A 144179-nucleotide genomic window follows, 5' to 3' on the forward strand; every position below is an offset into this window, starting at 1 on the left:
ATGTACTTCTTTGCATTTAGATGATGAAGTTCATATAAGGGATGTCCAATTTGGCTACAGAGGGAGACATTCTAAGATTCTTAGTTGTGTACCACATATATCTGAACATTCTTACCTATTTTTTACCAGCTTATCCCCTTACGGTTTCTATTGAATTGCGTTTTCTTAATCACAGCACTGTGTAATTTTTGTGCTTGGTAGTGGACGAGTCAAATTTCTATAAGCAAGTCGGTTACATGAATGTGTGTAAAGTAATACAAAGACTGTAACAGGCATTTTATTTCAAACATCAGTAACTAATTAGATGAGAATAAAAATGTAAAATGTTTATAAAGTGCAGATGAAAATAACTTTTGACGTGATGAGAATGATAGGAGCATATTTTATGCAGTAACATGTATAATATAGACTATTTTGCATATTAGAGAAACTAAATTCATGAAACAGAACTTATGAAGTGTAAGTACCTTTAGTACATTGAGTCAATATAATAGTTTCTTTAGAAAATAATTTACTGTGTAAATGATTAGCTGAAATTGATTTTTATTTTTGCATGAGAATTATCTTGATATTCCTGATTCTTTAGTGTTATTTGGTAAATTATTATATATTCATTTGTACTCAACATTTTCTCTGTTTCCTAATTTAACTAGACTATAGAAACATACATTGTTTTCAATATATAGTAACGGGCATAAAATAACTGACGTTACAGTTTATACTATAATATATACAGAAATTTTGTAGATTTATTAAATTTATATTTAAGATAATGCCATATAACTTAATGACTGATGCAATTAATGCTGGTGTCCATCAGGTGGTGCAAAATGAATGTCACATTAGTTAGCTACATTTTCTGCAGATCCTCATGCAGTACATTGTAATCTTGTTTACATATTAAATTAAAATTACATGTTATATTAAAACCTGTTTAAATACAGTGCTTGTTGATCACTTCCACATGAGGTTACATAACATAACATTACATTTAGTTGAATAATATTGGTACACAAAAGAGCATTTCCCTTAGCCAATTAAAGGCAGCCATGCAAAAACAAAGCCTGGCTCTCGTTTTGGTTGAGGAGGGCTATACTGCCTTAACTAATGCGTCACCTCACTTACTGTCCTATTTTGGAGACAGTCAGTTCACTCACATGAGCTACTGTACTGCAGCATTTTTTTACTTAAATCTTCATTACATCATGCAATCTGTTCCTCAGTGATGTCACTGTTACATTTTTTTAATTAATTTTTTTTTTTTTTTTTTTTTTTGACTCTGAGATAATCAAGAATCTTCATCAACACTCATCATTCTGCAGTGAAATATGACTTAATCATTGGTGCACTGACATGCAGTCATTGTATGAATGCTATCAAACTTGAAACTATTGACACAAATGGACATTTTAGAAATATTTACATGGTGTGTATATTAAACGTTTATTAGAACATAGATGATGCTGAAAGCCTTACATAATAGAAAGTCATTATCTATAATTTGTTTTACAAACCACATATTTTGTTTAATACAAGTAAAATTTTATAGTGTTTGTGATCTAGGAAACAGCTACTTTATCTCATACCCTACTCTGATGATACAGAATAAAACACCAAGGAGCTTGTGTAATACATGAAGAAGAGCTAATAAATTTTCCTGTGACAGTATTATGAAAGCAGTGTTACAGCCATTAATTGTGAATTCCTGGTGTAAATCATCTCCCAAGTGGGGAGGAGAATTTTTTCTTTGTTCTGGTGAAATATGCCTTGTAATTAATCCTAAATGAGCAAGCTAACCAGGACAATTATAGAAAGAAAAAAAAAAAAAAAAAAAAAAAAAAAAAAGAACGTGTCATTTACTTTGGTTTCTGCATTGATACTATCTAAATTTTAGAAAAATACACAAAATTTAGTTCAAGGATGTTGGACATGTCATGATATTAGAATTTAACAGGCATTTACAAGCCTACTTCGATAAGGATCAGATAGATAGTTTGTCATCACCTTATAGTGGGAATCATCCCAGCATTTGCCTGAAGTAATTTAGGGAAACCACAGAAAACATAAAGCAAGATGCGTAGATACAAATGACTGAGTCTCTATCCTTCCAAATACAAGGTCATTCTATTTAAAACCTCATTTGGTTTATCCCTGATGTACAACAGGCTATTGTTTTGGAAAGTGGTTATCTAACAAACTAAAGTAAAGTAAACTACCAACACATTGTTCATTAATTACTGTACACATCACACACACACACACACACATTATCAGATAATTTAATACTACAGACACACTATAAACTGATATTATGGTCATAGCGACAGAGAGTATTTGCTTTCCATTTTGTATATCACAGCTTCCATTTACTTGTATGAAAAATTGAGTCAGCATCTCTCTATTACAAGTGGCAAGTTGAGGTCAGAAAGAGTATAAGGTATAAGTAGCCCTTCACTGCATAGAATGTAGTGTTTAACAGGTACTTTCTAACTGTTTTTTTCTATAAGTTTGTTTCAGTAAACTGATATGATATTCATGTTACAAATAAAAGTTATTAACTAAAACAGTCATTATCTTTTAGATGGAAATGAAAATGACTGTATGACATTATGGCATTATTGCCTGGGAGACTCCATCTGGGGTTTTCTGGCTGCCTGGTGCAAGTCTTTCTATTTGCTGCCTCTTTAGCAATTTGCATGTCTTATCGTTAAGAGTCTTCTGTTAAAAGGCCTTACAGTCAAGAATCAATATGTGAATCAGGAAAAAGTGCCATGTGCATTGAGGAAATCATCCCACCAATGCACATAGTTGAAGATATCTGTCTAGTAAAACACTGTGTCCTGCTGTGTGAAGAAATCCGTAACTGCTTGCTGCACATACTTATCGGACAGGAATCATCGACCTTTCAAGGTGTAATAATCACATGGGGAGAGATCATGATTATAGGGTGGCTGTTCAAGTCTCTACCACTTGAGTTGGTCTAACTTCTGCATTACGACATTTGCAGCATAGGAACAAGCATTATTATGAAGCAGCACACCCCTTATTGCACCATTTCACAACAGTGGTTTTTGACAGATGTGCTGCCCCATACTTATTCTTCATTCTCTGAGGGATGTCGGACAGTGTTTGTCCTTCAGCAGCCAAGAAACGAATAATAGCATGTCAGTCTTGTGTGGACGCATTTAGTAATACTGTGACCATAGTTCACGTTTCCGCATTTGCCACAGGCACAGCAGAAAAATACACATACCACACTAATCCCTTGCCCACATGTCAGTTCTTATATGCCCAACTTAGACTCACACTACATTACATATATGCTGCAGCAATGCCCTCAAATGGAAACTTTTATTTTACTTCTTTCACTCACTAATATTACTTGTTGCAATACCTTTACCACCTTATGCCTTAACCAGTTTTCATTACACAAATACTATCAGTAAGTACAACTTGAGTTGTTCATTGTCAGTTTCTTCTATATGGTTATGAAAGCTGATTATTAACATTTTATCAGTTTCTATGCAAATTGTATCTTAACATGTCAGATTTGTGTCACTAGTGGCAAGATAAACTGAAGAAATTACCATTTTCATTTTATCATTATACTATAAAAATTACTTATGTAATAGAGTACTTCAGGTGATATCTTGGAACAAAAGAATTTGAGCTTGTCAGAGATCAAATGTAGCCCCGAACTAGCCACCATTCATTTCATGCTCTAGCTGGTTTTGGTATTATTGTCATATGGCTTTCCAAGATTGTGTATCTATTGACAGTTTTACTAACTTTTTTGCTTCTGATACACAACACATATATGTTGATACACAGAACAGAGATTATATAATTAAGAGATGAACCACTTCAGATAACATTAGGTCAGTGACTATTACCAATGGTCTGTGGTTACTGTCTTTGACTAATAACCAGAATGTCTTGGGTCCTGGCTTTGAACCCAGCCACTGATTAAATTTTGAATAGAAATCAGCAGTTATGGCAGCCAAAGACTTTCAGCATAAGAAATCACCCTCATTCTGCCAATGGCTTTGTCAAAGAGGGTGATGGAGCAGACAGAGATTTAAGGCACTCACTTGCCCTTGGGGTGGGAAACAGCCACTGAAAGGCAGGAGAATGAGCAATGATGAACAGCATGAGGAATCAGAAGGCAATGGAAACTACTGCATTAAATACAGGCAGGGCATATGGCCTGCAATTGAAAAAAGTGCCGTGGTGATCTCTCCATTGTCAAAAGACCTCTGAAAGCAGGATGCCAAGGGCAAGGTGATTATCAAAAAAAGATGGAATAACCAATGACATGACAACTTTCTATGAGGTAGAGCACAGAATGGCAGTTTGAATGTAGTAGGAAAGCAAGAAAATCAAAAAAGGGAAATGTAAAGCCTCTTTCTAAACGTAGTAGGAGTCAGTAAAGTGAAATCGAAAGAAGATAAGAATTTATGGTCAGGCAAGTATAGTGTAATATCAACAGCAGCATAAAATGGTATAACAGGGAAAGAGAATCATACATGAACCATATATAGGATTTTAGTGGTGTAAGTGCGGGTATTGCGATCTTTGGTATCTTAATATCTACTCACTTCAGTTTTTTTTTTTTTTTTTTTTTTTTTTTTCCCCTCTGCATATAACAGTCCTCCTGCAAGCAAGTCATGTAATTAACTATCTGATGTTTATTGCGCGATTGTAACTGCACTACTAAGCTGACTACACCTATCAGTATAGAATAATCATTTTGTGTGCACACATCCACATTTCACCATCTGAAAGTAAGGTTAGTGGCTTGCTCTTGCCACAAGTATTTGGAGGTACAAGTAAATTTAAAAATATACTGCACCTAATAGCTATAATTCTTAGTCAGCAGATGAAGTAAATATTGACATAATGTTGTTCAGTACGCTGTCCTCAGTAACCAATAAAAATATCTGAACTTACATGCCCAACACCGTACATATTTACACACACACACACACACACACACACACACACACACACACACACACACAAAATGTTTCATGTCACAACGGGACATCTATGCTCACAGAAGGATTTGTGAGTTCAATTCTCGATTGAGAATTATATTGCCAATTGTGTGGGTGCACAAAGGGTTTCACAAGCCAAACAGAAACCAAAGTATGCAAAGAACAGCTTCATTCAACATAAATTTCTTCCTTCCAAAATATTTTTAAGGCTAGGAAGTAAAAAATAGTCACATCAAGATATACCTGTGGAATATGTGGATAAAGAACATTTCACAGACTACTGTCTGTACTATTGCCATCCCAACAGCTGATTTGTAAGATGACACATTGTTCTAGTGTGCATAAATTTTAATCACTTCTGCTTCAATTTTGGGAACAGTCCAACAATACTGTGTGTTAGGAGTCAGTAAATATTTGGCCATCCCCTACCCCCTTCAAACAATCAAATCATGATTATACCTCATGATGCTCACAAAATAGCTGCCATAGCTTTCCTTGCCAAGACTTTCCTCTTGTTTGATGGACATTATTCTTTATGAGTCCCCTTTCTTAACTGCAGTTTTGTCTGCTGATAAAAGTTTCATCTAGAACCACACACAGACAAATGAAGTCTTCAACAGTTCCATTTTAATTTCCTTCCTTGAACACTACTAACCAGGAGCCAACAAATGAGAGACCCAACATGCACACAGCTCCTTTATGAGCATATTTTAGTTATGATATCCGCTTATATTTGATGCTCACTGTTTCAACAATCTCATGAAATCATGAATTTTGTTAACAGTCTTTTCAGAAAAGAAGCATCATTTGTTTGTCCAGGGTGAGCCATGTTTTCTGTGCTTCATAAATACGTTTAAATTTATTTATATATAAAAACAAAGATGAGGTGACTTACCGAACGAAAGCGCTGGCAGGTCGATAGACACACAAACAAACACAAACATACACACAAAATTCAAGCTTTCGCAACAAACTGTTGCCTCATCAGGAAAGAGGGAAGGAGAGGGGAAGACGAAAGTAAGTGGGTTTTAAGGGAGAGGGTAAGGAGTCATTCCAATCCCGGGAGCGGAAAGACTTACCTTAGGGGGAAAAAAGGACAGGTATACACTCGCACTCACGCACATATCCATCCACACATACAGACACAAGCATATGTCTGCTTGTGTCTGTATGTGTGGATGGATATGTGCGTGAGTGCGAGTGTATACCTGTCCTTTTTTCCCCCTAAGGTAAGTCTTTCCGCTCCCGGGATTGGAATGACTCCTTACCCTCTCCCTTAAAACCCACTTCCTTTCGTCTTCCCCTCTCCTTCCCTCTTTCCTGATGAGGCAACAGTTTGTTGCGAAAGCTTGAATTTTGTGTGTATGTTTGTGTGTCTATCAACCTGCCAGCGCTTTTGTTCGGTAAGTCACCTCATCTTTGTTTTTATATATAATTTTTCCCACGTGGAATGTTTCCCTCTATTATATTTAAATTTATTTACTTAGTAATAAATAGTTTTCAGTGTGGGGTGCAAAACTCACATGAACTTACTTTAACTCAGTTTATATCTGCCCCCCAGTCAACAATTATGAATAAAAATGTCTTACCGCTGCACAGCACCAGTACTAATCTTTTGCACATTGTTATGGATATCCTTCAGTATGTAATATGCAAAACATAGTGTATTAATTTTAGCAAAATTTTAAGGTGTTTTTCATTCCTAGTGTAGTCAAGCATACATTTTCTATGTGCAACAAGTTATACCATCAAGATGCTGTAATTCAAATGAACTGTGCTGATGTAGTACTGATTGCAAGATGGTATTTAAACCAGAAATCCACCTAGAAAACATTTGTTCCTGTCTGACTGATCAGCTTGTTACACAAGGAGAGCTAGAGCTGTAATTACATATAAAAGATACCTATGAGATCACTGGACAAATGTAGCCTACATAAAACTGAATGAGGTGGAACTGTGGTAAGACAGTAAACTTGAACTGAGAAGAATGTCAGTTCCAGATCCCAACTAGCCACTCAGGTTTAAATTTTCCACAGATTCCCTTAAAATCATTTAAACCAAATGCCAGGATGGGTCCTTTAAAAAGGGCACAGTGCTCTGCCTCTGATAGCATGACTTACAGAAAGTTAAACACTAATCTAGGTCCCTTCCTTTTTACAAGTACGTAAGATTTATGTGATTATCATCATTTGCATAGTTCAAGACTGAAATGAAAAATTTCAAAACATATGAATTTCTGTTTCTCTTTTGTTCATGCATCATGTCTTGTGTATCCTACCATGAAGCAGAAAGTTCTTCAGGGCTGCAGAATGATTGAAAGTATACTTTAATCTACTGGAAAATTAGAAAATTATGAGACAGACTGCAGGTCAGCACTTACCTGTGTTGACATGTAGACTACATTGCCAGTATCCTTTCACTCAGATCTGCTTTATGACATACTCAACTGTGGCATTGCAGCTAAGGTGAAAAAAGTGTTTAATCTATATAAGCATGCAATAAAAATATATGTAATAAGAATATTGTGTAAAGCTGATAACCTAATGCTTCCAATAGCCCCTTCAGGGATCTAGGGATGGTTAGACTTACATGCCAGTACTTCCTAAAGGTATTTGTGGTTAATAACAAGAGTGACTTTAGCAAGAACTCAGCACTTCACAATCATAATAGTAGAGGTAGAAATAATTTCTGCATAGACTATGCTTCTCTCTGTAAGACTCAGAATGGGAACAATTGTCTGGGGGAAAAAGTCTGTAACAGTTTGCCAGTGAAGATGAGGCAGAAAACTGAAAACCCCCAAATATTTAAATACAAAGTAAATGAATGCCTCATTAGCCATCCCACAATAAAATCTGCCTAACTCTAATATTTGTATCACATAGAACTTAATTTTGCTAGTATATAGACAGTTAATAGTGGTCTGTGTAAAGTTAAAATGTCTTGATTGAAGAATTAGACAATAACAGTAGATGAATAGCATAGAAGGTGGAGCAGTGGCTTTTTCAAAGTAGTAGTTTTTCTCCTTATGCACAGATATAAAGTAATCTAGGAGCACCATAATTATCATTGTTAGGAAATTGGCACTCATCGTAATTTTTTCTTAGCGTACTTTACAGAAGTGGTTGCTTCCTTCTCTTAACAAAAAACTTGAATCAGGCCACATCCCTGAAGGCTGTCCTTCATGATTGGTTTGATGGTACACAATGTGTAAATCTGCGTAAATGAATGAATGAGTGAATGAATGAATAACCCCAGGATGAGAGTACCTATTAATTTCCAAAGCTACTATACTGTGTGTACTTTTTATACTGGGTGTGACATCTATTGGTGACTGAGCATGGTGTACTGCACAATATTACATCAGTATTTGTGTAATTTTCAGACTCATAATTAGAGCGATTACAAATGGTACATTTTTAGGTTAGGTAATACCTTCAATTACAAAGGGCAAAAGCAAGCCATAAATCCTTACTTGCCCCTAGGCAGCAAGTGAGGTGTTTAAGTGTGGATGCATGGATGTAAAATGGCTAGTCTATACTGACAGATGTGGTCCACTTAGTGGTGCAGTTATGACCATGCAGAAAACATAAGGCAGGAAAGTTTGTGACATTCGTGGGAAGATTGTTCAACACAGACAAAAAACAACAAACACACTGATTTGTGTACATATTAAGGTAACATATATAAAAATATCTGCACCTATACCCATTATACCCTGTATGTCTATTAGTACCAAAAGCTCAGAAATTTTGCCTCCTGATGGTAAGTAGGCAACAGTTCTGTCTGGAAAGTTGAAATAATTATTTAACAGTGAAAAGTACATCAGAAACTACCACTGTAGCATGTATTTGAAAATAATTGTCGTACTTAAACTCTATTTCGATTTTAAAAAAGACTATTGCTGATGATCATAGAGTTGTATTTTGAAAAGAGCTGCTGATATCCTAAATCTACTAAGAAAATGTTGTCTGCTTACTTATAATTGTTTAATATTAGGGTAGTCTGGGAAACTATCTGCCTGACACAAAGTTAGGACTGAAATTTAGTCATGCTGGTACATGTTGTGCATTTTCATAAATCAAGTATCTGCTTAATGTGCAGAAGATCTAGGGGATTAAAAGGGTGTGCTTTGTGATTTTTGTTCAAACTGGTAAACCAGAATATCTGGCCATTATAAAATTCTTCGTTTTGTGCTGTTTGTTGTAAACAGTAATTCATTCAAAAGTTGGTAAGTTCTGTATTAGTTAGTGACTAATTATACAAATATAGTTAGCTGATACTTCATTCTGAGGGGCACACAAATGCTTATGCTTAGTCAGAACAAGTAACGATGAACAGTTAATTCATCTGCATTGTGTCATGGCAACAAAGACATATAGGTCATAAAGGACATGTGGGCCATATATAAACTGAACTTCATTGCAGATTAAATAATAATAATAATAATAATAATAATAATTTGATACATGTTCAATTACCCGAAAGTTCCTAAATGCAATATAACACATACCGTACAGTTAAAAGGAAGTGACGCTTGATCAAGGTCCGCGTCACTCCATTTTTAACCGGACTTAACATCTGAGAAAGTGAAGGAAATAATAATATTGCATGAAATGTTTTCTGTTGTAGAAATTGCTTGGAGCAGAACACACATCATTATAGATTTTCTGCTTTGAACTGCCTCCCTCATCTCTCAGAATATTATCTTCTTCCAGAATGCAGTATACAGCACAAGTATGCATTACTACCTACTACACTACTGCCAGGGGTTTCAAATCTCCGAATCTAGGTGATTTGATAATTTGTAGAAGTAACCACAATTAGAATGTATTTTAGAACTTTTATCCCTCTAATAGAGGTGCACTTAACAGGCATTCTATCATTTTAAACTGTGTGGTGCACCAGAACACAAGTCTAGGCCCAAAATGAGAATACTAAAACTAATTGTAGATTTTCACATCTTTGTAGAGAATCTCTTTATTCCTGATAAAATACTCATGATTTAGCACAATTTTTTGAAATAATAGTAATGCTGGAGGTAACAAATGAAAGTAATGAGTATATACAATGTGAACCATTTTTTCAAAATGATTAAAAAGGTCTTTGAAGGATGTATTAAGACTTGTAGTCTGAAATCGTCAAATTGCCCAAAAAATGTTCCAGAACTCATTAGACACCAAAAATACACAAAATAATTTCTTTAAAGCACCTGTAGATAGAACCACAGATGTTGCAAATAATACTAAACTAAGGCATTCCACCGAGTCTAATGTGTGAGTTTTCTTTTTCAATTTGCACTCATTTATTGGTATAATCAAAAACTGAATGCTGTCTACTTATTGCGTTCCAGTGTTGGAACACACTAATGCTGTAACTTTAGTGTCCATAAAAAGAACTGAACTCTATAATATTTACTCTTATCAAAATACATTGAGTGTTTTTTTACTCCACAGCAAGGACACTAATGCTTGTTAATGCAGTGACATTCAGTGCAAATATGGGTGGTTCAAATCCTGAGGAGAGATGGAATTTTGATTAGGGAGGGGAGGTTTTAGGGTGTAGTTCCTGACCTTGTGCTAATATCCTAGTTTAAATTTTAAACTTCTCCTGAGCATATCAGAGTGAAAGCATATAATGCTGTTGGTGACAAGATTTCTGTTGCATGAGTATGTTAATTTCAGTGGTCTCTACTTGAGACAAGTTGACAAAGTTCTGGCACCAGGTTTCATTCTCTTTATTCTCACTCATTGTCATCAACATTACAAACATGGCCAGGCTCCTGGAGAGCAAGGATGGGCTCTAGGATAAGTCTTTTCAAACTGTCTGACTCGATTACAAAATGTACTCTAAAGCTTTGTTAATATTTTTAGTTTGTGGAGTCCTGTAACCAAATCTGATAATCTACTTTTGCTCATTAAAATTTGAAGAACATTCTTTATTCTTTCCAGCATGCTAAACAATCTTTCAGCTCTAGCCACAAACACTGATAAGTAAGAAAATAACTTAGAACAACACAAATGTTTGGGAAAATGTTGTTTAGTTTTTTTTCTTAGAATTTTATTTAGGAGCTGAAATGGAGTTGTTTCTTCCACTACATCTATTGCCATATCACTACTACAAAATTTAGACTATCTTTTTCTCCTCTTTTCACACTCTACTCTGTATTAGCTAGCCTACAGACACAAGAAGCTGAACTGTTTGTTTAGAGCAAGCACAGTGGCCTGTGAGGTTGTCTGTAACAGCATCTAGAACAATGTAAAACAAAAGTTTCTTTTAATTTTTCTTTAGGACGATTACTACCACTCTCAGCTGCCTGCTAAGAATTTTTTAATAAAGCACTTTTCTGGGAAATTTGGAATTATGCGCAAATGGCTACTCATAGATATACATTATTGCAAAATCTCTACCTCTGTCCTCATAACACTAGTGCAACATCCAATGTTACTTCTGTTGCCTCTAAAATGATCCTTCTATAGTTTATGGCTGCTAGTACTTTATACTACACTGGTGACATGGGCACACATTATTCAAACAGTATTCTGGTAATTCACTACCTATTCATGATATGTATAGTTTCAGCACTTATGACAACTCCTTTAAGCACAGAGAAATTATTATCTAATAAATGTGCCAGGAAGTCCCCTGTAGCTGTTTAGGTCCTAGCAATAGAATCCCAGCTCACTCCCTGTCTAGTTGGGCCCAAGCACAACACTGAACACTTAACACAACACCAATACTCAAAATTTATTCTCCACATAGAAACGGTATGCAGAAAAAAAAAAAAAATCTTTCCAATCAGGCAGCTAAAACTACTACTCACGGTCTCTCTACCAACAGTACCATGACTTCCTCTTTAGTCTCGTGTTATTTCAAAATATTTCATTAAGTTCGCTTAAAATTGAAGGCTAGTGCTATTTTTATTTGAATACTCATAATACCTGTGAGGAGAACAAAATTTGGATCTTATGCATCTTCATTCTAAAATACAACCTGACAATGAAATTATAGGATGGCTCAGTTCAGTTGTTGGATGAAATCCAAACCGTCTCTAATGATATTGTTTATGTGCCTATTTTTTTAAAAAATCCTGTTGTAGATAGCCTTCCTTAAAAAATCTGAAGAAACTAACAACAATAAATAGACTGGTCCTTACTATTGTTACAACTTCTTTTTGTGAAGGGGCTTCACTAAAGCATATTTAAGTCTGTCTGGAAAATAGCACTTCCTAGTGTTTCATTACTGTAACAACTTAATTTATTACATTAATGGACGTTCCAAGGTGGAAACAATAAACAAAAGATAAGAAAGGTAACTATTCATCCTTCCCTACTTGAAATATAACACATAGAAATTGGAACAGGACAGAGAAATTCGTAGCTTCCAGCCAACTGTTATTTTTCTATAGACTGATTAATGAACAATGTCAGTTCATGCATTCAAGACTTGGATGAGGACTGCATTGTTGCCAGTTTCAAGAGGTAGTTGCAGTCTGTGCACAGGGGGACTCTGTACTTCAGAAATGCGTGATCCTGCAAATTATGCCTCGCTTATGTAGAATTTGTCACATACCACCATCATCAGCCATGACAAATCAGAAGGAAAGGGAATAAAAATTCACTACATAACTCACTTCAATCACATTTAACAGTCATAGTGGCTACAGTTTTTATAGCACAATGCTCAGGACGTTACTGAAAGCTCATTGGCTGTTGAAGATGCACAGAATGAGTCTAAAGAAGACTGGTGTTATTTGTAACACAGACTACAGGGCAAGTACAAACACAGATGGGTGGATTTAGATGCCTGTGCAGCCATGGATGAACAATTGTGGGCCTCTTTGTGGTTTATGTGAGAATACACTTAAACTAGAAAACAAAGAGATGACTCAAAAATAAGACTCAGTATGTATGGATGAAAAAATATTTTTTCTTTGAAAAATACCATTGTAATCTAATAAATACTAAGCTAGCAGTAGCTAATAAACAGCAGCTATGTAATAAAACTGAGGAGGCAGCAGCTTTATCCAAAACAGTGGCTACCTTACTAACTGAACTGATTAAATTTAGGTGGTGTAAGGTTCTCGTTCTTGAAGGGATCCACAGAATATGCCCACCAGACTCATCTCCTGATGTAACGGAAAACTTTGGAGAAAACCTCAGTTCACTTGTACATAGTTCCCCAATCATATTGTAATCATTATTGGAGGCTTTAATCATCAAACGATTAATTGAAAAAGTTACAGTTTTGTTAGTGGTGGGCGTGATAACACATCTTGTAAAACATTACTAAATGCCTTCACTGCATACTTCCTCAAATAGATAGTTCAGAACCCCACTCACAATGGAAATATATTGGGTTTAAGGGTAACAAATAGACCTGACCTCTTTGAGGATGTGCACATTGAAACTGGTATCAGTGACTATGACGCAGTTGTGGCAACAATGATTACCGAAGTATAAAGTACAACTAAAATGAACAGAAAGATAGATACAAGGATGATTTGGAAAGTTCTCAGAATCACCATGAGAGGTCAGCACTAGTCCAATGAGTTGTTCGCGTGATATTTATTGGACTGTTGTCTGTAAACACATGCCACATCAGTGCTCTTGGAAGAGAGCTGTGTCGGTGACGTGGCTCTGTTGTTGTTCCTGGATAGTGATTTGCAAAGATGGAAAAAATCGAGATTCAAGCAGTGATTAAGTACTTCCTAAAGAAAGGTATGAAAGCAAAGGACATTCATGCCGATTTCCAGAATACACTGGAGGACTCTGCTCCTTCATATTCATCTGTTGCCAAGTGGACAAATGAATTTAAATTTGGTTGGGAGAGCTTAGATGATGATCTATGCAGAGGTTGGCCAAGATGTGTCACTCCTCCAGAAATCACTGCAAAAGTGCGCAAAATGGCCATGGTGGATCGCCGATTGAAAGTGCATAAAATTGCTCATGCTTACCAGATGTCATCTGAAAGGGTATACCATATTTTAACTGAAGAACTAGAAATGATAAAATTATCAGCAAGACAGGTGCCATGACTCTTGATGCTGGATGAAAAAACGCTCAAGAACGGACGTATCAGAGCAATGTTTGGCCCGTTTTAGTAGAATTGTTCCCACAGATGAAACTTGAATGCACTACTATACCCCAGAGGCAGAAAGACAGTCAAAGCAGTGGAAACATGCTGATTCTCTGTCACCAAAGAAAGCAAAGACAATTCCTTCAGCAGGGAAGGTCATGGCATCAGTGTTCTGGGATGCAAAGGGGATTCTGTTTGTAGATTATCTCCCCACTGGCCAAACCATTACTGGGCAATACTATGCTAACCTCCTGGGCAAATTGCAACAAAAGATACATGAAAAAAGGCCAGGTTTAGCCAGGAGGAAAGTCATCTTCTATCAAGACAATGCACGTCCGCACAATGTGCTGTCGCCATGGCAAAATTACATGAACTAACGTATGAATTGTTGCCACACCCACCTTATTCACCTGATATGGCTCTGTCAGACTTCCATCTCTTCCCAAAACTGAAAATTTTTCTTGGTGGACAAAGATTCACTTCAAACGAAGAATTGGTTGCCGGAGTTGACAACTATTTTGCAGGCCTAGAGGAAACTCATTTTGAAGATGGGATCAAGGCACTGGAACAGTGTTGGACCAAGTACATTAATCTACAAGGAGATTACATTGAAAAATGAAAAAAAAAAGTTTAAGTGATGTAAGTACTTTTTTTATTCCATTCTGATAACTTTTCAAACCACCCTCATATGTTCAGTAAACTACATAAAAAAATCAGCACAGGGCAGGAGCATGTAGAGGAACTGTGGTTCAAGTTTAAAAGAATAGTTAACCAAACAATGGATGGGTACACACCCAGTAGGCAGTTCGTAACAGGAGGGAACCTCCATAGTATACAGTCGCTGTGAAGAAACCTCAAGAGGAACAGAGATTACTGCCTAGTAGGTGTAAAACAAAGTGCTGGACTATGGATAGAGAGATGCTGAATGAAATGCATTTGGCTGTCAAGAGAACAATCCATGATGCCTTTGGTGATTACCGTAGCAGAATATTGTCAAGTGATCTTTCATAGAAACCAAAGAAATTCTGGTTGAATGTAAAGGCTAAAGTGCCACCAAAGTTAGTGTCAAGTCCCTAGTGAATAAGACAGGAACTGAATTTCAGGGTAGCAGAACAAGAGCTGAAATGCTTAACTCCGTTTTCAAATGTTCCTTTACAAAGGGTAACCCAGGAGACTTGCCTCAATTTAATCATCAGACCACTAGAAAGTTGGATTAAATAAGTATTAGTGTCAGGGGAAAAAGTCATTAAAATTAAACAGGCCCCAATGGAATCTCTCTCAGCTTCTGTACTTAATTTGCAGCTGAGCTAGCCCCTCTTCTAATTATAATCTATTGTAGATACCTCAAACAGAAAACTGTGCAAAGTAGTTGGAAGAAAGCAAAGGCCACACCCCACTACAGGAGTGGTAGTAGAAGTGATGCACAAAACTACCATCCAGTATCCTTGACATCAGTTTACTGTAGAATCTTAGAACATGTTCTGAGCTCAAACATAATGAGGTATCTTGAACAGAATGACCTCCTCAATGCCAACCATCATGGATTTCGAAAACACTGATCATATGAAACTCAACTCACACTTTTCTCACTTGATATACTGAAAGCTTTGGATCATGGCATTCAGATAGATACAGTATTTTTTTAATTCTAAAAAGCATTTGACTCAGTACCACGCCTATGCTTATTGTCAAAGTAGCGTCATATGCAGTATCAAGTGAAATTTGTGACTGGATTGAGGACTTTTTGATAGGGAGCGCACAGCATGTTATCTTGGCTGGAGAGTCATTGTCAGATGTAGAAGTAACTTCGGGTGTGCCACAGGGAAGTGTATTGTGACTCTTGCTGTTCATGTTCTATATTAATCATCCTTGGAGACAGTATTAATAGTAAAATCAGGTTTTTAGCAGATGATAAAGTTATCTATAATGAAGTACTATTGAAAGAAGCCACATAAATACTCAGCCAGATCTTAATAAGATTTCAAAATGGTGCAGAGATTGGCAACTTGCTTTACATGTTCAGATGTGTAAAATTTTGCACTTAACAAAGTGAAAAAAATTAGTATGCTATTAATATAATACCAATGAGTCACTGTTGGAATCCTTAACTCATACAAATACCTGGGTGTAACACTTCTTAGGAATATGAAATAGGTTCTGTTTGAGGTAAAGCAGGTATTAGACTTCGGTTTATTGGTAGAATACTGGGGAAGTGGAATCAATCTACAAAAAACAATACTTACAAATCACTGGCACAACCAGTTCTAGAATATTGCTCCAGTGTGTGGGAGCCATACCAGATAGGACTAACAGGGGATACCGAATGCATACAGAGAAGGGCAGCACGAATGGTCACAGGTTTGTTTAATCTAAGGGAGAGTGTCACAGAGATACTGAAGGAACTGAACTGGCTCTTGAAGACAGATGTAAACTATACTGAGGAAGTCTATTGACAAAAGTCCAAGAACCAGCTTTAAATAATTACTCTAGGAATATACCCCAACTCCACACATAGGGATCGTGAGGATAAGATTAGAATAATTACTGCACGCACAGAGGCATTCAAACAGTCAGTCTTCCCACACTCCATATGTGAACGGAACAGGAAGAAACCCTAATAACTCGTAAAATTAAACACTTGCCTCCACCTCATGGTGGTTTGCTGAGTATAGATATAGAATGAACGGATGCTAATGATACCTCTGTGCTGCTGTTGTGTGTTCCCACATGCCATACATTAATCATACTACAGGCACGTGGCTGACATTTCCCCTTGTGTAATACCTCACAGTTTTCAAGAGAATAACATTGGATCAAGTCAACAATGATCACATCATATCTCCTGCTATACCTGTTTTAAATGTACTTGGCACAACTAAAACCATCATTTGAAGACTACAGGTGAATTTTATGAAACCTGTCTCAGTACATAATTCATAGCAACTGTTCAATCCTAAATTATCCACTACTAACGTGAAATAGTTACGGTCATCATGTTTAAAAGAATTTCCTTGGCTTGTGCTGTCAGTCTTATGGTTAATAAGCATACAACAAATCTTGTCTTACTCTAGTGGACCTTATTCTGTTCTCAATGTAAGTATATAGATTCCAGATTGTAATGGAATGTCATATTCTTGTGCCATCCACAACATATGATTTAGAAGTTTTTAAACTACTTGTATTGTTTCATTTTTAAGACAATACATGATATTTTCCACTTACTCTACGTATATTGTGTAAAACTCGCAGTTATCAGCATTGTCATACCAGCTAATATAAGAAGCACCTGGGCTACTTTCTGTGTGTGGAACAAGCGGTTTTCTCTTCCATGTGCTATGGCTGTTTATTTACAAAAGTCACTACTGATTTTAACTTTTGTCCCCACGGAACTATTTGAAATTTCACTACTAAAACTACAGATTTCTTCTCTATTATAGGACCAATAATACACTATTCTGTATCAAAGCTTTCTTTTTATTCACATTATGACCATAATGCACATCACAAAATTAAATACAACATGCAATTGCGATATAAAAATCTCATTCTCCAATTGTTGGAAGACGAATTGTAAGTTACGCCTGTATATTAAATTATTACTTAATTATTGAGCTGTTTTCAATTTTTCATGTACGCATATATATTAAGTACAATATCTATAGTACAGACTAGGATTTCACATACATTTCATTTCATAATGACATTCGCTTCATTATGTACAATTAATTCACAATTCTACTAGGAAAATAGTGAATGTTCATAAAATTGAAAGATAAAAGCACTTGGGTGATGTGTCTGCTTACGAAGTGTGATAAAATTTTACTTTTTTGGACTGTGTCAATGAGCTAAATTGACAAAACTTCCTAACAATTTGGATATGGCCAGTAAATCAAATGGCAATTTTAGTCTTACAATCAGAGTGTCCTTCTCATACAAAACCTACACAATGTCCATAATTCATTGTGCACAGCAAACAGCTATCAAGAACTTGCTTCTGTGCTCTAGTGACTGATCACAATTCTAGTACTAATTACTGAATTTCAAATGCACTCGCAGAGCACTAGATGCCATCTTTCTGCTGTTACTTGAACGCACATAATAAGTTCTGCATATCAAAATAGACAACTTTGTAGAAAATATGTATTGTAAAAAACCATGGAGGGAATAATTTATGTAATACAATTACACTTAAATCAGAAGACGAGAATACAAAACACATTATAAAGCAGCAGTCTTCCTGTCTACAAATTAGGCGACACCTAAGAACAGGATGCAGCCGTCGACCGTGCAGGAAGGTTCAAGCAGACCTCACGGAGAGAGGAGTAGCAGACGGAGGCCCGTGCCGACAAGCGGCGAGGCGCGCCATCACAAAGACACAAGCTTTGCAGGAACAGCATCTGGAGAAGCTAAGTCGGCACTGTTGCGTTGCTGGCTTGAGCAAGAGGGAATGAGAGGTGCTGACACAGGCGTGAGGCCGGTTCCCCCTTCCATAAGAGAATCAAAGTTGAATGGCATTCCAGCTGAAGGTGTAGTGACAGGAACACCTGCGACCTCAGACACAGATGCTGCCACTTTCAGTGTCCCAGCAGCGGGGGTGAAAGCGGCCGCTACAGGCAATGAGTTTGGCCTCGGCGGCTTGGCTACACCACCGGTACCTGCAACAGGCCCCGGCAGTGACGGTTCTGGTGCTAATCGTTTGGCTGGAGGTGGTCCGTGAGGATCCTCATCCGTTTCACGTTTCACGCACATCTCCTCACTGACTGATGTCGGCGGACGATAATCGAACGGCTTGACATCGAGAGGTGAGCACGATCCAGCGGTTCCATTCAGTCGGCAGTGTCTCTGGTGAGCTTCCAATAAGAACTCTAAGTCTTCTTTCTGTTGCGTAAGTTGCTGAATTTCCAATTGTAAACCTTGTTTCTTCTGCTCCAACCCCTCTGTTTCCTGTAAGAAGAGAAAGACACATTTTACATCTTTGTTCCACATTTTATGAAAAGAAAAGATAATACACTTGAAATAAAAACTTATTATAAACTTCATTTAGTTTAAGGAGTTTTGCTTAAGAGCTGTTACATGAAGTAAGAAAACAGGGTTTCTTAAATTGAGGGGAAGAAAGTACCTGCAATAAAGCATTTGTATGATCCAGTCTCCTCTTTCGGCATCTGGCAGCAGCCATTTTGTTTCTTTCACGCCTCACACGTCTTCTCTCCTCCTCCTCAGGCGAAATCTAGAAAAGGAAGGATTAACATTAGCATTTCTTTTAACAAATTGATGGCTGTCATTATGTCTTTTGGAGTTAATACACCATATTTTTGTGCAACTTTATTTGAATATTTTTTTTGTTAGCTTAATGTGCATGTCAAGAGATGAAAACACTAACTCCAGTATTCTTCGTCGGCCGCCGCCCGCCTACGTTGCGACGTGGAGCTGCAGTAACATTAGCAGCAGTGACTGGAATTGTAGCAGTGGTGGCCACTGTTGTTGGTAATACTGAAGCAGTTGTAACAACAGTGGGACGAGCAGCTTGTTGACCCACATCTGCTTGCCATGCGGGTTTGCTTTCCAAGAGACTCATGTACGTGCCGCCAACTAAAGTTAAAAAAATTAAAATACAAATAAGTCTTAAAAAGTAATTTCACAGTTTCAGTAAAATGGAATACAAAATTTCTGAGTCATCAAATATTAGTAATATTCTGTAGAAAATTACAACTGTCTATAGATAGAAGAGACACACAGTAGTGAGCACTCAGAGATCTTACTTTTGAAAGAAAGTAAAAGGAGACTGACGGCAATACTGAGGGAGACTGATGGCAGTACAGACAAATTAAGGATGCACAAAAATCTATGCACTGAATTGCATAATTTGAAATATCTGATTAATCAACTGCAGTGTAATGATACTGAAGGAGATCCCTATTCATGGCAACTGCAGTATAATGATAGTGAAGAAGAGCCCTGTTCATGGAATGCAGTACATTGCATTATATGAAAAAGAAGCAAAACTGTGTAGTAAAGAAACATTTAGCAATGCTTGACACTTTTAGTCTATTAAAATGTGAAACTTCCTGGTAGATTAAAACTGTCTGCCAGACCGAGATTCGATCTTGGGACCTTTGCCTTTTGCAGGCAAGTGCTCTACCAACTAAGCTACCCCATCCTCACAGCTTTAATCCTGCCAGTACCTCGTCTCCTCTGCAGAGTGACAATTTCATTCTAGAATTAAAATTTGAATGTTCGTGATGACAAGCAATGAGATTAGAATCTAGTACCATTGAAAGTTAAGGAAATTAACAGGAAAATGCACAGAACTGTCAAATTTGCCTAAAATATTATTAACTTTCACTTATAAGTCCAAAACTATAACATTAAAATAGTACAATATTTCTAATTTACACACCTTGTGATACTGGCTGCACAACGGGAGGGACGAAGCCAGCCTCGTTTTGATGAGAGCTGACCTCACACTCCAGATCAATCAATGTTTGTTCAATATTACGTAGTGTGGTGGGAGTCAGTGTAGCTGTAGTTCTTGTAGGTACACCAGAGTTCAGGCCATCCAGAGTGACAAACTGGAAAGAGGAAAAGTTACTGTCAGTAACACACTTTGAAACCGTTTAATAAAGATTTATGTTGCAGTGAAAGTAAATTGGAAAACAGTATGTTACATTCTCTGCTGTGGTACGAAGCGAAAGGGTTTTCAATTGTCATATGACGAAATGGGGTTTCAGTACAACATTCAACCGAAACTGTCAGGAAAGAACATCAATAATTATCACAGCAACCTGCTTTACCCAAAAAGAATGCAGTTCGCGTACGGGAAAATTTAACTAGTGTTATTTTTGGCTCAATGAATCAGATCAGATACCTTTTCCAGTACCAAGTCTCAGTTTATTGTCATTATGTGACCACGCTGCCAATGACGCAGTAAATGGATGAGAAAAGCAGCTTTTCTAATGCACAACGGGCGATTACGCATCTTTTTTCGCGATGGGTACTATGACGTAGGCTTTACCTGCTGAAACCACAACTCCGGCGGGATGAGGCTGCTCAAATCTATCGGCTCCATTTCGGCGTGTTTTTTTCGAATGTATCCCGTCAGATCGATCGTATAGCTCCTTCCCTCGTATCGTAGGCCGAAGAAAGGAGATCGTTCGTTCGAGTACGGAGGGCGGCGCGGACCCGTGCTCTCGTTGCGCCGAGTGGCCGCCTAACTGCGGCTGTTTTTAACTCTTGCCCGCCCGCTGCTGAATTTTCTTCTCTCCCTACTGCCCGACGCCACCAGCACCACAGTTTTGGCACTTCGCCGAAGCCAGGGCTACCCAAAAGCATCTCACAGTACGAATAACTACTGGAAGACGCTCATGCCCGACAACTGGCTGAAGAAACTGCAGGTTTTTTCTTGATACCACCGAGAGCCAGTATGATCCGAACCACTAATACTCATTTTTTTTCTATTATCCTGAAACTATTTTTTTCAAGTAACAATACAGACATTTACGTACACAGACTTTCACGTACAAGCTGTTGTGGAACTTTCTTAGCCCAACGTGGGGCATTCTGGAAGGTGAGTCAAAGAGGCGCGTTGTGGATTTCCTCGGAGTGCAGGCTGCGGCATGTCCGGTCCGGAAATTCCTTCTGCCGCCCACAACGTCGCTACCTTCTGGGCGTCACTCTCGAGCACCACACATCAAGGCTAATACGGAGCCGCGTTTGCACACTATCTTCAGATATGTTACTTAATCAACTATGAGGAACATTTTCCGAAGACCAGTCTCCATTTCTCGAATGTCTGCGACGGAAAGACCATATAAAGATAAAATTTAATGGACCACTTTTAATATTAGGTCAATAATCATCTCGAGTATTTGTACATATTCCTATCTGCGTGGCAGGAATTATTAACGATTTTTGGGTCTTATCCTATACTCGATTTCAGTCTGAAAACATCAGAATACGCGAAAATATCAGGGTCCGGCAGCACGAAGCTGAAGCATGGCAGGACCACCACTCCTCTCTCCATGGAACGTGAAGCTAACGTTTTAAGAAATTGCTGTTTCACGAACGCCTTAGTTTTGACACACGTTGTACTGACAAAGAGACGTTGCCTGTCATTAAAATGTCAGACTGGAACAATAGGCCTGTTTCTTGTTGATGACGAAAAATATCTGGAGCACACTGCGCTGGGATACACCTTGTAAATCTGCCATTCCTAGAAACGACAGTTAACGAACACCATGACCAAAAGAACAAACGCCACCCGTAATACGGTAGGAAACTTTCATTTTACTTGGATGATGCTACATGATAGTCAAGTTTCCATATTTGTGCGATTTCATAAGAAGCGTAAACTTTTGAAAAACGTAACTTGCATTTTACATTTAAAAAAGTACAGTGTCAGAACAATCAAAAGCGCGATGTCGGGAACTCACCACTTTATTCTAAGGGTTTGGAATGCTAGCACAGCACACAAAGAACTGTCCAGATGGACAATGGCTGGAACACATATCTCTTTCACGTGACAACTCGGTCATGTGACTGCCGTCTGGACCTCTGGCACCGCCCTTACTGCCAGACCAACTTGCGCAAGAGGAAACTCCACGCCTTATTTGCCATTGCTGTATTGCTCATATATGGCAATAACCATCGCAGTTTGGAATACTACCGAAATCTCAAATATCACTCTTTGCTTTACGTACTCTACAACACGATAATGCAAAATCGGTTACTTTAATCATGAAGGTAAGTAAACTAAAGGAGTTGGTGCGAATTAGTATTAACTTTACTATCTAGTTACAAGAACGGCAGATTTCTATAGCGTCCAAAATCTTCATTTCATTTCGTTCTCTATTGCTACAGTGCGAGGTAATGACTTGGCAACGCCGTGCTCTCTCCAAGAAACGCATGACGTCATTCTGACGTCACAACAATTCAGGCCCTGAAATGCCACCTGACTGACGCAATGCAACGAATAACGATGCGTGTGCAGGATTTCGCATCAAATTTCTGAAATTATGTCGTCTGACATTGGACATCCGTAGGCACATCATAACAACCGTTTGGCACTAAACGGGCTGCTAAAATCAGAGGGCACATGTCGAATAACAGAAAAAAATTAACGTATATTCCCTGAATTGCAAATTTTTATGGAACGCAGATAATCAGTAACCACTACATGGCACAGTACGAATCGGAGAAATAGCAAGGGTTGCAATAACGCACATGAGCAAGAATGCTTCGGCGAGATTACTTCAATATCATTGTACACCAATATCGCTGCACATTGTTGTTGGCTTTTAGAATAACTATATGCGATGTGTGTGTGTGACAGATTAAGACTGACGCAATTATCAAAAAAGTTTCAGAAAAATACAATATAGTCTTCGGTATGACTTAGCACCTAATCGTTCTACGTACCATTCGTTGTTTATCGCTGTTGCGACTCCAATCAGAGTACATAGTCAGCAATTGATCGTCCTCTCTGTCCAACACTTGAGAACTCAAAGGTACCAGCTGAGGCATCAAATCCAAATTCATAAGGTCCGACGGGAGACGAAAAAGCTGAACGCTGCGAGCACTTCGCGACACAACCTCACTCGGCCTCTCTCCACGAGCGACTAACAGCCGTTCGGCGCGCGCCGTCACTTTTACAAGGTCGGCGCGCAGCGGCTGACGTCATGCGGCGTTGCTAGTTCGCGGAACTCCACTATCTCGCCTTCCGCAGGACAAAGTGCCCGCTGCCGCTTCTCGGTAGCGAACCCGCCACCTGTGCTAGGTCCTTCGCTTTACTGGCGTTTTGACATACTTTCTTCCGGGCGATGGTCGAACGCATTAACTGGCATAATACCAAATTCAAACACCGTTCACAAATACAAATTCTAGAACGTTCTCTCATGAATCAATTTTGCTAACTACGTTAGATTCTTTTGACACTGAAACTGTCTAAAAAAATGAAACTTTATCAAAGAACATTGGTAAGTCCGGTTTTAAGTGGCCTGCACACATCCAACGTTTGTTGACAATTGCATTATTAGTTTATCGAATCTTCGATATATGATATCGAAGGTCAAGACGTCGAATTACAGAAAAAAAGCGTGTCCCGCAATATGTTACCTATAGCTGGTAAGAAACCACGAACTGAGGAAATAGGACCGAGAATGCCTTAAAAGAAGAAACGACTTGTGGCATGATAATTTATTAACTACAATCAGAACCACGTATCCGAAAAATTTCATAAACTATTTCCGGATGAGTCTTACATCGTACTACGAATTACTAATGTTGATACGACATAAAATACCGAAGCAAAATACATTGCTGAGAGAGACAATTGCGCTCAGAGAGAAATTGAGAATACCGTAACAGATTTCTACCGACAGGCAGGTCATTCGAATGCTTGAAGCTAAGTGCTGTATTATCAGCACACGCAATCAACAAAATTGTAGAAACTTGTGAAGCAATTACACCTGCTCCGGAAAGATAAATTCTTACGAATTGTGATAATTTAGTGAGACACATACACTTTGCACACTTCTTACCAGTCACTGCATGTACACGGCGTACCATTCAAGCTAGAGGCGTTTTTCCACACACCTCTGTAATTGAACAAGCTAGTACTTAGTTTTCAAATTAATAAAAAAAAACAATGTCATAGTGAACCCTCCTGTGGCTATACGAAAGTCGTGAATACAATGACAGCTACTGCTTAACCCCGTAAAACTGTTTTGTGTGCTTGCTTAATAGGCTTATTTTTCAAAGACAGCATATTTTAAATATTTGTTTATATATTCCTATGAAGACTGACCCCACAGTGATTGCTATAGTGCTTTGGTCATAAAATGAATTGTAAAGGCGTGAATATCTATTAAAGGAAACAAAGACGAACTGAAGAACATTAACGCTACACGCAAACACTACTTGGCTAGTCAATGAAGCTCTGTCAAAAACCCGAACGGCAACCCGTCAATGACCTCACATGCTCACTACGCACTGACAATTCTAGTACATACATGTTATAAAATGTATATCTATGTATGTACATTCCATATCTCCTCCTACACCACCGGTTCACTGTCAACCAAACTTGGAACACATATCACTGTCTAGAAAGAATCACTGTGGAGGGGGCGGTAAGAACAACCCAAACTATCAAAAAGGTGTGTGGGGTGAAAAATAGTGCGCGAATATCCAATCTTTATTCAACCAGTATTTGAGAATGAAAGCACTTAGTGACTTGCAACGAACTTTACACATCATGTCAAACCTTTACGGGTCTTTTTTCTCGCTGACATGCCTCCACAAAATTATACAAGTAAAATACGTTTATCGCTTTCTGCGTTTTCACTTTCATGCAGTAGAACTGCTGCATCAAGTTTGACGTTTTAATTTATTACTACTTTAAGAGTAACTGTCTTTCTGACTCATTTTGCAGACAGTGTTCATAGATACCAATGAATGTACTTAAATTTATATCATTGTACGAATAATTGTTCAGGAGATACGATATTATAAAAATTGAGCTACATGAAAACTAAACTGTAGGATGACATTCTCTAGAAAAAAATGGTTCAAATGGCTCTGAGCACTATGGGACTTAACTTCTTTGGTCATCAGTCCCCTAGAACTTAGAACTACTTAAACCTACCTAACCTAAGGACATCACACACATCCATGCCCGAGGCAGGATTCGAACCTGCGACCGTAGTGGTCGCGCGGTTCCAGACTGTAGCGCCTAGAACCGCTCGGCCACACCAGCCGGCATTCTCTAGAGATACAGCTGAAATATGTGTACTAATATGTGTGAAATGTGTTAAATATATGTGACTTGTGGATATTCTGGCAAAGCTGCAGGTAAAAAGCTCCTCCTGAACCCCTGGATCGATTTCGACCACACTTGGTACACGCATTACTCACTATCTGTAAAGAAATACTGTGGAAGTAAGAACTATCAGCCTGCTACTTTAGTTGGGGGATAACTGGGTGATAGTGAAAGAAGGTGGTGAGAAGGAGATGGTCAGAGGGGGGGAGGGAGAGGTGGTCATAGAGAGCAACAGGAGGAAATGGACAGAGAAAAGGAAGAGTAAGAGAGGAAGGAGGAGTAGATTGACCTAGAGGGGTTGAAGAGGAGATGACTAACACCGGGTATTTGGCTAGTTGTGAGAATAATCTGGGTGTCATAAAAACTGTTCATCAATATTTCTGATACTGATAACATGTCAATAGGCACTGTCAGACAGTCAGTGTATCGATGGTTCTACAACACTACTACATGTGTGAGGACCTCTGATATATTGACAGATAACTGGAGACACATCCATAAACGTTAAAGTAAAAGAAACTGCAGCAAAACCAAATGAAAATCTGTTCCTTGAGACTACCATCGTCTGAAATACGTACATATTCATAGAAAATTAAATATGCTGTCTGTAAACTGAAACCGATTTGTGCAGTACTTTAAAAATGACTTTTCTCACAGTGTTTCTATCGCAACAGTAATCGTTTGCAAGTATGAACAATTTCACATCTATTATGTATTTTGCAGATTCGTTTGTACGACATTGGATGTACCAGGAAATATTCAGCGTAAGAATCTGCACCTTATCTGACGTCTTTTATGGATGGGTTCTGCCCTTTGACATTCGCTGGTTATGCAACGCTTGTCTTTGCCTGTGTATCTCGATATATTGACAGACCTAAAACGTACATTTGCACAACACATTCTTGCATGCCCAGTGTTTTGGCCAGTTCGCAAGCGGAAACTATTATACGCCGTTCCACAGTAGCTATCAATATGCTACGGTACGTGATTTATATTATAATGAAAAGACTATTTGCTACATTTTAACGTGAAAATTCACCATTAGTTAGATCTTTCCAATATTTTATCTTTTTGTTTTCGTGTATAGTCTACAACAGTACACGTATGACCACTTAAATGTAACAAGTTTTAAATATTTTTATCAACGTATTACCTGGTTCTTTATAACTAGGTTTACATGCACTCAATTTTCCGCCAATACTTGTAGTGATTTTTCGGTACTTATGATAGTCCCTTTTCAGTGTTCTAATTTAATCTCAATATACCGGGTGATCAAAAAGTCAGTATAAATTTGAAAACTGAATAAATCACGGAATAATGTAGATAGAGAGGTACAAATTGACACACATGCTTGGAATGACATGGGGTTTTATTAGAACCAAAAAAATACAACAGTTCAAAAAATGTCCGACAGATGGCGCTTCATCTGATCAGAACAGCAATAATTAGCATAACAAAGTAAGACAAAGCAAAGATGATGTTCTTTACAGGAAATGCTCAGTATGTCCACCATCATTCCTCAACAATAACTGTAGTCGAGGAATAATGTTGTGAACAGCACTGTAAAGCATGCCCGGCGTTATGGTGAGGCATTGGCCTCGAATGTTGTCTTTCAGCATCCCTAGAGATGTCGGTCGATCACGATACACTTGCGACTTCGGGTAACCCCAAAGCCAATAATCGCACGGACTGAGGTCTGGGGACCTGGGAGGCCAAGCATGACGAAAGTGGCGGCTGAGCACACGATCATCACGAAACGACGCGCGCAAGAGATCTTTCACGCGTCTAGCAATATGGTTGGTTCTAATAAAACCCCATGTCATTCCACGCATGTGTGTCAATTTTTACCTCTCTATCTACATTACTGCGTGGTTTATTAAGTTTTCAAATTTATACTGAATTTTTGATCACCCAGTACATGATAGATATGTACTCACTAGCTCCATCCCACAGTGTTACTCGCGGTTGAACAGCTGGTTATACACAAAAAGGTCTGCTTATGTACTTATCCCAATCTTCAATTAGTCCTCCCCCCTCCCCCTGTCCATCTCCGCACCCCTCTCTGTCCACCTCCTCCAACACCCCCCCCCCCCCCGCATTCACTATCGACTCCTGTTCCCCCTCTCCACCTCCTTCTTGCCCCCTCTTCCCCCTTCCTGTCCATCTCCTCCCTTCCTACATCTGTGTCCACCCCAACAGGAAGCTCGTGGCTCTTATCCCCGCAGTATTTCTGTCCACATCGTAACTAATGTGTGTACCAAATTTAGTGGAAATCCTTTCGCGTGTATCACTTCCTGTCCATCTCCTCCCTTCCTACATCTGTGTCCACCCCAACAGGAAGCTCGTGGCTCTTATCCCCACAGTATTTCTGTCCACATCGTAACTAATGTGTGTACCAAATTTAGTGGAAATCCTTTCGCGTGTATCACTAGCGAATTTTGGTACACAGTTTCATTTTTACACAGCTCACTGTTTATGACATCGGTATCTCCTGAACTGTGTATCGTATAATGTTATAATTTTGCTGGTACATTTAGTGGTACGTGTGAACACTGTCTTCGAAATGTGTTGTGATTGCAGTTAGCAGTAAAGAATTAATAAATTAAAGCGTCATGCTTCACACAGCAGGTTTTACTGCATGAAATGCAGTAAGCGATAAAGTTTTCTCCCTTAGTCACTTTGTGGGGGTTGTCAGCGAGAAAAACTTGCGTAAAGGTTTGAAATTATGCGTAGAGTTTGTTGCAAGTCAAGTCACTAAGTGCTCTCATTCTGAAATAATGAACGAATAAAGTATGGGTATTTGCGCGTCGTGGACTACACTTCTCTTTCACCCCAATCCCTTTGACAAGAAGGTACATAGAGTAGTCAGAAACAGTCTGAAAACTTTGTAAGGATGTTACAAGGTAGTGTGTGCTGAGAAATAATAGTTAAAAAAAATTTGATACGTTGCGCAGTTGCCGAGTTAGTTAGCATTTATCCAATCGGGCCGTTTCGTTTCGCGCACAAATTCAAGCGACCCGTCACATACAATTAGTGTTCTCATAGCGTAGAGGATAGCGCACGACACTGCTTAGCCTTTGGCTAGGGTTTGAACCTTATTATCATCCCATGTCCAATTTTGTACTGCTCTCTTGTTCGGTTTTAGGAAATCAAACGAAAAACGCGTTTGGCGAACACAGTCTCTGGCGGGCCGCTTGAATTTGCGAGCGCAACAGCCTGATTGGCTAACTTCAACGTTGATTAACTCGGAAACGGCGCATCGTATTATTTCTCAGCACAACCTATTCTGCAACTGGGTTCAAATGGCTCTGAGCACTATGGGACTCAACATCTGAGGTCATCAGTGCCCTAGAACTTAGAACTACTTAAACCTAACTAACCTAAGGACATCACACACATCCATGCCCGAGGCAGGATTCGAACCTGCGACCGTAGCAGTCTCGCGGTTCCGGACTGAAGTGCCTAGAACCGCACGGCCACCGCGGCCGGCATTCTGCAACTCCCATAAAGTTTTGCAGCCCGCTACTGGTAACTCTGTAAACATTTTGGTAGCCTACTTGTTAATTCAAGGTATAAGCAACCGCCACTCACAATTTCATCCAAATACGACCAGCCGTTTCGGCGTGAAGGTGTAATAAACATTAAATCACACACACACACACACACACACACACACACACACACACACACACAAACAAACTTTAGTAAACATCGAAAAAAGGTTTTGCATCACCCCGGTTCCCAGAACTCCTGACGATAGACGTTGTTATGGATATTGTAACACAGACACAGTCCCTTCGACTGTTCAGAGATGTCATTAAACGCGCCCAAAGATGTAAACAACGATGCATACGCAGCGTCTATTAGACGGAGGGCGTCCGACAGCTGATCAGTTCCAGTCATTCCACCAGGAAGGAGGTACACGGCTCGTGTTGTCTGTAGTTCAACCATGCCTAGATGGTCAATATCGCGGTTCTATCGCATCCGCATTGATACTTTGTCCAGGAAGGGCTCTCAACAAGTGAAGTGCGTCTCGGAGTGAACCAAACTAACAACTTAGTACGAGGGTGAGTCAAATGAAAACCTTACATTTTTTTTTTAAATTATTTATTGTGCAGAAGTGGTACAAAGCTGTATCACTTTTCAACATAATCTCCCCCACGCTCAATGCAAGTCCTCCAGAGCTTACAAGTGCATAAACTACTTTAGAAAAAAATTCTTTTGGTAGTCCGCGCAACCACTCATGCACCGCGAGGCGTACCTCTTCATCAGAACGGAACTTCTTTCCTCCCATTGCGTCTTTGAGTGGTCCAAACATACGGAAATCACTTGGGGCAAGGTCTGGTGAGTATGATGGATGAGGAAGACACTCAAAATGCAGGTCTGTCATTGTTGCAATTGTTGTACGGGCAGTGTGGGGCCTTGCACTGTCATGTTGCAAAAGGACACCTGCTGACAGCAGTCCACGTCGCTTTGATTTGATTGCAGGCGCATATGATTTTTTAGGAGATCTGTGTATGATGCACTGGTGACAGTAGTCCCTCTAGGCATGTAATGCTCGAAAATGATGCCTTTTTCGTCCCAAAAGAGAATCAGCATAACCTTCCCTGCTGATGGTTCTGTTCGAAACTTCTTTGGTTTCGGTAATGAGGAATGGCGCCATTCCTTGCTCGCTCTCTTCGTTTCCGGTTGGTAGAAGTGAACCCAGGTTTCGTTCCCAGTAACGATTCTTCTAAGGAAGCCATCACCTTCTCGTTCAAAGCGCCGAACAAGTTCTTCACAAGCATCAACACGTCGTTCTCTCATTTCAGGAGTCAGCTGCCGTGGCACCCATCTTGCAGACACTTTGTGAAACTTGAGCACATCATGCACAATGTGGTGTACTGACCCATGACTACTCTGTAAACATGCTGCAATGTCATTCAGTGTCACTCGGCGGTTTTCCTTCACTATGGCTTCAACTGCTGCAATGTTCTGTGGAGTCACAACTCGTTGTGCCTGACCTGGACGAGAGGCATCTTCCACTGAAGTCACACCATTTGCGAACTTCCTACTCCATTCGTAGACTTGCTGCTGTCACAAACATGCATCACCGTACTGAACCTTCATTTGTCGATGAATTTCAATGGGTTTCACACCTTCACTACGCAAAAACCGAATAACAGAAGGCTGTTCTTCCCTGGTGCAAGTCGCAAGTGAGGCGGCCATCTTTATACTGATATTGCGACGGTATGTGTGCATCTGCACTATACTGCCACCTACAGGCCATTCTGCACGCTGTTTGTAGCACGCTTACCAACTTACAGGATAACGGCGCGAAATTTCGATTTGTTATTACAAATTTAAGGTTTTCATGTGACTCACCCTCGTACATGGAGGAGATACAGAGAGACAGAACTGTCGATGACATGCCTCGCTCAGGCCGCCAAAGGGCTACTACTGCAGTGGATGACCGCTACATACGGATTATGGCTCGGAGGAACACTGACAGCAACGCCATCATGTTGAATAATGCTTTTCGTGCAGACACAGAACGTCGTGTTACGACTCAATCTGTGCGCAACAGGCTGCATGATGCGCAACTTCACCCCCAACCTCCACTGCGAGGACCCTCTTTGTTTCTCGCTCTCTTAACCGATGTCTGTCGCATATGCCTTCAACCAGACAATCGTCGGTAACGTGTTTGGAGGCAACCTGGTCAGGCTGAACGCCTTAGACACACTGTCCTACGAGTGCAGAAAGGTGGAGGTTCCCTGCTGTTTTGGGGTGGCATTATGTGGGGCCGACGTACGCTGCTGGTGGTCATGGAAGGTGCCGTAACGGCTGTACGATATGTGAATGCCATCCTCCGACCGATAGTGCAACCTTATCGGCAGCATATTGGCGAGGCATTCGTCTTCATGGACGACAATTCGCGCCCCCGTCGTGCACATCTTGTGAATGACTTCCTTCAGGGTAAAGACATCGCTCGACTAGAGTGGCCAGCATGTTCTCCAGACATGAACCCTAACGAACATGCCTGGGGTAGACTGAAAAAGGCTGTTTATGGGCGACGTGATCCACCAACCACTCTGAGGGATCTACGCCGAATCGCCTTTGAGGAGTGGGAAATCTGGACCAAAGTGCCATGATGAACTTGTGAATAGTATACCACGACGAATACAGGCATGCATCAATGCAAGAGGACGTGCTAATGGGTATTAGAGGTACCAGTGTGTACAACAATCTGGACCACCACCTCTGAAGGCCTCGTTGGATGGTGGTACACATGCAATGTGTGGTTTTCATGAGCAATAAAAAGGGCGGAAATTATGTTTATGTTGATCTCTATTCCAATTTTCTATACAGGTTACGGAACCCTCGGAACCGAGATGATGCAAAACTTTTTTTCAATGTGAGTATAAGATTATTCGCTGACGATAGAGTAGTAATAGCTGATGGTGAGAAATCCTTTCAAAGATCCATGCAAGTTATTAACCTTATAATTAAATTAATAATTTTAACATCTCTACTATCGAAACCAAAGCCGTGGCGTTTAAAGGACTAGAATCTACTAGGTGTAAAATACTGTCTCGTGCTGGAACTAAACTGCAGTGCTACTGGCAGCCTCTCGAGCGTTACGTAATATTGGAACGAGAGAGTGTCATGTTACTTCAGAGATAAGCCTCTAGTTTGCTCACTGGAAGAGGCGCACTGTTTACGTATCTACTTTTTTATGCAAGCCACATTACAGAACTTGTGCTACAACACTGACCGGAACCTCAGATACTGGAAGTAGACTTGGCCACTGTTTCTACGTTTCGATACAGTGTATCGATACGTGAAACTGTTTCAGTGTTTCGGTAACGGCTATGGTTCACTGTTTCGAAACAGTGGTGTTTCATTTCGCTCCTGTCTCGGACAACCGGACCAGATTCGATCTCGAGCCAGACACAAAAACTATATCGTTGTTTCAAAATAAGGCTGTTTCAGTCCACTTGTGCTTGGAACGGACTAATTGTATCGAAACAGTGATGTTTCATTCCGCTCTGTGTCGGACGAGATTCGGGCTCGGCACAGGTACTGAAACACAACATAACACTTCATGAAACACTTTCAAGAGTGTCGAAATCTTTTTGACAATCAATAGCATGAAGCTTAAGATATCCGAAAATAAAGCTTCGTTTCTAGCTGACTGTTCTATTACGAAATGGCGTAACATCTGCTTTATAAACACTAACCAAACAATAAAACAACGCATACTATTCACATTCAAAATAATAAATGTGAAAATCATTCAGTTGAATTACACTTTTTTATAACATACGATTCTCTGTTCATGTACAGTAATCACATTAAGAAACACATTTTGAATAAAAAAGGCGTAGAGTGACAGTTATTAGACATATAAATAAGTTTGATGTACGTTTAATTGCAAGCAATCTGTTTGACGTATCACTGATAGTGTAATGGTGAACGGGAAGGGCTGGGAAGTATGGTGAATTTATAGTAACGGTTCGAAACACCTTGAAAGACAAAATTTGTTTCTGTTATATTTTGTTATTTATTCGAATTATTTGGCGTTATTTGTGAGTCTATAGTCACCGTGCCTATTATCCACAATGATTCCCCTTGTGTGAATGGAAATTAGCAGGATGGGTATATTACCCATACTAACAGAATATGGGAATCTCAGTAGCATATCCGTTGTTTCTGCAGTTTGCTCCCACCTCCAATTCCGTTCGTGGTCGTTCTTCTATCTTCAGCTATGGCTGTCCTCAGCCAATTGAAAAGCATGAAAGTCACACGACACGAAAGCAGCGCATTTGCTGCAGGAAATACGAAACTGCCAAGACGCCTAAGTGATAGTTTCATGCTTTCTGCGATATGATTTGTGCTTATGTGGACATACTTATAGAGTAGACATTCAAGATGATAAAAATGTGTAGGTTTATTAGATTACAAACTGTTTCACTGTTTCGAAACAGCGTATCGAAACATTACATTTTACTGTTTCATTTGTTTCGAAATAGTTACGTCTTTCAGTTTGGCCATCTCTAACTGGAAGGCAACCCACGGTTTTTTTCTTTTTTTTACCGCGAATACTTCTACCAACAAACAAGCAACAACAACGTTCAGTGCAAGACAAATAATAAATCACACATTCTGGTGCATTTGTTCCGTATTCGACAAGCAGAATTCTTCGAAGAAAACAGTTTTAGTAAGAAAACATAAGATGGTGCTTCAACTCTTATCCAATCTGTGGCAGAAGGTAAGAGAAATCGTTGGACATAAATGCTAGAAGGTGTAGACATGACGACAAGGAGTCGAACGAGATGGAGTCTCCTATGTCGCCAGAGTGAAACAATTCAGGCAATCATGTCCCCAAACCAAATAGCACAGCAGATCCTTAAAAATGGTGAAACAGAAAAATGGGGCAAAGGATCTAAGACTATATCTAGAAGCGAATGAGCTGTCACCTCAGTTTTCTGAAAAAGTGCTGCAAAAAACATAAAACAACGTAAAAGTAACAATGCAGTAGAGCTCGCTTGGACGACATGCGAATAGAGCAACAACAGTGAATTTGGCTTGCAGTATTGTCATCTTTATTAAGATATCTGAAAAGATGCTTTTGAACCGCCCATCACGAAAAGACTGATAGCTTAGTTATACCTGAACAGACCGGTTCCAAGCCGCAAAGAAACTGTACAGCAAAATAACCCCACCTTACGCAGAACATAAGAGGGTGAATTTGAAAGCACTGGAGTGGCATTTATCGACGTTTCATCAGCTTACGGTACAGTGCAGCACCCGAAGGTTTTCTGTGCATGGATGTGAAAGACATAGCCTTGTAAAATCGGACATTTAAAAAAAAATGGCTCTGAGCACTATGGGACTTAACATCTATGGTCATCAGTCCCCTAGAACTTAGAACTACTTAAACCTAACTAACCCAAGGACATCACACAACACCCAGTCATCACGAGAGAAAATCCCTGACCCCGCCGGGAATCGAACCCGGGCGCGGGAAGCGAGAACGCTACCGCACGACCACGAGCTGCGGACTCCGGCTACTGAAAATAAAAACTAAGCAGTCCTGTGCTGAAGTTAAAAATTAGTAAACCCTAGATTCTTTAATGAATCTAATTCCCAAGCATAAAACAGCTTCAGACTTCTGATTACTCTAGAAATGAATTAATACAGCAAATGTTTGAAATGAAGCATTCAAGCGAAAAATTGTTTACAAGACGTGTGAAATTATGTTTAAAGATATTTGGAAGTCGCTAAGTGTTCTTATTATCACACACTGGGTGACTATAGACTCAGTAATTTGCGCTCCGTTATAAGAAAAACCTAGTTTTTTTTTACGTATCTAGATATTTATGACACTGTATCTCCGAAATGTGTGTCCAATGACATAAGTTTGCAGGTACGTTTCAGTGGTATACGGAAGATTGTCCGCGTAATTTATTGCAAATAGAGTTAGTAAACTTCATGCCTGCTGCGGCGGTTTAACTGCATCAGCAGCGAAAATGTAGTACGCAACGAACTCTTTTCCTTTCATCATTTTGTGTGGGATGTTAGCGAGACAAACTTTCGCAAAGGTTTGAAATTATGTCTAGAGTTGGTTGCAGGTCGCCATCAGGTTTGAAATTATGACTAGAGTTGGTTGCAGGTCGCCATCTGTTCTCCTTCACTGTATAGTCTGGGCATTTCAGCGCTATGAGTTAACACTGCATCTAGACATACAGGGTGTAACGGGTGTACCATAAGTGCAGCTATTTTCATATATGGTACCTTCAAATCTACACACATAAGTATACACAGAATAGCACAAAAAAAACAGAATATATACGCAAAACATTTTACCTCGCCAGAATAATTTTAAAAAAAATCGAAGGATCACTTAATTCGCTGAAAAAATTCAAATTTACGTCGATTGGTTTGCAGATGAAAAGCTATCAGCGCAGAACACCGTAGAGATGGTCCTGCAAAACCATATAATTTAAATTGAATGTAAGAACAAGAAAGCAACAAAAACTATCTTTAGTAATGGGTTAGATCAATTACAACCTAAAAAATATTCACTTTCTACAGTTATTCAATAAACAAAACCCACTGATGATGGCAGAGAGGTGCCAAAACATGTCTGGGTAACAAGCAGAAACAGTTTTTTGCGTAAAAGGCGGAACCTTTATCCAATAATTTTAACTGCAAACACTAAAAAATAGAACAAGAGCTGCAAATACAAATGATGAATGCGTACATACATCAGGGTGTTTTTTTTTTTTTTTTTCCCTGCGTCGAAAAGTCTTCCCACAAACACGTGACAACCTTTACCACCTGATGTGTTCTACATCGTTGTAACTGCACCACTTTCGTGGTTGACGTCTATCAGTATAGATTAACCATTTAGCGTCCACAGTTCACAGCCTTGCTGCAGTAGATACACCGGTTGTCGTCAGATCACCTAAGTTAAGCCGTGGCAGGGGTGGTCGGCACTTGGATGGGTGACCATCCGCGCCGTCATGCGCTGTTGCCGTTTTTCGGGGTGCACTCAGTCTCGTAGTGCCAATTGAGGCGTCCACAGTTCAACACCTGACCTGGCTGCCTAGATGAATATAAACATAATGGCTTGCTCTTGTCACACGTGCTTGGAGGTAGTATCCAACCTAAAAACATACTACTCCTAATAGCTACAATGATTCGTCTGCAAATCGCGTAAATACTAAAGTAATGTTATTCAGTACACCGTCCTGAGTCACCAATAGAAATATCTGCACTTATACCCGATGCACCTTGTACATACAGTTTATAACTGTAATAATTGTCTTTAGTATTAAACCTCTGAGATAAGATTATACCTAACAATGAGCAGATTGCCACTGCATTTTAAATTCGGTAAATAATTAACGGAATATTGGAAATCAAATTTTTGTTGCATATGTAAACAGTGATGTAGGCAATGTGCAAGGGGGCCGTGTACCACGAGCAATGAACCGAATTAGCCGATTAGTACTGCAGATTTACCGAATCGTTTTTGAAACACACCATCGACGACAGAAGATAGTTGCATGTACAACACATTTCAAACCACTACAGTACACTCAACCTGCGCTTCACAACCATGGGCGCTGAATAGCCATATTTTGATATTCATTTAAGACTGATAATTTTTACATCATTAGCCGCACTGGACATACTCGACACTATCCAAGCATACTCACTGGTTTGTATTACTAGCGTACAGCACCTCAGTCCGTAAAAATTGAATTCTTATGGGTTGACCCTGTTATCCGTCCGTCCGCGTCTGTCCGACTGTTAAAAACCCTTTATCTCAGGAACGGGTAGATATATTAAGTTGGAAATTGTCTCATACTACGGTCTACGGTGGTTTAAAAAATGTAAGATTCTAAGCGGCTGCAATAAAAAAAAATAGGGCCATTTTCGTCACATACTATAGGGGACCATTGCTTTTCACAATATATAAGCGCTTGCAGAATGTCTAGGGAGACCACGCAATGAACAACAGCACGGCGATTCGCTGGCGAGGCGTCTGTCATCATCGGAACAAGATTGCGATGATCTGGTTTTCCGCCCAGAGAAACTCAATGACAGCTCTCTGCTTGTAACGCACCTCCTTTATGGACGCCATTTTGAGGGCTACGTATAGCACCGCCACAAATCTGAACTATAGGGGATGAAGCGAGAATATTCCACGGTGTCCCACAGTAAATTCCGCATTTTTTCAACCGAAATTGGACGAAGAAGAAAATGTGTTGCGTTACTTACTGAACGTCTCTCATAAGTTAGGATGAACCTCTGTTGTGTGTCAGATTTTATTTCAAGGGTAATACAGCAATCAGAGTTTTACAGCTGTGCATTTCACACATTTCTGCGCAAATGTTAATCACTTGAGGGAAGATCAGATTTTTTCCTTCTCGTATTATATTGTTGAACATATTTTCTGTTTTTCTAATTTTCTATTTTCTAATTGCAGTGGGTTGTTGACAACAGATTTCATCAATGAGTAGATGTACTACGAGGCTGTGGCTAATGTTTCGATTCAAAATGGTTCAAATGGCTATGAGCACTATGGGACTTAACATCTGAGGTCATCAGTCCCCTAGCACTTATAAATACTTAAACCTAACTAACCTAAGGACAACACACACATCCATGCCCGAGGCAGGATTCGAACCTGCGACCGTAGCGGCTAGAACCACTCGGCCACTCCAGCCGGCGGTGACCTTTGTATCAGGTTAAATAAATTATTAAAGTGAATGTCTTAGTCACAAAAAATTTTATTAAAATTTATTACTGCTTTTCAGTCACCATCAACTGATAAACGTTTACAATCTTAATAGGCCGTTCGAAGCTGATCCATGTTCGTTAAACTAGAAAGACATCCGAGAAATGCTCTAAGCTGACCATGGTTTAAAAAAATAGAAGTTCTTCCAACGTATGTGGCTGGCTCACTTCACTAAAACACAACCTGTATTTCCGTACAGGTACGGTCTTCCTTTGTCTACAACATCCAAAATATTGACGCCTGCACGTGTTTTAAAGGAAGTGGTAATCTGAGATTTCGAAATCTGACATCATTTCACTGAGTAAATAGCAACGCTTCCGTCATACAACCTGTACTTATGAGGGGGAAAGAGCGCGTCGCATTTAAGGAAGCGCAACATTACGTCGTCATCGTTTTCATTAGTGACCAACTTTGTATGTCGGCCACGGTGGTACCTCTCTCACGTAGTTTTCCCTGTTCGAGGCACACGACTCAAATGGCTTCGAGGAACTGCACAGAACCTCATTAAATATTACGAGAAGGGGATTTGAACACTGCTAGCCGACTGTTGTGACCGAGCAGTTCTAGGCGCTTCAGTCCGGAGCCGCGCTGCTGCTACGGCCGCAGGTTCAAATCCTGCCTCGGGCATAGATGTGTGTGATGTCCTTAGGTTAGTTAGCTTTAAGTAGTTCTATGTCTAGGGGACTGATGACCACAGATGTTAAGTCCCATAGTGCTCAGAGCCATTTGAACCATTTTGAACACCGCTACTCCCTGTGTACTTCACTGCGCTAAGTCCCGGAATTTCACACAGATGCATTGGCCAAGAATAAGGTTTGACGCGACAGAACAGAAAATGTTGCGTCAGCACGAGTTCGCGAAGACATCGTGACGCAGCAGTCGTGCGCCGCGGATGTGAATCCAAAGACCAGCAGCTTAACAGCTACTTCACAAGACTGACTCAAATTTTATGCTTGTCCCGGTGGTTGGTCTGACGCTCTATTTATTTATTGGGTTGGTGCATTAAGTGTGTAACGTTTTTCCACAGGTTTAAGAAACACGTAACAGTTACATCTAACAGGGACTTCAGTCATCAATAATACAGTCTCCTTCTCTATTTTACGATAGTTTCCCAACGCTGGGCTAACTTCACGATTCCGCGACTGTAGAAATCACATTGTTTTGAGGCGAAGAACTCGTCGAGCTTGCCATGTTTGGAGCACACTTTCATCCGGAAAGGAAGTGTCTTGAAGGTTGTTCCATAGCCAGAAGAGAAAGTAAAAATTTGAGGGAGCAAGATCAGGTGAATAAGGTGAGTGCAGAACGACTTCCGAACCCAACTCCTGTACAGCGTTTGTTGTCAGTCAAGCAAAATGCGAGTGGGCGTTATCGTGGACTAGCATCACTTCACGCAGTCTTCCTGGTCGTCGTTCTTGGATCGCGTCTGCAAGACGTAGTCGAAGTCATTGGTGTTTCAAGAGACACCAAATCAAAAGATTTATAACGCATGCACGGGAACCGGAAAATAATCATCCACCATGTCACAGCGCGGATGAAAGTGAGTACATAGTGATCGTGACAGACCGTCATGTAGAAGATGAAAAATAAAAGACAACAGCAGCAAAAAATCACTGTAGAACTGAACGTCGCACTCGCGAAGGCAGCAATGAGCACCAAGCCAATACGGAAGGAGCTCCATAAGCAGGAAACCGCAAGGCAAACAATTCCGAAATCACTCATCAGTGATGTAAACGCCCGTAGTAGTGAAACGTGGTGCCGAAGCTATAAAACCTGGACTGTAGAGCAAAGGAAGAAAGTCATATGGTCCGATGAGCTTTGTTGCACGCTGTTTCCAACTTCTCGCCGAGTTTACGCCCCAAGAGTGAAACTTGACGGGGGATCGGTGACGATTTGGGCAGGCATATCTTGGTATTCCATGGGCCCCATGGCTACACCGCAAGGCCGTATTACATGCCACATTTAGTGGCGGCCGCTTGAGGCGTCAAGATGAGAAGGACGTCCAAGTGCGACATTTATATACAATGCGTTTCACAGTAAGTAGCGAAAACTGACTTGACAAAGTGTACGAGGGAACAGGAAGGAGGTGCAGAGCGCCTAATGGTAAGTCACTTGTGTGGAAAAATGTTCTTGAGACGGCTCTGGGTATAGCTTTGGTTCATTTACATAAAAGAGTTCTTTGGAACCACAGTAGACGACTCGATGTTTGGTCATTCGCATTCCGTCCCGTTCCAACGGCGTTGCTGCAGTGGTAATACCAGATCCCGTCAGACACTGAAGTTAAGCACTGTCGGGCTTGGCTGGCACTTGGATGGGTCACCGTCCAAGTCTGCCGAGCGCTGTTGGCAAGTGGCGTGCACTCAGCTCTTGTGTGGCCAGTTAAGGAGCTACTGCATTGAGAAGCAGTGCCACCGGTCACGGGAACTGACAACGGCCGGGCGAGCGGTGTACTCACCACATGCCCCTCCGTATTCACATCCAGTGACAACTAGGGGCTGAGGATGACACGGCGGCCGGTCGGTACCGTTGGGCCTTCAAGGCCGGTGTTTATTTGTACATGAATCCTATGCAGATGAGAAGCCGCGGAGTATACAGGGGTTGGGCAAAAACATGGAAACACCGCTACTAATGCATACTTGAACACAAAATGCAGACGCTAGTCAAGCGTGCAGTTGTGCTGTTGCACTTGACCACGAACGGCACCTGTGCAATGCTCCCAACACGTTGCAAGCGTCAGTAGCGTTCAGAACAGTGTTCTGTATAGTTGTGAGTGTATCGTATCGGAGCTAAGCTAAACTGTTCGTGCTCGTACGGTGGGCGGTTCCGTAACCAAGCTAGCTGAAGTGTTTGGTGTTTCAAGTGCCACCGTATCGAAGATGTTTACAGCATACAGGGAAACCGGAAACGAAGGTTAACACAGCATGCTGGGAAACCGGAGAAACAACATCCGCCGTGTCGCTACGCGGACGGAATACAGTGTGTTGTGCGATAGGACAGGCGGTCATTAACCCTCTAAATACCGCGTGCATCACAATCTCATGAGAAACCGCGCGCGGACCTGGCTGCCGCGTTTCCAAAATGGTACCATCCGCGCATTCTTGTGCGTATTATTACTTGCATAGTGTCAGTACAATATACGCGCATTGTCACAGAAAACTAATATTTATTTTAACTTCGGGATGAAGATAAATGAGTACGTAACTATGCTTTATATTATCATGGCAATACCTTTGCTTTCAATAATATATAATATTGAATGTTTACGGCACAAATCATATACATGTAACTCTCATATTAACAGAAACTAATGGTATTACAAATTACAACACATATAAATATGAAAACACTAAATATCAGTCGCTCTGTACTTTCATTTCCCCATCTTCTCTTCGGAGACACCAATCGCAAACTCCTTGGCGTGTTGTGTGATTCTCACGTACAAAATGCTTGCATGTCTAACAACGTACAGTAGTCTTGTACTCTTGTGTGGGCCACGTTCCTGGAACGAACCTATTTGGCAAATTGTGAAGTTTTGCACGGTCTTTGTAGTGTTCTTCAAGAAGCCCGAGAGCAATATTTTCCAGGAGTTCCTGTCTACTACCAGTTTGGTCTGTATTATTCTACATCCACAATATGTGTGCATTTATTCCAGCGATGTCCGAAAACCTGAAGAATGTTGTCAGCGGCCACCTTTCCGTTTTTCTTGAAGTCGAATAAAGCGCACGTTTTTGGTCAACTGTATCCACGCCCCGCCTTCGTATGGTTATCTAAGGGGCGTTCAAAAATAAACGAACCGGAGGCATAATTACAGAAACCAGTACCTGTATGTTCGAAGTATTGACCCTGGCTGTTGAGACACCTGTCCCACTGTGACACAAGGCGGTGAATGACTGTCTCATAAAATTCCGATGTTAGCCAGTTCCGCACGTACATCTGTATAGGTGGAAGTCGTCGTTCACACGAGTGCAGAAACGTTTATGCTGACGTTCTTCTTTGACCAAAATGGCACTCCTGATTCACTTCCTGCAGCGCAGAGCAGCAACAGTGAATGCCCAGCGTTACTCGCAAACCTTGACCACCCTTCGCCAAGCAATCAAATCAAAACGACCAGGCAATCTCATCCGTGGGGTCATTCTCTCCACGAAAATGCAAAGCCTCATACGGGCAATTGCTGCAGAAATTCAAATGGGAGGTTCTCGGCAACCCTCCATACAGTCCGGACCTCTCTCCCTGTGATTGCGCTATTTTTGGTCCCCTTAAAAAGGCTCTGAGGGGCAACGATTCACCTTAGACGATGGCGCATAGCTGTACATGCGGAACTGGTTAACATCGCAGCCCCGGGAATTTTATGAGACAGCCATTCACCGCCTTGTGTCACAGTGGGAAAAGTGTCTCAACAGCTAGGGTCAATCTTCTAATATACAGATACTGGTTTCTGTAATTATGTTTCCGGCTCGTTTCTTTTTGAACGCCCCTTACAGTCCGTTATTGCAATTGGTTTTCCCGTTCCTGCGACTGTTTCCTCGCAATCATACGTTTTAGATGACAGAACGACGCATTTTTTTCTACTTTGGTATACAAGATACTTGGGTGCAATCGCCCTGGAATCCAAATAGCGAAGAGTTCCTTTCTCGGGATTTCAGATCCAGAAAGACTTTAATAATTTCTTCTTTATTCGTTTTCATTGCACCAAGAGTTGTTACAGTGTTCTGCAGAAGAAAGTGCGCCAATGAATAAAGAGGACGACGGCTGCAAAAGTCATTGCAGAGATGAACGTCGTACATGCGAATCCTTTCAGCACTAAACCAATACGACGGTTGGACTATAAGCAGGGAATTACAGGGCGAGCAGGAGCTATAAAACCGCTCATCAGTGGTGCAAACGTCCGTATCAGGAAAACGTGGTGCCCGAAGCCATACAACCTGAGCCATGGAGCAATGGAAGAAAGCCATTGGTCGGATAAGTCTTGTTACATACTGTTTCCAAATTCCGGCCGAGTTTACGTCCAAAGATCGGAACATGGCAGGGTTCGGTGATGATTTGGACAGTCATATCGTGGTACTCCACGGACCACACGGGTACTCTGCAAGGTCGAATTACTGGCGAGGGTTATGTGACCGTTTTGGCTAATCAGGTCCATCCCATGGTACAACGTTTTTTCGTCATTGCTGATGCCGTGTTACAGGACGGCGGATTTTTCACATCGTATGAGTCATCACAGGATGTTCTCTTTCGGTGTTTCCGTATTTTTTGTCCCTCCCCTGTATACTAGCATAATAAACAATAGAACACATAAATTTGCTTGATTTTCCAGGAATTCCTCGACAGAATAGAAAGGAATGAGCCATGAGGAAATCCTTCGGTTAGACTGAAAGTGCACGGGTTACTGCAAAGACTTTTTAAATTCTTGTGGAACCTGTTAAAAAATGGATGAAGCATAATACTACACGCCTTTCTGCACAGGAGTCGAGGAGGTGCGATCGAAATGCATATTGGATTTCTCTCTAACTGAGCGAGTGGTGCCATTTCTTGGGAATAAGCTCATGTTGTTAAAAACAAAATGACATCAACGAAAATATATGTATATTGACAGGCGAATGTCAGAATTCTGAGACTTCGAAACAGCGGTCGGAAAGAGGTTCGTGAACTAACACCACATACAGCTCACAGTGCCCATTTCTGAATTAAAACTTCCCTTCGTGAATGCGAAGAGTTAAACCAGAATACAGTGCCGTAAGTTACAAGCGTATGAAAATGAACAGAATACAATGGTTTTCATGTTACTCTATCCCTCACTGCAGATGCTGTTCTAGCGGTTAATACGGCAGCATTCAGTTTCTGAACGAGATCCTGAACTCGGGCGTTACATGAGAGCTTACCATCTATCTAAGTACCAAAGATTTGGGTTCTTCAGACTCAGTAATCAATGGCCGCTATATGTAATCAAAATGTCAGTTTTTGTCGAACTGCGTTTTAGAAACTGTAAATACTGAGCCTTAACTGCGATTTATCATCATTTTATTTTTTGCAATCCGTAAACGTATGTCTTCACATCCCGTTCCGCACCTTCATGACTGTAGCGCCTCCCCGCAGTACGTCTTCCGTGTCGGAAACATTGCGCTCGTGTCGCCGCAGCCTTTAAGGTCTTGAGCCTATGCGGTTATTACGTTATTTTCATAGCCTGACGAACTGTGTACCCGCCTGGAGAGCCGCGCGTGTTTAAGCGCCGCTTCCGGGTCTGGAAGGTGCTCCGGGTCCCCGATCGAATGCGCGCGGCAGATAAACGGCGGCGGCGGTCGATGTGCCAGCTATCCTGAATGCTGATTTTAGGCGGTTTCCCACATCCCGTAGGTGATTACCGAGCTGGTACCCACGTCCCGGCTAAGTGACGCGATTCGCAAACATTTAGAAGAGCTTCGCCCGCTTTCATATGACTGACACCATCTGGTGTGCAAGATGTATGAGACATGCACAATACCGTTAGACTTCAAGAAGAAAGTAATAATTCCAATTCCAAAGAAACAAGTGCTGACAGGTGTTACAATTACCGAACTATCGGTTTAATATGTAATGGTTGCTACATACTAACACGAATTCTTTACAGAAGACTGGAAAAACTGGTAGAAGCCGACCTCGGGGAAAGTCAGTTTAGATTCCGGAGAAATGTGGCAACACTGACCCTACGACTTATCTCAGAAGATAGGTTAAGGAAACGCGAACCTGCGTTTATAGCATTCGATTTAGAGATAGCTTATGACATTGCTGACTGGAATACTCCCTTTGAAATTCTGAAGATAGCAGAGATAAAATACAAGGGGTGAATGGCTATTTACACACTCTATATAAACCAGACGGCAGCTGTAAAAGTCGAGGTACATGAAAGGGAAGCAGAGTTGAGAAGGCAGTGAGACAAGGTTGTAGCCTATTCCCAATGTTACTCAATCCGTGCAGTGAGCAACAGTAAAGGAAAACAAAGAGAAATTTGGTGAAGGAATTAAAGTTCAGAGAGAAGAAATAAAAACTTTGAGGTCTGCTGATGACATTGTAATTTTGTCAGAGACAGCAAAGGACTTGGAACAGACAGCGTCGTGAAAGGAAAAGTATGAAATGAACATTAACAACAGCAAAAGAAATATAATAGAATCGAGTCGAATTAAATTGGGCGATGCTGAGGGAATTGGATTACGAAAAGAGACACTTGAAGTAGCAGATGAGTTCTGCTATTTGGACAGAAAAATAAATTACGGTAGAAGCACAGAGGATATAAAATGGCTGGCAATGGCAAGAAAAGAGTTTCTGGAGAAGAGCAAATTGTTAACATCAAATATTGATCTCGAGGTTAGAAAGTATTTTCTGGAAGTATTTGGCTGAAGTGAAGCCATACATCGAAGTGAAACATGAGCAACGAACAGTTTAGACAAATATAGAATATAGTAGTTTGAAATGTTGTGCTACAGAAGAATGTTGAAGATTTGACGCCGGCCGCAGTGGCCATGCGGTTCTAGGCGCTGCAGTCTGGAACCGCGCGACCGCTACGGACGCAGGTTCGAATCCTGCCTCGGGCATGGGTGTGTGTGATGTCCTTAGGTTAGTTAGGTGTAATTAGTTCTAAGTTCTAGGGGACTGATGACCTCAGATGTTAAGTCCCATAGTGTTCAGAGCCATTTTTGAAGATTTGACGGGTAAATCACATTAACTAACGAAGAAGTACTGAACAGAACTGGGAAGAGATCTGCAGCATAACCTGACCAGAAGAAGGGACACACACTAAAACATGAGGTCAACAATTTAATATTGGAGGGAAGTCGGGAAGTAAAAATTGTAGAGGGAGACCAAGAGATGATTACAGTAAGCAGATTCAGAAGGTTGTAAGTTGCAGAAGTTTTGCGGAGATGAGAAGAGGCTTGCACAGGTTAGAGTAAGGGTGTAAGCTGCAGTAGTTTTGCGGAGATGAGAAGAGGCTTGCACAGGTTGGAGTAGCATGGAGAGCTGCATCAAACCAGTCCTCGGACTGAAGACCACAACAACACAACACTTTAGGCAGACAGTCGGTTTACACATCTTCCGTCCTAGGAGTAACAGGTTGGCGATCGGAAGGGCGTCCCATGAACTAACCATGCCCAATCCGTTCATAACCATAGCAACACTGCACCGCTGCAGGACAATGGCATATGGAAGAGATGTTCCTATAGACTGTTCCTTCTCTGTATAGCCATGCTATAATCATGTTTCATTACAGACCAGTAATGATGCGTTATATTAATAAGTTGTCTGGTGCAATTTGTAAACTATCGATAATGGTTGTAAAATGGGGTGCAGCAAAATGCCATGATGGCTTATTCAGCAAGGCTTGATAAAAAAAAAAACATGCTAGTATTGTAAGAAGGCTGTTTAGGTTTTTATGTTGGTAACGCCACGTAGCGCTCTGTACGAAAATCACTGGCTGTGCTGCCTGCAGTCTGTGGCTCGTTTTCATTGTTGTTTGCTATTGTAGTGTTGGGCAGTTGGCTTTTAACAGAGCGTAGCGTTGAGCAGTTGGAGGTGAGCCGCGAGCAGTGGTGGATGTGGGGAGAGAGATGGCGGAGTTTTGAGAGCGGATGATCTGGACGTGTGTCCATCAAGAGACAGTAAATTTGTAAGACTGGATGTCATGAACTGATACATATAAAATCACTTTTGAACATTATTAAGGTAAATACATTGTTTGTTCTCTATCAAAATCTTTTATTTGCTAACTATGCCGATCAGCAGTTAGTGCGTTCAGTAGTTAGAATCTTTTATTTAGCTGGCAGTAGTGGCGCTCGCTGTATTGCAATAGTTTAAGTAACGAAGATTTTTGTGAGGTAAGTGATTCATGATAGGTATAGGTTATTGTTAGTCAGGGCCATTCTTTTGTAGGGATTATTGAAAGTCAGATTGCGTTGCGCTAAAAAAAAATATTGTGTGTCAGTTTAGTGTTGATCAGAATAGGTAAAGAGCGAAATGTCTGAGTACGTTCAGTTTTGCTCAGCCGTTTGAAAATCAAATAATGTAAGAGGTTTACCAGCACAATCATTCATAAATTTTTCTAAGGGGACGTTTCAGTATATTCTGCTGTTATGTATATTTCTATTTTCACAATACTGTGATGACAAAACTTGTGTAAGTGAGAGATGATCAATGGAATGAATGAATAAATAAAGCAACAAATAAATAAAGCGAGACGCATTTTATGACAAAGACACACTTCCTTGTAGTTTTCCAGACGGAATTAAGAGTTGTTACACTCAAGTATTTGTGCGAGTTGGCTGATTTCAATTGCGACTGGCTTATTAGAATTTTAGTGTGCTGCGAAACTTAGCAAGTTGCCAGTCTTTGCACTACTTTTCTGCGTGCAGCACCTCCGTCGTGTGGCTATAGTGCATTGCAGACTAGGCCTTGAAGACCCAACTCTTAGCTGGACGTGTTGGTTTATCACAGTGTTTGGAATAGCGGAACCAGATGCAACTCAACGCTGTGATAGGGCTACGCGGAGCCGGCCGCGATGGCCGTGCGGTTCTAGGCGCTCCAGTCCGGAGCCGCGCTGCTGCTACGGTCGCAGGTTCGAATCCTGCCTCGGGTATGGATGTGTGTGATGTCCTTAGGTTAGTTAGGTTTAAGTAGTTCTAAGTTCTAGGGGACTGATGACCACAGCAGTTGAGTCCCATAGTGCTCAGAGCCATTTGAACCAGGGCTACGCGGCGCCAGCATGGGCGGGCGGTCACGCGAGGCACATTAGCAGAGCCGGCCGCGCTCTTGACTCCTGTCCGGCCCGGCTGCCGCGTGCTGCGTGCGGCTGCCGCTGCCGCTGCGCTGACGTGCGCGCCCACTGGCTGCCCGCGCGGCGTTGCCAAGCGTGGCTGCGGCTGGCCGCGTGCCGTTAGTCACACAGCTGGCCAGACACTCGCCGGCACCTGTTGACGAGTCCGCCCCATCTCACAAAGGCAATTCCAGCGAGGCGCGTGCCCCCGTTCTCACGTTTACACATCTGCAGTCGCTGTCCACACTGTCTCACTCTTTGTCCTGGTCTGCTTCTGCCGTTGTTAAACTTCTTCCTTTGTCGTGAATAATTCTGGCTTTCAGCAAATTCTAAGTGAGTAATTAAACAACATGATATGAAGTGAACTTATGATGAGGATGATTTTATTGTTGTCGTCTTTAGTCCTAAGGCCGGTATTACACTATCAAATTTCTTTGTCGAAGATTTGATCAAAGATGTGATCAAATATTCCGTCAAATATATTTGACAAAGATCTTTGACGTAGCGCTAGAAGGGGTATTACTCTGTCATCATATTTTTCGTCAAAGTTCAAGATGGCTGACAACGACGACTTGTTATTAACCGCAGCAGTTGCATGTACCACAATTGCACTATGTGTACATGCGGAAGAGAATCGGGGGAATATCTGGGTGAAACCGTGAGTTTTACGACGACACGATAAAAGCATTCAACAAAACTTGTTACGTGAGCTTATAGTGAGGATGTCAAGTCGTACGTCAATTACTTAAGAAAGGATGAGCATACATTTCTGTATGTGCTCAGTGAAGTGTATCCTTATATCACAAAGTACAATATTCACTTAAGAACTGCTACATCTGCAGAAGACAGGCTCACTGTGACACTCCGATTCCTTGCTACAGGAGAGGGTTGGGTTAGGTTAGGTTAGATCACGTCACGTCAGGTCAGGTCTACAATCTTCTTAATCTATTTTTGTATTCAGGGTGCCTCACGTTGTGAAGCGCCTCATCAGCTTCATACATCTCTATTAATTTTGTAGTTGTCGGCACACACCAATTGTATTTACCGGCAATGTTTATAAAGACACTACAGACGACAGAACGCTGCAGCGATACTAGCACTCCCTGTGGTAACATGTCACATTGCAGTGAACAGAAGACAAGCGACTTCTTTGATCAAATCTACAGCGAGGCCCTACATTTGATCAAATATTGGACGAAATTTGACAAAGTTCCCTATTACACCATCAAATATCTTTGACAAAGAAATTTGATAGTGTAATACCGGCCTAAGACTGGTCTGATGCAGCTCTCCACTCTGTCCGGTGTCTCTTCACCTCTGCGTAACTACAGCAATCTACATCAATTTTGATCTGCTTAATGCATTCACCCCTTGGTCTCCCTCTGCTGTTATTACCCCCAACACTTTCTTCCATCGTGAATCTGACGAGTCCTTTGTGTTTAACGATGTGTTCTATCAACCACTCCACTCTTAACTAACCCTAAACGTCCCAGATGCGGCCTCACAGATCACCAGCGTTTACTGTTAAGTCTGTTGTTAATGCATTGTGATGAGGTAAGAGATAACTGCGTTGCCTTTGTTATTCTTCCCCGAACCCGTTGTGGTTTCCTTTGTCAGTAACCACTTGTGTTCGTGTTTCAGACCCTTGACATCTAAGATCCTGATTTAAAATAGTTTCAATAAAGGTTAGCAAGTCATGTTGGATCAGATAATGACAACGAAATAGAAAGTGAAGACAAATTTGTTTTGCCATCTATGAGTTTCTTGAGCGAAGCAAGTGATCAAGATAAAAGTGTAGCGACTGAAAATTTAGCTAAAGATTCTGTTAGAAATATTTCTGGGCGAAATGGATATCGCTGTCCGTCGAACTATCTTCCAACAATGGCCAGTGACATTGTTTTTCCTCGTGTTGGACATTATTGGGTTGAATGCGTTTTTCTTTCCCAATTCCTACAAAGACAGTACACAAGAGTGTCGCTTATTTTTTTTAAAGACGCTTCCAACCTAGTTGTGACACTACAGATAAAATGCGAGTCATCGACTATCACATATCCTGTGAACTTCGTGCATCCATTCACTATGTTTCGTGTGTAGCAGAAGCAATAGCAGCAGTCTTTGTAGAACTATTCGAACAACGCAGCACATGCTCCACTTGTGACCCAAAACGAAGTGAAAGACACCGTATATTTGCCAATGATGCAATCAGACAATCCAACTTCAAATCTCTACAACAGTTTCCAATGAGTGCGAAGAAAGCCTCTGAGAAGAAAAGCCTAAAAAGTACTAGTATAAGTTTCATTTTATGCATGTTCTTTGGCATTTTTTATGGTTTTGTTATTATATGTATAATAAACAAAGATACAGCAAAATGTAAAATTTAAGGTCCAAGATATTTGAGTTTGCATAGCATTAACATTTCCATGTAATATTATGGTCATTGTGTGCAGTTTTCTGTTTAAATGCGGTTTTTTCGTAAAAATAAACTTTACAATTAACTTAAATATATTTTCGTGTGATGTTAGTGTAACCTTTTACATAATAAACTGAACTGTTTTACTGAAATTGCTGAATTTTTATGGATATTTAAACACAGGAGTCTGTCAGGCGGCACCTGGGACAGAATGTGACAAAAATGACCTGGGAATCTAAGATTTTAGTTGTGCATAAATTTCTTTTTGTGCCAATTCCACTTAGTACTTCCTCATTAGATACTCGCTCTATCCATCTAATCTGCAGCATTCTTCTGTAGCAGCTCATTTCAAAAGCTTTGTTCTCTCCTTATCTGAACTGGTAATTGTCCTCGTCTCTCTTACAAGACTTCGCACCATACAAGAAAAACTTGAGAAAAGACTTCCGGACACTTAAATTTATATCAGATAGTTACCTTGCTGCCGATACAGCACTATTGCTTCTAATTTCTCATTTCCCAATCCCTTCAGCATCACCTGATTTCATTCCACTACATTCCATTACCATTGTGCAACTTTTGTTGATGTTCATCATATAACTTCTTTTCAAGACACTATCCATTCCATTCAACCGCTCTTGCAAGTCCTTTGCTGTCTCTGACAGAATTACTATGCCATCTGCAAATCTCAGATTTTTGCTTCTTCCTGAACTTTAACTTCCTCTCCAAACTTCTCCTTGGCTTCCTTTGTTATTTTCTCAATATACAAACTGAATAATGTCGGGAACAAGCTACAATCCGTTGCATTCGCTTCTCAGCTTCTGCTTTCATTTTATGACCTGCAGCTGTTGTAAGTGGGGACTTGTGATATGGTTTATAATCAGTTCTTATACCACGGGAGTCTATGGAATGAAAGGAAAGCAGTAGTTGTGAAGGAAAGGAAACCGTGCTGTATTCTATCCTCCGTGTTATACAGTTTGTGCACTGATCACGCAATAAAGAAGATTAAGCAGACGTTTGTTAAAGGAGAGGGCGAAACCTGTTTCGTACGGTGTCTGTTAATCGTTGGCAGTTCAAATGTACAGCAAATGACGATACTCCTAAGGGATGGCAGCAAGAGACATACATGAAAAGGCGGTGGTGCACTCAGAGTGTATGCTCGGGGCATCATTCAACATGTTGTAGAGCCTATTCCGGGAGCCACTGAGGGAACAGGATGCAACTAGCTGCAGATGCTGTAGAGCCTATTCCGGCAGCCACTGGAGGAACAGGTTGCAACTAGCTGCAGATTGTGGCACACGTAGGAGCAAATAATGCCTGTCCTCAGCGCTCCGAGTTCTTACTTCGGTCGCTCAAGCGACTGGCGGAGAAGGTTGAGAAGACCAGCTTTGCTCAAGGACTTTCAACAAAACTCACAGTTTGCAGCACTGTCCCCAGGATTGATCGTGACCCTTGAATCTGAGTCGAGTGAAAGGACTCAAACGGGGCCATCGGGGGTTCTGTGACAAGCTAGGCTGTGATTTCCTGGATTTGCGCAATAGGGCTGAGAGCTGTAGACACCCCCTAAATGGGTCAGATGTGCACTACGCAGACCACATCAGAGGCTGATAGCCATGTAGCTAACTGTGTGTATGTGGGGGGCGCACACTAGGGCTGTAAGATAATGGCTCCCATAGGTGAGAGTATTAATATGCTAGTGGTTAATTGCCGAAGCAAACGCAACAAAGTTCCCGAGTTCGAAGTGCTCTTGAAAATCAGTGAAACTCACACAAAGGAAGTACAGAAAGCTGGTTGGAGCCTGAAATGGATAGCTGTGAGATTTCTGGGGAAAATTTAATTGTATATCGAAAGAATAGGCTAACGGGAAGTGGAGGTGGTGTATTTGTCGCCATAGACAAGAAACTCAAATCTACCGAGGTTGTTTGGGCAAGACTCAGTATCAGGAAGGCGCATAAAACGGTGATTGGATACTTCTATCGCCCACCACTCATCTCCTGACGTAACTGAAAACATCAGAGAAAACGTCAGTTCGCTTGTACGTAAGTTCCCCAATCATACTGTAACTATCGGTGGGCACTTCAACAATCCAACAATTAACAGGAAAGTTTACAGTGTTGTTAGTGGTGGGCGTGATAACACATCCAGTAAAACATTACTGAATGCCTTCCTTGAAAACTGCCTAGAACAGATAGTTCAGAACCCCACTCACGATGGAAATACGGTACAATGGGTATAATTCCAACAAATAAACCTGACCTCTCTGAGGAAGTCCTCTTCGAAACTGGTATCAGCTACTATGACGCAGTTGTGGCAACAATGATTAGCAAAGTACAAATTACAACTAAAACGAGCATAAAGAACTAGATAATAAATCAGTAGTGTCATATCTCAATGACGAACCAGAAACTTCCAGCACAGAGCAGAAGCATGTAGAGGAACTATGGTTCTAGTTCAAAAGAATAGTTGACATTACGGTAGATAGATACCCAGTATTACAGTTCGTAATGGGAGGGCCTCCCCATGATATACCATCACTGTAAATCAACTTTTAAAGGAATAGAGCTTACTGCATAATAGGTGTAAAACAAAGCTTTCGACTACAGATAGAGACATGCGAAATGAAACGCGATTGGTTGTCAAGAGAGCAATGCGTGAAGCCTTCAATGACTGCTGCAGCAGAATATTGACAAATTATCTTTCACAAAACCCAAAAGCTGTTAGTGGCACCAAAGTTAGTGCCCAGTCCATAGCGAATGAGACGGGATCTGAAATTGAGGCTAGCGAAGCAAAAGCTGAAATGCTTAACTCCGTTTTCAAATGTTCCTTTAAAAAGGAAAACCAGGCAGAAATAAATAATAAATAATACTGTCAGTGATGTTGGAGAAATAGCTGAAATCCATAAAACTGAATAAAGTTCCAGGGCCAAATGGAATCCCTATCACATTCTATATTGAATTTGCGCCTGAGGTAGCCTAACTATAATCTATCATAGGTTCCTCGAACAGAAAACCGTGCCCGGTAGTTGGAAGAAAGCACAGGTCACACCCGTCTACAAGATGGATGGTCGAAGCGATCCACAGAATTACCGTTCAATATCGTTGACATCTAATTGTTGTAGGATCTTAGAACATATTCTGAGCTCCAACATAATGAACAGAATGACTTTCTCAATATCAATCAGCATGGATTTCGAAAACATCGATCACGTGAAAGCCAACCCGCACTTTTCTCACTTGACGTACTGAGAGATTCGAATCAAGGCAGTCAGACAGATGCACTATTTCTTAATTTCCGAAACACGTTTGACTCAGTACCACAGTTATGCTTCTTGTCAAAAATTCGATGATAGGGGGGTATCAAGTAAAATTTGTGACTGGGTTGAGGACTTTTTGGTAGGGATGACACAGCATTTTATCTTACATGGAGATTCATCATCAGATGAAGTAATATCGGATGTGCCGCAGGGGAGTGAGCTGGGACCCTAGCTATTCATGTTTTATATTAATGACCTTGCGTACAATATTAATAGTAACCTCAAACTATTTGGAGATGTGCAGTTATCTGTAATGAAGCGTTGTATGAAAGAGGCTGTATAAATATTCAGTCAGATCTTGATAAGATGGCTCTGGGCACTATGGGACTTAACATCTGAGGTCATCAGTCCCCTAGAACTTAGAACTACTTAAACCTAACTAACCTAAGGACATCACACACACCCATGCCCGAGGCAGGATTCGAACCTGCGACCGTAGCGGTCGCGCGGTTCCGGACTGAAGCGCCTAGAACCGCATGGCCACACCGGCCGGCTCTTGATAAGATTGGCCCCGCCCCATATCCCTGGGATACGCTGTAGCATTTCTCAACACACTTCCAGGTCGAATACAACGAATCATCGTGCACCGAACGCTCTTCGCTATTAGTCAGAGCATACCTCAGAATTTGCAGCTAACTAGTGGTACAAAATGAATGCAAACAACTTTCTGGGGACGGCAATCATAGTCCAGAGACATTGTGAATGACAATAAAAAAAAAAAACACTCAACACATAATAACTACTTAAATTATAAAAAAAATAACAATTTACAAGTCAAGTGTGTTTCCAAAAGCCGTGTAAAAGTAATTTATTGACAACTACACGTTCCGCGTTTCTATAGACCCATCTTCAGGTCTATTTGCCAAGGATACAAAACAGTGGGTGAAATTTTTCATAATGGTAGAAATAGTGAACCATAGATACTGTTGGCATTCAACAGAAAAGTATGACACGTACTCACAATGCTTATATTGTTATAACGTAAAGCGTTAAGAGTTAAATCACATTGGCTGGTTGTCATAATAAAATTGTGTACACCCAAAAGAAACTCGTCAAAAGTACAACGCATGACTGCTGAACGAACCTGGCCTATAAAAAAAGGGGGAAAAACAAATAATGGAACGGGCACTACTGTGAAAGAGGATAAAATGCCTAAAAATTAACTAACATCCGGGGTTAGTGCTGTGATAAAAAATAATACACTAGTATGAAACCGAAACGTCGAGAATGGAAGAAATATGAAAAATAGCTTACCGGATAACACCCTGTAGAATAGACAGTATTACAACATCTGGTAGACACCACCTGTGTAAAACCGAGTAAGTAAAATTTAAAATCCTGTATTATGTGCGTTCTTCCGCCGTATTGCTCCGCACATAACACAGGATTTTAAGTTTTACTAACGTCGGTTTTGTACAGTTGGTGTCTACCGCATCTTGTAATATATCCCACAGGGTGTTATCTGATAAGCTATTTTTCATATTTCTTACATTTTCCACGTTTTGGTTCCATGCTTCATTATTATTTTTTTGGATGATATTTCCCCCTGTACTTGCAGTACTTAGTTTGGACGTTAGTAAATTTGTAGGTTTTTATCCCCTTCTACATTATGTCCGATTCATTATTATTTATTCCTCGCTTTTTTCTAGGCCTCTCTCATCCAGCAGTCATGTTTGTACATTGTGACAAGCAGTTTTGGGTGTAATCAATTTTATTACGACAACCCACTAACGTGGTTTGACTCTCACATTAGATAACTTCCCTAATGCTGGGCAGAGCCGTGTCTACGATTAGGCAAGAGTGGGTGGCTGCCTAGGACGGCAAACTTTTAGGTGCGGCGAAGGGCGCGTGAAAATGAAAAAGAAGAAAAATTAAAACAAAGAATGGTTTCAAAAAGCATACAGACCATATGCTTAACAAGTATTTACTTACTTTGACAAAAGTAAACGCATTGCCTCAACTAACCTCAAAACCAATGTAGTCGCTACTGAGCACAAATATGACCTTGATTAAACTCTGTCGAGCGCTGGCTTGCGATCCCAGACCCATCTCGAACGAATGACCAGAAGCCAATCGTTTAGACCTGGTATTCCTAACTTATCATCTGACGAAACACTATGAGAATCCTGGTACTCTGATGGAGCAATTTGTTTATTTTGAAGGTTAATAAAATCTTTGAAATTTAAAAAAAAAACCAGAAACGACGTCATGTTAATAATATTTTCGCTAAACACTTATTCACTTCGCGCGGAACACCAGCGTTCTGTAGAACACACATTGACAAACTGGCTTAGACAAATGCGCCACCAGGCTGGCTAATAAAGGTTATAGCACTCTCAACTGAAAACGCAAACAGAGCTTTATTTATTTAAATCGCAAGCAAGTGGATGCTGAAAAAGATAAGATTTATTCCTCATTCTAAAAATATTTCAATTAAAACAGAAATGAAATAACACCACGATTATCCATATGACTCCCGTAACTACATTATACTTCCTAAATTTTAAAAAAATCATTGGCTTCAGAAAATAGTCCCATATCTTTATTAGTCCATTTCCTTGCCATTAAATGAAATTAGCAATTGATGCCAAACTTTGTTGCTCTAGTGTATTCAGCAGAGTTCTAATTTAAAATGTGCAGGACACATTGTCCATATTTCAATTACTTTGGGAAATTTCAAAAATTGAGATAAAAAAATACGAAATTAAGGACGTTCGTTGTCCTCAATCAGTTTTAAAGGAATTGAGGACGAAGCATGAAAATTGAGGACTGTCCCGAGAGAAGGAGAACATCTGGTCACCTTAAAAAATGGTTCAAATGGCTCTGAGCACTATGGGACTTAACTGCTGTGGTCATCAGTCTCCTAGAACTTAGAACTACTTAAACCTAACTAACCTAAGGACATCACACACATCCATGCCCGAGGCAGGATTCGAACCTGCGACCGTAGCGGTCACGCGGTTCCAGACTGAAGCGCCTTTAACCGCACGGCCACAAAGGGCGGCCTGGTCACCTTAGTTTAATGATTAATACACTCCTGGAAATTGAAATAAGAACACCGTGAATTCATTGTCCCAGGAAGGGGAAACTTTATTGACACATTCCTGGGGTCAGATACATCACATGATCACACTGACAGGACCACAGGCACATAGACACAGGCAACAGAGCATGCACAATGTCGGCACTAGTACAGTGTATATCCACCTTTCGCAGCAATGCAGGCTGCTATTCTCCCATGGAGACGATCGTAGAGATGCTGGATGTAGTCCTGTGGAACGGCTTGCCATGCCATTTCCACCTGGCGCCTCAGTTGGACCAGCGTTCGTGCTGGACGTGCAGACCGCGTGAGACGACGCTTCATCCAGTCCCAAACATGCTCAATGGGGGACAGATCCGGAGATCTTGCTGGCCAGGGTAGTTGACTTACACCTTCTAGAGCACGTTGGGTGGCACGGGATACATGCGGACGTGCATTGTCCTGTTGGAACAGCAAGTTCCCTTGCCGGTCTAGGAATGGTAGAACGAAGGGTTCGATGACGGTTTGGATGTACCGTGCACTATTCAGTGTCCCCTCGACGATCACCAGTGGTGTACGGCCAGTGTAGGAGATCGCTCCCCACACCATGATGCCGGGTGTTGGCCCTGTGTGCCTCGGTCGTATGCAGTCCTGATTGTGGCGCTCACCTGCACGGCGCCAAACACGCATACGACCATCATTGGCACCAAGGCAGAAACGACTCTCATCGCTGAAGACGACACGTCTCCATTCGTCCCTCCATTCACGCCTTTCGCGACACCACTGGAGGCGGGCTGCACGATGTTGGGGCGTGAGCGGAAGACGGCGTAACGGTGTGCGGGACCGTAGCCCAGCTTCATGGAGACGGTTGCGAATGGTCCTCGCCGATACCCCAGGAGCAACAGTGTCCCTAATTTGCTGGGAAGTGGCGGTGCGGCCCCCTACGGCACTGCGTAGGATCCTACGGTCTTGGCGTGCATCCGTGCGTCGGTGCGGTCCGGTCCCAGGTCGACGGGCACGTGCACCTTCCGCCGACCACTGGCGACAACATCGATGTACTGTGGAGACCTCACGCCCCACGTGTTGAGCAATTCGGCGGTACGTCCACCCGGCCTCCCGCATGCCCACTATACGCCCTCGCTCAAAGTCCGTCAACTGCACATACGGTTCACGTCCACGCTGTCGCGGCATGCTACCAGTGTTAAAGACTGCGATGGAGCTCCGTATGCCACGGCAAACTGGCTGACACTGACGGCGGCGGTGCACAAATGCTGCGCAGCTAGCGCCATTCGACGGCCAACACCGCGGTTCCTGGTGTGTCCGCTGTGCCGTGCGTGTGATCATTGCTTGTACAGCCCTCTCGCAGTGTCCGGAGCAAGTATGGTGGGTCTGACACACCGGTGTCAATGTGTTCTTTTTTCCATTTCCAGGAGTGTAGTATAATAGGAGATTTGAATTATTGCACCGTTGGATGTTCGTGGTGATGTATGTCCGTTAGAGCCGGCCGGAGTGTCTGAGCGGTTCTAGGCGCTGCAGTCTGAAAACGTGCGACCGTTGCGGTCACAGGTTCGAATCCTGCCTCGGGCATGGATGTGTGTGATGTCCTTAGGTTAGTTAGGTTTAAGTAGTTCTAAGTTCTAGGGAACTGATGACCTCAGAAGTTCAGCCCCATAGTGCTCAGAGCCATTTGAACCATTTTGATGCTGGGAGTCCGTAACCGTCCTCATTATGAAAATATAACCATAGTGAGTACCTGTCATCGGTTTCTGTTGGAATGCCAACGCTAGCTGTGGTTCTGCATTTCTAACATTTCAAAAATTTCACACACTGATTTGTGTTCTTGGCAGGTAAACATAAAAATTTTCTGTACTAACATAAACCGGTAGTTGCAAATAAAGCACATACATACAGCTATGCGGCTTTAGGAAACAACTATCTTTCTTGACTTTCCTAATTGTTATTATTTTTAAGATAATCTGAGTAGTTGAGTGCTGAGTGTTTCTTATCGTTATAAACTAAACTGCCACAATTGTTCACATGCTAAGGTCTTCAGCTGATTCAACATCGTACTGTTGTCCTACCTCCCCCCTCCGTCTCACGTTGAATTTTTTTATAAAGAGTATTACCTAGGCAGTTTCAGGACTATGCCCGTGCTGGCAAAGCACGGAGTAGATAACAAACACAAACCCGACGAGTACACCTCATCTAAGCCAGATAATTCTATTTTAAAGCGTAGCAGGAAATGTTAGCTGTTACTGCTTTCGCACGATAAGTTTCTTCGTGCCAAAATAATGTCGCAATAAAATTACGTAATGTCGAGTCTGGGTGTGATAAGCTTACGGACGCCGCAGGCACTGCACCGCACAGTTTTAGAAACCGCTGACTGTACGAAGCTGTGCTCTACAAAAAGAAAGGAAAGAACTCACCTATTTTAGACATCAATTACGCCACAAAGAGGAACTGTATCACATTCTAATGGTGACAGAAAAACATATTAGATGTTTGCACTATTTTAGCTGCCAACTGATTAACTGTATGCTTTTCGTACGAAAATCTCCCAAAATATTTGTGTGCATTGAGGCGTGTCCTCCCCTTGTGACGAAATCACACTTCATCACTGAGTGAGTTCGATTCCACTACAGTGTGTTATACACAATGAATTTTTCAAACTGCATTGTACAGGATGGCGCACGCAAAACCGGTCCCGAATACAAACTGCTCGCCAACTACGCACGAATAGTTGCCCGCCACGCACAGATACAACAACAAATACACAAGCATGTGATAATAAAGAAATAACAAATAAGCTAATGCATTGGTCTGTGTTTACTGAATTGATCTTGTATTTTACATTCTGCTGAAAATGACGTCCTTGCGCTTCCATGAATTTTTGCGCGCGCCATAACACGTTATTATACACCTTCCGCAACCTGTGACGCATCAGTTCTCAAAATTTCGTTACGAATATGTCATTCAAGACTTCTGGCGTTATTGGGTTATTTGTGTACACTTTTTCCTTTAGACTGCCCCGCAGATAAAACGTCACAAGTGTTAGGTCCGGCGAACGCGGCGGCCACAATCCTTTGATGACAGTCTTTTCTTCTGTGAATCTTTCATGAATTCGTGAGATTGACTCGCGTGAAGTGTAACAGGTCGCCCAACCCTGTTAAAAGGCAGCATACATATGTTCACGGAGGTGGAGGGGGGGGGGGAGGGGGGCGTGATATTCCTCAACGATTCGCATAGGCACAGCGGTGTTTAATGTTGTTTCAAAAACCATGACACCCACTATCCGACTTGCTGACATGGCACACCACACTCTATTTTTTCACCGTGACGAGGTTCCTCATTAATCTCATAGGGACTATTTCCTGACCAGCGTCCTGCGTCAGATGGAACCAGGCTTCATCACTCATGAAATACAGCAGCGAATCCAACATTCTACTCTCAACACACAGTAATCACACGTTTAACCTCATCGTCCTCCTTTAGTTCTTGGACACAAGTCACTTTGTAGGGCTTCATCCCTATATGGTGTATAACACGTTGACACGATGTACGCGAAACGTTCACTTGTTGTGACAATTAACGTATCGACTTCTTTGGACTCTGGATCGTAGGTGCTCGAATATCCGCGATCACAGCGCGTCTAAAATGAATAGGATTCTATTTTTTTCGTTTGCAACTAACCCTGTAGTACGCCAATTTGTCACCAAATCCTGTATACGGGCATGCAAATTCCCTTACAAATACGTCCTGCGTATCTTTAACTTAACCGATAAACACGTACACCTTCACTATTGCGTCTTAACCAAGTCGCAACGGCTTTCGTACTGACAATTCAAAACGTAGTGGGCCACAACGAGCGATCTAGTACTCGGGGCCGGCTTCGTGAGCTATTATTGACACAATATTTTAGTTGGTAGGAGTAGCAAGAAATCTTCGTGGCCTCCTTCGGGCAACGATATCTGCATTGACATATTTGATTTCCCTGAATCACAGAAAACCTAAATCAGAATCAGCACGAAGTCGTTCGTCTCGAGTACAAGTCCAGTAACTTTACCATTCTGTAAATCACGAAAATCTGCCCGAACAGATGGGCGTGTGCGTGTGTCTTTGGGGGGGAAAGTGGGGGGGGGGGGGGGGGGGGGGTTTGTAGCAGCGTGAAACTAACATCCAAAAGCAGAAATTGAGCAAGTTGGGAGCGACGGATTTTCTGTTAAGCTCCGTTCTCAGTTGTCGCTACTTACTATTATTTACTGCATGCTGTTCGCGCAGCAGTGTGACCTGTTTGGTGGAAGGGTGGGGAAGGGGCGGGGAAGGACGTGGAATCCAAAGCCACTCCAGTTTTCGTGAACGATCGTTAAGACTGTCTCGTGGAACTGCTGACCGATACCGTTGGTGTCACTCTAAACTCACTAGCTATTCTGTGGAAATGGGCATGGGATAGGGCAGTGAAGACCCTGTAGGTACAGTCTGTTCTATGATTATCATTACGATTTCTGTGCTATTAGTTGTAATGTAAAACTTAAGTGAACTCCTGAAGGGTTTCGATAACTTATTAGTTCGAAGCGTTTCTTAGCTTTGTGTACAGTTCTGACGCAGTCCGTAAGACACATGCTTATGAAACACATGCCAACATGCCAAGCATCGCAAGAAATGCACTTAGAATGATGTGTGCCTCTGAGATGGTCGCTCTCTATGCAGACCGCCCTCTCCGTAGAGTTACTTTACCATGATGCATAATACAAAAAGAATGACTGTAGATTCGGATGTTACGTGAAGGTATTTAGGGACCTAAGCACGTACAGCACAATGAAGGGAAAGTATATTTCAAAGGGAACTTTGCTATACTTTCCTTAATCGATTTAAGGGAACGATGAAAAACCTAAGAACAGCACTGATGTTTAAACCTTGCACTTCCGAAATGCAAGTCCAATGCCTTAACCGCTGCAACAGCTCGTCAGTGGAGATATGTTGTGACGCCCGGTATGTTGGTGTCTGATGCGTTGACGTCTAAAGATCAATGAAGGGAATGAAACGAGTGAAAAATTAAAAACCACCGTAAAGTTTCAGTACAGCACTAACGGCGAGTCGATTGTGAATGATCTCGTTTAAATATCGCGTCATGCCGTTTCAGAGTGCACTAGTCAAGCAAAAGGCATCGTGACTGCACTGTAACATCTCAATAAGAAGAGCTACATTACACGGAGATCAGGTTAGTTAATGTTTTTCAGGGAGGTGGTGGGGTGGGGAGGGGGAGTTGTTTTAGGGCCCAAAATAACTGAGGTCATAAGCGCCCTTGCCATAACCTCAAAACACTAGTAAGTAAAAGAAGCTAAAAATGACTACACGCTAAGTCCAATCGACGAGAGCTCAAAGGACTTCCCGGGTCGCTGTGGCCGGGCGGTTCTAGGCGCCTCAGTCCGGAACCGCGCTGCTGCTAATGTCACAGATTCGAATCCGACCTTGGGCATGTATGTGTGTCTATGTCCTTAGGTTAAGTTAGGTTGAAGTAGTTCTAAGTCTAGGGGGACTGATGACCTCAGACGTTAAGTCCCATAGTGCTTAGAGCCATTTGAACCATTTTTTAAGGACTTCCCCTTGGAGGAAGGTCCACAAATTAGGTCATACAGACAGCGGAGGTCCCGAACCGAAGATTACATGTCCGTCGCCATATTGCTACGATGAATAAAAAGTAAAACGCGGTCGAGCAGCAGCTGTCATGGAGTCATTGATCGGTGCAGTGTTGTTTACGGTTTCATGAATACACATTCGCACTACAGTTCAGAGGGCGTTCAGGGATAAATATCACAAGCCACCACCTGAAAACCAAACTGTTATTACCTGGTACAATCGTTTCACCGAAACTGGCAGTGTATCACACAGGATGTCAGGTCAAGGTCGGCCAGTTGTGTCTGATGCAGCAAGTGAACAAGTTCCGTAATCTTACATTCGTAGTCCGGGTACATCAACGAAATGTGACAGCTTGGAATTGAAGATACCTAGTGTTACAGTGTGGAAGGTATTACGGGAACGCCTGTAATTCAAAACCTACAAATTGGAACTGTTGCAAGCTTTAAGAGAAAGTGACAAAGATGAGGACGAAGATGTGGAGAACAAATCATAGGCATCGTTCAATATGCCCTAGACAAGTATGTTCTGAGTAAGGTTTTAAGTTCCGGAACGGGAAATCGTGCCGGTCCCGGGCACGAATCTGCCCGGCAGATTAGTGTCGAGGTCCGGTGTGCCGGCCAGCCTGTGGATGGTTTTAAGGCGGTTTTCCATCTGCCTCGGCGAATGCGGGCTGATTCCCCTTATTCCGTCTCAGTTACACTATGTCGACGATTGCTGCGCAAACACTCTCTCCACGTGCGCGTACACCGTAATTACTCTACCACGCAAACGTTGGTGTTACATTCGTCTGGCTCGGTGTGGGGCGGCGGTGGGGTGAGTGGACTGCTGTAGCTTGTTGTGGTGTTGTGTACCACTGAGGGCTACGGTGGGGACGAAGCCTCTTCGTCGTTTCTGGGACCCCAGTTCAATAAATACATACCATGATTTAATAGCCGTGTTAGAAAAGCGATACGTAAACAAAGAGCACTTCATCTCAGATTCAAGAGAAGTAAAAACCTAGCTGACAAACAAAAGCTGAACGAAGCGTAAATGAGCGTAAGGAGAGCAATGAGAGAAGCGTTCAATCATTTTGAAAGTAAGACGTTGTCAACCGACCTGAGTAAGAACTATAAGAGATTTTGGTCGTATGTAAAATAAGTAAGTGGGTTAAAATCATCTATTCATTCTTTCAGTGATGACACCAGCACCGAAACGGAAGATAACAGAGAGAAGGCCGAAATACTGAATTCGGTCTTCCGAATTTGTTTCACCGCGGAAGATCGTAACACTGTCCCTATGCAGCTACAATCGCTTAGTAGTGGAAAGACTTCAGGATCAGATGAGATTCCTATAAGATTCTATAAAGATTAAGCGAAACACATTGCTCCCCTTATAGCAGTAATTTATCGTAGATCGCTTGAGCAACGAAAGGAACCTAACGACTTTAAAAAAGCGCAGGTCATACCAGTTTTTAAGAAAGGTCTTAAGACAAGCGACTGGTTGATCACTATACAATTAAGTTTGTGCCAGCCATTCTTAAACACACCTAAACTACCAACCCAAAATTTAGGCCGGTGGGAACAAAACAGAGTTGATTTGGGGGAGGGGACCAAACAGTGAGGTCCCATCTGATTAGGGAAGGATGGGGAAGGAAATCGGCCGCGCCCTTTCAAAGGAACCATCCTGGCATTTGATGGAAGCGATTTAGGGAAATCACGGGAAACCTAAATCAGGATGGTCTCGTCGTCGTCTAAATGGCTCTGAGCACTATGGAACAACATCTGAGTCATCAGTCCCCTAGAAGTTAGAACTACTTAAACCTAACTAACCTAACGACGTCACACACATCCATGCTCGAGGCAGGATTCGAACCTGCGATCGAAGCAGTCGCGCGGTTCCGGACTGAAGCGCCTAGAACCGCTCGGCCACCGCGGCCGGCCGTCGTCTAAAGAAGATGGCAGGTCCCTACTTTAGTACTGCCCTCTCGTCAGAACATAAAACACACACCGTTAGAATGTGACGTATCCAAATACAGTCTTCTCGTGCTGGAGGGTCCTCACGACGGAACAAGCAGCCATAGGTCAGAGGACTTTGATGTATACGGAAAGGGTTCAGTGCGACATCAGCCCGGTTAGACTGCGGTCACTGTGGCACCGATATCGGTGGATTCCGCCGACGACCGACGTAGGCCGAAGGTCGATCTTTTCAAATCAGTACGCCACTCCGTGCGAGGTCACAGTGCAGCCGATCTCATCGTCTGAAAATACAGACTTAGAACGGCAGTCTGAGAAAGTCAAATCAGTGTTTTCATCGGACATATCAACCGACGTTCTTTCACATGAAATATAGACACTGAGAAGTTTAGTCCAAGACAGAAGGATTTTGCGGTATCTTGAGGAAGAAAAATGACATAATGGGTATATAATTCGGAGTCTGTGGACCGAAATCATAGCTTTATCGGAAATTTTAGGCTTAAATTATAACTTCAAAAAATAATTTGTTCAAGTGAAAAGTGTGACGTTTCTTATGCATAAATTTACTGAAGTGGATCTTTTTTGGATTGTAGTTGGTGGAATTAGCTGCCTACATAATTGCTTACTGGTGTTTTTATGACGTGGTTTGCAAAAGTGGTTTATATTCCCACTTTTTGGATTGTAGTTGGTGGAATTAGCTGCCTACATATTTGCTTACTGGTGTTTTTATGACGTGGTTTGCAAAAGTGGTTTATATTCCCACTTTTTGAGTGCTTTAGGCGTTCAGAGCATCTTGTTCTAAAATTTGTGTTTATCATTCACATGTATACTGAATGACTGTAATTAAAGGTTAATTTGCTGAATTTGTTTGAAGTTGTGTACGGTGTTTGTAATCTTGTTTTTCAGTTTCACCATGAATCATATAGAGTATTTAATAGAACGTCTCTCTCTTCGTCACCTATATTTGTAACTCGGATTTTTTTTTAAACAGCAATAGACGCAATGCAGCCCAGAGTGTTCGTGGTATTAAAAAAATAAAAAAAAACCTAATAAAATAAAATTAGTACTTGCCAATGCTACATCAGGAGGTATAAAACATGGAGAGTGATACACAATCCAATTAAAAGAAGAAACAATTATCAGTGTAACTACAGAACATATAAGGAACTTAAGCAATATCAATAAGATAAACAGAAATAAATAAATGCAGAAAAATAGAGGAGTTTAGGGGAACATACAGTAAATGCAATCTTTGAGACTGTTATGTAGGCATGATGGTCCTATTTTGTGTTAAAGTGTTTCCTGTCTACTCCATTTTCATTTATTTACTGTTCAGTTTTCTTCACTTTTTCATTGCATTACCACCACACTATCAAAGATGTTAATTACTGTATGTTTCTGCTTCAGTCTAGACGTGTTACTTCTCTTCCAATGTTGTTTGCAAACATTGTAACTTCTTTGGTGACAATACTCAGTAAATGTCTGAAGATGGACTTGTAAGCAGAAAACCGGTTAACACGATAAAAGTAATACTGTGGAACAAAGCAAACTGCTGCTTTTCATTTATTAAAGCAGTGTGGTTCATTGCTACGTCACTTACTGTCTCAGCAATGCTGTACCACTTCTTATGCCATGGGTTTGTTCCTCGTTTCTGCTGGCATTGTTATGGAAATAGCATTGATCGATTTCCCATTTTCCATAATAACGCAGTATTTCAAAACAGTCGATATGTTACGAATAAAAATTACTTTTTTTAAAAAAGGTATATTTTAGCACTGCTGCTATGAGTAATTGATATTCCGTTGCTCACTCGGTTATCAGTAAAAATTAAGGAATACGTATTAAAACAGCGACCAAACAAATACCAAAAAATAGCGACTATTTAGAACAATAATTCCGGTATCAGTTTCAATCAGTCGTTTTTTGCCATCAGTATGCGCTACATGGCCGGGGATACGCACTGAGGAGCCAAGTGAATCCCACTGCTTGGATCCACCAGGATAGACTGAGGTGACAAAGGCACAGGATAGCGACAGGCACATATACAGATGCCGTCAGTATCAAGTACACGTGGTATAGAAGGGCAGTGCATTGGCGGAGCTGTCGTTTGTATTCAGATGATTCGTGTGAAACTGTTTCTAACGTGATTATGACCGCATAACGGGATTTAACAGACTCTCAATGGGGAATGTTAGTTGGATCTACACATATGGGGCGATTCAGTTCGCAAATCGTTAGGGAATTGAATACTCCGAGATCCACAGTGTCAAGAATGTGCCGAGAATAACAAATTTACAGACTCACCACGGACAACGCAGTGGCCGACGGCCTTTACTTAACGACCAAAAGTAGCGAGCGTAGAGTTGTCAGTGCTGACAAACAAGCAGCTCTGCGTGAAATAACCACAGAAATCAACATGGACCATACGACGAACGTATCCGTTAGGACAGTGCGGCGAAATTTGACTGCGGCAGTAGACGAGTGACGTGGGTGTCTTTGCTAACAGCCTCTCTTGGGCTCGTGACCATATCGGTTGGACCGGAGATGTCCCAATTTCAGTTGGTAAGAGCTCATGGTAGGGTTCGAGTGTGACACAGACCCCACGAAGCCGTGGACCCAGGCTGTCAAAAAGGCACTATGGAAGATGGTCGTGGCTCCATAATGTCGTAGGGGTGTGTTACTTGGACTGGATCGTATGGTCCAGCTAAATCGATCACTAACTGGAAATGATTACGTTCGGCTCCTTGGAGACCATCTGCAGCCATTCATGGACTTCAAATTCCTAAATAACGATGGATTTTTTTAATGGATGACAGAGCTTCATGTCACTGGGTCAAAACAGTTCGCAGTTGCTTTGTATAATATTCGAGCGAAAGATATAGACGCCCAGATCGCCCGACATGAATTCCATTAAACATTTATGGGACATAATCGAGAGATCAGTTCGTGCACAAAATCCTGTACCAGCAATATTTTCGCAATTATATACGGCTATAGAGGTAGCATGGCTCAAATTTCTGCAGGGATTTTCAATCACTTGTTGAGTCCATGCCACGGTGAGGTGCTGCAACAATAGGCGTTAGGAGGTCCTACACGATATAAGGAGTTATAAGGAGTTATCCCTCAGTGTAAAGTATTGCAGAGGAGCAGCAAGTACTTACATTTTACATTATATTAATTGTAATCTGTGCACTCCACGGAGAGGGGCTCTGTGGAAAGAAGTCAACGAAGTAGATTTTATTTAAATTCAGTACAATTAAATGACCTAATATTATGCAAGACGAACTTATGAGAGTGCTAATGCTGGTTATAAAATAGCTTAAAGCATAATTTTCATTCTGTGAAAATACCCTTTAGGCAAAATAAAGAGTTGCCTCCGTAGCCGAGGGGCCGTTATAATGATTGCCATGCGGAAGACCCGTATTCTATTCCCGGTACTGCCAAGGATTTGTCCTTAGCGGGAGGACTGGTACGGGGTGCACTCAAAGGCGTGATGCCAATTCAGGAGCTACTCGATCGAGTAGCCGCGGCTCCACACGCAAAAACGACCGGGAGAGTGGCGTGCTGGCCACATGTTCCTCTGTACGGCATCTGCAGGGCGCCGCAATGCACAGGGTGACACGGCGTCCGCTAGACAGCGCTTAAGGGCCTTCGGGGCCACGCGAGTTCGTTTTTTTTTCTTCCTTAAAGCAAATGATCTTGAGCTCCACAATTATGTTCTTGGCAGGTTGTTTACATGTTGTAACACCCCAAGAAACCCGAAAACCGAAATAATGTCATAATTTAAAGTAGGGAACAGTGTTATCCTGACAGGCACGACAACTTTGACAATATAACACCTTAAAGTTTTGATGAACACCAATTTTAATAATTACTGAGTGTGTCATGATATAAAGATAGAAAGAAAGAAAGGTTATTTTAATTAGCTATCAAACATCTCAGTAATAACTGCAAACCAGCACTACGAAAGTTAAGTCCAAAGTAATATGTCGGTCAGAGATAACATTTATTGTGAAAATGAGTTGTAAACGCGGCGAAAAGGAAATTCATTCCGTCTACAATGCTCGATCATGGAAATTTTAGTCGCTTGCTAGCTTGCTTGCTATCAAGTCGTAGGAAAGCACCGCTTGTTATAGTACTACAAACGGAACGCTACAAGATTGTTTCTATTCAAAAAAAGTACTATTGCGTGATAGAGATGCGCGGACTTTGTTCTGTTATTCTGACTTGAGAACTTGAACTGAAGTGGTATTCAGATAGTGTACGACAAGTTAATGAACTTTAATTATTGGAGATATTATTGTTGGACTCAACCTTCATCAAAGTGAACAATTACAACGAAGAATGGACATAGTATCGAAGACTGCAATGCCTGATTAGCCTTGAGTAGGAAACATTAATACGACCACACGAAGATAATACAAATACGTAATAAAATACGCCGATTCTAAAAGTTGTAATTGTCAAGATCACCGAACTGAAAAGAATCGTAATTGATCTGATCCATCGGTGGGCGTATCGTGTGGTGATTATAAACTAACTGCTACAAAGGAACAATAAAAATTGTTCGTCAGTAAGGGAAATCTCACGTGTTGGCTCCATCATTAATTGAACTGTGTGATAGTTGATGATCAAAATTAATCAACTGTGAACATTTTAGTTGAAAGAGTGACTTGATGAAATTTGAGCATTGAAAGGAGGGTATTGCCGAAATAATATTACGATGCACGAAAGCAAGATAGCATTATAGATTATCTTTGGATTTGCGTCGTGCCGTAGTGAACAATTCTGCCTAACGCAACAACTACTGATACTGAACCGCAAATGAATTTTTCCTCGCTTCAGTGGTGTGAAACGACGCCGGTGATGAATGATTCACTCAATACTGCAATAACTAACTAACCGGGCATAGCAAATCATCATAAAACCATAACAGACAATTAAAATCAGCAGTTCGCATCGCTGAGAAGACTGTGCTGACTCGCAAACGGACTTTCATACATTACGCGAGGAACAACTTTCTTTAGAGATTTTCAGGTACTGTTCCACGTTATCCGACGGGGACAACCATCACTGCTCGTCGCGTCTCCATTCCACCGACCGAACTGTAGCACTAGCGGCGGCTCAACATCAACAGCGACAACAAAAGGGGAGAGGGGACGTCACAATGTGTACCTATGCATCTGACTTTTTCCTATACTAATACACCAGACTCTTGATAAACCGGCCATTCCTCGCACATATGGATGCCGGATTATCGGAAGTGCCGTATTGTTGAGAGTGTCTAAAATTTAGTATGGACAAATAGGGATTGTACTTTATCAAATCAAAAGATACATTCATTTTTACAGAAAATGTAGTCCTTGAGTGTGTACATGCATGTTAGTATCGCTCGACATTCACCAGTAACCATGTCCCAAAGTTTTAGTTGCCACCATGATGATACGCGACGGTAGTATGCTTTATCACACAACGGATTTACAAGCATTTCGTAGGTCATACCGTATTTCTGATTGGTGCTTAATGTACTCCAGGAGGACGTCTTCAGCGCCAGCCGTTTTGAGATAGCCTCAAGTTGTCTCCCTCTATGTCCTCTTCTACGTCAGTTTCATCATAACTTTACTGTGAGCTTATGCTTACCTCTTTTCTGCTGAAGTTTGGTCATAAATAGTTGCTCGTCCAACACTGTTACCAGCAACAATGGTTTTCTGCGAAGAACCTCCATTCAGTTTATATCTAATTTCGAGTTGAGGTTTAGCATAACGTGTTTCTCTTTAGAAACCATGACAATGATCCGCAAGGAAAGCCACAATTTCAAGGTGTACAGGAATTCTGAACATTATAATTAACTAACAACATTGTTGCAGACGAAATTTCATTATTGTAGGCGTCATTTGAGGTTGAACGACTAGAAGCTGGAAGCGTACCGGATTACTGAGAGGCCGGACTACTGACGGCCGTATTAGCGAGAGTTTACTGTATTAACCCTTAAAATATTCGTAGAGGTTGTTCTTGTTTCTAGAGTTATATTGAAGATTGTTTTAAGGCAGGCCAAAGTGGTCAGAATATCGAGTTTTTCTGATAAGGTATCTGCAAGATGTTCTGGAACTCACGCCAGATACAATTATTATAATACGTTACATTATTCAGGAAACACTATCCCTTTAAGACAAATTTCACTCACAAAGAAATTCTAATGTTAGCGAAAGGAAGTACGCAGTAAGCAAACTTCTTCATTTTTAAATCCAGTAATCATGCTTACTGCAGGCATACCGGAACTAAGGTGCTTTAATTCAACGCAGTACAAGGAAATCATCAGATCGACCTGGTGTTTAAAAAAAGGGGGTGGGAGAGAGCAATGAGTTAAGTGGTGGCTGGCGGCGAAGGAGAAGCAGGAAAACGGCGAGGCTGTGCTGCCGCTACTTGGACTCGTGTTTATCGAATGTGAAACTGCTGCAGACGTCACCGCCGCGCACGTCAATGGCTCGTAAGAACGTGGAGTCAGTGAGGCTAGTAAAGACAATAGCTGGTCATCTGTGACGCAGCTCACCGAGGGCCACAGCGCTGCGGCAGTGAAATGGTTAGGAAAGGGGTCACGCGTATGAGGAACAAGAAATTCGTTAATTACGGATGTTGTGAATATGGTTACCTCGTGACTGGAGCACGGATGACAAACGAACTGCTCAGAAAGACGTAGCTCGCCTGATCTAACAGCCGACTCTCGATAAATCGAAGTTCAAGGAATCTAACAAAAAGAGCAATGGAGAGTCAATGTAACGAAAGTTTGACTGATCAAGCTGGAATCGGGAAATGTCAAATAATAGAGTAACTTTAAAATGGCAATACAGTTTCAACACCATTCCTGTGCCTAGAATTCAAATTAAAAGACTTATCATAAATATGTTCAAAGTCGACTTTCTTTTAATTTGAATTGAAACAGCAGTAATTTATTTTGACATTTTAACGGTAGGCACGGGATTGTCAGTCGTGTCGGTGACAAAGTTCTCGCTACATCCTCAGTTTTGGTCGAATACTTCAGCGAAACGAAAACAAGGCTCGCAAGAAATGACGCAATGGATATTTCATCCAAATTTCCACAGCCAAATGAAGAGTGGGGAATGGAGAAATGTGTTATCAAGTTCACCAGCCTGCGCTTTCTTGGTCTATGTATACTAACATATCAGGATATCGATCGATATTTAAATATACGTTCAAAAATGGTTCAAATGGCTCTGAGCACTATGGGACTTAACTTCTAAGGTCATCAGTCCCCTAGACTTAGAACTACTTAAACCTAACTAACCTAAGGACATCACATACATCCATGACCGAGGCAGGATTCGAACCTGCGACCGTAGTGGTCGCGCTGTTCCAGACTGTAGCGCCTAGAACCGCTCGGCCACCCCGGCCGGCCCTAAATATACGTATTATGTTTCACGCTTAGTGAACAAAATTTGAAAATAAAAAAATTAAAAAAAGGTCCAATATTTGTGAAATGATACGTCTAAAAGAAAGAAATTACATTACAGAACGCCCCTATGAATAATGCTCTAAATGTTCCAAAAAATATCCTCTAGTACTCCCAAGTTAAATATTGAAAGTCAAATTCTCAGTCGGCGCCTCATTTGCTGTACATGATTTCAAGAATCATTGAAAAGCGTCATATGTTTCTCTATCTGTTGCACTAAGTATTTCTAGACAAATAATTTTACATAACATATGACTTTTTTTTATTTTTTTAAATTCCTGTCCACATTCCACGGTTTCAATATACTGCTTCTTTTCTGCAAAAGTCAAACACTTGCATTTCTTTCGAGTGGTTTTTACAACTGATTATGTGCTTCAGTAAGCTATGTATTGTTGAGGAAACAAAAGTGTCGCGAAGAGCTGAATGTTGGAATAATTATCTAAACAATAGACGAAACAATTCGGATTCATAAGTGGTGCTGCCGACTTCGGTTATAGAACGAAATTAGAATTATATATTAATACCTTCGGCTGCTGACGGGCGTTGATATATATCAACGGGGATTGGCGAAATTGCGTACCCCGACCGGGACTCGAACCCGTGATCTCCTGCTTACATGGCAGACGTTCTATCCATCTGAGCCACCGAGGGCGCAGAGCACAGTGCCATTGCAGGGACTGTCTCGCGCACGGCTCCCGCGAGACACACATTCTCACCTTATATGTCCACACACTACATTTGTAGTGTCCCTACCCAACACACTCATTACTCATGGAAGACATTCTTACCAAGTCCGCACAGAAGAAAAAGGTCATGGCCGGTACTGCCAGAACTATATACTTCTATGGATATGGTGTCTGTTCTTTCGGACATGTACCCTAACACAGAGGACTTCTTCGACTTGGCAAGGCTTTTACAAGGTACAATTTCGATTTATCAAGGTTGGAATCAGCAAGCGTCGTCTATTGTATAATGCTTATCATGCCGAAAGGACATCGTGTGCAATTGTAAAAGATAGCGTCGTCTGAAATTATGCTTCCACCCCGATCTCTGATTGTTACTTTGGTTATCTTCATGAAACATCTATTCGGATCTTGATAGACTTCAGTCGATGGAGTTCGTCTCTAAGTAAGTAATAGCTCACTCGGAACTCAAGTGAATCCTCTTATGGTACCGGTACCATTCTTATGTGGAGGATCCTTATCAAATTCATCGACTGAAGAAAAATAAGATACGGGTGATTGGTGATTCTTCGGAATAAAGGCATTGTACCTCGCGTGAAGGGCTACCTTTATGAGGAAATGTTACTCGACCCATATACATATTCCCTTAAGACGAGCATTATATTTCAATACGGTAATTAAGGCATAGAGTAGATGCACAGACAATACTATCCTTTCGAAAGCCCCGAGTGATGTATGACGAAGAAATATTCTTAGAAGTCATTATCCGGCATACACTATACAATTTCTGATGGAATACGGCGTTTGGTGTCATTGCCGAGAACGCATTCAGGCGTCAGGACTGTTTGCAGTGCTTTCCAGTCACGAATCCAAGTTCGAATATACTCTTCATAAAGAAAATACTACCTCACACATTCGTCATACAAAAATTATTATTTTGATTAGTCTTACTCTGATAGTTGCTGTTCAGTCAGGAATTTTTCTGCGACGTTTTAAAACCGGCATTCTAACACAAATCAATGCTTCGCGGGCAGAAATTTTGTAAAGAGAGCTAACCGATTTGCAACTTCAATCTGCTCTTACCCAATGGAGTATAAATCAACGTTTGAGAACATCTGCTGCCAATATGACCCAAAATACGAGTTGCTATGTGGATTGCTCGCAAAAGGTTAGTGTCCAGGTTCGAAGTCAGGTCTTGCACAAAGTTTTAATCCAGGAAGACACTTCACTACAACGTAATTACGATTGCAGAGCGAAGAAGGTTCTTTCTAGGAACAGGAAAGTATTTTTTTTATCGTAATAAATTGCTGCTGCTGCTGAAGTCAGTGGCGGTCTTCCGAAGTTTGGATACACTTCACACGGAAACTGCTTATATCGACGCTAACCTGTTTCGGCAACAAAGATCACTATTCAGCTTCAGACTTCTTTTTTTCCACAGAGTTTCTTAATACAGGCTACGGGGCACCAGCTAACTGGCCCGACGTCTTTCCACAGTGCACTTAAATTCAGAATCATTATACCTGCAGCGCTGGTTTCTGGCAGACCGCAAGGTTATAACCTAGATCGTGCAGTATTTTGATAGACGCAGTTCTCATCAGCTTGTTGGGCATCCGATGGCGCGTCAAGGCCACTAGTTGCGCAAGCTGCTGAAGACTGCGAAGCTGCCCCAGCTGCCGCGATGGAAGTTCACGCCGTGGACATTTTCCTGCTGTTTGACTGTTTGCCTTGTAAGACGTAGTCTCCTATTCTGCGCTAATTGCAGAAAAATTCAGTCGCTCGTGTGGAAAAGTAGGGAGATACTTTGCTGCCTCAGCAAATTACGAGCCTACCAAATGACCGACTGTTAACATAAGAATTTGAATTTATTTAGTTGCAAGGTGTCCTATGAAATGCACAGATGAAGCAAAGCAGAGACCAAATTAAGGTGTCGAGGGCGAGAAAAAAATATTTTTATTGTGCATGTGATTGCGTGTTCCGTTGGCACAAGCGTTTTTATTCGGCGTTTATCACCTGCAACTAAGAATTCTTTACTGTTACATTTTAGATGTAGCGATGATTGACTGCAAATTGCATATTTGTGGTAAGATCCTATGGAACCAAACTGCTCAGGTCATCGGTCCCTAAGCTTACACACTACTTAATTTAACTTACGCTAAGGACAACACACAGACACACACACCCACGCCCGAGGGAGGACTCGAACATCCGACAGGGAGAGCCGCGAGGACCATGACAAGGCGCCCAGACCGCGCGGCGGTGATTGACTAGCCCGGGTTCCCGGGTTCGATTCCCGGCGGGGTGAGGGATTTTCTCTGCCTCGTGATGGCTGGGTGTTGTGTGATGTCCTTAGGTTAGTTAGGTTTAAGTAGTTCTAAGTTCTATGGGACTGATGACCGTAGATGTTAAGTCCCAAAGTGCTCAGAGCCATTTGAACCATTTGACTAAAAGGTAATATTACTAGTTGCGATTACTGGAATTACTACACACAGTGTAACCATGGCTGGAACTCAAATGATGTGCCACGGAATCGAACACTGCGCTATGGGAAAAATCTTATTTTAGAGTGTGGTCGATGTAACCGAGAATAGATATTTTTACTGCAGCTCTACAGAAGAGCGATGAAGATTAGACGGATAGAATGAGCAATTAAAGACGAAGTACGGAATCGAATTGACGAGATAAAAGCTTTATGGTACAATTTGACTAAAAGAAGGGAGAGTTTGATAGGAGACATCCTGAGACACTAGCGAGTAGTTAATCTGGTAATCGTAAGGTCGTGTAATTGATAAAAATTATAGAGGGAGAGTAAGTATGTTAAATAGATGTACGATGCAGTAATTATGCAGATATAAAAAGACTTGCAAAACACAGAGTAATGTGGAGAGCTAGATCAAAACAGTCTATCGCATAGCAACAACATTTGGTGTTTATGAGTTACTATTGGATACCGTGGAGGAAAACTCCTTTCGTGGCCGTGCGGTTGTAGGCGCTTCAGTCTGGAACCACGTGACCGCTACGGTCGCGGGTTCGAATCCTGCCTCGGGCATGGATGTCCTTAGGTTAGTTAGGTTTAAGTAGTTCTAAGTTCTAGAGGACTGATGACCGCAGATGTTAAGTCCCATAGTGCTCAGAGCCAAAACTCCCTTCGCATATGAGTATACAGCTTAATTTTCAGCAAGTAGATTATTTGGAAATATGCAGTCTTGTTGTGCGTAAAACATTGGATGTTGAAACATTCTCAGCGCATGGGAAGGGAAAAGGAGCAGAGACGGATTTGACCCCTGCCCCTCCCAAATGAGAGACCATCCCCGCAACAATTGCGCCATTTCGTCAGGCAAAGATTCCTTCAAAGGCTAAAATATTTCTCCTGGCACATTACAAGAAAGCGCAAACCCCAACAACCGAAGCCAGCGCACTGGCTCAGGTCTGCGTGGGCGTCAACAGGTCGATCGCCGCGTCGCGTTGACCCTGCCGAGCTAGCGCAGTAAAGCCCCAGTTCTCTCACGCGTCCTAAACAGCTGCCTTAACAGGTTTCTTTTCAGTCCTTGTTAGTACGGTTTACTACAACAGCCCTACCTAATGAAACTGAAGTCAGTCTCAGCAAATCTTTGCCGGTCAAATGCAAACTTACTGTTGAGATTAAGATGTGCGAAAGCTAACGGACTTTATTCTGAGCAGTGTGTTGGAACTATCCCTTTCTTTAGCTCACTAAGGATTTACATGGAAGACAGAAAAAAGATCGGCGATGTTATGTACAGATTCACATCCTACATGAGTGCATAACAATGCTGAAACCGCCGACAAGGAAACAGTATAATTCTCCGTGAACAAACTGACAAACAATGTAGTCCAGAATGAGACTTTCACTCTGCAGCGGAGTGTGCGCTGATTTGAAACTTCCTGGCAGATTAAAGCTGTGTGCCGGTCCGAGACTCTAGCTCGGGCCATTTGCCTTTCCCGGGCAAGTGCTCTACGAACTGAGCTATCCAAGCACGACTCACGACCCGTCCGCACAGCTTCAATTATGTCAGTATCTCGTCTCCTACCTTCCAAACTTCAGAGAAAGTCTTCTGCGAAGCTTGCAGAACTAAGAAGTTTCAAACAATGTAGTATTTACTATTTTTAGGTTTCCATGCCTCAATCTGAAATAACGGAACCCTTACAGGATTGCTTTTTTGTCCACCTGTCCGACGGTTACGAACCCTTTTTCTCGGGAAGGATTAGACGTATCGAATATGTAATATATGATCGCCATAGAGAATCAAAAGATATGGTCATTTATGTGACACACTTTAACACTCGAAAACTCGCTCATCAAAACGTATAAGGTGCTTCCTACTGACCTAGAATCATGAGATTTGGCAAGAAGCAAGGTTTCACAGTAAAATTCAAGGGAAAAATCCAAAATTGTTGTTTTGTAATTATATCACACGAAAAAATTTTTCTTTTGTCATTTCTATCATGAAATTAAAACATTACCTAGTATCTTTGATCCCTGGGAACGATATCTCGCCAGCATCAATGTCAATAAGAGGCAAAAATTGTCAGTATCCTCAATTCCCAGAATGGGTATGCTTTCTATATAGATAATTAAGTTTACGCGGAACCCCTGTCCGCGAGTCGTACTCACCTCTAGCCTTTCTTCTTTTTTTAAATAAAGCCACTGTGTTACCCCTAACACGCGGGTAATTAGTATCACTTAATAATTTCTAGAAATACGTGAGAATTCTGAAATTAACAAAAAAGTCTATCGTGGATTCCAGGAGGGTACAAGTGGCCCTCTTGCCGCCCCTCTCCCCCGTTGGGACTCCTACTGCCATAAGGTAATCAACGATATACAATGGCCGAGCATGAGAGAGGCCGCTCCACAACGCCATGAGCTTTTTCCTGTTGGTTTACTTAGAAAAGATTTGCGGCCTTTGTTTTTTGAGGAACAGATGGATACAGCATTCACATACCTGAATGCGCTGCCGATCGGGCTTTTTCCACAATTGCGAGAACATGCCATTTTTCAGCAGGACGTAGCACCACCAGACTGGCACCTGCATGTAAAAGAATGTCTTAACAACGAGTTGCTTCAACCATGGATCATATGTAAGGGCCTTACTCATCGAGCAGTTCATAGTTAGTCTCCAAGATCGCAAAATCCTCTGGTATGAGGTTCTTTTTAAGGGGTTTGTGAAAGGTTCCACCTATTTGCTCCCTCCTTCCAACAATTTTGCGTGAACCGTGACGTGGCACAGCAACAGCAGTGAATGCGGTAAATATGCTCGCAAAAGTATCAGACGAGTTTGTCATGCGTCCGAATGTGCGCGCATTGAGCATTTCTGTACAGTAAATGAAAAAATTTGATTCTCTGCGCAATTGTAAAAAACTAGAGATGGTACGTGTGTACTAGGTGTGTCCTCGTAAAATCGGATGGTTCTTTTGAAAATAAAAACTTAGTTGTTCTACGTATTAAAATTTAAGCCACACACCTCTCTTTGCCGGCCGAAGTGGCCGTGCGGTTAAAGGCGCTACAGTCTGGAACCGCGGGACCGCTGTGGTCGCAGGTTCGAATCCTGCCTCGGGCTTGGATGTTTGTGATGTCCTTAGGTTAGTTAGGTTTAACTAGTTCTAAGTTCTAGGGGACTAATGACCTCAGCAGTTGAGTCCCATAGTGCTCAGAGCCATTTGAACCATAGCCACCTCTCTTCATTTATGCGGGAGATAGAAGTCTTGTGAAATCTGATCAATCTTTTTCAAACGCTCTGTATTAATTAAGAGAGGCTTAAGTAGAGCCGGAATTTTGGACGAACAACTTAAGAAGCAGTAACAGCTTGCCATAACTCCGCTCTGTACCATCTCTACTGCTTTATTTCTGCCTATTCAAATGCCTCAAATTCTAGTACCATATACAAAACATACCGTTTAGACAACAGCGAGTATATCTGCAACCGGATAGACGCAGCAGTATGGTTTGTGCAAACCTACGTTCCAAGTGCACCCAAAGTTAAACCATACTAAGGGAAAAAGGAAAAAAAAAGAGTAAAGGTGAGCAATCACTGTAAATGGTCGTCAAGATTTCTCAGCAAGCCGGAATTTCATCATGAGCTTTGGATGGAGTATGCCTCACGCCCAATAATCACGCGATTCTAAGATATACAAAACAGTACATTAATACCATAATATCTCTGATGTAAATAGAGAATGATAGCCCTACAATAGCAACAGCTTTTAAGTGGTATTTTCCCGACAAACGGTGCTACTAAGGACGAGAGCAGCATTTTTCTTTCCCCACTCCAAGGAGTAGAGTAGGCTGTTGGAGATCAAAATGGTTCAAATGGCTCTAAGAACTATGGGACTTAACATTTGAGGTCACAAGTCTCCTATACTTAGAACTACTTAAACCTAACTAAACTAAGGACATCACACACATTCAAGCCCGAGGCAGGATTCGAACCTGCGACCGTAGCAGCAGCGCTGTTCCGGACCGAAGCGCCTAGAACCACTCGGTCACAGCGGCGGCTGTTGGAGATCCGTCCTATTTATGGTATGCGGTTCTTTCCAGCCTATGTCCTAGTAGTTTGGAAGTGGAACAAAGGGAACCCCAAGTGGGAATATCTAGGAGGGGGTTTGTCGTTTCGGCATTACATCTCGCTGACGGCAGTACAGAGAGAAGTTTGTTATGGAATAAGTAACAACGAAAGTTAACTATCAATGGTGCAGTTTGCACTTGATAAAGATAACTCGCGTTCAGTTATACTTGCATGTCGCACATTCTTTCCTGTTTCTTCTACGTGTAAGTCAGCTTGGAACTGCATTGAAGGATTAATTTATCACAGCTAGGGATATCCACCGTATGTGCTAGCTAGCAAGGTCTCCGGTTTTTAATGTTACTGAGTAAAGCTTTACAATAAACTCTGGAACTGTGAAGACTAAAATACTGGGCGCTAATCGTTACATACAACTTGTGCTGAGACCAATCTGCAATCTGCGAGTCGAAGGACAGGAAAGGGAAGCAGCGATTGACAAGGGAGTGAGACCATAGAGTAGAAATATCTCTGTAGTGAGCATTCAGATACACAGAACTGATTTTGTGTTGCCAACAAACTTTGCCACCGTGGTCTAGGGGACGGCACAGGTTTGTCCGTAATGCGTCCTACAAATTCTGAATGTCATTATCAATAGTTCAGACAGATCCACTCGTTAAGTGCTGAGGGCTTAGCATAGGCATTTTGTACACACCGTTAAAATTTGTGTTTGATTCCTGGAATAAAGTGGGCTCTTAACTTTGAAGAGCAGAAAGGACGGGCATCATGCAACACCATCACATAGGCCTGCATTTAGACTGCCCGTCACGTCATGTCAACTGGCTTTGTCCCGTTCCGAACTGTGAATGTGAGGTTATGAATCTCCATCCTTGAGACGAAAAGTCGGAGTATAGTATCAGAACTGATTTAAAAAGAACAATGTTTATTAATGGGCAAAGCAAACTTCGTAACGCAAGTTCTTGACCGGTTTTGTTTGTTAAAGTGCTGAAAGGTGAAACAACATTTCAAAATATCGACATTTATTTGCTAGGGAAACTATACACATACAAACGCCACAAACAATAGGTCTACAGAAATAAATGGAATCTGCTGATACCCATTACGCTTCTTACTAATGTAACTAATAACGGGCCGGCCGGAGTGGCCGAGCGGTTAAAGGCGCTACAGTCTGGAACCGCACGACCGCTACGATCGCAGGTTCGAATCCTGCCTCGGGCATGGGTGTGTGATGTCCTTAGGTTAGTTAGGTTTAAGTAGTTCTAAGTTCTAGGAGACTTATGACCACAGCAGTTGAGTCCCATAGTGCTCAGAGCCATTTGAGCCAACTAATAACGTCATGAACAATGGTATTTTTCCTCCTTCATTAAAGCTGACCTTTTCACTTAAAACGTTGTTTAATGGCAAATGCTTCGTTAACGAATGTTCTTATTTATATACGAGGGGGTGCCCAAAAAAAGAAATTATTTTTTAAAAGCTATACATTTTCAAATTGTTTACAAAACAATCTTATTCCCTCCAAAATACTTTCCATTACAACTAATACATTTGTCCCATTGATGCTTCGACTGTTCGAAACATTTTTGTAGTTATCTATAGACATCGTTGGCAGCTCCTCCCTCTTTTTTTCTTGACTTTTCCAGTGTTGTCAAATCGGTGTCGTTTCATGCCCCTTTTCAACCGTGGAAATAACAAAAAGTCGCACGGAGCGAGGTCAGGCGAGTAAGGTGCGTGGGGCAGGAGAACCATGTCATTTTTAGCCAAAAACTGTCCAACAGAGATGGCTGTATGTGTGCAGATGCGTTGTTGTGTTTGAACAACAAGTCTCCCGTTTGTGCCACAAATCGGCTCTTTCATTATCAGAATTGAGCTCCAAGATAACCAATTAATCTCTGACAGTTGATCACTTGTCATTTTTTTCAGTATTTTCGTCGATTCGGACAGTCGATGGACGTCCAGAACAAGGTTTGTCATCAATCGACATATCGCCATTTTAATATCGAGCAAACCACTCGTACACTTGAGATTTTCCCATAGCGTTGTCGTGGTAAGCTGTTTTCAACATTGAAACAGTTTCATCAGGACTTTTGCCGAGTAGAAAACAAAATTTCACAGCTGCACATTGTTCACTTACACTTGCTATCATAAAAACGAACAAAACAGCGCTAGCTCCCGGAAAAGGAAGATCTGACACGATATTACGAGGTATCCCATGACTTTTGTCACCTCAGTATATAAGCTGCCGAAGACAGCAGACAGATAAGTGTACGCGAGAAGCGCACTGTGTGTGAATTTTTCACGTGGCACGAATAGGCAGTTACTGTGCTGAGGCTGGCGCAGGCAGGCTGCGACCTGCGGAGTGCAGGCACCAGATAATGGCAGCCGGCGCAGACCAGTTGGCGCTTGCCATGCCGCGGGCCGCGGATATCTCTGCCCCATCGTTGTCTGCGTCTCCCACACTGGAGAACAACCTGAGAATGGCGTTACCCGTCCACAGCGTGGCGCAAAGGCAGAGCAAAATTAATCACGGACTGTTTATCGGTGTAAAAGAATTAAGCATGTCTCTACGATGAAGTTACTTCAAAATAAGAATCGGGCTTGCTGGCCTAGTGTCGAGTAGATGCCTGGAAACCGAAAGCCTTTACCTTTCAATGACGTGGAGTTATGCCACGAACGACACCTGGTTCAGCATCCACATTAAAGGGGGATGTATCAGAAATTAGTTGGGTATACATACATTAACCAATGTAACTTTTACTGTCTGAGAGGTAATTGAACCAAATTTTGCACATTTCGTTATTATATTATTGGCTGTAATCTGGATGTTTTTTCTTTTTTCAGCCAAATAACCATCAGGACGTTGCCTCATACCTTTAGAACACATTACCTCACATGAGGAACATTTTCTCAATGGTTACTCTACTTATTTTAAAAATGTGGCAGGTTATTCTTAGTAACTATACAAACAAATCTGTGAACTAGTTTCTTAATATCAATATAGGAACTTCTGCAACAGTTTTTTTTAAATTTATATACACGATAGTAGCAATTTTTACTTCACAAAAATTTAAATAAAACTGACTGTTTTCAAAGTTTCTTACCACAGGCAGTTGTGCTATAGTATGTGCAAAGTCTGTCGAGAATTTCAACTTTTTATCTGCAATGGTTCAACAGAAAATGTTCATTATCACCGAAAAATGAAAGTTGCAAGAAACGCAGAAAAAAGATTTAGCTCTTTTCATATAGTCTCACCCTTCTGGGACACCATTTTGACAATATTCTTCGCTGACATTTCAGATCTAGCAACACGCATATCAACCTTCTTCAGTAGATTTTCAGTGAAGCAAACTGAATCCGATCCTAGCCTCACAAGGGTAGTGACTCTTTCAGTGTTACTATCACTGAACATCAGACAAGCATCATATGAGGAAATTTTAGCAATAGTAGGTGGGCGAAATGTTATTTTTTGGCGTCTCTTCTAAATGAGATTATTTAAGCTTGCTTCCGGGTTGTGTGTAATTACTCACATCGTAAATGGGCTCACAGCCCTCTTAACTCCACAGATGTCTTCTCTCATGGCAGGAAATAATAAAATGTTGCAAACAAGTGCAGAGTCGTATAGAAAAGGAGGCGTGGCACTGCGCATTGGTTGAAAAAAGACGGCTTTTACATCATTTGTTGCACGAATAAAACTCTGAAAATTTGAGATAATATTTCTTGCATGCTAAAGAGGCATGGATATTTGTGATGTCCTTAGGTTAGTTAGGTGTAACTAGTTCTAAGTTCTAGGTGACTAATGACCTCAGCAGTTGAGTCCCATAGTGCTCAGAGCCATTTGAACCATTTGAACACTTTACCACACAGTAGTATTTGACCCCTTGTATCTGGTCGTTTTCTGGCCCATGTCCCAAGAAAAGCTCAGTGTGTAGCCGCCTTTTCACCACATCGTGACTGTTCATCAGTGATACCTAACTACTACTCTGTCGCCGTGCCGTCCAAACATGACGGCGTAGATCTGTAATAGAGCACAAAAGAAAATATTGTCTTGCCTAACTACAACACGGAAGGCGATGCAAGCGAAAGTAGTCTGCGGGAGAGCTCAATTTATATGCCCAGAAACCAAAGTTATACATACACGTAGCTCGGAGATCTGTTTGGAAACAGCTTCCTGCTCCAGGGCTACGACAGCAGTGGGAAGGCTTAAATAAGCATGGCCTGGTAGAACGCTCCTCCCTACACGAGCCTCGGCAAACAGCGGTATTTACAGGATCGCAAGCAAGATAACAGGTCGCTGCATGCCACGGCCGGCCGCTATTTCCCTTATCGCTATCCAAGCACGGGAGGTGCCTCCTATCGCGACTAGACAGCAATTCCCGCCCTGCTCGCAATTGCACCTGCTGTGACAGAATCGCCCTCAAATGTGTGCCCCACATTTATCAACATACCGTACTTATTCCTTTTACAGAAGCCACTAAACGCCGTGACAATTTTTAACGCTGGACCACTATGGTGGGACGCATTTTTCTTTTAAATATTTCTAACAGATCGTACCACTTCATTATTCGAGATTCCAGCTATACTTTGGGCACGTAGAGAGCTATCCAGCAAGAAGTCCAAACTGATTTGAAGTACTTGTGTTTTTGACTAGCAGCACTATTCGGACACCACGTATCCCGTATAGTGTAACTAAGTTTTTATCCATGTTTCCGTTTTTATGAAATTTTTTTATAGTGATATAAATCTGTGCTTCTGTTATAATAATAGTAATACTACTATTACCACTACAAATAATAATAAAAATGAAGTAAATTACACAAGTAGTCCCACACTAAGATCGTTGCGTAACAAGAGTACCACATTGTCAGAAGGGAGTACATGTTCCGGGTTGTCTACAAAAAAAATGGTTCAAATGGCTCTGAGCACTATGGGACTTAACTTCTGAGGTCATCAGTCCCCTAGAACTTAGAACTACTTAAGCCTAACTAACCTAAGGAAATCACACACATCCATGCCCGAGACAGGATTCGAACCTGCGACCGTAGCGGTCGCGCGGTTTCAGACTGTAGCGCCTAGAACCGGTCGGCCACTCCGGCCGGCGGTTTCCTACAGACACAGTTTTTTTTTTTTATTTCGTACAGTATCAAGTACACATTACTTAGATCGAACAACAACGGTGTTAATATAATACAACATATATAAAGTACAGATAAAACAAATTACATTTATTCCTGATTAGGAAAATCTTAGTTTAAGTCGATAGGACAATATTATCCAAGCGAAAAGCGTAAATTAAAAAAAAACACTTGGTTGAATTACACATAGAAGAAAAAAAGGTAATTTTTATAAACAGAACACATGCTGTAAGTTTACGATTCTAATAGATAGGAAAGTTCTTTACATATTTGCAAGTCATGTAGGAGTATAGCCACCATTGTAGTAAATATGCGTAGATCCGTAGTTGAGCTGGCTAGACCGCATAAAAAAATTGTACAACAGGTGAAGAAAGACTTCATTGATCACAAAGTATGACTATCGCGTTTCAGAATTATTTCCATCTTCAGAAATTCAAATGCAAAGGTAGCACAAGGACCTGTGTACGTAACATGAGGTATCAGATCTATAATGACGTACACGACTGGCAACACTGTTCCCGTTGTGCTATCTTTGCACTTGGGTTTTTGGAGATCGAAATAATTCCGAAAGGCATCATGCATACTTTGTGAACAATAAAGTCATTCTTCATCTGCAGTGTGACTTTTCATGCGACTGGTTTCGGTTCCTCTAGAACCATCTTCAGATCTAGAGGAACCGAAACCGGTCATATGCATAAAAATTTTGCAAACAAGACGGATTATAAATAACATTGTAAAATCACTGATTGCGGCTTTCCATCAGACATTATGTCTGTTTTTGCAAATGCCTAGTCAGTTTAGTTACAGATCTACGCATATTTGCCATATACGTGTTTCTCCGCTGGTTTTCACCGATTGAGCAGCACTTGCGAGGCGTTGGTAGCGGGCGGCTGAGACGCGGCCATCAGTGAAGCTGCTGTCAGGAGGCCGCGTCCGGTTCCGTCCGCCACGCCTCGCGCAGACCCGGAGCTGCGAGGAGATTTGAAGCGAGGTGAGGTGAAAGCGCGCCGCGACACGGCGGGTTTCCCTGGGGCCGGCCGCTTCCTCTTCGGGAGGCTGCACTCAGCCCGTCTGACGTAACCGCGTCCGGTTTCGCTTCATTGCTGTCATGCACTCCGGCTACAAAGCAGCCACTTGTTTTCGCTACGAGCCGAACAGCCAGGCTGCTCTGTAGCCAAGATAAAAAGGGGCAGCTGAGATGAAAATCTTGGCCTTACCCTAATTTCTCGCTTTTTTGCCAGCAGTCACCTTAACCATTAAGCTACCGAAACAAAGGACCAGGACTGATTCAAGCATTAATTGTCACTGATGTCTGCATCAATGATTTCAACCGAGTGCTCGGAAATTTCCATTGCAACCTTCTAGGACTTTTAGAGGGGTGCGAGTACATACCGGCTGATCAAAAAGCCAGTATAAATTTGAAAACTTAATAAACCACGGAATAATGTAGATAGAGGGGTAAAAATTGACACACATGCTTGGAATGACATGGGGTTTTACTAGAACAAAAAAAATAAAAATAAAAAAATAAAAAAACACCCCATATTGCTAGACGCGTGAAAGATCTCTTGCGCGCGTCGTTTCGTGATGATCGTGTGCTCAGCCACCACTTTTGTCATGCTTGGCCTCCCAGGTCCCCAGACCTCAGTCCGTGCGATTATTGACTTTGCGGTTACCTGAAGTCGCAAGTGTATCGTGATCGACCGACATCTCTAGGGATGCTGAATGACAACATCCGACGCGAATGCCTCACCATAACTTCGGACATGCTTTACAGTGCTGTTCACAACATTATTCCTCGACTACAGCTATTGTTGAGGAATGATGGTGGACATATTGAGCATTTCCTGTAAAAAACATCATCTTTGCTTTGTCTTACTTTGTTATGCTAGTTATTGCTATTCTGATCAGATGTAGCGCCATCTGTCGGACATTTTTTGAACGTTTGTATTTTTTTGGTTCTAATAAAAACCCATGTCATTCGAAGCACGTGTGTCCATTTGTACCTCTCTATCTACATTATTCCGTGATTTATTCAGTTTTCAAGTTTATACTGACTTTTTGATCACCCGGTATTACGGAGTCCGCCAGAACAATGTATAAACACTTTAAGGAACAAAAAGTATTACTTATGTGTTTATTTTACGTTTAATAATTGATCACACATCTTGTACAACCTTCAGTTTAGCACATGGTAATTTAAATGTTGTTCACCTTTGTCGGCTATATAGATAACAGAACGCCGCAACTACGTCAGTCAGTGTTACAGTGGAGATCGCTGCATATGTCGCTGTATCTCCTAAGTTCCTCCAGCGTGCGTGGCTTACGTCGATAGACGTTATCTCTCCCCAAAGTCCATAGGTATTAGATCTGGCGACCGTGGAGGGAACTCAATGGGCCATCTTCGTCCAAACTAATGCCCTGGAAAACTGTCATCCTGGAAAGCTCGTACGGCTAGGTGGTAGTGTGGTGGTGCCCGCCCTGTTGGTAGAAGATCTTTGAAATTATGAAACAGTCGTACACAAAAATAAAATAAATATAGTGTACAAATGAACAAGTATAGTATCCACGTTTTTTTGTAACCCTCTCTATGGCAACGCCTCTCATAACTCTATAGACGGCTATTGCTTTCGGCTACAATAATTTGCTCTTCGCGGTTAAAAGCTTTCAGAAGTGCTGCCAGGTATTATGGGTTTCCCTTAGCTGACTCGACTGTAGGAGTGTCTTAGCAGTAAAGAAGAAAGAATAACTTCATTTTATGACATATATCCTGCACTATGATGGGTGAGTGGGTAGTGGGTGGGTGGTTCTTAAAGCGCACGTATACTTGACAAAATTGATGTGCGTAAAACATTCCCAGGTACACTTTTCTAGTGATAGTAGTAGCAAAGAAAAAGGGTAAGCTTAGGGACCGACGACCTAAGTAGTTTGGACCCATAAGATCTTACCACAAATTTACAATATTTTTTATCCACATAAACATGCGGATTTTCCGGTGCCTAGTCCACACTATTATGCCGATTCACGGTTCCATTAAGTTTAAATTGTGCCTCGCCACTCCACACTACCTTCGACACAAATTGTTCGTCATCAGTTACCATTTGCTAATACCATTCGTAAAATTGCACTGCGATTAGGATCGTCGTCATTAATCGAGTGCAGTAATCGTGGAATGTAAACTTCCCACTTTGTAGCTTCCAGAATTCTTCGTACACTTTTACTGCTAACCCCCACTTCACGTGCACATTGCGTAGCAGACTTCTGTGGAGAGAGCAAACGTTTCAAACACGACAGCCGACGAATCAGGACTTGTAGCTGTACGCTGTCTTCCTGATCTTCCTTTATGAATATCACAAATCTTTTCATACAATTCAAACTTGTCGATGATGCGTTTAATTGTTGGGAGGTTTAGCGGTTCTGTTTCAAACTCCCGCCTCTACTGACGTTGCACTTCAACGGCATTATCAAACTTCAAAAGCCGGCCGATGTGACCCAACGGTTCTAGGCGCTTCAGTCTGGAACCACGCGACCGGTACGGTCGCATGTTCGAATCCTTCCTCGGGCATGGATGTGTGTGATGTCCTTAGGTTAGTTAGGTTTAAGTAGTTCTTAAGTTCTAGGGGACTAATGGCCTCACATGTTAAGTCCCATAGTACAAAATTGTTGAGGCTTTCGTGGCCACTTGTTGACAAACTGCCTATTGGCTTCTGTCTCGGGTTCTTCGGCCGACGTTCATCTAATGATTTTTCTGACGTTTCGCCAGCACGAGTGGCTGGCATTGTCAAAGCTTCACCCTCCATTGCCGGTGGTGAACTGGAGCCGAGCTCGCGGGCGCAGACTATATGTACCTGGCGCGCCAACGTCTGAGGGCTTCTCCGCGGTCATATCCGGTGCGGTTCTCCTCTTGCTACCTGTGACGGTCGTTCGCTGCAGTACGGGAAGCCAGGATCCGTTTACCTTAAGGCTTTCCTCTTTCTTGTTCAAACTGTTCGCGTGTTTTTGTATTTCTACAGCTTCTCTGAACAAGCGCGTGTGATAGTGGTTCTCTACAGCCAGAACTTCCGTGTCGGCGAATTTTATTACGTGGTCGGTCTCATTCAGTGCGTGTTCTGCCACGGCCGATTTCTCCACCTGCCCCAACCTGCAATGTCGCTTATACTCCTTGATCCTGGTGTTAATGGATCGTTCAGTCATTCCGACATAAACTTTTCCGCATGTGCATGGTATGCGATATATTCCAGACATTGCAAGTGGGTCTCTTTTCTCCTTCGCCGATCTAAGACACTCTTTGATCTTCCTTGTCGGTTTGAAAATCGTCTTTACGCCATGTTTGCGCAATATACGGCCGATTCTGTCCGTCACTCTGGGAATGTATGACAGAAAGGCCGTACCCGACATTTCTTTTTCTGGTTCCTTACTTCGCCGAGTGTTTGGCTCAGTTACACTTCTAATATAATTTGTGGAGTACCCATTGCTCCTCAGGACAGTTTCCAGGTATTGCATTTCTCGTTTGAGGTGTTGCGGCTCACATATTCGTCCTGCTCTCTTTACGAGCGTACTAATCATGCCTCTTTTCTGGTTTGACAGTTTGTGCAGGTATCGGTATAAGCGACATTGCAGGTTGGGGCAGGTGGAGAAATCGGCCGTGGCAGAGCACGCACTGAATGAGACCGACCACGTGATAAAATTCGCCGACACGGAAGTTCTGGCTGTAGAGAACCACTATCACACGCGCTTGTTCAGAGAAGCGGTAGAAATACAAAAACACGCGAACAGTTTGAACAAGAAAGAAGAAAGCCTTAAGGTAAACGGATCCTGGCTTCCCGTACTGCAGCGAACGACCGTCGCAGGTAGCAAGAGGAGAACCGCACCGGAAATGACCGCGGAGAAGGAGGAGGAGGAGGAGATTAGTGTTTAACGTCCCGTCGACAACGAGGTCATTAGAGACGGAGCGCAAGCTCGGGTGAGGGAAGGATGGGGAAGGAAATCGGCCGTGCCCTTTCAAAGGAACCATCCCGGCATTTACCTGTAGCGATTTAGGGAAATCACGGAAAACCTAAATCAGGATGGCCGGAGACGGGATTGAACCGTCGTCCTCCCGAATGCGAGTCCAGTGTGCTAACCACTGCGCCACCTCGGTCGGTCGCGGAGAAGCCCTCGGACGTTGGCGCGCCAGGTACATATAGTCTGCGCCCGCGAGCTCGGCTCCAGTTCACCACCGGCAATGGAGGGTGAAGCTTTGACAATGCCAGCCACTCGTGCTGGCGAAACGTCAGAGAAATCATTAGATGAACGTCGGCTGGAGAACCCGAGACAGAAGCCAATAGTCAGTTTGTCAAGTCCCATAGTGCTCACAGCCATTTGAATCATTTTGAAACTTGAAAAACCACTTCACAATACATTTTCGTTGCTCGAATGTCAAGCGTGCTCCAACCATCTTGCTTTCTCAATACCGAAATGAAAGTATTAACATCTGTTAAGCCCAAAAAAGACCATACTACAACACACTCTTAACTCAAATCGAACGACAATATCGTTATCTCGATAGAGCCTGACAGAGTGTATAATTTTTCTGGCGTACTGTGTATTTTGAATAGGAATCCGGAAACTTACCGTTTCCGTTCTAAGACTGTTTCAATTCAGATGTCCAACTCGCCCACTTCTGCTTGAGGAACTGAATTAGGCGTGACACATTACAATTATTAGGTAAAATTCGGAAACATAAAGAAATATCCATTTATCATTTAAGCACATATTTTTCTATAAACACTACGTTCTGTACGTACAGTATGCTGGGTTCTTTTTTGTTTTGGAATAATGTAAACATGTTACGTTTAAGTGTTAATACAAACAAATGTGCTTAAGTGATAAATGGATGTTTGTTATGTTTCCTTTTGAATTGTTACCTAATAATTGTATTGCATTATGTGTAATTTACTTCCCCATGCAGAAGTGGATGAGTTAAACATCTAAACTGAAACACTCATAGAATGGACACGGTACGTTTCCGGACACGGGTTCCTGTTCAAAATAATATGTACTCATTCCCCTCTACAAGTACCAGAAGTTTGCAACGGGAATTTGCGAACGCGCCGTATAATACATCTGGTTGTAATGTTCGGAAATCATAGATGGAAACATCAGCGACAATGTTGGTACTATACCTGGAGGCGTGTTAGTATAACAATTAAACTCGCGGAAAGCAGGAAACTAGGGTTAGAGTCCCAGTAGAATCAAGATCTTCATTAGACACGACAGATTTCTGCGAATCTGATTCAACGGAGTAAATAAAAGCGAGGATATCTGGATAGCTCTGAACGTGAGTGTTGTGGGTTCATAAAACTGATAAATGCGAAACTAGTCATTGTATTGCACCTTGTGGATTTGTCAGATGTCTAGGCTACTTTACGTAAACCAGTTACCTTTCTCAACACCACCCCTCCTCTTTGTTCCTAGTCAAGCAAGCAATTCACATTCTCCCGTTTTTAGCGTTCCGTACCTGTCAGTAAAGAAAAGGGGAAACCCTTAAAGTGTCACTGTTGTCTGGCTGGCTGCCTGCCTGCCTATTAAATACCCCCTCCTTGTTTTTTTAGGAACGGGCAGATGTATCAAGCTGAGCTGAAATTTTTGTCATATACTAAAGTCTATGATCCCTTGGAGGTGTAAAACATAACACAGGCATTTATGTCCCATATTTTGATGCTCGCATACTCAAATATCAAAACCTACAGCGCATCTCCGTTGACGTAGAATCACGAAATTTCGCGAGAAGCTAGGTTTCACGGTACTAGTAATAGAAACAAATGCGAAAGCTATCTTGGTATTGACCTAGAAAATCGTTCAATTCCAGGGACCGGTATCTTGACAGTATCGATATCGGCAACAGGCGAAAGTCGTCGAGATTCTCGATTCTCAGGACGGATGAAATATCTATACAGGGTGGTCCATTGATAGTAACCGGGACAAATATCTCACGAAATAAGCATCAAACGAAAAAACTACAAAGAACGAAACTCGTCTAGCTTGAAAGGGGAAACCAGATAGCGCTATGGTTGGCCCCATTTTTTTATTACATATTCGTGTAGTACGTAAAGAAATATGGATATTTTAGTTGGACCACTTTTTTCGCTTTGTGATAGATGGCGCCGTAATAGTCTCAAACGTATAAGTACGTGGTATCACGTAACATTCCGCCAGTGCGGACGGTATTTGCTTCGTGATACATTACCCGTGTTAAAATGGACCGTTTACCAATTGCGGAAAACGTCGATATCGTGTTGATATATAGCTGTTGTGATCAAAATGCCCAACGGGCGTGTGCCATGTATGCTGCTCGGTATCCTGGACATCATCCAAGTGTCCGGACCGTTGCTATCCGTTTGACCTATGGCAGCGCAATCTAGCGGGCCAACCATAGCGCCATCTGGTTTCCCCCTTCAAGCTACACAAGTTTCGTTCTTTGTAGTTTTTTCGTTTGACGCTTATTTCGTGAGATATTTGGCCCGGTCACGATCAATGGACCACTTGCATACGTAATTAAGGTTGTACGGAACCTTCGGTGCGTTAAGTCCTACATGCACTTATACTGTTTTGTACAGGGTGAACGTTAATAAAACCGACGAACTACAGAGGTGGGTTCCTGACTGGAAATGTGGGAAGAAAAGTTCCTACGAACATGTGTCGGGAAATGCTTCGTTGCCACGGTAGATGGCGCTGACGAATGACAGTTCCTTTGACCACGTACTGTGAGTTCATTGTGTGTTGCAGGCTGTGTGAACGACGCAGCGTACTGTAAGCAACAGAATCGTCCGCTATTTTTATCGGGAACGAGTCTGGATGGTGTTTGGGTACAGCCAAGCAGATGGAAACGATCGAGAGGCATACCAAAACAAGTACCTTCACCGACACCAACCACATCACACAACATTTCACGATCTTTATGGACGTTTGTGTGATTACGGGTCCTTTCAGTCAGACGAACGTTCAGGGAGGCGGCGGACTATGCGTGCACCGGATTTGGAGGACCCAGTTCTACAGGATATTGAGAGGAACCCGAGTACAAGCTCCAAACAAGTGACCCGCCAACATGGTAAGCCAAAGTACGATAATGTGTACCCAGCCTGACAACGGTTACTATCCCTATTCACCTGCAATTCCAAGAAGGCCACTTTGAACATCTGTCGTGACCTGGATGCGATGCATCTCTATACTGTGTTCCGGGACGATTTGTTGTCGTTGCATGCACACCGTCCATTTCCGGACACAGGTTCATAGGATCTTTTTTCCTCTTTTTCCAGTCAAAAATCCGTCCCTCCACTTTGTCATTATTTTTCAGCCTGTATGTGTAGACTTCACATCAGTGGTAGTTATACCTGTACTTACCGTGGTTGTGTGAAACTCTTGAGACACAATCACATAGTGCTGTTTCCCCCACACTCGTGTGTGGATCATAACATCCTGGTTCAAATGGCTCTGAGCACTATGGGACTTAACTGCTGAGGTCATCAGTCCCCTAGAACTTAGAACTACTTAAACCTAACTAACCTAAGGACATCACACACATCCATGCCCGAGGCAGGATTCGAACCTGCGACCGTAGCGGTCGCTCGGTTGCAGACTGAAGCGCCTAGAACCGCTCGGTCACGACGGCCCGCTCATAATATCCTGCCAATATAACAATTTTTATTGTGATGTAGCTTGAAAAGGCCCAAGTGTGCTATATAATGGCTAAATAATGAACTAAGGTGTTATTTTACAGGCAAATGACTTCCTTAAAGACTCAAGTTCTGATGATTTACAGTGTTTTGTACGTAGAATCTCTGCCGGCTCTCTCTCCGACAACTACAGCAGGCAGGTCGCCGGAAGTCTGCGTTCTGTGTTTTCAGCCGTACAGCGAGCGGCGTGGTCAGCAGTAATAACAATCTGCCAACGCGGCTCAATGGACCACCGCTGCGCCGGAACAGCCCATGTCTGGCGAACTTGAAAAATATGACGTTCGATGAATAGCGACGAAGGGCACCGACAGCAAGAGGGGGATGATACAAGTTGCTGCTGCATGCAAAGAAAACACAGCAATGAAATTCTTCACTTCGACAAGAGTAGCGTACATATCTTTACTGGGAACAACCGAGGGACGTTATCTAACTTGTGCTTCACACTACCTTCGCGTTTTATGGCCACACTGTCGTGGCTAGACAAACCGTTTATTCTTTGTATTGTGCTGTCACTGTCGATAATCTTTAACTGAATATCGCATTAGACTAATGCACTAGACTAATTTCAGCTTGTTAAATCCACTGGGCACAAAACTTTTCAGCCCGCATCTCGTGGTCGTGCGGTAGCGTTCTCGCTTCCCACGCCCGGGTTCCCGGGTTCGATTCCCGGCGGGGTCAGGGATTTTCTCTGCCTCGTGATGGCTGGGTGTTGTGTGATGTCCTTAGGTTAGTTAGGTTTAAGTAGTTCTAAGTTCTAGGGGACTGATGACCTAAGATGTTAAGTCCCATAGTGCTCAGAGCCATTTGAACCATTTTGAACAAAACTTTTCCATTTTTGTTTGTAGTATGTCTTTGTAAAGTGTCTGAACTGAGTAAAAACAAGACTACCTAGAAATTACACAATGGATTCCTGTCCGAATTTTTATAGCCAAACTAAGAGTGAAAAGTGGACGAATGGGGTATCTAACTGATCAGTGTGAGGTCTTGTTTTGTGAAATAAAAAGAAAATTAATTGCTTGAAAGTAGTAGAGGCAATTTTGAAAAACTCGGTGAGAGTGGTATCACATGTCAACATTACCCCAAAGGCACCAAAGTTGGCAATGCAACTACAAGTTTCAGCCGACAGCAGTCGCGGGGGATTGGGCGGACCCAACGGTGCGCGCCCGCTGAACCGCGTCTCCGGCGGCTCTGGACGGCGCGCCCCTCCCCCCTCCCCCCCTACCGCGGCCAGCTGCAGACAGACAGACGGCCACTTGCACTTGGAGTCTCTTCGCTACGACACAATCGTCCGTGTTTAACCCAGAGGGACTCCTCGTTGTTGCTATTGTGTGAGCTGGACTCTTACTCCTTGTTGTATTATTTGTAATGAGTCTTCGTACACTTTGAGAAATACGAGTTAAGTAAATCTTCTGTTTACCGTGTTAACTTGTTCGTTAATCATTTCCGGTCATGTTCAGGTTACCTAGAACGGCAGTTGCCACACCACTCTGTAGCCCACGACGGGTGATTTGGGAGGAAACTAAAATATTTCCTGAACAGCTGCTGCTAGACATGTAAGCGAAATGTCAAAAACTTCATCGCTTCAAGGCCTAACTATTTTGTGCACGGAAAGTTACATTAGTGTGATATTTAACAGACAATTAAAAAATTCACAAATAAAAAACTGGGAAAAGCACGGTCAAACGTTTTGTGCAATAATTTGTATGAAAGTAAGAGATAAAAGACTAGAGAAACATTTGATGCGCCTTGGAATGATGCTCGAAATTAGGCACAGCAAGTTTGTAACCTATAGTTTTAAAGAGTGCGAGTGGATATTTGTCTTGTGGATTGTATCGACTGTGCAGTCTCATTTGTTGTACATGATTTCGAGCAAAATTCAGAGGGTAGCTTAATGTTTCTCTGACCCATTATTTTTCTTACTTCTAGAGAAATCATTTCAACAAATCATTTGATCGTGTTTCTTTTTTTAAATTTTTTGTTCTTCCTGGTGGACACATCAATACAATGAAACAAAAAAAAAAAAAAAATACAGACTACGCAAATCAAGTTCAATAAAGTAGATACGCCCAGGTAGTGGTGGAAGGGAGATTAAATCGTGGATGACCAAGAACGAGAACCTTCAAGAGCGCTTGGAGAGGTGATAAATCTACGGCATAGGGTCGGGACAAAGAAGGAAACAACACATGGGATCCATGGTTTGCGCTTGTCGACAGTCGTAGTTGGCAGTCGCAACACGAGTGAAAATCCCCGTTTTTGTGGATCATATCTGGATCTTCCGACCCCAGACAGAGGGCAATTGAGAGTAAGTCACGTAGTCCACTTGTCTTGGTGGCCAGGTATGAGAATTTCAGATAACTGAAGCCAATGAGGATTGTTTACAGCTTGCCCTGTCCTAGTTTCATTATTGCTTTGGATGGAGTTGATATCAAAATGTTGCTTTTTTCATAAAGTTTTTTCTGTAGCTCAACCTTTACACGGCTGTTATATAATTATGTTATGGATGGATAGGCTCGATGACCAAATTTGTTCTTTCCACAGCGTCAGCAACCTCACTGTGTGTGCCTGCGTGCGCGTAGGCTGGCTCCACAGTTACATCGTTAAGATTAAATTTAAAGGATATTCAGAAACACCGGAGAAGCGGCACCGGCCAGCTCTTAAGAGAGAGACTCGCATTTGGGAGGACGACGATACAAACCCGCATCCGACCATCCAGAATTAGGTTTCTCGTGATTTCTCTAAATCACTCCAGGCAAATGCCGGTACTGTTCCTTTGACACTATCAGAGCCTGTGCTCCGTCTCTAATAACCTCGGTGGCGATGGGACGTTAAAACCCAATCTTCCTTCCTTCCAACTCTTAAGAGGGTCACCATTATAGACCATGAGACAATATGATAATGTGTGTATGCATGCCGCGCGGACTGGCCGCACGGTTAGAGGCGCCGTGTCACGGATTGCGCATAAGTTAGTTTAAGTAGTCCGTAAGTCTAGGGACCGATGACCTCATCAGATTGGTCCCTTAGGAATTCAGACATATTTGACCATTTTTTGTGTATGTATGTTCCTTACAGCCACTGTGCCGATTAGAATCAAATGGGGAACACACATTGTCCAGCGCGAAAGTAAAAATTCTGTGGCGGTATACTACAAATAAACGATCCCTAACACTAGACAAGGACGGGAGGCAATCTTGAGACACACATTCTCTTAATGTGGGACGAAAAAGTTATTTACCCGACACTATATTAGTGGATTTAGGGAACATGTGATTCTGTGGGGTCGACGTCCGCAGCTCGTGGACTAGTGACTAGCGTTGCTGCCTCTGGATCACAGGGTCCCGGTTTCCATTCCTGGCCGGGTTGGGTATTTTCTCTGCCCAGGGACTAGGTGTTTGTGTTGTCCTCATCATTTCATCATCATTCGTGAACGGGTCGACATTGGACTGTGTAAGGATTAGGACTTTGCACGGGCGCTGATAACCACGCAGTTGACCGCCCTACAACCCAAACGTCATCTATGGTGCTAAGAGCAGGAAACAAGAACTTATTACCGCAGAAGCAATGTTTCAGCTGCAGTTACACTGGCGTTATCTTCTTTGTTACAGCTCGTGGCCTCGACCGCTGCATGGAATACAACCACCGCACAGCACTGAGAACGGATAATCCTGTCTGACTACAACGCACTATGTGACGTCTTTTCTGCTTTCTGAAGGTCGCGCGTGCCACAACTAAACCTGCCGTGTTTTCGTTATGATTCGAGAGCGACCACGGGGCCCGCATCTCGTGGTCGTGCGGTAGCGTTCTCGCTTCCCACGCCCGGGTTCCCGGGTTCGATTCCCGGCGGGGTCAGAGATTTTCTCTGCCTCGTGATGGCTGGGTGTTGTGTGCTGTCCTTAGGTTAGTTAGGTTTAAGTAGTTCTAAGTTCTAGGGGACTTATGACCACAGCAGTTGAGTCCCATAGTGCTCAGAGCCATTTGAACCATTTTGAAGCGACCACGGGAGGGGAGATTACTGCAGTTTTTCCTGGGAATTACAGCTAGCCCGTAATTTTGGTACGTCGAATCTCGCGCTTCGAAAAAACGTTAGAGAGGAAACCACCTGAAAAAAAATCAACAAATAACTAACTAACCAATGTATAAAAGCCTGCTGTTTTCTCTTCAAGTACCGTAGCTGCTCACTTGTCCTCATTTGAATGACTGCACACTTATCCAGTCCTCCGACCAAAACAAAACAAGGTCCCTCAGTAACGGATGTCGAAGCTCGAGCATTCACATTGCCAGTCAGTTAGCAAGGATTGCCCCAAATTGGTAGTCATGAGCAGAACTGCTTTTAATAGTTCACCTCATAAATATTACTTTGGATGATGCATGGGGGCTTAATTAATATGGAATGCAAATAATTTTAATTTTCAGTCGCTGTCTGTCCGATTACGCAGTCTCGTAACCGGTTGGCCATGACTGGTATTAGTACGCAATCTGACTGCATAGGACAACAACAAAGAATGAGACGAAATTTCCGTTAACACAATTAATTAATTAAGTCCCCAGCAACTATAAAAGCTACGAAACAAAAACTACGAAACAACAAAGCACAAGTGTAACTATTCTGTGTGTGGAAGTGTGATTCAACGTACACATCTGGCACGGTTCTTCCTCAGTAAGACAAGGTATTTTAAATACCATTTACACTGAATTAATTAAATAAAACTGAAATACTACAATTGCACATAGAAACCCGAATTACAGTCCAATACATGAACACAAGCCAGATGCTTTGTTGACTGAACCTGTGGCAAAGAGGCATTGTTATTTAGCACATTTGAAATAAAAAATAAAAAGATTTTCTTTACCTTCATAGATATTGACGAAACATACACTCTGATCATTACAACATCCGCAATCGAACAGCATCGGCAGTCTAGCCCATCAGAACAACTGCATACAACATGCTCACAACTAGTCACGGCTACATCAGAACTCCTACTGCCCACTTCTCAATAAGCACTCTCCACGACGACTTCTCGACAAGCACTGCCAGTGGGGGCGGCTGAATAATACTCTTTGGCGCGATCTCTGGCGCTGTGGCTCAGTGTAGCCACCTTTCAATGATATTGGTTCTCTACCACGCAGACGCGTGAATATTCAGCAATAAACTTCTCAGAGCGTTTTCCAACATGTTAGAAAATTTGTCGTTGTTTCTGTGGTAGCAAAATGTATGGAGGAGAATTAATGAAGACTAACACTTGAAATTTTCGGAACTGATTATTTCTTTCACACTCTGGATGCTACCTAATCCGTTCCCAATGACTTCGACAGAAATCTTTCAGTGACTGGGAGGATAAATGTTTATGGAAAAATATTTCTTTTTGCTTGCAGACTTGTCAAAGCGATTGATATGCCTAACGATCTATCCACTGGGACAATACGCATATTTCACAAAATACTGACAGAATAAAACTTATCACTTTATCTACTTTCCCTTTTATACTTCACAGGCCACATAGCGGTGTGGCAGAGGATACCACTATTAGTTCCCCTTATCGCGAGTGGCACGCGATAGTCCAAACTGTCGATAAGTATTTGTATGAACTGGAACTTCTCCGATTTTACTGTGTTGTCATTTCGCGAAATGCATGTCGGAAGAATTAATGTGTTTCTTGACTCTTTTTTAAACTTTTACCATCAGAATTTTAACAGTAAACTCCAATGCGATGCACAACGCTTCGTGTATCATCTGCCACTGGAATTGTTTGACTGTGCCTCATGATCATTTCGCGCTGCCTAAATGAACCCGCGATGAAATATGCATTTAATCCTGCCTGGTAAACGTTTGACTGATAAGCAATATTCAAGTATCAGTCGAACGAGGGTTTTGGGTGAATTAAAGAATTTTCCATCTCTGAATGGTATTTAACTTTCGCAGTAGGGGGCTTTCCACTTTAAATTGTTATATTCTGACAGTCTACGTTTGTAATAAGGAAAAAAAGTCATATCCCACCAATAGAAGAAAACATTTTCTTGTAAGAAATTCTCAAGGATTTTATGTATTCTTAAGCAATGTGTGGGATACAATTGAGATGTACAGTGTTAGGCTGTTTGCTGTTCCTGCCTGCCCGTCTCTCAGTGAGCACAATCTTGTCTCGAAATGTTTATCTCTGGAACCTAATCTTAATCAGCAATGCCTGTCTGAGATCATCTATTCAAGCTACTACGTACCGAATGTAATTGCTCCACTTCAGTGACAGGAAACAGTAGACAAACGCAAGCCTTTAGTGGCCGCAATCGGCAGTGGCAGGGGTACACTTTACATGCCGCGCAAGTCACCGATTTCACTCCGTGTACTGTACTGTACACTGAAAACACTCAGTCTTCAGGCCACGAGTGGCCTACCGGGACCATCCGACCGCCGTGTCATCCTCATGGGAGATGCGGATAGGAGGGGCGTGGGGTCAGCACATCGCTCTCCCGGTCGTTATGATGGTATTCTTGACCGAAGCCGCTACTATTCGGTCGAGTAGCTCCTCAATTGGCATCACGAGGCTGAGTGCACCCCGAAAAATGGCAACAGCGCATGGCGGCTGGACGGTCACCCATCCAAGTGCCGGCCACGCCCAACAGCGCTTAACTACGGTGATCTCACGGGAACCGGTGTATCCACTGCGGCAAGGCCGTTGCCGTACTGTACACTGAGGTCCCAAAAATCATGGGATAGAGATACGCATGTATACAGATGACGGTAGTATCACGTTCACAAGATACAGAAGGGCAGTGCTTTGGCGGAATTGTCACTTGTACTCAGGTGATTCATGTGAAAATGTGTCCAACGTGGTTTTTGGGGGAATGGTAGTTGGAGGTAGACATATGGGACATTCCATTTCGGAAATCGTTAAAGAATTCAATATTCGGAGATCCACAATGTCAGAAATGTGCCGAGAATATCAAATTTCAGGCATTACCTCTCATAACGGACAACCCAGTGGCCGACAGCCTTCGCTTCACGACCGAAAGTAGCGGCGTTTGCGTAGAGTTGTCGGTGCTAACAGACAAGCAACACCATGTGAAATAGCCGCAGACATCTTTGTGAGACGCACGACGAACGTACCCATTAAGACAGTGCGAAATATGGCGTTAATGGGCTATGGCAGCAGACGATCGACACAAGTCCCTTTGGTAACAGCACGACGTCGCCTGCAGCGCCTTTCCTGGATTCCTGACCATATTGGTTGAAACCTGGACAACTGGAAAACCGTAGCCAGGTCAGAATAGTCCCTAGTTCAGTTGGTAAGAGCTGATGGTAGGGTCTGAGTGTGGCGCAAACCCCACGAAGCCACGGACCCAAGTTGCAACAAGACACTGTGCAAGCGGTTCGTGGCTCCAGAATGACGTGTGCGATGTTTGCACGGAACAGACTGGGTCCTCTGGCCCATAATTGACTGCCATTAATGTACTCCATGTCTCAAAAAGAAAAAAAAAAAGAAACAAAAACGATGGAATTTTTATGGATGTATACCGTTGTATATCATAGCCAAGAAATGCTGAAATGTGTGTGAATTTCTAAGGGACCAAATTGCTTAGGTCATCGGTCCCTAGACTTACACACTACTTAAACTAACCTATGCTAAGAACAACACACACACCCATGCCCGAGGGAGGACTAGAAACTCCGGCGGGAGGGGCCGCGCAGTCCGTGACATGACGCCTGATACCGCGCGGCCACTCCGCACGGCAGCCAAGGAATACATACATACATTGCCCCCATGTGAATTCATGACAGTGAAGACTAAGAGGAAATATATCGATAGAAGCATTATAATACCCTTCATACATCGTGAATTTCTGTTTCCGTTTTTCTATGTAAAAATAGATTTTTTAAAATTAAAATCATAATAAAATCTTTTGGTCAGAGAACTTTGGCAGAGAGGCCAAACGGAAACAAAATCTGTATATCTCTTGCTGTTAAACATATGATACGGGGTTTCATTTCTTCTAGCCATTTTGTGGCGTCTTTTCTTATCTGCCTGTTACAGACTAAGCACATGTTCCTACGTATCTTAGCTTTACATAAAGCACAATATTTTTAAATGTATAAGTGGTATTTAATTATAGTATCAAATCAGATTAGAACGACCGAATGTATTGCGCGTTCTTTCGTTACCTATTCAACATCGCTAACCAGAACGACTCTGAGACTGAGTTGTCGATCATTTCTTTCCATTCCTTATGTACATTTTTTCTTCTAAAAATCATGTTAGGTTGATCGGTCAATTACCTCCGAACAATGACGTCGGCTGTCGCCTCAATGGCTTGATGTATAGTGACTCACGATATTAATAGACGGTACACTCACAATTACGTAAATACCTGATTTACACAATTAATTTCGTTTATCTATGCTTTTTGCTCAGGTTTGCCGTCACTGAACGTTTCTCTTGCACGTCACGGAACTGCATAATAATCAGTACTTTCATTTTCCATGACGTACTGGGAAACTTTTTCATAATAATAACTATCCCAGTCCTTTACCTTTTACGATACATTCCAGAGCCAACCGTTTCAGGTGACAGTTCGCAATGTCACCGGGCCACAATTGTTCGCGATTTGTTTGAAGAACATTTTGGACAACTCGAGCGAATGATTTCGTCATCCACACTCCAGACATGACTCCCATCGAATGTTATCGAGAGGTCAGTTGGTGCACAAAACACTTTCGAGTCTCTGGACGGCTAAAGACATATTGAGGCCATGCGAGTTGCTGCACTATGGCGGGCAAAAGGAGATGCGACACGATGCTAGGAGGTACCCCATGACTTTTGCACCTCAGTGTAATAGTGTTGGATTTCACAGAGGAGTATGGGATGTACGGTCTTCGTTATGTATAGGACTTCATTTCACATTATTATTTAATATTATTTGTGAGAATTGAAGATCATGTGTATACTGACTAAATACATCATGCCTTTAAAAAGAAATTACGAATCTCAGTAATTTGAAACAGCATAGTTACGAGCTTATCTTCAGAATTGTTGGATCTAGAAGAGTAACAACTCAATTATTAAACCCTGTTATTTTTTGTATGGAATTATCGTTTAGAAATTCCCAGAAACTTAACTTGAAAAAAATCGGTACAGTTTACTATTGTAGAACAATGCACGAAGTAATTTGCCGACAGTGTAAAAAATATGTGTTTAGAGATGAAACATGCGTAAATGTTAGTAATTAAAATAATTAAGTAACTTTGGCAGAAACCTGGATTTTTTGGAACTATTTGTTTACAATACATATTTTACGAAATTTTGTATAAAGCACGGACTACTTTACAGAAGAAAATCTGTGTCAAACATTTTCCCACTGTTGTAAAACACAGCGTTGCTCTTTAAATTTTCGAGAATGTTTATTTTTTCATGAAAACTTTGTTAAAACACCAGTTTTAATAATGTATTCATCACCATGAATTGTTATGATTTTACCTAGTCGGTGCAAGGCCGCAGCGAAAAGTAAGTACCCAATATAAAAGTAATATTTCCTGCTCTGAAATTAATACGAGTATCAAAAATTCCTCAATTGCTTATCGAGTGAAATGAAATCTATAATTAGAACTTTGAGTAATTTTTGAAGTCTACTTCGAGTGTAGGAACATAGCAATAAACGTCAATAAATACCACATTCTAAGCGACATATCGTTCCAGAATTAAAATAAAAAAAATCCATCCCTTTGTTCTGACCACGGTATACAGCAGGTTTTCTTCGGTTGTAAGGCAGATGCTCGTATTCCTGTCGCAGGTATTCACAGTTGGGGCTCCCTCTACCCCACTGAGCACATCTGGTATTTGGCTGCCAAGTCCCCGTCTCTCCAATGCGCCGTTACTTGAACAGCCCGCTCTAGCTTTAGTAGTGGGGAATGAAAAGTATTTAAAAAGCGCCTTTAGTAACCCGCAAAACAAAGCAGTAGTGCCAGCTGCCGAGTTACGCGTACGTATCGTGACGTAGCACGAGGCGAGCAGCCCAGTCACGTGCATCTGCTCCCCAGCGGAGGGGCGGAGCATGGTCACATGTTACTCTGTGGCATGGTATAGCGCGCTGGCTGCGGCTGTAGGGGCGTGCTAGCGTGGGTTTCCCCGCCGCGCCGCATGCTGCGCTACTGTCGATTAGTCAGGGGCACCAAGTACACGACTGGCCATTAAAATTTGCTACACCAAGAAGAAATGCAGACGATAAACGGGTATTCATTGGACAAATATATTATACTAGAACTGACATGTGATTACATTTTCACGCAATTTGGGTGCATAGATCCTGAGAAATTAGTACCCAGAACAACTACCTCTGGCCGTAATAACGGCCTTGATACGCCTGGGCACTGAGTCAAACAGAGCTTGGATGGCGTGTACAGGTACAGCTACCCATGCAGCTTCAACACGATACCACAGTTCATCAAGAGTAGTGACTGGCGTATTGTGACGAGCCAGTTGCTCGGCCACCATTGACCACACGTTTTCAGTTGGTGAGAGATCTGGAGAATGTGCTAGCCAGGGCAGCAGTCGATCATTTTCTGTATCCAGAACGGCCCGTACAGGACGTGCAACATACGGTCGTGCATTATCCTGTTGAAATGGAGGGTTTCGCAGGGATCGAATGAAGGATAGATCCATGGGTCGTATCACATCTGAAATGTAACGTCCACTATTCACAGTGCCGTGAATGCGAACAAGAGATGACAGAGACGTGTAACCAATGGACCCCATACCATTACGCCAGGTGATACGCCAGTATGGCGATGACGAATACACGCTTCCAATGTGCGTTCACCGCGATGTCGCCAAACACGGATGCGACCATCATGATGCTGTAAACAGAACCTGCATTCATCCGAAAAAATGACGTTTTGCCATTCGTGCACCCAGGTTCGTCATTGAGTACACCATCGCAAGCGCTCCTGTCTGTGATGCAGCGTCAAGGGTAACTGCAGCCATGGTCTCCGAGCTGATAGTTCATGCTGCTGCAAACGTCGTCGAACTGTTCGTGCAGATGGTTGTTGTCTTGCAAACGTCCCCATCTGTTGACTCAGGGACCGAGACGTGGCTGCACGGTCCGTTACAGCCATGCGGATAAGATGCCTGTCATCTCGGCTTCTAGTGATACGAGGCCTTTGGGATCTAGCATGGCGTTCCGTATTACCTTCCTGAACCCACCGATTCCATATTCTGCCAACAGTAATTGGATCTCGACCAACGCGAGCAGCATGTCGCGATAGGATAAACCGCAACCGCGATAGGCTACAATCCGACCTTTATCAAAGTCGGAAACGTGATGGTACGCATTTCTCCTCCTTACACGAGGCATCATAACAACGTTTCACCAGGCAACGCCGGTCAACTGCTGTTTGTGTATGAGAAATCTGTTGGAAACTTTCCTCATGTCAGCACGTTGTAGGTGTTGCCACCGGCGCCAACCTTGTGTGAATGCTCTGGAAAGCTAATCATTTGCATATCACAGCATCTCCTTCCTATCGGTTAAATTTCGCGTCTGTAGCCCGTCATCTTCGTGGTGTAGCAATTTTAATGGTCAGTAGTGTATATATCAACGGGTTCTGCCCCTTACTTTGTGCACGATCCATCGTTACTAAGATCTGTTGGCACATGGCTACACAGTGTGTAACAAAAGACTGTGGGCAGAATTTCAGGAAACACTCCTCACACGCAGAACAAGAAATACGGAAACGTTTGAGTTTCATTTTGCACCTCAGTTTCTACAACTCTTCAACAGATTACTTACCTTTTTTGAAACGAAACCTCGCGCGTGATTAGCTCATTTGCACTAAAGCAAGGATAGACACATTGCTGACTGAACCATTCGCAGAAACGTACCCGTGCAGGAAAATCAAATTCTGATTGTGCCTGCACACGCTGTACACCAGGTCCGGCCACTGCCTGTCTCCCGTTCCTTCCCGGAAGTACTCGTTACAGCGCGATATTTCCTGTAGAACTGCGGTGTGGCATTTTTTCGGTCGGTACAGCTATCTTCAGTTCGGCAGACACGTGGTGTCAGTGCTGTTTACTGCAATGGATACAGCAAATTTGCTGTGAAACGATATTACAATACCATGCAGAAAGAATTTAAAGATTTAGTTGACAATGATAGAGCAATAAATTCCTACGATCGACAGGCGGAATTTATTGTTCCGTATATCAAGAAGCACTTTGCGCCAAATTTACAGTCATGCAGCATATGAAGAAATTGGAGATATGAACAGTGAAATTTCTGACGTCTCGCGCATTATTCCACTGTCAGCTGCAACGGTTTTTGATGGAATTGGACGACGAGTACACTGTATTATATGTGGTATTGATAGCTACGATGCCACGGCGTAGGTGCAAGTTGTTAGGTTGGCACTACGACAGACACCGACGACAGCGCCCTCTAGCCTGCGCTGTGCAGCTCTACGAGCGCGTCTCCATTCTCCCCATTTGATTCTGAGTAGACGACCAAGCAACTTAGCTTCTATTTCATAACTGGACGAGCCACTACAGATTTTGCATGTGTAACTTTTGTGAGCTTTGATACATCCGGCTTCGCGCCTACGTGCTCCTCAGTGCTAAGTTAGGTATTCACGTTATTATGTATTCAAGTTATTATTGTTGTGAGATAGTAAAACCACCTTTACCTTAAAAGCTGTACCGAGAGATTTTTACCTCACCTGCTCCTACTCGCTTCCTACATTCGGCCTACTCTTCAGTTTACAGGAGAGACCCACGCACCGCGTTCCAGGTGGGATACAAAATTATATTGGTCACGTCAAGGAACTATTTTTCGATTTAAAATGAGTTTGTGAAGGAATAACGTGTTCAGGAACGAAAATTTGATCATCCGAAGTGGACTGGTGGCGTCGCATTTTAGTTGGACTTCACAGCACACTGCCCATAGTAAGATACTGAAAAAGAAAAGAAAAAATGTGTTATAGAAGGAACAAATTCTGACAAAAAAACATCGTCCGCTTCCCTACGCTTACTGCTTTTAAAGAAAACGCAAAGTCTGAAGACTTCATTGTGGCCCCGAAAGAATTGCAAAGAGTTTCTTAACCGTTTCGAGCACACTGCCCGTCTCACGTCTGTTTTTGAGCTGTATTCGAGATCGCTTGCTGTTTCAGTTGAAAGCGCCTCCGTGCATTTGAAGATGTGAAAGATTAACCTGCAAGGTAATTTCCGTTTTAATGGCAGACACTTTTACGGTAAAACTGTCCTGGAGGTCTACATTGCTTTCCTGAGGTAGAATTTTCAGGCTCCATTATGAGTTTGCGAAAGTGCTACAATATTTCGTTCCACATATTTGTGTGAACAGCTCTTTTCGATTATGGAACTAAATAAGTCACGTGTACGTGGCAACCTGAGTGCGATAATCTGTGAATGTGCCTCTGTCTGTCCGTATGCCGACAGATGTACCAGATAAAAATTTAAATTGTCTTCAGCGCGCCAAAAATAAATTAAATAATACTGAAAATTTGTTTTGTTTGCGACCTATGTTGTTGAGAAATGTGAAACAGAAAACCAAGTCGTATGCAGTGCGACTGGATATCCATTTAAATGCTGCCCGTTCATATTTTCTCCTTCTCCACCGTCCTCACGTCCAGGCAGCGTGGCGTGGCGATGGGGAAAATGCGCAGCGAGGCTGAGCGCTGTGGCCTGCAGGTCGAAATCTTGGCGTCCTATGCTGTACACGGTACGGCGCAGTGGGTTCTCATGTGGCTCTCTCCAGACATTCATGAGGTCTACATTACTTGCTGCAGCCGATTACGCTGACATTAGGATCGTCGTCAACTGCACGAAGTTGCTCCTCCAGTTGGCATGACCTCGTTTTTCTGGGTCTTCCCATAGTCGCAAGTAGCAGGCTTAAAGTTCCCATGCTCCCTAAGACGACGATCAGATTCTTCAGGCGTCCTCCTGTAGGTGCAATCTTGTTTAGGAAATATCACCCGATACAGGTGTTTAGCAACATGGCCATTACAATCTGCTAATCCCTAGAGAAGATGGGAATCTGCCAACTCCACATTTGAGTACACTTCTATTGCACTGCACCGGACACCAAGTCTGTCGTGAAAACCAAACAGTTAATGTTACGTGCTTGATACTACACTCATGCTCATAAATTAAGGATAATTGCAGAATGTGGTACCACACATCGTGGCACTACACAAATCTGGCGCTAATACCATAGGCACATAGGGAACACACACGACACAGATCTGTAAGCCCACGGTATTGGTTATAAATTGAGAAAACCGCCCCGAAACACATGTGCTACAAAACGCCAGTGTTTCCTGCGCATGTACCGCGACATCAATATGGGATATGATCACCATGCACCCGTACACAGACCACACAACGGGTTGGCATGCTCTGGATCAGGTGGTCTAGCAGCTGCTGGGGTATAGCCTCCCATTCTTGCACCTGTACCTCTCGGAACTCCTGGAGTGTCCTAGGGGTGTGAAGACGTGCAGTGATACGTCGACCGAGAGCATCCCAGACGTGCTCGATGGGGTTTAAGTCTGGAGAATAGGCAGGCCACTCCATTCGCCTAATGTCTTCTGTTTTGTGGTACTCCTCCACGATGGCAGCTCGTTGGAGCCGTGAGTTATCACCCATCAGAAGGAAGGTGGTACCCACCGCACCCCTGAAAAGGCGGACATACTGGTGCAAAACGACGTCGCGATACACCTGCCCATTTACAGTTCCTCTGTAAAAGACATGCAGAGGTGTACGTGCACCGATCATAATCCCATCGCACACTGTCAAATCACCACCTCCATACAGGTCCCTTTCAAGGACATTAAGGGGTTGGTATCTGGTTCCTGGTTCAAGCCAGATGAAAACCTGGCGAGAATCACTGTTCAGACTATACCTGGACACGTCCGTGAACATAACCTGGGACACTGTTCCAGTGACCATGTACTGTGTCCTTGACACCAGGCTTTACGGACTCTACTGTGACCTGGGGTCAGTGGAATGCACATTGCACGTCTCCAGGCGGACAAACCATGTCTGTTCACTCGTCTGTAGACTGTGTGTCTGGAGACAACTGTTCCAGTGGCTGCGGTAACGTCCCGAGCAAGACTACCTGCCGTACTCCGTGGCCCACTGCGGGCACTGATGTCGAGATATTGATCTTCTTGTGGTCTTGTACACTGTGGACGTCCCGTACTGTAGCGCCTGGACACGTTTCCTGTCTGCTGGAATCGTTGCCTTCATCTTGAGCTCACACGTTGTGGCACACGGAGGGCCCGTGCTAAGACCTGCTGTGTTTGACCAGCCTCCAGTCGCCCTAGTATTCTACCCCTCATAACTACATCAATATGTGTGCTTCGAGCCATTTTGAACACACAGTCACCGTTAGCACGTCTGAAAATGTGGTTCAAATGGCTCTGAGCACTATGGGACTCACAATCTGAGGTCATCAGTCCCCCAGAACTTAGAACTACTTAAACCTAACTAACCTGAGGACATCACACACATCCATGCCCGAGGCAGGATTCGAACCTGCGACCGTAGCGGTCGCGCGGTTCCAGACTGATGCGCCTAGAACCGCTCGGCTACACCGGCCGGCTCTGAAAACGTCTGCACACTTACTCGCTGCACCATACTCTGACATGCACCAACACACCTCTGCGTATGTGGACTGCTGCCAGCGCCACGCTGCGACGACCGCAGGTCAAATGCACCGCATAGTCATACCTCGAGAACCGCCCACCAGAGCGTTGTTTCACCATGTATCAGCATTATCCTCAATTTTTGAGCACGAGTGTAGTAGAGCATTTAAGTGAATCACATATGAACATTACTTTACCTCATTTGGAACAAAGAATCGTGGTCGTTAACTTAATATTTACAGTTTACTGTATATTCTAATCAAACATACGCGTGAGGTTATTTCGAACATTTCATTTAAGAAAACGTTTCAGGCAATGCTGATATGTTCTACTTCTGTGTGTTTCCCAAGATTAATGCGATTATGAAGAGAAGTAGAAAATGAGCTCTAACATGGAAATGAAGAGTTTCCGGACCCATGTTTGTCAAACGCAGTTTCTCCTCTATAGGTGAGGTATGTTTCCTGCAAATTTGGCAATATCTTTGTGACACCCTGTGTGTACCAAGTGATTATAATTACAGTGCAGCTACTCGCGGAGGTCTAGTGCGGACCGTAATTATCGTATGACAGTTAAACTTAGTAGAGAGGCTTATGTGTTAATGTGAAACCACTTTATTACGGAACAAAAATTAGTCCAAATTTTGGCCACCAGATGCAAATCTGGTGCTGCACATCATCTCGTCGACGTCTCCGGTATTCATATTGGCCGGCCGCGGTGGGCGAGCGGCTCTAGGCGCTTTCGTCCTGAACCGCGAGACTGCTATGGTCGCAGGTTAGAATCCTGCCTCTGGCATGGATGTGTGTGATGTCCTTAGGTTAGTTAGGTTTAAGTAGTTCTAAGTTCTAGGGGACCGATGACCTCAGATGTTGAATCCCATAGCGCTCAGAGCCATTCAGCCCATAGTGCTCAGAGCCATTTGAACCATTTGTTCATATTGAACGAACAGTGTGAGCGGCGGTTAATAATAAAGTCAACATTGTGCCTTTCCCTCTTGTTTGACCTTTTACTGCCCACGTCCTGTTTCTAATTCATTACACATGGAAATATTCCTATAGGTCGTTCTGGTATTCACAGCGCCAGATCTGCAATCGGTGGCCAAAATTGGAACTATTTTTTTCCAGCGTAAATTGGTTCCGCATTAATACATTAGAATATGTACAAAGTTTCGCTGCCGTACGATAATTACAGCGCTTCCATTAATCCACCCGGTACTTCTGGAAGTACGGTACTTGCTGAAGTAATCTAGCTGGCGGTGTTTCAGCGTCAGGAAGTGACTTCCAAAGTTTGCTTGCTAGAGGACATACGGCTTTACAGTATGCTCTACAATCCTTAAGCTGTTTGTAGTTGTAGCCCTTCACAATTCTATTAAAACTGTTGCTATTGACGTTGTGTGATTACTTATTAATTCTGTGAAAACAGAAGCTTGCTGGCGGCGGCTGACTGCACGCGGCCATCTGCTCCGCCGTCAGCGACTGTACGGGGGTGGCACCCTCGCTGCACGTGAATGGCGCCCCCCCGCCAATCGATACTGCAGCGGGAGTAAACAACCCACTGCCGCCCTGCTTCCCCCATTGAAGGCCAGCCACGTTCACAACCCTACACCCAGCTGTCTGAAAAGTTTCAGACGGTCCCTTCGCAGGTTTGAACACATTAAATGGAGGTCATTGACCGCCGCGCCAGACTTTAATTCACGCATACATCTCGGGTAACAAGATTATTTAGTTACACACAGGTCTCCATAGTACCAGTGTCATGGTGTTCTATGCATGATAATATGTTTGAACTCTGTAGCAGTTATCCAATTCAACATCTGCATCCACATGAGTATTCTGGAATTCGCACTTAAGTTTAATTGTACCAACTTTTCTCAACTGTTCCTCTTTCTTGTCCGCCGGCTTGGCTGAATGGTAACGTGTTTTCCTATCATGCGGCTTCCTTTATTACGTGCTTTACAAAATTTATGTATTGTTTACTCACACTCTTCTCTCTGCTTGTTATATAACATGATATTGTTTTTCAGTTTACCCTTCAGTTTGTCTTCCATTTTTGCTCCATCTGTCATGCTGATGTTTTCTCTCATATTGTCCTAACTAACATTGCTGACTAAAGAAAGAAAATCAAGCCAGCATGCACAACCTGTCTGTGGCATCATAAAGTGCATCACACGCACACAAAATCTGAACTCAATAATCAATGATATGTTGACACTAGATGTACGTTATTATTCCTGTCCTACAATGGTTTATCAACGAAAAGACGAAAAATGGCCATGAAAACGGGTTCGAAAAAGAACAACATGGGAAAATAAAAAAAGAAAAGCATATAAAAACGAGAAACTATAAAACGACAGTAATGTCAACCAACTGTTTAATAGAAAGAAATTCTTAAAATGTATCGTTGATAATAATTTAAATAAATAAATATGGTTACAAGAAAAAGGTTAGATTCCCGGCCGGGTTGGAGATTTTCTCCGCTCGTGGACTGTGTGTTGTTTGGTCCTCATCATCGCCGACGCCCCAGTCGCCCAGTACGGCGTCACCTGAAGTAAGACTTGCACGCGGAGGCCAAATTTCCTCGGTTGGGGCCTCCCGGCCATCAATGCCACACCATCATTTTCATTTTATTTCCACTCCCTTATAGCACCTAAAACTGCCCGTGCGAGTCCTGATGTTTGTTATTTTATTACGATGACATTTCCTTCACATACATAACATTTTGGCATTCGGGGGTGAAGGTTGGAAGTTGAAATAGACTGAAATTACGTGAGAAGACTTCACCGCAGAGAAAAATGCCTTTGTTTTGATGATTGGCACCCAAATTCTCTCATCGTGCCAGACACTCACTCTCCCTTCCTTCGCGGTAAGTACGAAACGAGCAGGCCTTCTTTGGAATTTTCGAAGTCTTTTCACACAAGCCACACACACTTTATTCGGAGGTAATGGTTTATAAAGAGCACAACAACACAGAACAAATTTCGTAACCACATTTATTCGACACTTCAGAATTCTATTTATATAGGGCTACACACTATTGAACAAAAATATGCTTCAAAAATTTGGTATTCACAAACAAAAATATATTATTTTCGTTGTCCCAGATCAAGCATGAAAACTTTGGTAGGTTTTCTCGTTTCCAGGTAATAATCTGGCAACCATATTTCGACTTGCACCTATCTTGTCTTACGGAGATCACCATACTAAAACGATGATAAAACATTTCAAATCTCTGTGTTTGAGAAACTGTGTTCACCATTTTTTACTAACGCGATGTCTTCTGTGCAGAAAAAAATGTATCATCCACGAAATTAATTTCATCCGACCGCCGCGAATACCTCAATACACAGATTCATCACGCTTGCGTCAGCAGGACACATTGCGTAGCTAGAACAGAATGAGGAGAAAAGAACCATACGAGAACTAGAAGAATGGTTCGGCTGCGGTTAGTAACCTTTACCAGCAAAAATATCGTCACCGCTTTGACACCACGTCCATCCAGCTACGTGGTGTCTGTCTTGTTCGAGAGAGACCATCGTGTTTGATAGAAAAGCCTGAACTTTTCCATTAATAGATAAAAGTTTATACATATCCTTCCCCTTCCTGCACACTTCCAGTATCTTGTAAAATTTTCTGTACTCGTACCGGACATCCCTAATGTTATCTCTGCTGAGATAACTGCTAGACAAACACAAACAAGTTTGTCAGTTCCCAGGCATGCAGCTGCGATAAACGCCCAGTTTACTGTTTGTCCTTCAACTCGACTCCTTAGACAAAGAGCTTGCGGTCCTATCTTGTCCCTTTTGTCTGATTTACTCTGCCTGCGCTTAGTTCTTCCATGGGCCCTGTTACTTTCCTCTCTCCGCAGTTCCGATCCATGTGATGTTAAGAGCTATTTTGGGTAGACTGTGCCATCATCTTCCACTCATAGATCCTGAAATATATCCTTACAAGGAAATTTTTAAATATAAAAAAATTAAGTTTGTGGCTAGCTCTTAGAATTCGTGTCGGCGAGACAGGCTTTTACCAGAAATTCAAATTACGTTGAACGTTTCCCAGTTTAGTGGGTAATTCAAGTATCTCTAAGAGGGCAACACATTTTAACTGTCGTCGTTTTAGGAAGAAGTATAATCAAACAGTTCAGTATGGAATACAGCACTACGTACACAAAATACATATAGAAACTTACCTTAAAAGTGGATAGACGAGTGGTCCATATACAAGTAAGATAAATGTTGATGGTGTTAGGACAGCAACCAGCCACAAATTTACTTTCAGTTCCTTTATTCAAAGGATACCGTTACCGGTTTCGAATCGCTGTGATTCATCCTCAGACGGTTTACACGCTTTCTTTATGACATGTGGTGTGTTATTACAGATTAATTGTCCTAAAATATAAATAATACATAATTATAAACACGCCACACACAGATGGTTGCGTTACAGAATTTCGTTGCATGTGACTTACGTGAAACGTCGGTTTCGAGTGTTTGTTTTCATAACATTCGTCCAACAGATGTGAAAGCATGCCCACTGCGTCCTCGTTGTTGCACACGTAAATAGTTCTCACTGAACACTTTAGATTTGTCGCTGAGATCATTTCTACCACGCACCACATGTTTTGATACATACGTGGTAGAAACGATCTCAGCGACATATCTAAATATGTGTGGTAAGTTACTGCATATACCTTTGTTCATTTTGTTTACACGCTGTTTTTAACTAAAAACGATGCGGTGAAGATTAAACAGGATGTTTTTGTATAGAAATTCTTGCTAACAGGAACCTTGAGAGTGGCCAAATGTCGAAATTTTGTAACAGTGCGAAAATAAACTAAAAATTAGCAGTTGCAGATGACATGAAATCCTTTTAAGCCATTACCATCAGCTAAGCGAGAAGAGTAAGGGTAGGAGGCAGATATTGCGATTTCTTGTTAATCCATACAAATGAATCAAAATCTACATTGTTCACGTTTGCGTCTATGGTTTCTTTGTTAACGTCTCTTTCGTACTGCTGCAGAGTGTTTTTTGCGATGTAAATGCCTGTTCTAAAGATTGTCATAATATGTAATGCAGCGTACTCTAATTCAAGTCTAATCTCAATTTAACCAACTTTCGGTGGGTTCTTTCTCTATATTTGAGATCACATATAATTTCGGTGTGAATTACAACTTGTTCAAAAATGGCTCTGAGCACTATGCGACTTAACTTCTGAGGTCATCAGTCGCCTAGAGCTTAGAACTAATTAAACCTAACTAACCTAAGGACATCACACACATCCATGCCCGAGGCAGGGTTAGAACCTGCGACCGTAGCGGTCGCTCGGCTCCAGACTGCAGCGCCTAGAAACGCAGGGCCACTCCGGCCGGTACAACTTGTGGTTCAGCTGGAGTTTGCCAGTGCATTTTACTTTCAATAGACGTGGTGGTTCGCCTTGACGCACTGTAAAATTTAAACCAGGTCCGCTTGGATCACTTCGATTACACGTGCCTTTTTTGTACTTTTTATTGTCTACCCCCAAAAGCTAGAGTGAACTGTTCGCATTCTGACTACTGTGGAGTCAGTCGTAGAAACCTAAAAACCAGGCGAACTGGTAGCGGAGCATGAGGAGACCCAAACGGCCATATAAATACAGAAAATTGTGACCAGTCACTTTTTTGAAACACTGGTTTATTACATAAACCGGATGATCTTCAGATGGTGCACAAGAGGTTACATGACTGTTTCATATCGTGAACTGGGTGCTGGCTCTGTGATAAAATGGAACACGCTTTAATGCATCGCCGTAACTAATGTTCATATGGCGATCTGTATCCAAAACTGATTTCTGTACTCACTGCGACAGGTATGGCCGCCTTTGTAATTACTATACATTTAGCAGCTTACTTTGTGATGAACTGTTGGTTACATATCACTCACTTTTCACTGCTTATGAATACACTTACCGATTATTAAGAAACTTTGCCAGCAACCAGCATGTGCTGTACAACTGACGTTTGTTAAAGATCTTTGGAGAAAGATATAACAGAGTTTGCTCGGAGACGTTATTTGTCTTGTTTGCATATAACACAATGTGTAGGCAAATTCTTTCATCAGAACTGGCATTAACACGAATGCTCAAAAATAAAATAAAATAAAGTTATAATATTGGCAGAGAACTGCAGCTCTGTGCACTGATGTGACAAAAGTTATGGGGTAGCGATACGCACCTATATAGATGACCTTAGTATCGCTTACGCAAGCGATAAAAGGACAGTGCGTTGGTGGAGCTGCTATTTGTACTCAGGTGATTCGTGTGAAAAGGTTTGGAAAGTGATTAGGGCCGCACCACGGGAATTAACAGACTCTGAACGCTGTATGGTTGCTGGAGCTAGACGTACGGGATATTTCATTTCGGAGGTCGTTAGGGAATTTAATATTCCGCGATCCACAGTGTCATTCACATTAACGTCAGTTCTAATCAAAGTATTTACCTACACATAGGATGTATTACATGCAAACAAACAAACAAATAACGTCTCTGACCAAAGTATTTTATGTCTTCGTGCGAAGATCTTTGTAACAAACAGCACATGGTGGATGCTGGCAAAGTTTCGTAATAATCAGCAAATATATTCATATCCAATTAATAGAGTGTGATGCGCAACGAACACTCCACCACAACGTAAGCTGCTAAATTGATGATAATTACAAAGCAGGCCATATCACAACATAAGTTGCTAAATGGATAATAGTTACAAAGCCAGCCATAGTGTTGCAGTAAGTACAGAAATTAGTTTTGGATACACATCGCCTTGTTAACATTACTTATGGCGATTTGTTAGGTGATGATCCAGTTTCTTGTCACAGAGCCAGCACCCAGCATCACGCTGTTTGAAGACGAATCTGGGAAGGTTCGAAATCCGGTTTATGGAAACAGTAAGTATTTCAGAAACAGACTGGCCGCAATTTTCTGTATTTGTACTGAACAAATAGTCACTGGTTCAAAACATCCATATGGATAAGCTTAAAGGGATTGGTAATATTTTGGAGCGGATTTTTTGTTCCGACAATTGACTTACACCCAAAGGAAACTTAAACCTTCGCCAGAACCAGGTATGTGAACTAGTCTTATTTTATAGGTTTGTTTATAAATAAATAAATCTTCTGCTACCAGTCACGATTTTTTCTTTATTTTACTATTCGCACGACGCGTTTTCGAGAAATAATTCCCATTTTCAAGTGCGTTTTTTTGGTGCGTATTAAGCCATTTCTTTTGATGTTGTCAGTGTGTGTGAGTCTGCTTCATTTTGTTGACTTTTAAGTTTTCTAATGGTCCATTTGTGTAGAGTAAAGTGTACAACAAGTTGTGTGTGATGTTAAGTGTGTGTGAGAGACTACACAAATGGACCATTACAAAACTTAAAGCCGGCCGCGGTGGTCTAGCGGTTCTAGGCGAGCAGTCTGGAACCGCAGGACTGCTACGGTCGCAGGTTCGAATCCTGCCTCGGGCATGGATGTGTGTGATGTCCTTAGGTTAGTTAGGTTTAAGTAGTTCTAAGTTCTAGGGGACTGATGAGCACAGTAGTTAAGTCCCATAGTGCTCAGAGCCATTTGAACCATTTTTGAACAAAACTTAAAAGTCAACAAAATGAAGCAGACTCACACACACTGACATCAAAAGAAATAGCTTAATACACACAAAAAAAACGCACTTGAAAATGGGAATTCTTTCTCGAAACGCGTCGTGCGAATAGTAAAATAAAGAAAAAATCGTGACTGATAGCAGAAGATTTATTTATTTATAAACAAAACTATTGTATCTACAGTCGCAGGCTTTCAAAAACCATTTATAATGGAGCAAATCAGAATAGTCTTATTTTACTTCTGGGGACAATACGTCCCAGACGAAAAATGTAAAGCCTGCTGTGTTCGACAACCGATTTGTTCATGTGTATAGAGAGTAAAGTCGATGACTTGTTCGATACGTACAGCGCTCCTGGATCGCTATCGATCTCAACCGATGTGAAGAATGAATGGAGAGTCTTGTGTCAGGTGTGTTACGTGCAGTCTCTCTGGGGGCTCATCGATGACCCGGTCAGCGTGATTGAACGGCGTCACCTGCACGGCTTACCCTCCGAGAACGCCGCGGGACTCCCTTCTGAGCTTCGCCCTTAGCGGCAGACACTTTAACAAGCGTTTGCCGCCAGCCGGCGTTGCAACACGGTGGGATCGATATTGCGCCGCCGACGCGACGCCGGCTGCATCCTGCCTCTGCCGCGACCCTCACAGCTCACCCCACGCGCCGCCAGAGGTACGCTCCGCTCCTATTACACCGGCACCGCACTGCTCCAGTTACTCTCATAACCCCCGAGTGGACTATTCTGTAGTAAGTACGCACAGACCGCAGCAGGTCGGCTGGTTCAGCGTCCTATTCCTCTACTCTATTTCGACAGTAAAATTCTACTTAACTACAAAGAAAATAATGTTGTACTGTTTCAGTTCTTAGCCCCTCATATCTATTCCTCTAGACAGTTTGAAAGTGAAAGATATGAATTTTTCTTTAGCATTATTTTACTCGTGCCGATGTCGAGATCGGGGACCACTGCGAGGGCTACAATCAAATGAAATAAAACAAAGAGACACTTGTTTTGCAATGATATGTGCCGGGCTTTGACCGTCTTCCAGTAGTTTAACGTTATGCCGTAGTAGCTTTACTTTTAACGCTTGTATTTATCTAATTGACATTGATTACGTGATGGTTTGGGCGCACGACGTCGCGCTCATATTTATATAAAGAACAAATTCTCGATGGGGCAACGACAGTATTAATAATTCAGCCGATAAAAGATAATAACTATCCGGTTGCATCTCTGAGCCATACGGAGCCAGACTAGAGCTAGAAACATGTCGTGGCGAAATGAAATACAACGGGCTGCTTGCTATATTCATCAAATTTTTAAGCGCTTGAGACGGCAAGTGTAAGAAACTATTGCGGCTCACACACACACACACACACACACACACACACACACACACACACACACACACACACAGGAAAATTGGTATTTCTCATCTATACAGTAGAAAGATATAAAAGGTAAGCTGCGGCAGCATATTCTTCTCCATCTGTAGAAACCACTTACGTACGAATATTTATATTGTCATAAGAATCTTCACAAAAGCAAATTAGTTCTTTCGATGACTACCAAACCAAAGAAAATCTGCGTCGTCGGCACTGGTGTGACAAACTAACAACACTCATCTACCACACTGACAGATACAAATTATACTGTGATTAGGTATGTATTCAGCACAACAGAAACTAAACAACACGAAAATGCAGTTAATTTATATACACATGAGCCTGATGTATCCCTTTGTTGTAAAGCGAGATATCAATTCAAAGAAACGAGGATAGCGCAAAAGGAGATTGTAACAGAACGACTAATGACAGACTACACAGCGATTTTGCGAATCTAAAACACGTTACCTTCTTGAAATACCAGACAGTAACCAATGAGTAATATACACACACGGTAACATGTTATGTCACTGTGGAAAACAAGGAGTTGCCACTGACATGTGCATCTACTCTGATATAAGTAGAGCCGCATGAAATAAGTAACGCTGCGCGATAAACAAGCTGCTGAGCGTTTCCGCAATAAATACAGACAACTTGCCCTTAAGAAGAACTATTTCCTTTGTGGTTAAAGGCGAACATGTACTATGCAATTACATAGAATTTTCAAGCACACCTAACCTCTGGTAAAGTGAAGGTCTGGCAGTCCTTGTTTCGAAAGGACAGATTTCGATGATGAAATCGACAGTTGTTTTCTGCAGGAACACATGTTTCAAAAAATGAAATGTAACTCTGATATCATACGAATATTAATCTTCATAGTAACATGATCGTTAGTGTTGACAAAATATCATTAGCTATAGAATACACTGTTTTGTTAAGTCGGTTTTACGGATGGCAAATGTGGTTTTACTAAGCTTTAAGAACAACTGACACATATCTGCTTCAATAAAAAAATACATGATTTCTTTATGTAACAAGAAGGTTGACTGAACTCAGTAAACAGCAGGGTATTTGGAGGAAATGCATAGTGTCTGCTAATCAAGCAGAGGGATGATATTTTTTTAGTTATTGCATTTGTTACGTTATAGGCCAGGATCATTCTGCCAGCTGTGCAGGGATAATATCTACGAAGATAGAAACACGTGATTGGCGTTACGTAACACGGGTATATGTCATGTGAGCGCTAGCTTGGAGCAAAGCGGCTTTGCGTCTGTCAGTTTCACGGCACTCCTGTCCCTTTTCTTTGTTGTAGGTTATTTTAAAAAGTACTCACCGTAGTTGGAGTGATGACATCTCCTCCGCTGGCGACCGGCATGAAGAAGTCTGTTGTCGATAGCCGCGAATCCTGGCTGTCAGAGTCACTGGAATGCACGGAATTGCCTGCCGAGTACATCGCTACGCTACGCCGTGAGGCTGCGTCAAAAGCTTTTCGTTGTCGGAGCGGGTCCCCCTATCCAGAGCTTCCACCTGCTGCCACTGGCGTCGCCAGCTCTTGGATGACTCACTGTCTACGGTGTTGCCTTTGCCCGACGGGGGAAGCCCTCACTCTCTCTCTACCTCCCGACCCGCTCCGTACAAAGACTCCCGAGTAATGATGTCATAGCCACCCTCCGCTATTTTTAGGTCGCTGAGCTCACTCGCAGCCGTCACGTGGGCGTGACGACATCGGCCGAACGCCGACGGTGTCTGCCGAGCGGAGCCGAAGTCGCCCGACGGCCCCTACCCCTCCTCCGGCGAACGTAGGTGAAAGCCGCATGCGATGACGCATCGGGGTTGCCGGAAATGGGCGTACTGTGCTATGCCATCACGGGACCGAATCCTGCGTTACTCATCGCTCAGGAATTTCGTAGCGGCCTCGCTTAGTGCGGTGCTACACTTGTTCCCTACGTGTACCTCGACATAACGCGCTCGCGAGTGCCTATCGAGCGGCGGTCGCTGACTCACGGGCATGCGAGCAATGCGCGCGATTATTGATAAACAGGTGCGGTGTTTGTGGTGACAAGCACAAAATCGCGAGCCGTTGCAGTCGTGCATGGTGCGACAGCACTTGGCCACGCCTCCGCTAGCAGCTGTGCCTTTGAGAGGACTGACTGAATCACGAATCAGACTGGAGGCTGATTCAGCAGCCGCCACGTGTTGGCTGGGCGCACCAGACACAACCCGACCTTCGTCGTACGTACGTATTTGGAGTCGTGCGAAATCGAGACCACGCTGATGCTGTGCGAACCACAGACACGACTGTCGACAGGAAAGCTCAGAGTTAAATGTTACCAGCATCTGTTAAGCAAATTAACCTGTTAATTAACGAAAAACCGCTCAATTGCTTAATTAGAACTTCATTAAGACCGCACGATCGGTTTCGGCACTCACATTAGGCCATATCAACTGTATATGAAACTGCCAAATGTTAATACTTAATATGATGGGTATATAGACGTTTTTTATAACCGAAGACGAGAGACAGTGTGTACTGTACAATACAGAAAGAATATACATCTTACGTTAACTGTAGATAAGCAACATCAAAGGATAGAAACAGTAGAAGTCAATTAGATTTAAAAATTTCGTGCACAATGGCGTCAAGAGGAAAATGGGCGTGCCGTAATTATAAAAACTGTGCAATACGACTTATTAAAACTGTTACCATTATTTAGCGTAGAAAGCGTTATCTGACGTGTTTTAAAATTACATTGCATGTTTTTCAGATAAAATGCTGATAGCGAACGATAAAACAGTAAAAATCAAGTGGATTTAAAAACAGTTTCGCGACCAATGACGACACGAGAAAAATGGACATGTCGCAATTATAAAAAACTGTATAATCCGATAAATTAAAACTATTAACATGGTATAGCTAAAAAAGACTTATATTCTGACATATTTTAGAATTAAAATTGCATATTTTTCAAATAAAATGCTGAAATTAATTACCTGGAATTAATAAAAGTTTAAAATTGTTGCAAAGTACGAGGCATTTCTTTTCCACGAATTTGTTAAACAAATCGATTTACAAACTGTTTTACGTTAGGATAGTACTTTTTATCTACAACAGCGCTACTCCAGATAAATATTTTATTCGTAAACTTGTGAATGGAACGATAACTGTTGAGTGCATTCCACGTGATCCCTAATTCTTGTAAAGAAACTCGTTATCCCTCTTTAAATAAGTGATCAGGTCTTACAAGAGGCCTTTTTATGGAAGAACTTTCCATCTCCCGATTTTAAGGGAAGGTGAGATGCAGACTTCTCTTTGATGAACACTACATTTGAGCTACAAAAGCTGATTTTAACCTAAAAAACAAGAGAAAGACACGACAAAATGTAGTATATCAGCATATAATATCTACCACGTAATACATTTATTGTATGTAAAAAAAAAAAACCAAAATATGTATTAGAGGCCACTGATGATGCTTCCCAAATAAATGAAGCGAAACGCGTATGACAACAAACAAACTGCCTTCAATTGGTTGCGTAGACGGTACATCCCTCCAAGTACTATATTTTTGGTTATACGGCGGAATTAGTCATTTTGGATATAACGATGTCGACTAAAGCTGCATAATATCAATACACATTTACAGCCTTTCCGAATTAGTAGGCGTTATGCCCTACTTCAGCGGCATGCTAACACATAATGTGGCCAAAACTGTTACATTAGAAAAAAATTCAAAGCAGTAAATACATTATCTAGACTGCACAGCACTTACAGCAGGTAAGTGGATCAAGCACCGGATTACTTTCCGTTAGATATCTGTTTAATTGTTCCCGATACTACTTCGGAAGTCTAAGGGTAAATATGCGTATTTTGCTGCTTCAGTCAATATATTACATCGAAAATGCCCTGCATTCAGCACATTAAAGCAGGTGTGCAGCATGTTTTAATGTGACTAGTAGCGTTTGAAGAGACCTGAGACGAGTCTCTCAAGCACCAGCATCATCTGCTGAGCCAACCTACTGATGAATTGTATCAGTCTTAAAGATCAGGCAAATGAAAAATAAAAATTCATCAAAACGTATACTTTTATCTCTGTTACGGGATAGAAAGAAGAAACGAGTTGAAAAATAGAACGTATGCAGCATACGTTGACATACAGAAGTCGTTTGGTAAATTGAACTCTAAGATACTGTTTGGGAAGCTAAATAAAACTGAAATAGATTGAAGAGATAAAAGACTGTTTCTCAATTTATACAATAACCAGCTTACAGAAATAGACGTCAATGGCACTTCAAAGAGTCTCGGATAAGTGTTTGCGGACGCTGTCCTCTCTCAGCACATTTATTTAATTTATTTGTGGTGTAATACAAAAATGAAAAGCGACGTAAAAGTGACCAAATTATATGATAAATACGTTCTATTCGATTTGTTGACCATAAACTAGTCTTAGTAGATTTTGGAAAGGACATGAACTAAACGATAAAAAATTTTGTCTCGTGTCTTGGACAAACATGAACTGGAAATAAACACAAACGAGACTGGAACAGTGGTGTTAGATACATCGAACAGACAAGTAAGGGAAAGATTAAGATATCAAATAAACTACCAGTGCGAGTGAGTGAGTTTTGCTACGTGGGAAGTACATTAAAAGAGGACAATAGAAGTACAATGGATATCAAAAGATGAATTGCAGCGACCAAGCAAGCGTTCAGAAATCAAAGTAATTTGTTAACAGACACCCACCTTAAGGCAGAAACAAGAAAGAAATTCATCAAGACATTTATCTGGAGCATTTTAAGCCGTGATTAAAAAGGGACGTCTCTGGGGAAACAAGAAAAGAAAAGAATCAAAAGCAGTAGGGATATGGACCCCATGAACAGGAAGACGATGTAACAAGAAAATCCTAACACTGATTAACATGATGCAGAGAAGAAAAGTAAAATTAATTGAACATATACTTCGAAATAAAAGATTCGTAAAAAAAACGCCTTAGAAGGAAAAATTCTAGGATGACATCAAAAGGCAGACCCAAAAGAGCCTTCTTGAGGTGTTATCAGTTGATTGAACTGCAACAACTACGACTAAACAGAAAAAAAATGCCGAGTTGGCAGGGAAAGATGGCGGCATCAACTAAGCGTTGCCTTTAGTGTTTGATGAGATAATTTACAAATTTCGTAAGTTACTTTTTGTGTACTTTGTCGCTCCTAGTCTGAATGACGGCCAGTTACCATGGGATCCTTACCAGATAGGGCTGACGGAGTACATCGAAAAAGTTCAAAGAAGGGCACCACGTTTTGTATTATCGCGAAATATAGGAGAGAATGTCACAGAAATGATATGGGATTTGGTTAAAAGAAAGGCGGTTTTCGTTGCTAAGGAATCTTCTCACGAAATTCCAATCACCAACGTTCTCCTCCGAATGCGAAAATATTTTGTTGGCACCGACCTACATAATAAGGGAAATCAGAGCTCGTGAGTTAAGATACAGGTGTTCATTCTTTCCGCGTGCTATACGAGATTGGAATAATAGAGAATTGTGCAGATGGCTCGATGAACCCTCTGTCAGGCACTTAAATACACTCCTGGAAATTGAAATAAGAACACCGTGAATTCATTGTCCCAGGAAGGGGAAACTTTATTGACACATTCCTGGGGTCAGATACATCACATGATCACACTGACAGAACCACAGGCACATAGACACAGGCAACAGAGCATGCACAATGTCGGCACTAGTACAGTGTATATCCACCTTTCGCAGCAATGCAGGCTGCTATTCTCCCATGGAGACGATCGTAGAGATGCTGGATGTAGTCCTGTGGAACGGCTTGCCATGCCATTTCCACCTGGCGCCTCAGTTGGACCAGCGTTCGTGCTGGACGTGCAGACCGCGTGAGACGACGCTTCATCCAGTCCCAAACATGCTCAATGGGGGACAGATCCGGAGATCTTGCTGGCCACGGTAGTTGACTTACACCTTCTAGAGCACGTTGGGTGGCACGGGATACATGCGGACGTGCATTGTCCTGTTGGAACAGCAAGTTCCCTTGCCGGTCTAGGAATGGTAGAACGATGGGTTCGATGACGGTTTGGATGTACCGTGCACTATTCAGTGTCCCCTCGACGATCACCAGTGGTGTACGGCCAGTGTAGGAGATCGCTCCCCACAACATGATGGCGGGTGTTGGCCCTGTGTGCCTCGGTCGTATGCAGTCCTGATTGTGGCGCTCACCTGCACGGCGCCAAACACGCATACGACCATCATTGGCACCAAGGCAGAAGCGACTCTCATCGCTGAAGACGACACGTCTCCATTCGTCCCTCCATTCACGCCTGTCGCGACACCACTGGAGGCGGGCTGCACGATGTTGGGGCGTGAGCGGAAGACGGCCTAACGGTGTGCGGGACCGTAGCCCAGCTTCATGGAGACGGTTGCGAATGGTCCTCGCCGATACCCCAGGAGCAACAGTGTCCCTAATTTGCTGGGAAGTGGCGGTGCGGTCCCCTACGGCACTGCGTAGGATCCTACGGTCTTGGCGTGCATCCGTGCGTCGCTGCGGTCCGGTCCCAGGTCGACGGGCACGTGCACCTTCCGCCGACCACTGGCGACAACATCGATGTACTGTGGAGACCTCACGCCCCACGTGTTGAGCAATTCGGCGGTACGTCCACCCGGCCTCCCGCATGCCCACTATACGCCCTCGCTCAAAGTCCGTCAACTGCACATACGGTTCACGTCCACGCTGTCGCGGCATGCTACCAGTGTTAAAGACTGCGATGGAGCTCCGTATGCCACGGCAAACTGGCTGACACTGACGGCGGCGGTGCACAAATGCTGCGCAGCTAGCGCCATTCGACGGCCAACACCGCGGTTCCTGGTGTGTCCGCTGTGCGGTGCGTGTGATCATTGCTTGTACAGCCCTCTCGCAGTGTCCAGAGCAAGTATGGTGGGTCTGACACACCGGTGTCAATGTGTTCTTTTTTCCATTTCCAGGAGTGTATGATTTGCAGAGTATCCACGTAGATGTAGATGTACCATCAGCGGTTTTTGTGACTATCTGGTCATTCACACTGCTTGACTCGCTTGAGGTCACATTATGTGGTCTTCTTGAGATGTGGCAGCGAGACGGCGTACTTGTTCAGATTTTTATCCTTGAGTAGCAGGAAATGTCAACTGTTGTTTGAGTTTCCTTCCGTCTTATTTGATATAATGAGTCGTGGTTTTTTCGCAAAGCGACTGGTAAAAGAGCACATTGTATTTTGCTTAAGCTGGAATATTTTTACTCTAGGCGGAGTGTACGATTTATTAAACATAACGTGCGAAAATTTGAAACTTCTCCACCTGACAAAAAACGTGAAGCACTTGAAACATCACCTTAGAAAAATTTATAAATGGCAGTGCTGGAGAACCTCTACGTTATTTGATTTTCAAACAGTTGAGCAAAACTGAACGGACTCAGACATTTCTCTCTTTACTTATTCTGATCAACACTAAACTGACACGCAATATTTTTTTTTAGCGCAACGCAATCTGACTTTCAATAATCCCTACAAAAGAATGGCCCTGACTAACAATAACCTATACCTTTCACGAATCACTTACCTCACAAAAATCTTCGTTACTCGAACTGCTGCAATACAGCGAGTGCCAATACTGCCAGCTAAATAAAAGATTCTAACTACTGAAGGCACTAACTACTGATAGGCATAGTTAGCAAATGAAACATTTTGATGGAGAACAATCAATGTTTTTACCTTAATATTGTTCAAAAGTCATAATATATATATCAGTTCATGACATCCAGTCTTACAAATTTCCTTTTTCTGACAGACACACGTCCAGATCGTCTACTCTCAAAACTCTGCCATCTCTCTCCCCACATCCACCACTGCTGGCGGCTCACCTCCAACTGCACAACGCTACGCGCTGTTCGCATGCAACTGCCCAACACTACACAAGCGAATATTCCGACAATGAGTCCAACCACCCACAGACTGCACACAGCACAGTCGGTGATTTTCATACAGAGCCCTACGCGGGGTTACCAACATAAAAACCTAAACAGCCTACTTACACACTCAGAAGTGGAGGATGAGTCTAAGTGAAACTTAACAGGCTAAGTGGGTCCATTATTTTGTTTCAGTGATTACATATCGATTCAAATTTACAAAGAATTTGGCAGTGCGAGCCCACTTATCAGTAGAGGTTGTACCCCATGTGTCGTGGATGCATGGAGTGACTGCGTTGTGAAGGGTATCATAAAGCCGTTGTATCGTTGCCCGAGGCAGCTGGCTCACAACGTCCTTGATAGTAGCACCGGGGCGGAGGTAACACGTGAGGTAACAGTATGACGCCCCACTGTGTCGCTATGACCAAAAGCCATAACCGATAGCTCCCAACACCATGACACCAAAACACTGAATAGTACAGAACAGCGATTCGCCGCTGAACACAATGTGATTCCATTCACCAGTAATCTACGGTCCCGGTCACAGCTCTAGTCCAAACGTAGCCATTTGTGTTGTGGCGTTTAAGGGGCTCCGGAAAGGCTCAAAATCATGAAAAGTTCAATTTTTACTTTTTTGCGCTTTCTGAATCTGCAGACTATTACCTTTTAATAGATATATAATTTATTCAATTCCGAAGACTACAACTATTTTTAAATTTTTTTTTAAATGTGTTCTACATGGGCGTGACCCACTGTGGCGCTGTTAAACTGCTGTCAGATGGTGTTATTATTAACGTTCGTGTTCATCAGGTACATTTTAGTGATGTGAGATAAAGTATGTGTTGTGGCTAACCTGTGATGGTTCAATATATATCGCTGGTGTGATTGTCGATTGTTTCATGTTTATTTACTCTGTCCTTATCTCGAAAATATTCGTAATTAATTCTGTTTCTTGAGTCTCTGTTTTGTTGAAGTATAATAATGAGTAAAAGTAAAGTTATTAGAAATCCTCTGAAGGCTTTTAAGAAAAGGAGAAATGTTGGAAAGCCAAAGGTATGTGTTATTACTGTAAACAATAAAGACGATAACCAAGTGAGTGAACCTAACCTCTCAAGTACACCTGCCCATAGCAGTCAAAGTGGGAAAGAAAATACTTCACAGAAGAAGCTTGGTTCAATGAGTGAAAACTATGAATGTTTTATGAGTGAAAACTATGAATGTTTTATGGTCGAATCGGATGTGAATGAAATATTTCATATGTCGGTTCTCAAAGGAATTTTTTCAAACTGTGTAAGATGTATTCATTGTAGTGAAGTTGGTCTGGAACTCTCCATAATAAAGCACGTAGGACTTGCTAGTGAAATACAACTGAAATGTGATAAGTGTTCATACATGGCCACCTTTTGGAACAGTGTTGCAGTAACTGCAACTGAAGAAAATAGTAGCAAAATCTACGAACACAACAACGAGCGATGCTTGCTTTAGACAAGGAACGCCTTCGGGCTGCGGAGAGGGCTGTAAAGAGTCTAGAAATACAAGCAAGAGTAAACAGGAGGAGGAACAAGAGGAAGCTGGAGGAGGAGTTTGCAGAGGATGAAGATAATCCATCCTATGGACCTGGAATGCACTAAAAAGTTAATCCAATCTTTGTCGCTCGATTCCCAAAACTTTTATTTTCTCATACTAATTACATGTTTTCTAAGGATCTTCCAAACATATTTGTTTCAAACTTTCAGTAAAAGTTACACAGTACCTTCTGCATAATTTAACACAGCCTTTTTCCAAAAAACTGTATATTTTTGAATATATAAATAAAAAATTGCAAAAAAATGTTGTGAATTTTCATTACAATTGAAAAAAAATCATCTTTAATAACTGAACTAAAATTTTGAAAAATCCCTGTGTTAAGTTGTAGCCCATATTCCAATAAATAATCTGTAAAAAGTTCAACTTCCTACCTCAAATACTTTGTGAGGAAAGATGTAATTTATAAGCGTTATTTTAACATTGCAAGTATAGGGCGTTCCGGAGCCCCTTAAAGCAGCTGACACATGGCACGATAATCCCGTAGTCCAGCTGCTGTTAGCCTCTGACCCACGATGCGGGATGACACAGAATGTTGCTGGGAGTACGTTACTTGTATTGGGTGGTAGGCACAGATGTGTTTGTTGCGCAGTACGGCGCTCCTGTCTTGTGGTGGTCACACGTGGTCGGCAGGAACCTTGACGAGTATGCCTGCCATCACTTTCCCATGTAGTCCAGCATGGACATTGTTACATCCTAATGCTTAATAAATGTGGATATTGCACGATTCGATCAGCCAGCCAAACGGAGACCCCTTTCAAATTCTGTCAGGTGCTGATAACGCTGTCTCACACGATAAGCGGCATATCCGTGTCCTTGACAGGGGTTACTCAACATCTGACGCTGTTCATGACCCCTATGTACTCCACCAGGCCTGGGGCGAACATTAACGCACCCTTGTGGCCGTTCTACCTGCCACGCGGTTGGTGTGTAAGTGTACGAAGTTACACTGATTTTCGACCATGTCTTATGGGTGCCTTTTCTTTCACTCAGTGCCTACATCTGGCCGATAACCGAAGTAGGCGCCAGTCTTTGGTGGACATAATTTTACCATTTGGGGTACACGAGTAGGCATCACGGAGCGGCCCAAATCTTTGAGTTCCTATCGGTTACATTCCGATATTTCAATTTCCAACTCTTAATCAAAACATCGGATACCATGCCAAGAGCTCCTCCCTATCACCGACCCATTGTTAAGTCGAAGTCTCCGTTAGATTTTTACTCTGGAAATACCAGTTTCATAGTATAGCGCGCCTCTGTGGTGTTTGGAAGGTATGGAGAGGAACTAGCAGCAAATTTAAGTTTAGAATCGACTCCGAAAGATTTGATTGGATAGTGCTACTGCAAGCGTACCGTGTAAGGCAGGAAGGCGGCTGGTTTCTAGAGGCGGTCCAGTGCAATGTTCTAACACACTTACTAATGAAACTTCCTGGCAGATTAAAACTGTGTGCCCGACCGAGACTCGAACTCGGGACCTTTGCTGCGAGTACCGGGCGTGAGTCGTGCTTCGGTAGCTCAGTTGATAGAGCACTTGCCCGCGAAAGGCAAAGGTCCCGAGTTCGAGTCTCGGTCGGGCACACAGTTTTAATCTGCCAGGAAGTTTCATATCAGCGCACACTCCGCTGCAGAGTGAAAATCTCATTCTGGAAACATCCCCCAGGCTGTGGCTAAGCCATGTCTCCGCAGTATCCTTTCTTTCAGGAGTGCTAGTTCTGCCAGGTTGGCAGGAGAGCTTCTGTAAAGTTTGGAAGGTAGGAGGCGAGATACTGGCAGAAGTAAAGCTGTGAGTACCGGGCGTGAGTCGTGCTTCGGTAGCTCAGTTGGTAGAGCACTTACCCGCGAAAGGCAAAGGTCCCGAGTTCGAGTCTCGGTCGGGCACACAGTTTTAATCTGCCAGGAAGTTTCGTATCAGCGCACACTCCGCAGCAGAGTGAAAATCTCATTCTGGAACATCCCCCAGGCTGTGGCTAAGCCATGTCTCCGCAGTATCCTTTCATTCAGGAGTGCTAGTTCTGCCAGGTCCGCAGGAGACCTTCTGTAAAGTTTGGAAGGTAGGAGACGAGATACTGGCAGAAGTAAAGCTGTGAGTACAGGGCGTGAGTCGTGATTCGGTAGCTCAGATGGTAGAGCACTTGCCTGGGAAAGGCAAAGGTCCCGAGTTCGAGTCTCGGTCGGGCACACAGTTTTAATCTGCCAGGAAGTCTCATATCAGCGCACACTCCGCTGCAGAGTGAAAATCTCATTCTGGAAACACTTACTAATGCTTGTGTGAGCTGGGAGATACGATACTGCGAAAAGAATTCGACAGATCGTAGAGAAATCTAAGCTGAAACAAGGTCCGTGTAGTGGACTACACCCTCTGAATTACTGAGATTCTTGGGAAAGCCAGTTATCTAAAAACCATTCCAACTGGTGTGCAAGATACATGAGACAGGCGAAGTACCCTCAAACCCCAAGAGGAATGTAATAATTCGAATTCTAAAGAAGGAAGGTGCTGACAGGTTTAGATACTACCAACCATCGGTTTAATAAGTCGTGGCTGCGTAATACTGACACGAACTATTTTCAGAAGAATGGTAAAACTTGTAGAAACCGACCTTCGAGAAGATAACTTTGATTCCGGAGAAATGTAGGAACATTCGAGGCAGTGCTGACCCCACGACTTATCTTGGAGGACTGGTCGAAGAAAGGCAAGCCTACGTTTACAGCATTTATAGATTTAGGAAAGGTTTTTGACAATGTTGGATGGATTACACTCTTCGAAATTCTGATGGTAGCAATAGATCATTTATAACTTGTACAGAAACCAGACTGCTGTTGTAAGTACGATATTGCACTGCGTGCGTTATCCCAAATTACGATGCAATGTCCGGACATGCATGCAGTGAAAATTTTTGCCGGACTGGGATTCGAAGCCTGATTTCCCGCTTACCGTGAGGTCGTCTTTCCATTAAGCTATCCGAGTACCACTCACGGCCAGACACAGTTATAAGTATCAAAGGACAGTAAACGGAAGTAGTATAGGATTGAGCAGGGGACTGAGTAAGGGAAACCAAGGACATATTTGGAAAGGGGGTTTAAGTTCAGGGAGAAAAAATAAGAATTTTGAGTGTGCTGGTGACATAATTCTGCCAGAGATATTACAGGACTTGGAAGAGCGTTTGAGTGCTATGGAAAGAACAGTGTCTTCAAAACAAGTTACAAGTGATCTTCAGCAAAAGTAACATAAGCGTAATTTAAGGTAGTCGAAATAAATAAAAAGATGCTGAGGGATTTTGGTTGGGCTTGTGTCTAGGGCACACGACTATTAAGACCTATGGAATCTGTATATAGTGTAACAATGAATATTGAAAGTAAATTATTACGAGAGACCTATTTGTTTACAATTAGCTTGTACAGCATTGGTCCTCAAAGAACGCAGCAACCACTAAAATTAATATCAAGGCCGGGATTCGAACCTGCCTCTCCCGCTAACCACTACGTCATCATGGCACAGCCGTGCTAGGGTAGTTAGATTAGATTAGATTCAGTTTTCGTCCCGTAGACCCAATAAATGAGATGATTCTCGTGGGTGTGGCTCGTGCCAGAATGTATAACATAAAAACATAAAGCATTTGAATATAATACACACTTCCCTGATCATCCGTCAGGAGATTGTCGAAATAGGTGACTACAATGCGGTAAACGGGAACAGCTAACATTTACAGAATTAACACGCTGTCAGAATGAAACATTGTTATGCACTATTAATAAATATATCATACACAAAATACCTAATCTTGAGTGTTGTGACCATATGCTGTAAAAACTGAAATCTAACAGACATTTTTACTTAAGCTAGTCTAACAGTTTCTGTTAAGATTTTCGTCTATGGAGTAGAAGGAGTTGCCTATCAAAAAGTCTTTCAAACTCTGTTTAAACCGTGCTTTATCTGAAACCAAGTTTTTAATGGTTGCTGACAATTTATTGAAAATGTATGTTCCTGGATATTGGAACCCTTTTTGGACCAAGGTAAGTGATTTTAGGTCTTTATGTAGATTGTTCTTATTCCTACTATTGATACTGTGTATTGAGCTATTGGTTGGAAATAGGGATGTATTACTTGCAACAGATTTCAATAAGGAATAAATATACTGAGAAGCAGTGGTTACAATACCAAGTACCTTGAACAGTTTTCGTATATGATGTTCTTGAATTTACACCACAAATGTTTCTTATCACACGCTTTTGAACCCTAAAAACTTTTGCTCGGTTTGATGAGTTGCCCTAGAATATGATCCCATATCACATAATAGAATGAAAGTAAGTAAAATATGCAAGTTTTTTTGTGTTTATAACTCCTGCATCTGACATATTTCTCACGGCAGATACATACTTGTTTAGGTGCTCAAGCAGTTCTGCGGTATGCCGCTATGCCCTTTCCAACTGAATTTATTATCAAGTTGTAATCCCAGAAATTTAACACTGTCAACCTCTTCTATCTGCATGTCTTCATATGTTATACACATGCTGGAAGGAAATCTCTTACAGGTTCTGAACTGCATATAATAGGTCTTCTCGAAGTTTAATGACACTAAATTAGCTTAAAACCACTTACTAATGCCAGTGCAAATTTGATTAGCAGCTATTTTTAAATATGTACTCGACTTGCTACTTATTGCATACGCAGTTATGCAAAGCCACTGGGCCAGAGTGGTGTAGTAATTAGTGCATCTGCCTAGTGAGCAGGACAGCCGGATTAGAAACCCGGCCTTGGTACAGATTTTCATTCTTCATTTAGTATGAGACACTTTGAAAGGGTACAGTACCGCCCGACATTGAAAATAGGTACAACATTCTTCGTTATTCTTGTCAGAACAACATGTTGTTGTGGTCTTCAGTCCTGAGACTGGTTTGATGCAGCTCTCCACGCTACTCTACCCCCTGCAAGCTTCTTCGTCTCCCAGTACCTACCACAACCTACACCCTTCTGAATCTGCTTAGTGTATTCATCTTCTGGTCTCCCTCCACGATTTTTACCTTCCACGCTGCCCTCCAATACTAAATTGGTGATCCCTTGATGCCTCAGAACATGTCCTACCGCCGGCCGAAGTGGCCGTGCGGTTAAAGGCGCTGCAGTCTGGAACCGCAAGACCGCTACGGTCGCAGGTTCGAATCCTGCCTCGGGCATGGATGTTTGTGATGTCCTTAGGTTAGTTAGGTTTAACTAGTTCTAAGTTCTAGGGGACTAATAACCTCAGCAGTTGAGTCCCATAGTGCTCAGAGCCAACATGTCCTACCAACCGATCCCTTCCTCTAGTCAAGTTGTGCCACAAACTTCTCTTCTCCCCAATCCTATTCAGTACCTCCTCATTAGTTATGTGATCTACCCATCTAATCTTCAGCATTCTTCTGTACCACCACATTTTAAAAGCTTCTATTCTCTTCTTGTCCCAACTATTTATCGTCCATGTTTCACTTCCATACATGGCTACACTCCATACAAATACTTTCAGAAATGACTTCCTGACACTTAAATCTATACTCGATGTTAACAAATTTCTCTTCTTCAGAAACGTTTTCTTTGCCATTGCCAGTCTACATTTTATATCCTCTCTACTTCGACAATCATCAGTTATTTTGCTCCCCAAATAGCAAAACTCCTTTACTACTTTAAGTGTCTCATTTCCTAATCTAATTCCCTCAGCATCACCCGACTTAATTCGACTACATTCCATTATCCTCGTTTTGCTTTTGTTGATGTTCATCTTATATTCTCCTTTCAAGACACTATCCATTCCGTTCAACTGCTCTTCCAAGTCCTTTGCTGTCTCTGATAGAATTACAATGTCATCGGCGAACCTCAAAGTTTTTATTTCTTCTCCATGGATTTTAATACCTACTCCGAATTTTTCTTTTGTTTCCTTTACTGCTTGCTCAATATACAGGTTGAATAACATCGGGGAGAGGCTACAACCCTGTCTCACTCCCTTCCCAACCGCTGCTTCCCTTTCATGCCCCTCGACTCTTATAACTGCCATCTGGTTTCTGTACAAATTGTAAATAGCCTTTCGCTCCCTGTATTTTACCCCTGCCACCTTCAGAATTTGAAAAAGAAGATTCCAGTCAACATTGTCAAAAGCTTTCTCTAAGTCTACAAATGCTAGAAACGTAGGTTTGCCCTTCCTTAGTCTAGCTTCTAAGATAAGTCGTAGGGTCAGTATTGCCTCACGTGTTCCAACATTTCTACGGAATCCAAATTGATCTTCCCCGAGGTCGGCTTCTACTAGTTTTTCCATTCGTCTGCAAAGAATTCGCGTTAGTATTTTGCAGTTGTGACTTATTAAACTGATAGTTCGGTAATTTTCACATCTGTCAACACCTGCTTTCTTTGGGATTGGAATTATTATATTCTTCTTGAAGTCTGATGGTATTTCGCCTGTTTCATACATCTTGCTCACCACATGGTAGAGTTTTGTCAGGACTGGCTCTTGGAAGGCTGTCAGTAGTTCTAATGGAATATTGTCTACTCCCGGGGCCTTGTTTCGACTTAGGTCTTCCAGTGCTCTGTCAAACTCTTCACGCAGTATCGTATCTCCCATTTCATCTTCATCTACATCCTCTTCCATTTCCATAATATTGTCCTCTAGTACATCGCCCTTGTATAGACCCTCTATATACTCCTTCCACCTTTCTGCTTTCCCTTCTTTGCTTAGAACTGGGTTTCCATCACAGCTCTTGATGTTCATGCAAGTGGTTCTCGTATCTCCAAAGGTCTCTTTAATTTTCCTGTAGGCAGTATCTATCTTACCCTAGGTGATACTCGTTTCTACATCCTTACATTTGTCCTCTAGCCATCCCTGCTTAGCAATTTTGCACTTCCTGTCGATCTCATTTTTGAGACGTTTGTATTCCTTTTTGCCCGCTTCACTTACTGTATTTTTATATTTTCTCCTTTCATCAATTAAATTAAATATATCTTCTGTTACCCAAGGATTTCTTCTAGCCCTCGTCTTTTTACCTACTTGATCCTCTGCTGCCTTCACTACTTCACCCCTAAGAGCTACCCATTGTTCTTCTATTGTATTTCTTTCCCCCATTCCTGTCAATTGTTCTCTTATGCTGTCAGTGAAACTCTGTACAACCTCTGGTTTAGTCGGTTTATCCAGGTCCCATCTCCTTAAATTCCCACCTTTTTGCAGTTTCTTCAGTTTTAATCTACAGATCATAACCAATAGATTGTGGTCAGAGTCCACATATGCTCCTGGAAACGTCTTACAATTTAAAACCTGGTTCCTAAATCTCTGTCTTACCATTATATAATCTATCTGATATCTTTTAGTATCTCCAGGATTCTTCCATGTATACAACCTTCTTTTATGATTCTTGAACCAAGTGTTAGCTATGATTAAGCTATGCTCTGTGCAAAATTCTACCAGGCGGCTTCCTCTTTCATTTCTTAGCCCCAATCCATATTCACCTACTACATTTCCTTCTCTCCCTTTTCCTACTACCGAATTCCAGTCACCCATGACTATTAAATTTTTGTCACCCTTCACTATCTGAATAATTTCTTTTATTTCATCATACGGCTATCTGTATCGCTGAGGCACGCAAGCCTCCCCACCAACGGCAAGGTCCATGGTTCATGGGGGGGGGGGGGGGGGAGGCAGAACAACATATTTTTTGTAATAATAACTCAATTTCACTTAATACACCGAAGCCGGATACCTGTGTAGGAAAGAATGACAATTTATTTATTTAATTGATCACATGTGCACTCCCACAAAATAAATCCCTACATCCAGTTTGGTGAGATCTGCGAAATGAATGACCGTATGGTCGTCTGCTAACAGCAGATAGTGAATATTCAATATATGATCATCTTTGAGACGGTCCTTTGGTCACCTTTGGTGGAACCAAAGAGATGAAATTTACCTGAGCTTGGAGCGCCTGAAATGTGGCTGACCAATACGGTAGCAAGGTGCTCCCCCATTTCGACAGAGGTGCGAGATGACCTGAAAACCGGCCATGTTTCAGCACTCTGGCGGTGGATCTTGTGTTGGCAAGACCTGTCTTAGGCGTGCTCCGTAAAGACAAAAGAGTGGCGAGAATGGTATGCATGTGGAATACTTAAGAGTAGTTTGGAATAATAATTTCTCTATCTCAGGAACTTTTGTGGGGAGAATTAAATGTCAGGCAGGTAATATTAAGGGGATCGTAGTAATCATCAGAAGTGACCAACGGTCACAATGAAACCACGTGTAGCAATAAGTTGAAATACTTCCGAGTGCTTAAGTTAAGCTGAATTACTGGCGTGTGTACTATAAGTTGGAAATATTTAAGAAATGGCGTGTGCAGGACTTGAAATTAGAGACGAGTACTTCCACGTGGTGAGTACTGTGTGAATCTCAATCTGTGTATGAGACAAAGGATGAAGAGAAGTACTCGTCCATGGTATCAGTTGAGGACTCGCGTGTGTGACGAATATGTTCTTAATATTACTTTGTGTGTTATGTTTCCGTGTGACGCTTGATTCAAACTATAATACTCTGAGAGTGAAGCAAGGTGAGTCAGGCGTCTATCCAGCAACGCCACTTGGCTTGCATTGCACAGGAAGACGTGCATATATCCTCCAGAGTTCATAGTAGGAAAGAAAAGTTACGAAGTGGGGCAGTGTCGTGTGAAACTGGGATGAATACTAATTGAAGTGAGAAAGCTGAAAGTGATGTAATTATAACAATGTGTTCCATGTTGCCAGTGTGGTGTATTTCATGTAATTTAAGTATGTGTGGTTTGCATGGGAGAGTAGCAAGATAGGTTCAGAGGCACTGGGTTATGCATGTTCCTTTTGTACCGCTCGGTCTGGAGGAAATTTTCGTGATGATGGGTGCGAGAGTCGAAGTGTGAGATATAGCAAAAGATCCACCATCCTGTCCAGAAAGTGCACTGTAGTGTTAGATAATTACGAGACCATAAGGTAGAGAATCACCAATGTAAAGCCATGCCCACTGGGCGGACTTTCTCACGTGCAATTATTGTAGAAAATGTAATGGTGTGTTTAGGTTATAGAATTTATCGGAATAAAATAGATAGTGAAAAGAAAAAGATTGATGGCCTTTTCCTTCGAATAGTATGTTGTCATGATATCCATAATTTATAACGTGTGCGCCATTCATATTCAGTGCGATGGCCACGTGTTGATCAAAGCCGTTGGGTAAGAAAGAAAATGTATTGCCAGTGCGTAGTGAACAGTCAAAATTACTAATAGTCAGATGTGCGTTATCCGTTTCCGTTGCGTAATATTCAAACAGGAGAATAATTTGTAACTTAATTGGGAGTACTAGATCTCATGTTACTCGATAAATAAGAATGAATCCACTCGCTTGGCAGACCACTCATCTTGCAGGCCTGACTGCTTGATGCCACAGTATGAGCAAGGCATGTGGGTGCCTCTCAACTTGTTTGAGACTTGGAATGGTCGATGGAACCATACAGTTTCATTTGACTAAAATAAGTATCTACAAATTTAAATTCAGTCAATCATTACCATAGAGTAAGTAGTTATGAGATCATTTAGTACATTATTTTCTCCATGACGTGTGGAGAAACACGTTATTGTATGAAAGCAGTGCAACCATTCTCAGTTTGATCGAATGAACGTCTTATCTCTCAGTGACTAATTTCAGGCGTAAGTTCATCTTCAGACATCAGAGTACATTTATTTTGTTTAAATTAACTCAAAGAACTAAATATATTCAATGTTTTTTTTTAAAGAAAGATTTCAAATTCTGCACGAGAATTATGTAAATTACACTACTGGCCATTAAAATTGCTACACCAAGAAGAAATGCAGATGACATACGGGTATTCATTGGACAAATATATTATACTAGAACTGACATGTGATTACATTTTCACGCAATTTGGGTGGATAGATCCTGAGAAATCAGTATCCAGAACCTCTGGCCGTAATAACGGCCTTGATACGCTTGGGCATTGAGTCAAACAGAGCTTGGATGGCGTGTACAGGTACAGCTGCCCATGCAGCTTCAACACGATACCACAGTTCATCAAGAGCAGTGACTGGCGTATTGTGACGAGCCAGTTGCTCGGCCACCACTGACCAGACGTTTTCAGTTGGTGAGAGCTCTGGAGAATGTGCTGGCCAGGGCAGCAGTCAAACATTTTCTGTATCCAGAAAGGCCCGTACAGGACCTGCAACATGCGGTCGTGCATTATCCTGCTGAAATGTAGGGTTTCGCAGGGATCGAATGAAGGGTAGAGCCACGGGTCGTAACACATCTGAAATTAACGTCCACTGTTCAAAGTGCCGTCAATGCGAACAAGAGGTGACCGAGACGTGTAACCAATGGCACCCCATACCATCACGCCGGGTGATACGCCAGTATGGCGATGACGAATACACGCTTCCAATGTGCGATCACCGCGATGTCGCCAAACACGGATGCGACCATCATGATGCTGTAAACAGAACCGGGATTCATCCGAAAAAACGACGTTTTGGCATTCGTGCACCCAGGTTCGTCGTTGAGTACACCATCGCATGCGCTCCTGTCTGTGATGCAGCGTCAAGGGTAACCAGAGCCGTGGTCTACGAGCTGATAGTCCATGCTGCTGCAAACGTGGTCGAACTGTTCGTGCAGATGATTGTTGTCTTGCAAAGGTCCCCATCTGTTGGCTCATGGATCGAGACGTGGCTGCACGATCCGTTACAGCCATGCGGATAAGATGCCTATAATCTCGACTGCTAGTGGTATCAGGCCATTGGGATCCAGCACGGCGTTCCATATTACCCTCCTGAACCCACCGATTCCATATTCTGCTAACAGTCATTGGATTTCGACCAACGCGAGCAGCAATGTCGCGATACGATAAACCACAATCGCAATAGGCTTCAACCCGTCCTTGATCAAAGTCGGAAACGTGATGGTACGCATTTCTCCTCCTTACACGAGACATCACAACAACGTTTCACCAGGCAACGCCGGTCAACTGCTGTTTGTGTATGAGAAATCGGTTGGAAACTTTCCTCATGTCAGCACGTTGTACCTGTCGCCACCGGTGCCAACCTTGTGTGAATGCTCTGAAAAGCTAATAATTTGCATATCACAGCATCTTCTTTCCGCCGGTTAAATTTCGCGTCTGTAGCACGTCATCTTCGCGGTGTAGCAATTTTAATGGCCAGTAATGTACATAAGAAATATCTTCCACTGTAGGAATATGTGATTAGGCTCGAATCTAGTAATATTTACAGAAACCAGTCATTCGATGAAATTCTGACTAGCCACAGTTTTGTTATTCGTTGGATAACTGTGAACATTGGTGAACAAAACTTAAGGACGAAAATACCTTCGGGTGATGTGTCACTGTCAAGCAACATAGCTCGATGAAACTCGGGAGACCATATATAAAAAGAACTGCTACAGTATAGAACAGAAGGTAATTGAAAGAAATGTGCAATGAGATGAAGAGAAATGACAGTTTCATTCAAGGACAATAATTACGTCGAAATCAACTTGGTTTGTGATGTTCCCCTGAATATAACAAGAGGCTGGATACGGTTCTTAATAGGACGTGTGATCACCATGGACGACTATGCAGGCTCTGCAACGTGCTCCCATGCCGTCTACAAGGCTGGTAAGGGGTTATTGTGGTAGGGCGTTCCACTCCTTCACCAGTGCAGTTGATCTCTACTGGGCGGTCGTCGGTGCATGTGGACATGCTACAGTACATCTCACCACCGCATCCCACATGTGTTCGACGCGATTTAAGTTTGGGGAAAGGGCACTCCAGTCCATTCGTGCAATATCCTCTCGTTCCAAGAGCTTCTCCACCTCAGCTGTTCGATGAGGTCGCTCGTTGTCATCCATAAACGTGAAGTTATTGCCGAACGCACACCTAAAGAGACGCAAGTGGAGAAGGAGTACAGAGTCACAATAACGTTGACTGGTGACTGCAACGCGTTCAAAGATTTAGAAGTCAGTACACCCATGAAACATTATGCCTCTCCACACTATAACACCTGGACTACCAAAACGATCATATTCGACAATGTTCCTGGGTGCGTTATGTGTTCCCACCTCTCACTGTAAGAGGATTCGTCCAGAATCAGTTCCCAGACTGCATCGGCTTTCATACGAAAAGAGCAGGCGACCCTACTCTTCGTCGGTTTAGTCCCAATATTCTTGGCACCATGAGAAAGGTGCCGAAGATGTGCGGCTGTTAACAGAACACTCCGTACTTGTCGCCAGGAAAAGAGACCAACCTCATTCAGTCTCCATGCCACTGTGGAATGTAACATTGCGTGCCTTGCAGTACTGTAAAATGCAGTTGCAATATTGTACCAGATGTTTGACGTGGATCCCTTCTTGCCTATTGTACAATGTGCCGGTCATCTGATTCTAGAGTTTACCATGGTCAGTCACCCCCTCTCTTTCAGGCAGCAGTGCCTGTGTTTCGGAATGCTCCCCATCTATGTGAAACAATGCTGTCAGCAATACTTAACTCCCGGGGTACACTTATCATTTTGTGTATTGAATCGGGGACCTAGAAACGACGAAGAGGCTTCGTCCCGCTGTAGTGGCCACAGCAGCCCACTCACCCCACCGCCGCCCCACACCGAACCTAGGTTTATTGTGCAATTCGACCCTCAGCCCTCAGTGGACCCCCCCCCCCCCCCCCCCAGGAACGTCTCATACCAGACGAGTGAAACCCCAAATGTTTGCGTGGTGGAGTAATTACGACGTACGCGTACACGGAGATAGTGTTTGCGCAGCTATCGCCAATCGCCAACATAGTGTAACTGAGGCAGATTATGGGGAACCAGCGCGCGTTCGCCGAGGCAGATGGATAACCGCATGAAAAACCATCCACAGGCTGGCTGGCACACCGGATCTCGAGACAAATCCGCCGGGCTGATAATTGCCGGGAACCGGCGCGCCTTCCCGCACAGCAAGCAGCGCGTTAGACCGCGCGACTAGCCGGGCGGTCACACTCGTCATACTTAGTCTTTCTCCCAGTTTCGCGATGATTCTGCCCCGTGTGTAGACATCCAAATATTGTGTCTGGGCCATATTACACTGAAGCGCCAAAGAACTGGCATAGGCATGCGTATTCATATACAGAGATATGTAAACAAGCAGCATACGGTGCTGCGGTCGGCAACGCCTGCATAAGACAACAAGTGTCTGGCAGAGTTGCTGCTGCTACAATGGTAGGTTATCAAGATTTAAGTGAGTTTGAACGTGGTGTTATAGCTGGCGCACGAATGATGGGACACAGCATCTCCGAGGTAGCGATGAAGTTGGGATTTTCCCGTATGACCATTTCACGAGTGTACCGTGAATATCAGGAATCTGGTAAAACATCAAATTTCCGACATCGCCGCGGCCGGAAAAAGATCCTTCAAGAACGGGACCAACAACGACTGAAGAGAATCGTTCAAAGTGATAGAAGTGCAACCCTTCCGCAAATTGCTGCAGATTTCAATGCTGGGCCGACAACAAGTGTCAGCGTGCGAATAATTCAACGAAATATCATCGATATGGGCTTTCGGAGCCGAAGGATGTGCGTCTACAGGTATGGAGACAACCACATGAATCCACGGACCTTGCATGTCAGCAGGGGACTGTTCAAGCTGGTGGAGGCTCTGTAATGGTGTGGGGCGTGTGCAGTGGGAGTGTTACGGGACCTCTAATACGTCTAGATACGACTCTGACAGGTGACACGTATGTAAGCATCCTGTCTGATTTCCTGCATCCATTCATATTCATTGTGCATTCCGACGTATTTGGGCAATTCCTGCAGGACAATGCGGTACCCACACGTCCAGAATTGCTGCAGAGTGGCTCCAGGAACACTCTTCTGAGTTTAAACACTTCCGCTGGCCACCAAACTCCCCAGACATGTAGATTATTTAACTGATCTGGGATGCCTTGGAACATCCTCTTCAGAAGAGAACTCCATCCCCTTGTATGCGTGCTCGCGAGGGTCCTACACGATATTACGCAGGTGTACCAATTTCTTTGCCTCTTCAGTGTATGATGAAGAACGCCACCATAGTGCACCGTAACTGCTCGCTACTCTACAGACACCATCTTTTTCCGTCCTTCAACTGCCTCCTGTTGCGGGGCCAGACCCACCTGGCGCTATAGTTACGTTGACTTCATTCCATATGAGTCTAATGTTCTGTGCACGAGTGAATGACTAGTTCGTCCTTAAGTTTTACAGAGCAGCGTAAAAAGGTAGCACGTAGCACCGGCAAAGACCTGATATGGTTCAAAAATGGTTCAAATGGCTCTGAGCACTATGGGACTTAACATCTGTGGTCATCAGTCCCCTAGAACTTAGAACTACTTAAACCTAACTAACCTAAGGACATCACACACATCCATGCCCGAGGGAGGATTCGAACCAGCGACCGTAGCGGTCACGCGGTTCCAGACTGAAGCGCCTAGAACCGAGACCTGATATGACAAAGTGGTTTTGTAACACAATGACAAGTTGCGCAGTCCATGGAACAAGCAACAATTTAAACTAGATGAAGGGAGCTCCTACAATCCCTCCACGCTGGAAGGAAGACTCCAATGGCGCATATGACATGAATGGCCTCGTCATGACACCTGGACTGAACACATACGCCAACATTGACGCCGGTTGTGGCACATACAATTACAAGGCACCACTAGAATATGAGGAGAAGCCGCAACCAATCTCAGCACTTCCAGGTCGCTCGCAGAAGTTGCGCGAGGAGTCTGCGGCTGCAGCAACCCACTCACGTTTACAACACGGACACCATCACTACGATCACCCATTCTCTTGCCCCGCGTCCATCGTCCCTCGAGGGACGCTGCTGCTTCGCAGTCGTGTGATGACTGAATCGCAACAGACCATCTTTAGCGGCAAGCTTGAACTTTTCCAACCTGTTGACGTGTTCGTCCCAGACACACCTCCAAGGTCTTCTCCTAATTCTGTGCCGTGTTAAGTCAGAACGCATGCCCCATTGGATGCTCAATACCTGCTTCTCACAAAACCTATAAATTAGTTTTTTCAGTTCTCTTTATATCGATTATAGATCACATTTATTATTACGTTGTTGTCTGATTTAGAAAATGTTCCCTCCAGGCAAATGATAAACAACTGTTTGAGAAGATCGGAACACCGATAGAAAACAAACAAAACTTATGAAATTGCTAGAACATTTAAAGTGATGTACGACAGATGGATGATAATAATTAAAGAGCAATAACAAGTGGATGAATATGAAATATGTCTGATGATCATTGTGAAATGTCATGCTTCGCGACTGCTAATTAGAATAGTAATGAAAGGACCAGGACAAAAACTGAAAACCTTCCTGAATGGTCACTGATCTCACTTGAGTGAAGATAAAAGCTGAAAGAGAAGCATTTCTGACTTTCATTCTATTAATGGTACGAAGAACAAAAGATATCAAGATAGTTTTGCAGCGTAACTTAAAGAAAGACTTCTATAGTGTAAAACGGAATAAGACCTTCGAAATCGGGAGGTGAATGGGTGATAAAGCACAGATATAGATAGGTGAGCTGTAAAATTTATAAACATGCAGTGATAAGGAATACTAGGCAGTCATAAGAGATCAGGAAGAGAGAAGTAGTTAATCCCCATTTATTCAAGTCGTGTGCTGAAGAAATAACCAGAAAAGTGAAAGAAATTATCAGACAACGGAAAAAAGAATAGAAATGCATTCCGAAGAGTTACCAAAACGAATTCTTCCAGACGACTTCGTTCTGCTAACAGAATATGAGAAAAGAACCTACTGGATGCGGTTTACGTGATACAGAATTTGGACTGACAATGAACGAAACTAAAGTGATACAGAACAGTGCAAGGAAAATAACTATTCGCTTAGCACCTAACAGGACAATATGAGTAGTAGGAAGATGGGGCTCTAACTCCATTTTTGATATCAAATTGTTATGCAAATTAATTGAATTGATCAATTCCCCCCCCTCCCCCCAATTACGCCCACCGCACCCCCGACCAGCCCCACTCCCCAGGTGACGTTATGTGATTTTCTCAGCCTGCATGTGGACGCAGCTCCCTCCCCCAACCTCTCCCATCCACCATCTTACCATATTGGCGGGAATTTCGAGTATTGGCGACAATTTCGAATTTTGGTGGGAATTTCTTGGTCCCGGGGCTGTGCTGACATCCGACCCCACCCCCACCCAGGAACTGGCGGGAAATTAAAAATGGCAGCACCCTTTCCGGGACTCGAACCCAGGTCCTTCTGGGCGGACAGCCCAAGTGCACCATCCTAACAATTATACCGTCAGAGGCACTTGGAACTGACGGGAAATTAAAAATGGTAATGCCATTGCCGGGACTCGAACGCTGGTTCTACTGGATGGAAAGCCTAAGTGCACCTCCAACACGTGGAAACTGTCCAGATTCAGGAGAGAAAAGTTAGGTTAGTGTACTTTATTTATTTTGGTCGGGAAATGAAGTAAAGATAAGTCCTAATTAAGTAATTAACCATAAAGATCAGGCCTCATTACACAACTATATGCCTAGCGCTGTACAAGGACGGCCTAAAATCGCAATAAAACTCAAAAACTGACGATACCATAGAAATGTTGTTATCCTGCAGGGAGAAAGTTTCGCAATACCTCTCCCAACTAGTGACACACACACTCAAACTCTACCCTTCACCTACGAGCTGGCAGGAAAAAGGAAGGGGTGTAACGTACTTTCTTTATTCTTTTTGGCTGGAAATATGGTCAAGCGACGAGATGCTGGCGTCAGACAGAGAGAAGTTAAAAAAGTGTATTACCTGTAATCACACAGTATCTATCGTTTTTATGTCAGAGTTCGCTACAGACACCTGCACAAAAAGCACCGTGCAGCATAGGTAATCGAAGACAATACACGCTACCACAACTGATGGAAAAAATTTATCACCGTTGTAATTACACTTCGAAATTATCGTAAATAACCAGCACTCATATGCCTGTGCGTCCGTAGCGGATGGCTGCCCTAAACATCACCCAGTACTTCCACTGGTGGATGCACCTTCGGAGCCTATACCGGACGTACTGCATTGCAGAACCCCCAGTGGGAGGACGTGGTCGGGTTTACTGGAGCCACCCGCAACACACGCGTAGACAGACATATAGAAAAATAGAACAAATGCATTGCATCTGTAGCATAGTTGGTTGTAAGAGAC

The 144179-nt window shown here is 42.4% G+C and overlaps 1 protein-coding gene and 1 pseudogene across 3 annotated transcripts; both read right to left on the reverse strand.

Moving 5' to 3' along the window:
• Positions 1–17525: 17525 nt before the first annotated feature.
• LOC124600806 (transcription factor kayak) lies at positions 17526–118907 on the reverse strand. 3 transcript variants are annotated; one of them, XM_047136193.1, is made up of 5 exons: positions 118773–118907; positions 20470–20641; positions 19453–19661; positions 19192–19299; positions 17526–19016 (listed from the first exon to the last, which is right to left on the reverse strand). In XM_047136193.1, exons 1-5 carry the CDS (start codon positions 118890–118892, stop codon positions 18438–18440), a joined length of 1188 nt encoding a protein of 395 aa, XP_046992149.1. In that variant the 5' UTR covers positions 118893–118907; the 3' UTR covers positions 17526–18437. The 3 variants fall into 3 exon arrangements, with proteins under 3 accessions (XP_046992149.1, XP_046992148.1, XP_046992151.1); XM_047136192.1 differs by lacking the exon at positions 118773–118907 and adding an exon at positions 23487–23668; XM_047136195.1 differs by lacking the exon at positions 118773–118907 and adding an exon at positions 21085–21301.
• On the reverse strand, positions 99366–99482 carry LOC124555914 (annotated as a pseudogene).
• Positions 118908–144179: the final 25272 nt, after the last annotated feature.

The sequence above is a fragment of the Schistocerca americana genome, chromosome 1 (genome assembly GCF_021461395.2).
Source record: "Schistocerca americana isolate TAMUIC-IGC-003095 chromosome 1, iqSchAmer2.1, whole genome shotgun sequence".
In the NCBI taxonomy this organism is placed as follows: Eukaryota; Metazoa; Arthropoda; class Insecta; order Orthoptera; family Acrididae; genus Schistocerca; species Schistocerca americana.

Bases quoted from the DNA above. Each gene is read 5' to 3' on its own strand.
- LOC124600806 (XM_047136193.1), bottom strand. From the start codon at position 118,892: ATGTACTCGGCAGGCAATTCCGTGCATTCCAGTGACTCTGACAGCCAG. The intron at 19,662-20,469 runs GTGTGTAAATTA...TTTTAACTTTAG, and splicing joins TGTGCAGCCAGTATCACAAG to TTGGCGGCACGTACATGAGT. The intron at 19,017-19,191 runs GTACTTTCTTCC...CTCTTCTTACAG, and splicing joins ATACAAATGCTTTATTGCAG to GAAACAGAGGGGTTGGAGCA.